The following is a 143,659-nucleotide window of genomic DNA, read 5'->3' as shown; positions in this document are numbered from 1 at the left end:
TTTAAAATATTTGCTCAATTATATTTGAATAAAGAAAATATATTTCAATACATTCAGTATCGAATAGTCAAATTGAAGCCAGAAGAATGCTTCAATCTTCAAAGACCGTAATTTCTTTTTTCGTTTCGGGTTGTTTATCTTTCTGCCCTAATTTTACCAACAATGGTGAATACTTCATCAAGTGAATGTTGAAAGCATTCTATTTACAAAAGTATTGTCTTGAAGTCAAAGAAATTGTAAATCCGGAACAAGCATAGGGACTTAGGGGTCCTCGACTTGTAAAGCATGTGTATTCCAATTTGGCTTGTCGGAACTCCTCTTGATTAAACATGTTTATCGATTCTTTATCTTCAAAATCCTCAACTCCGGGCAAAGGTTCCAGCTTCTGTTAGTTGGATATAGAAATGCCGTTTTCTTCAACTTATTGGCAAAGTTACTCAAGTCAACTTTATTAATATCAAATAATCAATACATGTATCTCTTTTAACACCCCCACAAAAGACCCCATCTATGCTTCTGTTTCATAAGATGCAAGCCGTGTCAGAAAGAAATAAAATAGTATTTAAAACTTTGCTTATATTAGTTGCATCCTTAATGCATCCGAGTTGAAAAAAAAATCTCTGTGGGCCTAAATACGAAACCTACGGTATTATTTTAAATTTTGTTTTAACCTAGGTAAACAAGCAAAAAAAGTAAAAAAATATATAGAATTCAGAACTGTGGGAGGGAAGATACTCATTAATATCCACTAGATGATATACCCTTTCAATTGAAGCTGTTCATTAAGTATTGTCCTTAATTATCCTTTTTTTACCATTTGTCAGATCAATTTTGAAATTATCCAGAAGATATTGTTGATTCTATTTCTGTTGTACGAGTATTGCCTCTATTATTTGTTACTATATCTTTTATGTTTTGATTACCATATTACATTGCAATGCAACCCGACCTTCTAAAATCAAAACATCTCGTGCAAAAACGAGTTTATAATTAAATGTAAAATATCGTAATCGTCCTCTTGTACCAATTGATGATGTCTACAGAATCCCTATATATATACTTTTGTTTTTATTTGTGTTTAAATTCAGTGTTTGTTATTAGCTACAATTGAGTGTTATTAGTATGCAACCTTGAAAATTTAAACTGTAGAACACATGTTCAAACATGTGTTTTGCAGGGAATTTGATTTTGTGCGGCAGAATGTCGTAGGTATCAGCCTCGTGACCCTCATCAAGACTGCCCTGAAAAATTTTCCTCCAGTAGAATAATTGGGGAAAGGTTATTGTTGAGTATATTTTTTTTTTTTTTAAGTTCAAAAATCTAAGTTTTTTGTCGTTCGTCTAGAAAAGGTAATCTTTTTTGTAAACACTGGATTTTTAGATATTGGATGAGTCAGAATAAAATTTCTCTCCCTTACTTCCTTTTGGAAGCCATCTTGATAAATATTCCATTTTAATTTCAAGATATTAAATTTCAAGGATACGACCTTGATCTTATTTCGATATCAAACTATTTAGGCTTTCTTGTTTTTATCCAAAATGCGTCATATCATTTTATTCTTCTTGCAGAAATAACTATGAAACGAAGCTCTTGATATCAGAATATTTTTTTTGCTTCTTAAATGGCTAAAAAACCTACCTTGTTTAAACAATTAGTTTAATTTGTTTAAAAAACTTGTTTAAACAACAGTTCAAAAATTTGGAACACAATTTTCAGTTTTTCACTCTCTGCTTAAGTTTGGGTAATTAAGTTTAGCCCTTTGAACCTTTGATCGTTTAAACCTTTTTAAGTTTTGAACCTTTTTAAGTTTAGCCTTAAGTTATACCCCTTTGAACTCTTGATCGTTTAAAACAAATTTTAATTTTTAAAACATATTAATAATCACTTAAAATAAATTGCAAATTTTAATTTACAATTTAAATATGAAGTGCTCAGAAATTCTGGAAAATTTATCACTTCTGAGGGGGGGGGAGTCAAGACCCCCTACGTACGAATAACCCATGGCTACAAGTATAACCAGTCATTAAAGAAAGAGCAATGAGTAACAATTTTTGAGAAGTAGAATGGGGTTACCTTTTTAAATGGCTCACAGGCAAACACATATTCTATTATTATTTTTGATTTTGTGAGCGATTATTTCAAATAACATTATTGAGAAACAGAGATTTTACTTATAGAATTCTGCGGCTCAAAATCTTTTCGCTTTTTACTGATTTAATATTTGACACAGAGACAAAAGGTAAATATAGCAACGGGTAAAGGGGTAGGGTTATTTGACTTCTCTTTCTGACGCTGGAGGAATAATGGGATTGGCTAAAAAGAATTTTACGATTGACATCACAAAAATAAGCCAATAGAATCAAAGAACACTATTTAACACCGAAGTACTTGGAGGTCATGACCCTGTTTTGTGAGTCTGCCTGTAATAATTATAATGATCATAATAAAACGGAAACATTGGACGATAAACTTAGTTTTCTCTTTACTGATATTTCTCTTTCTCTCAAAATTTTAGTCTGAAATTGCTATTAACTACGGGGGTATGTACACTTTAAAGCTCAAGAATACCATCCTTTTCTGCGGAATTAATCTAGAAGGGGTAAAATTTAATGATGGATAAATCTGCTGGGAAATTTTATTTTTCGTGAAAGGCTGATTCAAAGTAAGTACTCATTTTTTTTAGGGCCAATACGGAGCTGAGAAACTCTTAAAATTATTGTGTAAACCCAGGGTAGAGGAAATGAAAAATTAAATTGGTGAGAAAAGAAATAAGTATAAAATATGTAAACTGCAGTGATCATACATAATAAGGGTTTAAATAAAATAAAATGAAAATATATAAACAACCGCAAAAGCTTTACTTAAGACAGTGAACAAGTATTCACTAACGAATACCCAAAAATGTTTTGACTTCATAGTCAAAAGCCTTTTTTCCGCAGAAAAAAGGAAAAACTAGATTCAAAGCTAAAACATTCAAGAAATAACATATGGACACAGATTATTGATCACAGATTTCTCACTTCAATATTGTTTCAAACCTCAAAAGCTACCCGATCGGATGATTTGGTTTCCTAAAGCTTGACGATATCCAATTACATTGAGCGGGCGGAGCGTTATCCAAGTGCAGTCGGAGCGTTGGCCAATGCATCGCATTGCAGCAGCGGTCTAGTTTTATTAGATAGCCTATGTAATTGAGGAAAACGTTGGCCCATGTGTTTCGCTAGGAGGGAAATGTCTGCTGAAACCTAATAGATAATCCATGGTATGGAGATTAAAAAAGGCTACAAAATAAAGGGGGAAAAAGTGAAAAAAATAAAACAGACTGAAAAATTATATATACTGTTTTGTAAAAGTTCTGAAACAACCCCGGTTTGATGACGAAATCGTATACCTTGAAACTGGGGTTTAACAAAGTCTTGCCTTGGGCGAATCAGAGTGGGAATAAACAGGCTAGTTAGGTAATACAAATTTAACAAGGCAGTGGAAAATGGAAATTGACTAACAAGTTTTCAACTGTAAATAGCGATCAGTTCACCACTACCTCTACAGGTCGTTATTTAATGATTTAATGCTTCTGAGATTATTGCCAAAAAACTGTTTGCTAAGCTTTTACCAAAGGAGGGATTAACAGGTCAATGGACGTTCATTTACCCTTTTATGCTCCTGATCTAAATTGCCCTGCTGATTTTCCCTTTGAGAACAGCTTAGCAAATGGATTTTTGGCAATTGCCTCAGAAATGTGAAAGCGTTAGATACACTTCCATGCAGGTAGACTTTATGTAACAAACATGGGAATTTAACAAATATTTTTATGCAGGTATATTTTATGTAACAGATATATGGGAAGTAATTCTGACATCTAAAGCTTAAATATTGTTTTTTTTAGTGTTGATTTGAGTTTTTTTGTTGGTTTGAGTTTTTTGGTTGTTGATTTGAGTGTTTAGATCTTAAGCTAATTTAATTTTATTTCTGGCTGAAACTTGCTCGTGAAGTTGATCAAAACTGGTTAAGAGTATTTATGATTTAACGGAGGTATCACTATTGACCATAGGATGTAGGTTTTACAGCTTAAAATACCAAGGACAGTGACAAATAAAATCTTTTTTGTTTGAAATTGGTCAAATGCGCACACACACACATCTCCAAAAAAAATGGAAAAATGGTAAATCCAATTTTAGATGAAAAAGACTTCCATGTGAAGAAACGCAGTTTTTGGTAGTAACGAGCGCCAAATTAAAGAAAAGAAACACGGGTAAAAAAAAATCAGCAAAAAATAAGCTGGAAGCATATAGCCCCAAATAGCTAAAAAAGACGTGATTTTTTTCTGAATGTATGGTTGTCTGTTGGGATCATCAGATTGTCAATGTTTGGATTTTTATGGAGGAAAATTGTTGTCAAATTAAACTAATTCTCTTTTATTGTTTTTTTTAATCGGTTCAACCTGGCAACACTAACGAAAATGTGATGTACCCCTTACTTCATAATTTTGAAGCAACAATATTGTAGTTTTCAGGTAAAAATAGACCTAAGACTGGCTCAGGAACAAAATACAGCCATTTTATGTCCTTGGTTCTTTAATAAGCTTTTGATTGGTCGATGGTAACCCTCATCTAATTCCCCTATGAAAAACTAGCTTGGTCGCCACGGTCTATGATGATAAAGACTTGTATTGTACCTTTTGTTTGGGAATGTTGATTAATTAATTTTCGGCCTTGCCCATCTCAACATTAGAAGTTTTAATTCCTTTAGTTGGTGTAAATGTAGTGTTATTTAGATTGTTAGCATTGTTTATCCTTGTTAGGTGCAGATGCGGTTTAAGGGGTAATATTGAAATAGTGAAATTGTGTGTATCTGACAAATAAAATTGTTATGAATAGTTGTCTAATTGTTTAACCTGCTTAGAACTGGAATGGAGCAGTTTTCGTTCTGTTTAATTCTCTAAATTTTTCGTTTTAATTTGGTGTTGAAGCCATTAACAAAACATAAAGTATCTTTGTTGAGTGCAGTTGTGAACGCCGGGATAGTGTTGAAATACTAAAATGGTATTTCTTTTATACAAAAAATTGCTAAGAAGAGTTAGCCATTTTTTTAATTTACCAAAAATCTGAAATGACGCTTTTGTTTACTCATGTACCTTAGTTTTTTTATTTTTAGGGAGACTTATTTTTCTTGTGAGTCTTTTCTTTAAATAAGGCAATTTTTTGGAAATCCACTCCTCAAAGAGCCTTTGGGAGGATAAACATAAAAAAGTATAGTTCAGTTTTTTTGTAAGGACAAACAAAAACATTTTGCCCCCTTCGCCAAGTATAAAATTCTGAGTCCCCTCCCCCTCCTTCCCAGAAAAACCTTTTCGGGAAAGTCTGAATTGGCACCCCCAGTCGTGAGACAAAACAGGATGAGTTCAGTGGCTTCATCTTTCTAAAATCAGGGAGGTAGGGCTAAATGTTTTTACTATTTTTCATCTTTCATCTTTCTATTTTTTAATGTGAATAAAATTTGAGCTGAGAATTAATTAAACACGATTTAGCGTATTTCACATAGAGTAGCTACCCCTATGACAGCTTCCTTGGTGGTGTAGACAGGGGCTTACAGCTTCCTTTTCCCATTGATTAGAATAATATAAAGAATAAACAATAGCTAAAGTGAAGACCATGTCTCATAAATCTTGTGAAAATCCCATAAACATCTTAAAAATCTCATATTTCTCATAAACCAGCAGATTTTCACAAATCTGATCTTTTCCCTTAATATTTCGCAAATCTAACCCTTTCGCCTAATATTCTTGTTACACCTGAATATTTCTTACACTGTAGGTAAAGATTGTCGGTGAATAAAAAACATGATAAAAAAAATCTTATTGCTCTCCACGGCGGAAAAATTTCTCCTTTTCTCCATGCTCCATTTATAAAATAGCTTTAACCTTGTGTGATATCATCTTTTGCCTCTATTATGAAAACTTTTTCAGTAAATATGTTTCTCATAAAGCCCCTATTATTTCCCATATCAGTTTGACGGTAAACTTTTGCAATAGTAAAGTTTTTAGTAGGCTTTCCCTTCTAGCTGACACTTTTGATTGTCTAATCAAAAGAATATCCAATTTATAAAGGGTCATTCTAGGCCATTTTAGAAAACGATGGAGATTACAAGTATTTTTTCTCCGGTTTTGGAGAGCTGGTGGCTGAAATAAAGGAGTAAATAAATAGATAAAACTGGAGAGGATGTAAAGGGTTCGAAATTAATGGCTATAAATTTTGGCTATATTATCACGTGTAGAAGATGTCTTGAAAGTTGCTTTACTGAGTAGGAAATCCTGCAAAGTCGGTGAGGGGCTCAATGGGTGGCTCAAAGCCTCCAAACACTCAATAATGAGCACTCAAGGCTCAATAAAGAATCATTAATAGAAATATTTGACGAAACAAAGTAAAAATATGGAAATGCTTAACAGTGGAAAAGCTATTAGTTCAGAGGTTCAGACTGAGGACGTAAAAAGATCCTGAATATACTGGCTTCCCATCCTCAAACCATAATGAAGGAAATAAGAAAGTAGAACAAGAAAAAACTAAAACTTACAAGGAAACAATATAAAAATTCCAGAAAAGTATCAAAGATCTCAAGGGAAAGGTCTCTTCAAAATTCGTCTTACTGGATAGTAATGGTGACCCAGTGAATGCGGATATCATAAATGATTATTCTGTTTCAATTTGTAAAATTCACCCACTTGACACTGATACTTGATGCTTGAATACTTGAAATTGATTTCAAAAATCTTGAGTGAAATAGTTAATACGTTGAGGCTGTTTTTGCTGATATTAGCAAAGTCTTTGACAATGTGGATCATTAGACAGTTATTGATAATGCCAGGGCTTTCGGTGAAAGAGATTTTGTTTTACGTACGCTATCTAGTTTTTTGTCTGGCTGTGAACAATGAGTAGTCCTCCCTAACGGGGATTCATATGGTTTTTACTTGATTTCCTGTGGAGTACCTCAAGGGACTAAATTACGTCCTTTATTATTTTTAATTGTTTTTAATCATGCTCTACCAAGTTCTGACAACTCTTTAAAATTTACGTATGATTTGACATTACTTAACCTTTGTCAAACCTCTGATAATTCCGACGTCAAGCTTGCCTCACTCATTAACAACTTAAAGAACGATGTTGACAATGTTAATCTCAACTTAAGCAACCAAAAAGCAGTTTAATGGTATTCTCCTTTTCAAAATATATGCCCCCTATAAATAATTACCTTTGCATACCAAATTTAAATACGGTAAAACTGCTTGGTGTGCAGTTGGACCATAAATCTTAAGTGGAAATCCCACAATTCCCACTTATTTAAATCTGACAGCTTTCTCCTTAAATGTTTCTCCCTTCTCCAATGGTTCTCTATATCAATCCAGAACATTAAAATAATTTATTGTTCTTATTTGAGACCTTGTCTCAAATATGCTTGTCCTGTCTGGCACACTGGGTTGACCAAAGACCAATGTTCTAAAACTGAAAGTATTCAAAAAAGAGCAATAAAGATTATACTGGGGACGTCCTTTACTACATACGATGAAGGTTTGGCTAGACTTGAACTTACTACATTGGAATCCCGACGTCACATCCTTACTATGAACTTTGGTCACAAGTGCCTTAGTTCTGACAATCATCGACGTGCTCCTCCCCCCTCCTTTAAAGAAAATCCCCCAATCTTTCCTTATACAAGACTTAATACTTGTAGAGCTCCAAATATACAACTTGACTTGTGTCCCCAAATGTTGACCATGAAGTACAAAAACTCGTTTTTCCGCTATTTTTTCCCATTTTAATAATTGATTTAAGTTTTTGTTTTATGTTTGTTTCTAACATCTGTTTTATCATTGTAATTGTGCTGACGTGGTTATTCTAGCTTTTGTGCTATTTTAGCCAATATATCGTATCCTATTCTATTTGAGGAACTCTAAATCCACAAAATAAATTTAAAGGTTATGAAAAGAGATAAAAAAAAAACTGCAATAAGAAAGCAACTAAAGCACACAAGTGTATTGATTAAGATTTTGTTGCGTTAATACCTTAGTTTTTTGGATATAACCTTGTTCAACCGGTGCAATTTCCCTGTGGACTTTTGTTTTGGATTTATATATATATATATATATATATATATATATATATATATATATATATATATATATATATATATATATATATATATATATATATATATATATATATATATATTAAATAAAAAATCAAGTTCTTTTAACTGAAGTTTAGGAGTGGCGTTAAAACTTAAAACGAACTGAAATTATTCCGTATATGAAAGGGGCTGTCCCCTCCTCAATGCCCCGCTCTTTGCGCTAAGCTCTTATTGTTTTAAATAGTAGAGTTGTGAGAAAGAGTCAAACTTTAGCGTAAAGAGAGGGGCATTGAGGAGGAGACAGCCCCCTTCCTTTACAGAATAATTTCTGTTCTTTTCAAGTTTTAATCTCACTCCTTACTTTCAGTTTTAAAAAAAATGTGTTTTTTATTCAATTTCTGTGCGTTTTTCGAACTAATGCAGGTTTTGATTTTGGCTGGACCCACATGAATAATTAAAACGAAATTTGCGTATTAATTTTACTTTCTTGGACTAAATGGCTTTCTCAAAGTTTTGATTGGACGGATTGAGAGAAAAGGGGCGGAGGAACGGGGCCTAGTTGCCCTGCAATTTTTTTAATCCCGTAAAAAGGCCACTAGAACTTTTCATTTTATTTACGAACGTCTTTATAAGTAATAAATATGCGTAACATACAAAATTAACTTACGTAACGAACTTTTATATTCGTATATTTTTATTACGTATGTGAGGGGGTTCGCCCCCTCGTCAATACCTCACTCTATAGTTTTATTCTACTAAAGTTTTATTTTGTTCCAATTCTTTGAGAATGACCCCTGAATCACAAAGGCCGTTTAATTAGATTTAATTGCTCTTTTGAAATCGCTAGAAGTACTTCAGCGTAAAGAGCGAGGTATTGAGGAGGGGACGAAACCCCTCATATACGTAAAAATTTCTGTTCGTTCTAAGTTTTAATGTTGCTCTTACTTTCAGTTTAAAAAACTTGTTTTTCTATTTAATTCTGAATATTTCTAGATTGATGCAGGCTTTAATCTTGGCTGACCGTTCATGAATAATTAAAGCAAAATTTGCACATTAATTTTATTTTTTTGGCTTAAAAAATTTTGGATTTGGATTAAAAAATTACTCACTCTCCGAAAATTCAACCATTCTTTTAACTTTTAATTTCTCAAACAATCGGGATACTACTGGTAATAAAGAAATAGGCCTATAGTTTCCTAGTAAATTTTTATCCCCGCCTTTATATAGAGGAATAACTTTGCAATTTTAAAACAAATTGGAAACACTCTAGTCCTAAAACATTCATTAAATAAATACACTAAATGACCGGAAATAACAGGGCAAATTAAATATACTTTAAAGCTTTAACAGTTACGAAATCAGACAGTGAAGCTCCAGTTTTCATATTTTTCAATGTTTCAGAAGGCTCAGAAGCATTGATTGGCTTCGAATATGCTGAAACATCACGTTCATTCAATAAATATTTTTTGAAACTACCTTGTTACTCAGAAATAACTATACTTTGAACTAAATCCTTCCCCACATTAGCAAAATGACGGCACATTATATCAGCAATTGTATTATCATTATGTATACCGTCCGGAAATATACCATCATAATTAGAACTTACGACGGATTTGATAATTTGCCATGTTTTTCTAGGCTTATTTTCATAAGATTTAAATTGATTTTTAGTAATCAGCTTTGGCTTTACGAAGTAGTGTATTTAACTGGTTACCATAAATCTTATATTCTGATTTATCACTTACACTATTACTAGCCGCACACATTTTAAACAAATACCTTCTTCTAATAATAACTACGGTCGTTGCCTTGACGTCAGTTGACGTCAAGTTGACTTGACTAAAACCAAGTCAACTGACTTAGTCAGTAAGTCAACTGACTTACGGTCAGTTGACTTGACTAAAATCAAGTCAACTGCAGTTCTGACTGTTAATATGACAGGGTGTGAACATTGAATGTTTGGTTTTTAGTCACTGTGGCACTTGTCAGATTATCCGACAGAATCCTTAGAAGAAGATAAACGTAGTTCTTTTAAAAACGAAACCACCTAAGACCATGCTTAAGGAATGATTGGATGCTCGTCCTTGGTTCTCTGGGTGCATTGGCTGCACAAGTTGTGCAATGGTCTAAGGTAAAATCATCTTTTCAAGAATTCTAAAATCCATAAGTTAAGAAAATTAAACTAAAGCTGAAGTCAGTTTGTAGTTAAATAGAGTTGGGGGTAAGACGATCAGAGTAGCTGAGATTAAAGCTATTGAAACACTCGCAGTTGACTGTAGTTCTTCTGCAGTCAAAGAAAGTCCGAGTCTGAACACACTCTAGGCTACAATCTCCTGGGTGTAAACCACTCCTTAAGGTCGCACCTGAAGCCTCTGGTATTTTGTATCTAGCCTGTTCTTGTTTCATTATGAGTGAAAGTGATTAGAAGCCGATTAGACAGCTAGTTTTTGGTTACGTGAAGTTTTTCCTGAGTCTTCTAATATGGTCCCGTAACACCCTATTGGAGCAGTATTACTGAGTCCTTGACCCGATTGTGCAGCACAGTAATTTGTATGTAAAATTATCGTCAAAACAGGTTTGGCACCCTTAGAGTGTCTCGATTTTTTGAAAAGTCTAGTTTATTCATGTTTTTAGTTTGTACATATTTGCTCGTGTTTTTGTATGTTTCTTTCTTTTTGTTACATTCCATCGTCATACATTTTTTTTTATTGGGCTATATATAATATACATTCAGCAATTAATTCATCAATTAGAACTTCAATTATATCATTATAATGTTTATAATAAATTTAAAAGTCACATCCCTACATTTTCGCCGGGAGGCCAATGGACGTCGACTCCCTGGGGAAACAAGAAGGAGTTAAAAGAAATGCATCAAAAGAGGATAATGATCCTATCCAATCGACATTTAAAAACCTTAGTATTAATTACTCCTCCCCCCTTCTCCCCTAGGAGCACTTCATGAATGTGCTCTTGCCACCGAAAAGAGTTTTACTTTTACTATTGTTACTTAAAAATGTATCACTCCATTCAAAAGCGAAAGAAGATTTTCACTTACCAACTTCCTCTTTTCTGAAACTAAGGCTTTATTTGCTGTTCCATAATAATTTGTTTCCATTATGATATGAATTATTGTTCAACAGTAAAAGAATTTTCTGTTCCAGCAAGCTATAAAGAACATTTAACATTTTTCTAGTCCATAGCTGCAAATAACCCTATTTGGTTCCTTCCACTGGGAAATCAGTAGAAACTCGACCTCAATTGAGGTAGGAAATAACCTAAATGATTAGATGTAATTTATCTAAATAAAACAGAAAAGGTGTTGCAAGAGAAGAAGTGGAGGAAATTGTTATAAATGAAACTATGAATCATTATTTTTATTTAAATGAAATTGTAACATAGATTACTAGATTATTATTGAACTGAGCAGCAATACCACTGTTGACCCAAAAGCTATTTTCTTTCATAAATCGCTATAAATTTCAAGATTAAAATAATTTGCTGGAACCGCAGCGGCATCAATTTGTATTTTTTGTGGGGGGGGAGAGAGGGGATGGAATTTAACTTACAAACCTAGGGGGAGGCAATTTTTTGATTTTTTAAAATGAAACAACCAAAGTAAGGAATTTTACATGAAGTTCCGAAAAAAAAGTTTTTTTTTAATCTAGGGGAGCAGGGAAAAATGTAGTGAGGATAACTATCCCTAACCCCTCCTTCCAATTGGAATCAGCGGGGTACTAAGGGTTATCTGATTAATTATGTTTCATAGTTTCATATTGTTTATAGTCAAAATCAGCTGCGGTTCTCGGCCTGGGAGGGGGGTAGTTCCCCCAGTTTTTCTGACATTTGACATTAAATTTCTTTTATTTTATATTTATATTCTTGTGGCATACCATACCTCCCTCCCCCCACATTATAAGCCCTAAAACGGTTGCCGGTAAAAATTTCACGTATATTGCTTCTTTAGTTGTCTCATCAATTTTCAAATGGCACTACCCATGGAGAGGGAATTTTAGTTTGGATTGTCCATAAGTTTAAGAGGTATATAACCTACGAATTGTTGGGATACCACCCCTCAGTGAGCCCTTACATTCAAAAGTGTATTCTTTTCAAGAGCATCGGTGCATTCAAATCAAAATTTGTGGCAATTATTTTTCTTCATCATCACACTTCATCGTTTTTCATTTAGTTTTTACCTAGTGTTTTTATGTCTTTCTTGCTTTTATTTAAATTTGTTTAACCTAAGTTCTTAGTTTTTTTTTTCTGTTGGTAAAGATTCCTGGATGTGAAGCCAAAATATCCTGTGGTTTACTATTGTTGGAGCAGAATTTACTTTCTTTATAAGAAATTTACCTTATTTTTGTTATTTTTCTTTCGTACTAATGGTAAACGGAAAGGAAAAATGACAAAAAAGAAACTTAGAAAATAGTCTAAGAAATATTCTGGTTGTCAATTTTTATTTGTCTTCTGTGTGTTGCCCTACCTTCGTCTTATCCAGTATTTTTGTTTATTGTGTATTTTTTTGTGTATGTCTATATATGTTTTTAATGTGTATGTGTATTTTTCTCCTGCTTTTTCTCTGCATCGTTGCTTCATCTTTATGCGACTATTTGTGTGGATTATAAACAAACAAGTTAATATAGTGAGTGGGGTCAAGACTCTGTTAATGGTAGCTGGAAAGAAGAACGGTAAAAAAAAAAAAAAAAAAAAAAAAAAAAAAAAAAAAAAAAAAAAAAAAAAAAAAAAAAAAAATCAACCTGGTCGTCAGTTTCCATTTTGCTTCTAATCGTTTATGTAATCACAATCGTCTAATCCGGTGTTTTTGTTTATTGTATATTTTTTTTTGTGCATATGTATATGTGTTTTTATTGTGTAAGTTTGTTTTCTCCTGCGTTTTTTTTTGCATTGTTACTTTATCCTTATGCCCCTATTTGCGTGGTTTATAAATAAATACATTAATATCTTGAGTGGCGTCGAAACTATTCGATCATAAGAGATTGTGTCTGGTACCTCATTGTTGCCAACCTGTTTCTTAGTCATTCTTGTACAATTTCTTTAAAATCTAACGCATCTTTTGTGATTTGATCTTAGCTTTTGAATCTTTTTATTTCAAATAATCCACTGCTAAGCAATCAAATAAGCAATTTGGCTAATTATTTTAGTATATTGCTCTGTACTGCATTATCTTAATCATGTCAGATGATTAGTTAATCTTTTTATTGAATTTCCAGCCAAGCATATCAACATTCTTTGACGTTCTTTTGTTTGCGTTGAAAGCAATCACATAGGGAGAGGATAATTGGTCCCAAAGCTGGTTATCCCTAGGGATAAAAGTTCCCCATTTGTCTTCATTTTTACCTAAGAATCGCATGTTCCGGACCTAAAGCTCAAAGAGAGACTGTCAGTCTTAATTTTTATAAACGAACAGGGTTAAGCTTTTTAGTATATTTTTTAGATAAAGATTTTCCAGACTCCTAGTGATTTTGTTTTGTAATATGGCATTATGCCATAAACGAATCTGGTATTATGTCAATCTGTTTTGCAGTATGCGCAACATGGCAAGCAATATGGACAAAACGGCATTAGAGATAATGTGGTTTCTGTGTCCACATCATCCTAGTAAAGAACAAACTCTAGCCCAGTGGTTCCCAACCAATTTTGGGCCAAGTCCCGCTTAGACATTCATAAAATCCTGATAATATTCATAAAATCCTGATTTTATTCGCACTTTTACGTATATTCACCAGAAAGAAGCTGAAAAGGTCATCTAACCAACTTCCAAAGATTAAATCATCCATGAAAGAGGAAAATAGAAAATAGCTAAGAAATTAAGTTTCCCGATACATAACTGAAATGCAGAAATAGCAACTATTTGAATGAAACATTGTTCTGAAATACATTGATCTCTTTCGTTATTTAACTAATCATAATGAAAAACAAAATCTCGACTTGCCTTAAACTGACATTCCTATGCTAGTAAAGTCAATCTAAGGTTTAACTTCTAATAAATTGCAAAAGTTTTGATTTTAGTTCCATTCAAATCGGAAAAAAATTCTCTAAAACATATAAGAAGTCGGCCAAAATCGGACAAGGCAAAATTGACAGTTTTTCATTCTTTTTTTCTAAAATGACGACTTTTTAAAAACAACTTAATTGGCATGTATAAAAAATCAGTAATAGGTAAATCAGGTACGTAGATCACGATTATGCATTTTGTTTTTGTTTTGAACACTCATGTTCAGTCCACTTCCTCCCACCCATAAATCAAGCATCGATATAGGTCTGAGAACAACATTACGCGAAGTTGAATCCATGCAGAAAAAAAACAGACTTCTAATGCAAAGAAGAAGTCCTGCACATCAATTTACCCCCCCCCCCCATCCTCTACCCTCAACGTGACCACCCCAAATTCCTAGAATCCAATAAGAAACTTCTGACAACTAGGTAAATCTTTGATTTTAATTTGGAAAAAAAATCGCAGGTAATTTGAATTTGCAAAGGGATTAGAGATTCATCGCATTTCTTTAATCAATCACATTTTTTTTTTCATCTTCGATTTGGACTTGAGATTTAGAGCAACTAGATCCTTTGCAAGATTTTTAAGCAACGTTGAATTCGATGCCATTTCGACTGCACCGGTCACTATCACAGGATCCCTTACAACCTCACTTCATGATTGTGAGAATTTTCTTTGGAGCCACTGGAAGATCCATGGGGATAGGGTACAGCATGCCGTTCAAGGGTTTCCATCCCCAATTCTCAGGATCAAGGGCAGGTCACTGAAGCCCGATCTAATCTTTTACTTAAAGATAGGTTCGGAAATAGTGAAATATCACTGCTGCTGAGGAGGTAGATCTTGGGGATGGACAAAAGTTGTAGACGTTGCTACTTTCTGCTGAAAGACTCGGTGCTGGTAACTCTCAAGATTGTTTCGAAGCATCAATTCAAGAAAACGTTGAAGCATTTTCCGTAAACTCTTCGTTCTGTCTCATCCGTTTCAGCGCAATCCCTTTGCCGAGTTCATGTAGACGGGAAGTTGTGTCGCAGCCAAGAATTGCGTGAGTAAAAGGAAGCAGTTTGCAGTTTTCAGTCCAAACCTTCTTAAAAATGGCTTCAATGTCCCAAAATACGCCTGAAGTGGTTGCCTTGGGCGCACTGTGCAGGTAGACCTTGTGGTGCTCAGGACTATAATGATAAAGTAACAACACCAACAAGTCGGTATTATGAAAATAAAGCAGTTACAATCTTTACACTTTTCTTTACGCTAAGGTTTTTTACTGTTTTAAAAAGTATAGTTAAAAGAAAAAATCTAACATTAGCATAAAGAGTAGGGCGTTGAGGAGGAAAAGCCCCTTTCATATACGGAGTAATTTCTGTTCGTTTTAAGTTTTAATGTCGCTCCTTACTTTCAGTTAAAAAAACTTGTTTTTTTTTATTTAATTCAAGGAAAGGATCAAGGAGATCAGTAGTTACATTTGATGCACGGACATAGAAGAAAAAATTGACCCCGAAACATGAAGTAGGGAGGGTCAGGGATACAAACAATTATTGTAGATATGTAAGGGGTACATAAATATTTTGTATATATTTAGAAAAGTTTTTTATGTAATATGTAGTAAAATTTGTTATTTTCAGGGGGAGCAAAGTCGTATCCACAAAGGAGGCGGGGGAGTTTTACCCTACCCCCCCCCCAAAAAAAATAAATAAAAAAATTTGCGACTCGTAGCAACGAAACAAAAATGTATATAAACAGATTTTTGAAATGTTTTAAAAAATGTACCTCTCCCCCCCACCAAAAGATTGTAAACCTTTTACAACTGCTGTCTAGACTGTGATGTCTGATTTTAAATTAGTGAGCATCTAATATTAGTAAGCGTGTACTGACGAGGGGGTGAACCCCCTCGTCAGTGCCTTGCTCTTTACACTAAAGCTTAAATTTTGTCCCAATTCATTAAGAATGACCCCTGAATCACAAAAGCCGTAGAATAAATACTTGAAATTACTAAGAATACTTTAGCGTAAAGAGCGAGGTATTAGGAGAAGGTGAGCCCCTCATTTGCCTAATAATTTCAGTTAGTTTTAAGTTTTAATGCTACTCCTTACTTCCAGTTGAAAAAACTTTTTCATATTTATTTTTCATTGTTTTTTTTCTAAATAATGCTAGAAAATCCTGCGCTCCCTTCATGGAAATTTTCTTCCCCCATGACAAATTCCTCGATGGAAAGTTCCCCCAACATATCCCCCTCTTCTCAGCCCTTCTCCCCAACCGAAAAATCCCCCTGAAAACGTCTGTACACTTCCCAATAACCATTACTATATGTAAGCACTGGTTAAAGTTTGTAACTTGTAGCCCCTCCCACGGGGACTGTGGGGGAGTAATTCGTCTGCAAGACATAGTTATAAGTTTTTCGACTACGCTGAATAAAATGGCTATCTCAGAATTTTGATCCGTTGACTTTGGGAAAATAATTAGCGTGGGAGGAGGCCTAGGTGCCCTCCAATTTTTTTGGTCACCTAAAAAGGCCACTAGAAATTTTCATTCCGTTAGAATGAGCCCTATCGCAACATTCTAGGACCACTGGGGCGATACGATCACCTCTGGGAAAAAAACAACAAACAAACAAACATATAAACACGCAACTGCCTTCTGGCAAAAAATACAAAATTCCACATTTTTGTAGATAGGAACTTGAAACTTCTACAAAAGGGTTCTCTGATACGCTGAATCTGATGGTGTGATTTTCGTTAAGATGATATGATTTTAGGGGGGGGGTTCCCCTATTTTCTAAAATAAGGCAAATTTTCTCAGGCTCGTAACTTTTGATGGGTAAGACTAATCTTGATGAAACTTATATATTTAAAACCAGCATTAAATGCGATTCTTTTGATGTAGCTATTGGTATCAAAGTTCTATTTTTTAGAGTTTTGATTACTATTGAGCCGGGTTCGTTACCTTACTACAGTTGGTTACCACGAACTGTTTGATTATATCGAAAACCCTAACCAAACTTTTGGTCTATTTCTAAGAAATCGGTATTGTCGAGGTTTTAAGACAAAGAATCTGGTATACACCAGATTGCTGGAAAAATAAGACAATAAATAAAAATAAAACATAAGGAAAAGACATAAGACAATAAGGAAAAATAAAACAAGCTTGGAGCTTGGTGTCTACGTTATCGCTGTGAAGACAATGTTTAATATGATTAATAGTCAACTAATTAATTGGATTATTAAATGGCCATTAATGATTATTAAAATGTAAGAGAAAACAAAGCTAGCTTGAATAAATTAAAACAAAAAACAGTAGAATAAACAAAAGCTTAAAAAAAAAATCTTGTCGGGTAAAATATGAAACATAATAGGCAGGACAAAATGATAAGCACAAACACGAAACAGAATGGCTGACGGATGCTAGTGTGCATAATATGCACATTTGCCTATTATGAAACATAATAGGCAGGACAAAATGATAAACACAAACACAAAACAGGAGGGCTGACGGATGCTAGTGTGCATGTCTAAGTTGCCTTCTGATACACGGCTCTAACAGAAAGATGTAAACCTCATGCACAGCCTAGTTCGGGATGTTGGAGGAGTCTGCGAAGGTGGGCTAGACCCAGCTGGTTTGGTGTTGCAGTGAGTTCTTAGCAGCAGTAGTAGTAATTACTAAATACATAAACTAATGCATAATCTGAATAATGTGATTTATTTACAAACTAAATAAAGTTCTGAAATTTTATAGCGTTAGCAAACAGTCAGACAGAGAGGTAGCTGTTTCATTTACTGCTTCATGTACCCATGTTTAGGTTCTAAGCATGGATTTTTTTCTACAAAAACGCACAATTTGGGTCATATAATACGCTTGAAGTATTGTGCGAAAGCACAGGATGGTTGCCCCCCCCCATCGCACTTCCTTGCCGAAGGGCCAAGAAACGGAGATCAGCACCGCCGGTAGGGACTGTAAAGTCTAATGCCGTATCCTTTACCTTTTTTTTATTTTCTTTATCTTAGCATACCGAAAGTGCAAATTTTATTCTTATAACCTTTTAACGCATAAATGAGCAAGCTTTGAACTCAAATAAGAATTAGCATAAAATATTAACAAAGCAAATCTGATAGATTAAACTTTATTTTCACAAAAATAAGAAACCTGCAAGTTACAAAAACTGAAGAAATCCTATTGAAAAGGTTTCTTTTGTCCCTTTGACTAGTTTAGAAGACTGTATTTATGACCGCCCTTAGAGGGTGTGGATGCGTTTTTCCAGCCATATTTTAGATCTAATCAGATATTATGACACATTCTAGAATCTTTCTGTTCCGATGTTTTCCCCATTTCTCAAATTCTTACTATTCTTTATAGGAGTTTACAGGGTATATATAAAAGGCATTTTTGATCTTAGGGAGTTGCTCGTTTCATATTTTGGACATAGAAGATACTAGGGTTTTGTAGTATCTTCTAATTTTAGGATTATGGCTATTTTATCTGCAGAAAAGAAAAGGATAGATTTAACAGAAAATAATTCATATAATGATAATAAATGACTGTATGTCACCAATAATATAAAAAAAAACGGAATACTGGAATGCTGTTTAAACCTTTTTGTGTCTATTTATATTCGTCTGTTATTATCACAGATATATAATAGAATATATATATATATATATATATATATATATATATATATATATATATATGTATATATGTATATATATATATATATATATATATATATATATATATATATATATATATATATATATATATATTACTGCAGATGTTCAAAAATTGAGAATGTCGACTTTCACCAGCGTATGTCAACAAGCACTAAATACGTCAAAGCACCACAAATACGTCAACAAGCACGCAGAACGTGTTTCAAAGGACCTTGGAAATCATTATATACAGATTTCTCATGTGTTACACGTAGTTCCTCTCGTGCCGTTCTCACGTGTTTGTTTTCAAACCATGTATATAGACTTTGTAGAATAAATGAACAATGAATAGCAAAGACAATCTTCTTCTATCTCCTTCCATGTGAGCCCTTAGCCCTGAAAGATTCGGCTACAATCTTACCAGTACACACATACCAATATTAGATGTTTACCAATGTAAACTCGGACATCACCAGAAAGGAGTGGTAAAAGGTTTACAGTTTTTTCAGAGAGAGGAATCCATTTTTTTTTAAATACGTCAAAAACCTGTTTGTTTGCATCTTGCCACGTTATTACAAGTCGCACAATTTTTTTTGAGGGGGGGGGGGGTAAAACTCTCCCGCCTCTTTCCTAGATATGGCTTTGCTCAACTTGAAAATAATTAATTTTATTACATATTACATAAAAAATCTTTCTTAATATAAAAAAATCTTTACGTGCCACTTACATATTTATAATAATTGTTTGTATCCCTGACCTTTCCTACTTCATGTTTCGGGGTCAATTTTTGCTCCTCTCTCCGCGCATCAGATGTAACCATGCTAAGTGCTTTTCTCCTTGATCCTTTCCTTAAAAAATGTTGGTTCGGTTTTTGGGGAAAATATATAGGTTGTGGTCCCAAAAATTTTCTAATCAAATAAGAAAAGAATGTATAACTCCGACGAGTCAAAATCTCCCTAGATACTGCTTTAATATAGGTTTGGCAAATTCTATATTAAAAGAGAATAGTTTATACGTCGGAAACAGATGATCTACATCTTTAGAATGCGGAACTATGTCCCAAATTGGTTCTCAGCCACTATCTCGTTTGATCTTATATTGCTTTGCATTCTTGTTGTAAGTAAGGTTGAAACCTTTTCACAAGATTAGTTAAATTTAAAGTTTGAAACTAGTCTTCGTTTGCAAGTTTTTCAAAAGCTCTTATGATTTTTGTTGCAATGCTGACTGGAAAAATTAGTTGTTTATTTTTCTCAGTTCCCAAAATTTAATAGTATTAAAAAACATTGATTAAGTTTATGAAAAAAAATATGTATAATAGCCAGAGCTTGTCAGTCGAAAGTCATATTAAAGAGGAAAAAACACGCATACTCTCTTTCGAGGATCGGATACCAACTGACTTTGGTAACGCAATAAACAAATAATCAATTCATTTACCCATAGTAAAATGCCATATATCAAATTTTAAATTAGCAACAGGCTGAGGATTACGGGCGATATCTTAGTTTCGTTAGTTAGGCGTACCAGTATAATCTAACAAATCAAAAATTATTGCGAATGAATGAAATCTGCAGAAAATAATAATTCTTCCCGAACCTTCTCAACATTATCAAATCTTGGACCGAGTTTAATATTTACCGTCAATTGAGCTTTTCCCCATTTTCTATGATAATTTTTCCTATATGATAAATCCAGGTGGAAATTAATTATACGCGGCATACATATAGTGTTTGAGACACAAATGACTGTGTTGATTTTGATAATTTCAATAGGAAAAATAAGATTTTTCAAATGAAAGTAAAGAACAAAAGTAAATTTGTAAAAATAACCGAAATTATCCCGAATCAAACAGTTCGTTGTAACGATATGTAAGTAAGAAGCGACTCGGCTCAATAGTAACCGATACTCTAAAAAACGAAATTTTCATATTAATAAATCAAACAGTTAGTGGTAACGAACTGTAGCAAGGAACGACCCCGCTCAATAGTAAACGAAACTCTAAAAAACGGAATTTTGATACTAATAGATATATCACAAGAACCAGATTTTTATGCTGATTTTAAATATATAAGATTCATTAAATTTAGTCTTACTCATCGTATGTTACGAGCCTGAGAAAATTTGCCTTATTTTGGTAAATAGGAGGAGGGAAACCCCCCTAAAAGTTATAGGATCTTACCAAAAATCACACCATCGCATTCGGCGTATCAGAGAACCCTATAGCAAAAATTTCAAGCTCCTATCTACAAAAATGTGGAATTTCGTATTTTTTGCCAGAAGACTGATCACCGGTGCGTGTTTAGTTTTGTTTTTTCCCCAGGGGTGATCGTGTCGACCAAGTAGTCCTAGATTGTCGCGAGAGAACTCATTCTAGCGGAAAATAAAAGTTCTAGTGCCCTTTTTAAGTGACCAAAAAATTGGAGGGCACCTAGGCGCCCTCCCACGCTCATTTTTTCCCAAAGTCAGCAAATCAAAATTTTGAGATAGCCATTTTATTCACCATAGTCGAAAAACCTAATGAATACTAGTATACATTGTCGAAAAACATAATAACTATCTCTTTGGGGCTGATTTACTCCCCCATAGTCCCCAGGGGAGGGGCTGCAAGTTACAAACTTTGACCAGCGTTTACATACAGTAATGGTTATTTGGAAGTGTACAGAGACCTTTTCAGGGGGATTTTTTGGTTAGGGGGGGTTGAGGGGAGGAAGCTAAGTGGGAGGATCTTCCCTTGGAGGAATTTGTCACGGGAAAAGAGAAATTCCATGAAGGGGGCGCAGGATTTTCTAGCATTATTTTTATATAAACAATGAAAAAATACATATGAAATTTTTCCACTGAAAGTAAGGAACAGCATTAAACAAACTAACAGAGATTATTACGCATACGGGGGGTTCATCTCTTCCTAAATACCTCGCTCTTTAAGCTAAAGTATTTTTAGTAATTTCAACTATTTATTCTACAGCCTTTGTGATTCAGGGGGTTCATCTTAAAGAATTGGGGCAAAATTAAAGCTTTAGTGTAAAGAGCGAGGAATTAACGAGAGGGCAAACCCTCTCATATACATAATAAAAATATACGAATATAGAAGTTCGTTACGTAAGTTAATTTGTAAGTTACGTATATTTCTTACTAATAATAAACGTTCGTTAAAAATTCTAGTGGCCTTTTTAATTAACCGAAAAATTGGAGGGCAACTAGGCCTCCTCCCTCACCCTTTTTCTCGAAATCGTCTGATCAAAACTAAGGGAAAGCCATTTAGCAAAAAAAAAAAATGAATACGCAAATTTCGTTTTAATTATTCATTTGCGGAGAACCAAAATCAAACATGCAGCAATTCAAAAACGTTCAGAAATTAAATAAAAAAACTAGTTTTTTTATTTATAGTACTCCGTGTACGAAACGGAGTACTATTTTACTCCGTGTACGAAAGGGGCTGTTCCCTCCTCAACGTCACGCTCCTTCCGCTTAAGTTATTTACTGGTTTATAAAGTAGAATTGAGAGAGAGAGTCAAACTTTAGCGTAACTCCATGCTGGAAGTCTACTAGCATTTAACTGAAAGCATTTTAGAGTTCAAAAACAAAGCCAGCTGGAGTTTGGAGGTGTTGTATTCGCCGGTTACATTGCTCAAAATATTTTGACTTAAAATGTATTTCTCAACCAGTTGCGAATGAATAAGCCCTTCTATTCTCAAAGAATTGTGAAGGATTACTGCTCTATCACATTTATATTGTGTTAGAGCCTTTGTTCTTGAAGCATTGGTGAAAAAAGTCAAGTTTTAGACGAAGAATGGGCAATACTATTCTTCATGGACTAGTTACATCTTAGATTAGTATCCCTCTCATGAATTAGTATTAGTATGACATTTGGAAATTTAATGTCACTGTTTATTTCCGTTAAAGACATTTTTTCATTAGTAAAATTATTTAACTATTTAAATTTTTCGTATTTGAGAAAATGTTTTGACTTTCAATATCACATTATATTTTGCCACCGGCATATGGCGTGTCCCCCGAAATATACCCTCCCGCAGAATAGTCAAACCTGCAGAAAATGTCTTCCACAAAAATTCCCCAAAGGAAATTCTTCCTGACAATCCCCCCTCCCTGAACATTCTTTCTAAGTATAAAATATATCAGCCAAAGGGAAGACAAATAAAAAATAGAAAAGAAAAGAAGTGAGTGTGAAGATTTTATCTATATTTCAAAATACGTGCAGAATATACGGTGTGCAATTGAACAGTTCGTGTTAACGAACTGTAAGCATGGAGTAAATCGCGCCAATCGTAATAAAGGGCTATACCTCCCCCTCATATAAGAAAATTTCCTTTTGTTTTAAGTTTTAGTGTTGCTCCTTACTTTCAGATGAATTCTTTTTTTTATTTCAGACCGTATTCCAAATCATGCCAGAAAATTAGCAAAAAAAGTGGCCCAGAGGGGAGGGGGTGACTAATTACCATCTAATGTTTTGGTCACATAAAATTACACTGGAAATTTTGACTTCCCGTCCAATATTCCCTATTTTGATACGGTTGGACCGTTTATTCGAAAAAAAAGCAAACAAACACACACCCGTGATAATTATTCTGACAAAAGAAAAAACAGAATTTTATATTTTGGTAGGTAGGAACTTGAAACCTCTACAGTACGGCTATTTGATATGCTGAACCGGTATTGTGATTTTCATTAATACCTGATGACTTTTTAGGGGTTTCCCCTCCCTTTTCAAAATCCGGTGTATTTTCTTAAGCTCGTAGCTTTCGTTTGGTAGCATTAAACTTAATTTATGTTTGATATATCAGTTGCTATCCTATTTTTTTTTTTTTTTTTTTTTTTTTTTTTTTTTTTTTTAGAGTTTTCGTTATCATTGGGCCTAGTCGCTCAGTGCTACCAGGTATCGCTACCATGAACTGTTTGATTCCTGAAAAGTAAAGTTAAGAAAGTTTAATGTTATGCATCAAACGCCACAGGCCTGAGTAAATTTGCTTGATTTCCGAGAAATAGGGAGCATTCAAGCTCCTTTTGACAAGAAAGTAGAATTTTATGTTTTTTCCTAGAAAAAAGACTAAGGGCGCATGTTTATTCATTTTGTTTAAGAAGTAATGCTAGTTTCAGTACTACTCAAATAAGTCAGTAAAATAAAAAGACAATATGCTGCAGGTCCATTGTGAATCTGCTGCAAGTCCCAAAAAACTATTTATGGACCATTTGTACCATGGACCATTTATAGGTGAAATCTGCTACATGTCCAAAAAATGGCTCTTAAAGCTACTGTGGGTGGGAACACCTTCTGATGAACGCCTAGTGGACGCGCTCTCGATCGATGCCGCATAAGGCCAAGTCCATAAAAGGAAATATTCGTACTTCTTGGTCCCAGCCTGTTAGCTCTGTACACTTCCATCATAAGACTACTATTCTACAGGTGCCAGTAATTTCAAATTACAAATTATCCTGTTTAACCTATATATTACCATCCTATGATGTATCAACCTCCCCCCCCCCAAAAAAAAAGAAAAGAAAAACGAATTACAAGAAATAGAAATATAAAAATTAACGCTAACCTACAGGGTATTTTACACCATAGATTCTGCCTGAATTTTAAATATAGATAAAATACTCCAAAGGCCCTTCTTTTCTTCATTAATTTCATTTTTCGTACTTTCGATTTGGCTGCTCGGTTTTACGGGTGGGAAGCATGTTCTACAAGATGGGATCTTCCGTATGGGAGGGGAAGAATTCTCTAGGAGTATTTTACACGGTGGGAATTTTTGGGAGGCTTTTCAGGGGCAATATACCAAGTACCTTACCTCAATCGGACCGAGGGCCAAAAGGCAAGGAGGGAGGGACTTGTCAAACCCCAGTTTCTTCCAGCTCACAAAATGCTAAAACTCGCATTATTTTTATCCGAAATACCCTCTTCCAATATTATATGACACCAGATTGGTTCAAGCAGGGCTCTATGTGATTGTTTTGGGGGACAAAGAAAGAAAAAGGGAGAAGTATCCTTCGATTCCACAGTACTACAACTGCCCTTAATGGTCGGCTCTGAAAGTTACAATATGCTCAACTTTTCACGAGAGTTTATCAGTTAGCCTTGATTTGAACCAAGACATTTTGCTTATTTAGATCTTTTCCTATGTTCATATACCACTAATCAAACAGTTCGTGGTAACGAACTGTAGTAAGGAGCGACCCGGACGAAACTCTAAAAAACGGAATTTTGATGCTAAAACATACATCAAAAGAATCGAATTTTCATGGTGATTTTAAATATATGAGTTTCCTCAAATTTAGTCTTTGTCATCAAAAGTTACGAACCTGATAAAATTTACCTTATTTGGAAAATAGGGGGAAACACCCCCTAAAAGTCATAGAATCTTAACGAAAATCACACCATCCCATTTAGCGTGTCAGAGAACCCTACAGCAAAAATTTCAAGCTCCTATCTACAAAAATGTGGAATTTCGTATTTTTTGCCAGAAGACAGATCACGGGTGCGTGTTTATTTGTTTGTTTGTTTTTTTTTTGTTTTTTGTTTTCTTTTTCCCAGGAGTCCTCGTATCGAATAAGTGGTCCTAGAATGTCGCAAGAGGGCTCATTCTAATGGAAATGAAAATTTCTAGTGCCGTTTTTAAGTGACCGAAAAAATTGGAGGGCACCTAGGCCCCCTTCCACGCTCATTTTTTCCCAAAGTCAACGGATAAAAATTTTGAGATAGCCATTTTGTTCCGCATAGTCTAAAACCATACTAACTATGTCTTTGGGGATAACTTACTCCCCCACAGTCCCTGGGGGAGGGGCTGCAAGCTACAAACTTTGACCAGTGTTTATATACAGTAATGGCTATTGGGAAATGTACATACGTTTTCAGGGGGATTCTTTTGGTTTGGGGGGTTGGGTTGAGGGGAGGGGGCTATAAGGGAGGATCTTTCCTTGGAGGAATATGTCATGGGGGAAGGAAACTCAATGAAAAGGGTGCAGGATTTTCTACTATTACTATAAAAAAAACAATGAAAAAATAAACATGAAAAAGTTTTTTTCAGTTGAAAGTAAGGAGTAGCATTAAAAATTTAAAACGAACAGAGATTATTAAGCATATGAGGGGTTCTAAAAACACTTGAGCATAAAGAGCGAGGTATTTAGGAGGAGATAAATACATCGCTCTTTATGCTAAAGTATTTTTAGCAATTTCAACTACTTATTCTACGTCCTTTCTGATTCAGGGGTCATTCTTAAAGAATTGGGACAAAACTCAAGATTTAGTATAAAGAGCGAGGTATTAAAGAGGGGACAAACTCCCTCATATAAATAATAAAAATATAAGAATAGAAAAGTTTGTTACGTCAATTAATTCTTGAGTTACGTATATTTTTTACTAATAAAAATGTTCGTTAAAAATTAAAAGTTCTAGTTGCCTTTTTAAGTAACCGAAAAATTGGAGGGCAACTACGCCTCCTTCCCCACACTTTTTCTAAAAAATTGTCAAAAAATGTCTCAAAATTGTCTGATCAAAATTAAGAGAAAGCCATTTAGCCAAAAAAAGAATTAGTATGCAAGTTTCATTTTAATAATTTATGTGCGGAGAGCCCAAATCAAATATGCATTAATTCAAAAACGTTCATAAATCAAATAAAAAAACTAGTTTTTTTAACTGAAAGTAAGGAGCGACATTAAAACTTAAAACGAACAGAAATTACTCCGTATATGAAATGAGTTTTCCCCTCCGCAATCCCTCGCTCTTTACGCGAAAGTTTGACTCTTTGTCACAATTCTAATTTTTAAAACAATTAAAAACTTTAGCGTAAAGAGCGAGGCGTTGAGGAGGGGACAACCCATTTCATATACGGAGTAATTTCTATTCGTTTTAAGTTTTAATGTCGCTCCTTACTTTCTGTTAAAAAAACTAGTTTTTTTTAATTTAATTGTAGAAAAAGCCAAGACAGATAGTCCGATTGAGTGAGAGGCAAATCTGGCATTAGAATCCTTATTGGATCGTATAAAAGTGATGTTAGTCCATTTGTTGATAGATAAGTCTATGTATTATCCGTCCATGCTTCATTCCTATTGCAGTAGAACCAAGGTAGATAGTCATAGAACTAAGATAGTCATAGAACCTATAGTTTTCCAAGTGTTTGGTTAAATGGCACGGGTAAACGGTGGGAGTAAGTATGACTCTCTTATTGGACCAATACTTGTTTTTTAGCTTTTAGAAAGGCACGCCCGCCTAGAGTCTCAGGCAGGTTGAACCAAGAATTTAGAATTGACATAGAACCATTAATTTGCATGGATTGACAGGCATGGAATGACTGGCTAACTAGCTAGTAAATCAATGAATAGTTCCTGTTCGTTGCTCGTCGGAGTTTTTTTTTTCTGTAGGCCTACTATGACTCTTCTCCGTCCAACATAAAATTGAAATACTTGGTATATAAAACTATGTGGTATACAAAACAATAGTTAAAATTTTATTATCTGTTAAATAAAAATTTAATCAAAAACTTAAAGATTCGGTATGTATACAACACAAATGCTAAATGGGTCTTTAACACTAGTATACATGTAGTGGAAAACACATTTTTGGATTTGCATATTAAAGGAATATTGTTAGTAACTTTAAACTGTTTAGGACAAAATTTCTCCACCATCAAAATTCTAAAAATGTTTACCATTCTCATGTTTCAAACGCAATTCACTTGTAAACTTTTTATTTAAAACCTACCATCTGCGTAAGTTTGGGTCGTTTCTCAGAAGTCTTTTGTGAAAAAGTCCTTTTATATAAAATGACTATTTTTCATATCTTTTTTTTTCGTGGGGTTGCAGGGATCGTACACCTTTTGGAGACATATTTTTTTATCTCTCGGTTTTATTGATTAAAATGACAATCTTGAAAGTTTGGTGTAACCCTGTGTTTGACCACGATAGGCAGAAATTTTCTTAAAGTTACTTCAAAAAGAGCCCAATTGATCTGTAGTCATATTAACTCTCAAAATGACACTGGGGGTGCAGGGGCATAACTTCATCAAAATACTATGGGGAAGGGCGAAATAAGAGCCAAATTTCCCAAGTCAACTTAAAATGGCTCAGTGAAAAACTAAAAATTAGCCATATAGTACTATAAAAGGAAAGGTATACTAAAGAAAACTGATCTGCTTCTGTGGATGCTTGAACTATACAGGACTATCTTAATTTTGAGAAGATTTATGAAGAAACTAATGTCAGCATGGGGCACTGGAGGCTGGGGGCAGTTGCTTCCCTGCTCTATAGGAAAATTACGCCACAGCAGAGATGGTTATTGCTTTTCCAATGAGACATCTACAAAAATTTCAGGATCTTTGGCTCGATACGATTAAAACTGGGAAACAGATAAGAAAAACTTGCACCAGTTAAAACTAGAATACAAAATATTACCTTTTTTGAAACCAGTCCTCCAAAATTCTGTCATAGAATTTCAGGGTATTCAAAATTGGCGGTTTAATTTTCATCAAGATTAGATTTTTCTACTTGCGCCGAGATGATATAAATTTATTTATATCAATAACTCTTCGCGAATATTTGAACCTGTTCAATTCTCCATATCTGGTATACGCACAAGTTTCCCGTAATTTTTCCCGTAACTTTAGTTTCTCCGTAATTTGACCTCAGTGATGTTATGAGCTTGACCTCATCCACTCACAAAGGCATTCTAGCTACTTTAATGTTTTCCTTTCAAAAAGAAACCGACTAATAAATGGCGTGGCACTTGGAGATAACAAGACAGACAATAATAAGAACTAAATGGGGAAAGGAAGAATCGAGCCTTAGTTGAAGTGAACTAAAGCGATAATAAATATTTTGGCTGGATGACAGTCAAATATCAAAAGTTACATTTTCCTTTCCATTGTTCAAATGAGTCCCTAGTAGCATTAAAGCCTCAGGTCTGAAAGTGAGAAGATAAACTCATTTATCTGGTTGAAGATCATTATTTTTAGATGAATTTTCCATGTGAATTAGTTCCAAGTAGGAGAAGGATTTCTTTTATAACCTATATTCTCTTTAATTTCCAGCTGTTAATTAAGTGTCACCAATACCAGAAGTTAAAAGGCTTAGAAAAGCTATTCAAATGCGGAAGATCTATTCAGTGGTGTGTATTTCTCAACCGGTTTATCAGGCGGCTTCTTCAATATTTGTTCTTGAAATTAAATGGGAGCATCTAATGTTTTTCCATTAGGTGGATAGAATTCTAGCAAGAATAGAGACATACATTCTATGTATTAAAATGACTTAGCGTTAGATGGTCCAGTTGATCTTAGATCTAGACTTGGCAACCAAAATTAAACCAAATGAAAGTGAAGGATCCAACTTTAAAGTCGATAAGTTCCAAATTTTAGTATTCTCCAGGCAGCAATAAGCCAGCCATGGCCAACGGCACCGACAGACACTTTTCCCGGGAGGGAGGGATAACGCCAAAATGTCAGTGGTGGTTTATTGACAGGAAATATATTTCAGGATATTTTTTTCGTAGTAATAAGTTTATAGGAAAACAACTTTCAAATAAAAAGAGCAACGAAATTCCATACAAAATTAAAGAAAATAAAATTTTAGAAGAAAAGTAAAATTGAAATAATTTAAAGAAAAGAAAAACTAAAGAAATTATTAAAAAAAAATAAAAGAAAAGTTAATTTTAAAAAAAAGGATTCCTAGCAAAGGGATCAATTTATTTAATTAATAATGTATTTGATTAATATGCATTTAATTCAAAACTTAAAAGAAAATCAAACTTAAACCAAAATTACAGAAAGATTTATTAGCTCCATAGATTATAACAGATGTAGACACATCTTTATGCAATTTCCTACGCCTTAGAATAGTTTATAGAAGGAGCAGAGATACTAAAAAATAATCCTGCCTGCATAGATACCGCGATTTGACTTTATAACAGCCATGTAAAACCTATGTCTTTTATAACAGGACAATTTCTTCCCTTGACCTTAAATCAGTTACATATTGAGACATTAAAAAAAATGAAAAAAAAGCGAAAGGAAAACAAAATTCAAGCTTACTATCCAGGGGTCAAATTGACATTCTTTCTTTTTGTTGCCCTATTCAACTAAGTAAAATGAACAGATTCACAAAAAATTTCGTCACAAGAAATTCTTATCAAATAGCTTGTGATAAAAAAAACTGCTAGCAAAAAGTTACTTTTATTCACCAAAATAAAAATGGAATTCTCATAACAATTACTACACCGGCAGGGTTGGCTTTTTATGCTGATTCTAAATACATAAAATTCTTTCAGTTTATTGTTACCCAACCCAAACCAAAAATCTAAGAAAATTTGCCTGATTTTAAAAAGAGGAAACATCTCCCAAAAAGCAAAGCGATCTTACTGAAAATCCCTTTATTAGATACATTATATCAGAGAACCCTACCGTTGAGGTTTCAAGCTCGAATCTTCAAAATGTGCAATTTCACACTTCTTTTTCAGAAAAAAAAAAATCGTGGATGCATGTTTATTTGTTTTGTATTTTTCCCAGGGTTGGATGTATCAAACTGAATGTCCAAGATAATTGAGAGGGAGCTCATTTAAATGCAAATTTAAAGCTCTTTTTTAAGTGACCATATAGATTGGGCAAGAGGAAAGTTTTGTTTTCTGCCATTATTACGCACCAGACTACGATTTTACCCAGAACAGGACGAATTTACAATTAAAAGTATCAGTAACTATATTTTAGGCATCCCAGTTGCAAAAGAAGTAATGCCACGAGATGGCAGCACTGGATTAAACCAAGGTGATTCACTTTGTTTGTAGTAAAATTAGGCTACGTTTGTTGATCTTTTATTGTGCATCAGCTATAGTGAGGGGTAGGGAGGTGAGTTATTGTTTAGGTGGGGGTAGGGTAGATTCTTAAAAAAGTAAATTTAATGGGCGAACCGCTGACTTTTCATGAGGTTTCAGATGAATGTTGAAACAGGTAATTAATTAATGTTTCTCTTTTCAGCTAAAATGTTACATTCCCATATCTACCAGCACAGATGTGGAAAAGGCAAGGTAGGTGCCCCGTTGAGCCCCATCAGGAAATTTCTTTTCGGTGGCAAATACTGCTAGGAGCTTAGTTTTCACCAATTTCAAATGCTAATGTTTTCTTTTTAAGAAGTACTTCAATATATTTAAACAAATGTATGTAATGCATTAATCGATATGAAAATCCTGTTGTAGAGATTGTGATGGTTTCAGTTATACAAAAGATCAAAAATCTCTCAAATCGAAATTCTTTAGTTGTAATATTAACGAGCACTTTTTACCTAAGTTACTATTCATCGCAGATTTTATAAGTATATCTAAATTTTATCCAACATTGAAATTGCAAATTTAAACGTAGGATGGTATTAATCAACGTACAATTATTGATTTAACCATTTTAAAAGCAACAAACCAGGGATTTAAGGAACTAGTACCTCAAATTATAGCTTGATTAGGCCTGGGTATAATTTGAAAAATAATCCCAAATTAGATGAAAAATGAGCTTTTCAACTGAAAGCAAGAAAAGATTTGAAACTTATTTGAACAGATTATTCTTTATTAGATAACTTCGAAGACCAGACTGCCTTTCCATGACGAAAGTATAACAGTTCAAAATAGAGATGAAACCTTTTAATCGACAGTGAATGGATGTAAAATTTTTAACTGGATATTCGAACACATATACAGTTTTCATCATCAGCAGTAAACCTAAAAGACATCGATAAAAACAAACAAAATTTATACCTAATAAACTAATTACATATATTTTATTGCTCTTATTTTTTTCAATGCAACAGCGGAAGCAAATCTTTTTGACCTTTTCGGTTCCGGTTCATTAGATTTGTCTGACATATCAGGTGGAAAGAGGTCATAGATCTTAGGTGAAATGTGATTTACTTTATTTGACCTCAGTAAATTATCATAAATTGAATTCAATCCAAATTCACCTGTATCTCTCTTTATGGAATTATTCTTGAATAAATTTTTTAAATTTCGATTGTTTCCCTGAAAACTTTCTTTAAACCTTGGTCCCTAGAAATCAAAGAAACATTTTCAAACAATATAAAAGGATTTGAATAACTATAAATATGTTCTGATAGAAAGACGTGAAATTGGAGCCGACGTGAAATCTTTAGATTTGGAATTTTGCTTTAAGGACGATTAAATAGAATTATGATGTTATAGGAATCTCTTTTTTAAATTCTGATTAGTACGTCCCACATAAGAGCTTCCACAAGAACATGGGATTTTATAAACCTCAATTTGTTTCTCTACGGAAGTTAGATCCTTTCCAGAATTAAAAAACTAGCAAAGTATTACCACCTCTTAAAGCTACCTTTAAACCATTATTTTGTAAAATTCTTTTTTTTATGCTGACCAAGAAGTTCTTTGTGCGCTAAATTATATGGACTTCCAAAGATACATAAGCCAAATCTGCCATTAGTACCAATTGTTGCAAGTGCAAAGTCACCAAAAAGTGCTCTGAGTAAGTGGTTAGTGTCATTATGTAAACCATTCATGTCAAAACAAATTTCTTCAAACAGTTCGTGGTAACGAACTGTAGTAAGGAGCGACCCGGCTCAATAGTGACCGAAACTCTAAAAAATGGAATTTTGATACCAATAGTTACATCAAAAGAATTGTATTTTAATGCTGAATTTAAATAAGTAAGTTTCATCAAGATCACTTATACCCATCAAAAGTTACGATCCTGAGAAAATTTGCCTCATTTTAGAAAATAGGGGAAAACACCCCCTAAAAGTGATACAATCTTAACGAAAATCACATCATCAGATTCAGCATATCAGAGAACCTTATTGTAGAAGTTTCAAGCTCCTATCTACAAAAATGTGGAATCTCGCATTTTTTGCCAGAAGACAGATCACGGATGCGTGTTTATTTGTTTTTTTTTTTTCCCAGGGGTGATGGTATCGACTGAGTGGTCCTAGAATGTTGCGATAGGGCTCTTTCTAACGGAAATTAAAAGTTATAGTGCCCTTTTAAAGTGACCAAAAAAATTGGTGGGCACCCAGGCCCCCTCCCACGCTCGTTTTTTTCCCAAAAGTTACCGGATCAAAATTCTAAGATAGCCATTTTATTCACCATAGTCGAAAAACCTAATAACTATGTCTTTAGGGACGACTTACTCCCCCGCAGTCCCCGTGGGAGGGGCTGCAAGTTACAAACTTTGACCTGTGTTTACATACAGTAATGGTTACTGGGAAGTGTACAGACGTTTTCAGGGGGACTTTTTTGGTTGAGGTGGGAGAGTTGGGGGAAGGGGGGTTACGTGGGTGATATTTCCATGGGGGAAGAGAATTTCAATGAAGGGGGCGCAGTATTTTCTAGTATTATTTGAAAAAACAATAAAATAATAAATATGAAAAGTTTTTTCTACTGAAAGTAAGGAGCAGCATTAAAACTTAAAACGAACAAAAATTATTACTCATATGAGGGGTTTACTTCCTCGTTATACCTTACTCTTTACGCTAAATTATCTTTAGTAATTTAAACTATTTATTCTACGGCCTTTGTGATTCAGAGGTCATTCTTAAGGAATTGGGACAAGATCTAAGCTTTAGTGTGCAGAGCGAGGTATCGACGAGGGTTGAACCCCCTCATATACGCAATAAAAACATACGAATATAGAAGTTCGTTGCGTAAGTTAATTCGTAAGTTACGTCTATATTTTACCAATGGAAACGTTTGTAAAAAATTAAAAGTTCTAGTTGCTTTTTTAAGTAGTCAAATACTTGGACGGCAACTAGGCCTCCTCCCTTGCTCCTTTTTTCTCAAAATCTTCCGATTAATTGCAATTAATTAATATGCAAATTTCGTTTTAATTATTTATGCGCGGAGAGCCAAGATCACAACATACATTAATTCAAAAACGTCCAGAAATTAAATAAAAAAACAAGTTTTTGTAAATGAAAGTAAGGAACAACATTAAAATTTAAAACGAACAGAAATTACTCCGTGTATGAAAGGGGCTTTTCCTCCTCAACGCCCCACTCTTTACGCAAAAGTTTCTTACTGTTTTGAAAATAGAGTTAAGAGAAAGAGTCAAACTTTAGCGTAAAGAGTGAGGCGTTGAGGAGGAAAAGCCCCTTTCATATACGGAGTAATTTCTGTTCGCTTTAAGTTTTAATGTTGCTCCTTACTTTTATTTTAAAAAAACTTGTTTTTTTTTTATTTAATACGTTAAGAATTCGTTAGAACTTGTAAAAAGAACTAAAAGAAGCGAAAATTTTTTCAAATTCTATAATCTAAAGTTTTGACATAGTATCAATGTATACGAGTATTGATATAAAAGCCGCAGAAATTCTTCTTGAAAGAAGATTATTAAGAAATTTGGACTTAATTAGTGGTGAAACAGTTTTGGAAGTCGGTGTAATTAAGAATTTGTTAGGTTGTACAATATGTTCTCTTACTTTTTTCAATTCAGAGGGGGTTTCTTCGAGCAGGTAAATGGTTTACCCATGGGGACCCCTTTAAGTTCTTTGTTAACAAATTGTTTTGTAGAAAATATTGAAACAATAGCGTTAGATTCATTTTTTTTAAACACAGATTTTTGGGGAGATATATGGATGACATAATTTAAATATGAAATTATGGGGAGGAGGAATTAAAAGATTTATTAGAACATGCTGATTTTTGGGGAGGTGAATTAAAATTTCCAATAGAATTAGAAGAGGGTAAGAAACTTCCATTTCTGGATGTTCTTCTTTTAAAAAAATGAAAATAGTCTAAATTTTAAAATTTACAGAAAACCTACTAACAATAGTAGATTTTTTGTCGTTCTTCTCCGGTCATGCTCGCCAAGTAACAATTGGTTTAATCATATCCTTAACTGAGCGAATTTTTAGAATTTTTTCTCCAAAATTCATTGAGGAGGAATTATTGTTGTTAAAAGAAATTTTAATAAGTAACCATTATCCAGGTTTGTTAATTGACCGGACTTTTTCGAAAAGAAGGAACAAATTCTAGAATTTTCAAAAAATATTCCGGAAACAACAGAAAAGAAAGGTGTCTTTAGTTATTTGCCATATGTTCGAGGCTAAGTGAAAAATTTAAAAGAATTTTACAAAATAATGGTTTAAAGGCAACTTTAAGAAGTAGTAATACTTTGGCTAGTTTTTTTAAATTCTGGAAAGGATCGAACTTCCGCAGAGCAACAAAGTTGGGTTTATAAAATCCCATGTACTAGTGGAAGCTCTTATGTGGGACGTACTAATCAGAATTTAAAAATGAGAGCAATAAACTATATGTAATTAGTTTATTGGGTATAAATTTTGTTTGTTTTTATTGATGTCTTTTAGTTTTACTGCTGACGATGAACACTGTATATAGATGACTTCGAAGACCACACTGCCTTTCCATGACGAAAGTAAAACAGTTCAAAATAAGGATGAAACCTTTTTATTGACAGTGAATAGATAAAAAAATTATTTAACTGGATATCTCGAACACATATACTGTGTTCTTCATCAGCAGTAAAACTGTTTTACTGCTGATGATGAACACTGTATATGTGTTCGAAATATCCAGTTAAATAATTTTATATCTATTCACTGTCAATAAAAAGGTTTCATCCCTATTTTGAACTGTTTTACTTTCAACACTGTATATGTGTTCGAAATAGTCAGTTAAAAATTCTATATCTGTTCACTGTCGATTAAAAGGCTTCATCCCTATTTTGAACGACTATACTTTCGCTATTCTTTATTTATTCTTTATGCTTTCTCTTCACTGTGAAGTTTGGCTTTTTCCCAAATTTGTCAAGAAAGTTTACAATTCAAAAAAAAAAGATTTTTCAAAGCAATAAAAAACTTTTGTTTAATGAGCAAGGTTTTGAGAAAGGGGCAGTCCCCATTATATACAGAGTAATTTCAATTTGCTTTGAGTTTTAAACTTGCTCCTTACTTTAGTTGAAAAGCCTTTTCTGCTTGTTTGATTACATTTCACGAAACTGCAACGTTTTTTGAATACAATACTTTTGGTAACACAGAAAAAACGGTCAATATTTCAGAAATCTTTTTTGGATTTTGACGGATAATCAAACAGTTCGTCGTAACGAACTGTAACATCAATAGTAACCAAAAATCTGCAGATCAAATTTATACTAATTGATATATAAAAAGAATTGGCTTATCACGCTGATTCCAAACATATAGGTTTTATTAAGTTTAGTTCTACCCATCAAAAGCTACAGGCCCGTGAAAAATTGTCTGATTTTCGAAAAAAAGTGGAACGAAAAAAAGTGGAACCCTACTATAGAGGTTTCAAGCTCACATCTGCAAAAAAATGGGGTATTTTGTAATTTTTACCAGGACAAAGATCACGGATGCGTGCTGATTTGTTTTTTTTCAGGGGTGATCGTATCGACCCAGTGGGCCTAGAAAATCAGTCGAGGGACAAGACCCCCTCCCATGCTACTTTGTAAGGAGCGTTGATTCAATAAGGAGGAATTTTTAACGGGATCCTCTTTTGGTGGGTGAGTGTTTTCAAAAGTCAACCCGCACAGATACTACTACCGGGCTCACGAGTGGTGTTCTAGAGTCTGAAATAGGTGAATAAGGTTTGTGAAAGAGAAGAATAGGGTTTCTATCAAAGTCTGAGAGAGATGAATGGGGTTCTTCTTAGAGTTAGAGACACATGAAGTTGGAATCTATGATGAATCAGAGGCAGGTAGGTGAGAATTTTTCAGAAGTCACACAAATAATATTTTCCCATAGAAGAGAAAACCACTCAAAGAGAATGCCACAAAAATAATAGTTGACGATCAGGGAACAACTTTATGCTAGTCCTTGTGGTAACACATTAGCCGTGAATATCCCTATTGTCATCTTTTGGATATTGGCATTCAAAGGAAGGTGAAAAGCATATTCTTCCACCAATATCGTAAAACATATCACGTCCACGTACCGGAACTGTTACCAGTGTTAAAATAATGAAACATTTCAGTAATAAAACAGCGAAAAACATTTCAGAGGGTCTCTTACCAGAAGTATTCACTCTGCCAGTTTTCAAACAAAGCAACAATGGAGGAAAATATTGAAATAGAAATATCTTTCGGCTTCAATTGTAGTATCTGTAAAGGTCCTTATCGTCATATAACCAATCCTTATGAGTCTAATACAATTTATTTAGAACAGTTGAAAATGGAGTTCATGAGGAGAATCTGAAAGAGATGATTGAACAAACTGAAATCAAGCAGAATGAAGAGTTGATCAGTTTTAGATCAGTCAAGTAAGAAACTAATGGAAGAGAGGGAAGCCTTACCACCCCAAGAAAACTCAAAAGCGCAACGAAGGTATTGGAAAAGGAGGTACAGTGTACTAGAAAGGAATCAACAACGGCAAAATTATAAAGGATAAAGAAAATCAGATTCTCCCTATAGGAATTTTCCGTATTGTTCGAGAAATGACAGAGAAGAGTTGTATAAAAGAAATAAATCATACAAGAATTCATCACCGTTCTGGAAGAACTCCAGTTTATCAATTTATGCAAAATCTCATTACTGGTGGCAGTTACAAGAATATTTTTGCTTTTTATTTGCAATAAGCCTCTTTTACGTATTAACTTTGTCTTAGATTTTCATTGAAGCTGGATTAAGGATTAAAAAAATTGAAACAGACTGCTACCAGGCTCACAGGGGATTTACTAGAGTTTAAGTTATACTTCGATTCCAAATTTTTCCAAAGAAGAGAGAAAGTTATCCTTCGGCTCCGAATTTTTCCAAAAGAGAGAAATGGAAGATAAAATTCACTTCAGAATTTTCCCAAAATCTTTAAAGCAGCTTTTTTTTTTAATTTTCATGCATGCAGCCTTTTTGAAAACAGAGATAAACCCCCCCCCCCGCTTGCATTATGTTGAACATGTTTGAATAATAGAAACGCCTTTTTTCTCAAATTGAATATTTCAATTCTTCAATGTTCTACATATCTTTAAAGGGAAAAACTGGTTTAGATATTTACCTTCTGTATTTTTTTTTTATCTTTTTGTTGTACAAGAAGGTTTACGTTTTATTATTAAGGATTTTTTATTTGTTTTCGATTGTTTATCTTTATTCCTCACTGTTTTGCATTCCTTACAAGTTGATTACCAAGTCCTATCACTCTTCCCGTTATATTGTCTTTCTCCTTCAAGACGCTGCTACTAACAAATGTCAAAAATTTGTGATTTCGCGGCTCCTAAAGTACAACAGAATGACAAGCCGTAAGACACAATTTATAGACTTTTTTCAGTACAAATAACCGCTCCCAAAATAAAAGTGCATGGCTTATCTCATTCTTCTTTATCTTTTGTAAAATCTTGAAACAAAACACTTTTTGTAATGATGACTGGCGTATAGAATTTCTGATTGCTTAGAGTCTGACTGATATGTAAGATAATAGACCATCGTAAAATCCTCAGAAAATACAATGGGGTAATTATATGATGTATAATAGCCATAGTCTAACAAAGGAGTAAAAAGGCAGGGAGGGGGAGGGGACGTAAAATCATTCGTAAATAGCCCCATATTCATTTCCTAATATATCTTCAAGGCATAAAAAAGAGCTTAAATAATTTTTTCTAAGCAAATGAATTGCAGTCATGAATGATTACGCTTTTTGATCTTTGACATTTGTGGTGTACTGCAGTGATGCAACACAACCAATGCCACAAAATTTAAGAGCGCAACACCAAACTTTAACTAAACCGCGATAGAAAAGCCTAAACAGTCTAAAAAAAAAATCCATCGAGCAATTGAAATATTTTTTAAATAATTGATAATAATGTATTAGAATGTCTTTCATGCCGTCTTTGAAGTTATTTGATGTTCAATATTTTTAGAGTGTTCAAATTCTGAATATACGTTTCATTTATAGACAACGTCTTAAACAAGAAATCTATCTATAAATTTTGAAATTGATGAAAATGACTCCGATATATGTTTAGACTTCTCACAGGTTTTAGAAGGCCAGGATAAACCTAGAGTCAACTCAATTCTGGTGCCTTAAAAAATTAAAAGCTGGAATAGTACATGTTTTCTTCTATTTTATTTAACTTTAAGTTGAAATTCACAATCAAAATTTAATTTCCTTGAGATTTAGAGCCCAAAATTTCGATTATAGTGCTTGGACAACCAGGAATATACATAAGGAACTGTTTTGAAGCGGAGAGAGAGGGGAGGGGAACGGAAGACGGGTAAATTGTAACAAACGCGATAATGCAACAAAACTATGGACATCTTTCGAGCTATGAATATGGATTTCCCCCACCCCACCAGTTTTGGAAACTAGGTCTTTATTACCAGTGTCAATAATTGATTCTTACATCAACATTGTTATGAGAAAAATCAGAATAAAATTGGAATTTTGGGGCAAGGCTTAGGAAGGAGGAATTATTTTTTTTTCAATTGAAGATCTTGTGAAATGTTAAACTTATCAACAAAAATTTTTTAAACTTTCTTAGCTGTAAAAAAACTCCACCTAAAAAAAAATGTCGACAGTAAAATATAGGTTAAAGCAACCTCAATAATGAGAAAACTAATCCTTTGTCATCTAGAGCATTTGACACACATGTTTAAGATTCTTTCTAACAGACATGAACATCGAAAACTATGAAAAACAAATAGACATGACAGGTGTCTAAGTTCATCTGATAAAGCAATAAATACAATCCGTTTACAAATTAAATATAAAAAAATAAATTTCAATTGAAAGTAAGGAAGAACATTAAAACCTAGAAGGAACGGAAATCATCACATATATAAGAAGGGTTGTCCCCTCTTCAAACTCCCACTAGTTACACTAAACTGTTTAATTCTTCTAGAAAAGCTTTTTATTTCTATCCAACAGCCCTTGTGATTCAGAAGTTGTTCTTGAAGACTTGGGACAAAGAATAAAACTTTAACCTGAAAAGTGAGGGGTTGAGGAGGGGGGACATTCCCCTCACACACAGAATAATTTCCGTTCGTTTTAAGCTTTAATTTTGCCCCTAATTTTAGTTGAAATAACTTGTTTTTATGGCACTTGGTATATACCAAGTAACATATAGCGATTGCAATTTCTGCTGGCCTGTCTGTCTGTCCCGGTTTTGCTACTTTAGGTACTTCCAGGTAGGCTAGGACGATGAAATTTGGCAGGTGTATCAGGAACCAGACCAGATTAATTTAGAAGTTATGGTTTTACCGATTTGACCATCTGGGGGGGGGGGAGTGGGTGGACGGTTAAATCGGAAAAAAAATTAGAAAAAATGAGGTATTTTTAACTTACGAACGGGTGATCGGATCTTAATGAAATTTTATATTTAAAAGGATATCGTGTCTCAGAGTTGTTATTTTAAATCTCGACTGGATCTGGTGACATTTGGGGGAGTTGGAGGGGAGGGGTACCTAAAATCTTGGAAAACGCTTAGAGTGGAGGGGTCGAGATGAAAGTTGGTGGAAAAAATTAAGCAGAAGTCCTAGATACATGATTGACATAACCGGAACGGTTCCGCTCCATTTGGGGGAGTTGGGGAAGGGTTAATTCTGAAAAATTAGAAAAACAGAGGTGTTTTTAACTTACGAAGGAGTGATCGGATCTTAATGAAATTTAATACTTAGAAGGACCTCGTAACTCAGATCTCTTATTTTAAATTCCAACCGGAGCCGGTGTCATTGGGGGGAGTTGGGGGACCGGAAATCTTGGAAAACCCTTAAAGCGGAGAGATTAGGATGAAACTTGGTGGGAAGAATAAAAACATGTCCAAGATACGTGACTGACATAACAGGACTGGATCCGCTCTCTTTGGTGGAGTTGGGGGGGGGGGTAATTCGGAAAAATTAGAAAAAATGAGGTATTTGTAACTTACGAACGGGTGATCAGATCTTAATGAAATTTGATCTTTAGAAGGATCTTATGCTTTAAAACTCTCATTTTAAGTCCAGAACAGATCTGGTGACATTGGAGGGAGCTGGAGAGGGAAACCGAAAATCTTGAAAACCGGAAATCTTGGAAAACGCTTAGAGTGGGGAGATCGGGATGAAACTTGATGGGAAGAATCAGCACAAGTTATAGATATGTGATTGAAATAATTGGAACGGATCTGTTCTCTTTAGGGGAGCTGAGGGTTGTTAATTCCGAAAAAGTATAAAAATTGAGGTATTTTAATTTAACAATGGGTGACCAGATCTTAAAGAAATTTGATATTTAAAAGGAACTTATGTCTCAGAGCTCTTATTTCAAATCCGCGCCAGATTTGTTGACATTGGAGGGAGTTGGAGGGGGAAGCCGGAAATCTTGGAAAACCCTTGTAAATGTCGTAGATACGTGATTGACGTAACCGGACTGGATCAGCTCTCTGTGGGGGAGTTAGGGGGTGGGGTTCAGAGCTTTAGCGAGTTTGGTGCTTTTGGACGTGCTACGACGATGAAAATTGGCAGGCGTGTCAGGGAGCTGCACAAATTGACTTGATAAAGTCGTTTTCCCCGATTCGACCATCTGGGGGGATGAAGGCAGGGTTGCCAAAGGGACACTTTTAGTGGTTTTTTGACACTTTTTCACTCTGGGTGACACCGTGCCACTATTGGGTGAAAAAAGGCAACTTTTTGAAAAAAAGGACACTTTTTGGCATTTTTTTCAAAATCAATACCATATTTATTTATTTTCAGTTTTTTTCTTAACTGCAACTGCTTTTAATTTGTGCTTTGTGCTTTTCAGGTTCGTTTTAGTCTTAGGGATTCTTTATTAACGGAGCATTGGTGACTTCTTTTTGAGAACCTTAACAAGACCCCAGACCTCAGCCTCAATACCGCAAACCTCCAAAGCAGTTGATATCGATTCTAGATGCGGTACCAGTGGAAACGTGGGAAAAGTCCCTGGTGAAAAACAAAAACCAAGTGGAGATATGGGGGACAAAAGAAAGGAAGGATCACCCAAAACCAACATGTTAGATATTGTCGGTGACAATCGAAATAAAGCTATACCCCTGGCTGTGCTTAGTACCAAAATCAAGAAATTTCGTGTTATGGCCGAAGGAATAGGTGATGGTTCTGATTTTGAGTCAAGCAGTTCTGAAGGTGATAATGAACCAGGAGAGTTGTCGGCTGGTACTGTCGATGTTGCAGATAAAACAGGCGGTGATACTAAACATAAAAGGAAGAAAGCAGGACCAAAAAGCAAGAGGTTGAAGGAGTAGCTGATACTTCTGATACAGGTTCGAGCAGTTCTGAATGTGAACTAGAAGATCTGGTGATCAGTACTGTTGGTGATGTAGACAAGCGGAAAACGGGTGCTGGTTCTAAACGTAAAAGAACACAAGTGGCACCAAAAACACGAAGCTTTGTATGCTCGTGGGATCAAGATGAAAAGCTGAAACATTTTGTGATAAGATCACAACATAACGGCAAGATAGCATGGTGCAAATTCTACTGTAAAACTCTGAAGGGGTCAAAATACAATATGGTTGTACACAGCCAGAGGGAATCCCACAAAGAGAAGGTAAACATAGACGGAAATCAGATGCCGCTTAACCCCCTTTTTGAGTCTACATCTTAGAAAAGGCAGGCCGTCTCTCTGTGCGAAATTCGCCTTGTGGCATTGTTTGCTGCTGAGGGTGTACCTTTTGAGAAAGCTGATTCCTGAACACCGGTTCTAAAGGCGTCTGTTCCAGACTCAAGTATTCTTCGTCGGGTGAAACTTAAAAGAACAAAAGTAAAAGTGATTCATGACCTTATGGATCCGCATGAGTGTCAGACGTTAGCGGACCTTCTTACTAGAGTCCATTATTCACTCATAGTGGACGAGACAACAGACAAGAGTTCGGCAAAAGTGCTTGTCATGATCGCGAAGTACAAGCATCATGCAACTCTTTTAGTGAAAGAGGAGTTCCTAGGCCTGTTAGAAGTGTCTGATGGCTCAAGTGAGGGACAGAAAAAGTTAATACAAACTTACCTCAAAGATATTGGAGTTCCCGTCTCCAATCTGATAGTGATTGCATATGATAATGCATCTGTAAACACCGGGGTTCATGGTGGTCTAGGTGCGTTGTTTCAGGAATCTTTACCACACCTTTTTACGCTTGGATGCACAAGCCATTCACTTGCGTTATGTGCTAGCTATGCATCCAAGTTTCTTCTGGACACATTGGAGCTCTTCCTGAAAGATCTTATAAACTATGTTGCTATGTTGCCCAAAAAGAATCACAGAGCTCAACCAGATACAGGAATTCCTCCAGTCTACGCGTTACAAGTTGTTGCAGATTGCCCATGCCCGATGGCTTTCTCTAGCGGCACCTATCAGACGAGTTTTGGAAGTGTGGTCACCCCTGGTTACCTTTCTTGTGAAACAGTCAAAGGAACCCTCTACAGACAAGGCTTCAAAAGATAAGGCATCCAATATTTTAGCCTACATGAAAGAACTTACGACGAAGGCATATCTGTACTTTCTGACTTTTGTGCTTGGTAAGGTAAATACCTTGAACGTACAGTTCCAGTCTGGGGACACAATTATCCACACTTTGATAACAAGCTTCAGGTCGACATTGAGAGCGATCATGGGATGCTTCGTGAAACTAGAAATCCTGAACGGAAGTGATGCTTTTGAGTTGCCTCTTGAGCTCCGAAACTACAAAGATGTGAAAGAAGTGCTCTGTGGTCCCAACACAGAAACTTATTTGAATGAAGAAGGAGCATCAGGAAAAGCTGTTGAACAGTTTAGGCTGACGTGCTTGGGGTTCTAAGTTGAACAAGTGAAGCAGGTGAAAAAGCGGGTCAATCATAAAGATAAGACGTCAAAAGCTCTCGAGGACTTAGACCCGAAAGTTGCCGTGAATGGAACTATTGAAACGAATAGTCCTTTGTCCAGCAGATTTAGCAAACTCCTGGGAAAAAGTCAGAGCGAGATAGAGTCTACTAGAGACACTCTCGAAAACCAGTGGCTGAGCCTGCCAGATTCCAAAGAAGAAATTATCCTGAAGTCTGGTGGTGAAGAGCTAGTATCCTCACCATCTTATTTTTGGAAGCTTTTGTTAGATGTGAAGAATCCCGACGGCACTCCCAAATTCTTTGAACTATCAAACTTTATGTTGAACTTATGCGCGTTACCTCACTCAAGAGGTAGTGCCGAAAGACAGTTTTCTCAACTAACAAACATTAAAACTAAGTTGCGAAATCGGTTGGAAGTGAAAACTGTGGTTTCCCTCATGCATGTAAAGCTGATGGTTACTCGTAGCGCTGCGTCGGTGGATCGGTGGCAGATTCCACCAATATTACATAACAACTTTTCGAGGTGGTACTGCAAGGCTGACGACAAGGATGAGCAAATAGAGAATGAATCTGAACCTGACCTATTTGACTGACAAATCAAAAAAACAAATAAATGAAATCAGATTGCAGTAGCCGAAGTTTTTTCTCCAAAATGGTTAACCACTAGGAATTAATTTTTTTTCCAAAAACGAAAGCTGAAGCTTTGAACAGATTTCTTGTACAGTAATTCTGCTTTAAAGTTTCCCTTCATACTCTCACATTCTTGTAATTTTCTCCTTTCTTTCTTGAAAATCTTGGCCTTTTCTGAGCCCAGGGTGTTGCTGGACCTCTGTATAACGCTTCTGAATTGGAATCCGATTCATTCTGTATCTGCTCACTTTTCGTAGGATTCATAGCATGGAATGCACCGTATTTGAAATCCAGCACAGTCTTTCCCTTATAAAGGTCTCTTCATGCTGTCTAGGTTTTTAGCCTCGGTCCATTTTGAGCCGCGAAGATGGCAAAGGCCTAGCGCAAAATATTTCTGATTTGCTTAGACATTTGTTGTGCACCATTCTGCTTTTGGTGAAAAGGATTGCGATTAAATAAACCTTTCCATTGTCTTTTGCAGACGCCGTCGACCTCTTCTCAGAAGAAAGAGAGTGGGCAGAGAGAAATGGATTTTCGTCGAAAAACTATAGCTATTCTTGACACCAAAAAACTTTTTTCTGTGCTTTTTCTTTTTTATTTTAGCATTTGGTTGAGCACATGTGATATTTGTCTTGTCACTATTTGCAAAGAATTTGATATTTCTTTGTTTTTGAAGAATAAATTAGCTTTATACAGAACAAGTGATATGTGTCTTGTCATTATTTCTCTCCTTATCAAGTTTGATCTCTTAGTTAATAGATCTCATGAATACATTAATGTTTGGATGAAATAACGCCGTGGTTGTGTATTTTTGCGAGAGCAGCGTTATCAAACGCGTTGCACGTTTCAAGCCAAGCGCGTTTCATTCGCTTTTCGATATCAGTCTGCGGGAAATGGTCGACAAAATTTTGCAGAAGATTTGCTACGCTACTGAAGGAAAAACGGTAGCGAGGGCAATTAAGCCGTGTCGGCAGCGACAGACATCGTATCTGTGGTCTGATGGCGCAAATCTTTTACGCCCTGTCTTCATTATGGCGTTTTCCGGCCAAGACGGCTGGGGTGGCTCATAGTAAAGATAGGTTTTATCGCCGTTTTCGTTTCCTTGGCGTACAGAGTGGACATTTTGGCAGAAAATGTAAAAACTAAACAACACATTTTGTCATCCATCTTAGTTGTACTCCAACTTTTCTGTACGTTCCTGTAACACCACAAACGCAGCACAAATGATTGAGAATTTTCTGCAGTTCCTGAAATAAGACTGCGCTTTCGGATTTTTTGTCAAAAACGACGAATATGAAAACTGTCGTCCAAAAAGCGGCAAAGCCGGCTCTGGTGCCGGAAAACACCATAATAAAAACAGGGTTTTACTGAGTTTTCGGAAGAAGAATAACTAGTACAACCGAAGGTTCGAGAGAACCCGAGAAATTGTACTGAATTCTTTTTTTTCTTCGCGTATTAGGCGATTTGAGGTTTTACATGGGATTTTGCTTATTTGAAGAACCGCTTTACTTTTACTTGAAAAAGAAGAACGTAAATCAGGCCCTGGAGTTGCGAGAAAACCATTTAAAGCCTTTTTTGTCAACTTTTAAAGTATATTGGCTAATTTTCTAGGAGGACACTAAAAGTGTCCCTTTTTTGCTGAATTTGACACTTTAGTCCCAAAAATTTTTGGCAACCCTGGCTGAAGGGAGAGGAAAAAATTGGAAAAATGAGGTATTATTAACTTACGAGTGGGTGATCGGATCTTAATGAATTTTGATATTTAAAAGGACCTCGTAACTCAGAGCTCTTATTTTTAATCCCGACCAGCATTGAGCTTCTGATTTTCCTTTTAAAGCAATCTAGTGATTTTTAGAATTTTGCCAGAGCTCATACAATATGAGCTCTTGGCTCTTTCGACCTCGTCACAAGTGTCATATGAGCTCTTAGCTCTTGTTCATATCATACTGGAGATTTGACGCCCCTCCGTGGAAAGTTTTCTCTGGATAATCCCCCACCCCAGTTGAAAGTTTCTCTCACGGAAACTCTTCCCATGGAAATTCTTTCCCGCTGAAAATTCTCCCACGTAAAAATACGACAAGGCAATTCCAGAAAAATAAGCAACCAACCAGAAAAATTAACAAGCTTCCGTGATCTTTATTTTGGCCCTAAAAAAAGTAAAAAATTCCACGTCGTATTTTAGATAGTAGCTTGCAAGTAGAGTTCTCTGATATGATATGATTTTCAATGAGACCACTTGATTTTTTTTGTTCATGAGGGGGGGGGTCCCTTTTTAGAAAATCAGGATAGTTTTCTCAGACTTGTAGCTGTTGGTTGGTAAAGGTAAGCTTAATAAATTTTATATATTTAGAATCAAACAGTTCGCGGTAACGAACTGTAGTAAGGAGCGTCCCAGCTCAATAGTAGGCCTAAACGAAACACACAAAAAAACGAAATTTTGACACTATTAGACACATCAAAAGAATCAGATTTTTATGCTGATTTTAAATATTTAAGTTTCATTAAATTTAGTGTTACTCATCAAAAGTTACGAACCTGAGAAAATTTACCTTTTTTGGAAAATTGGGGGAAACACTCCCTAAAAATTATAAGTTCTTAACAAAAATCAAACAATCGGATTCAGCATATCAGAGAACCATACTGTAGAAGTTTCAAGCTCCTATCTACAAAAATGTGGAACTTAGTGTTTTTTGCCAGAAGACCGATCACGGGTGCGTGTTTATTTGTTTGTTTTTTGATTGTTTTTTTCCCCAGGGGTTATAGTATCGACCAAGTGGTCCTACAATTTCGCAGGAGGGCTCATTCTAATGGAAATCAAAAGTTCTAGTACCCTTTTTAAGTGACCAAAAAAATTGGAGGGCACCTAGGCCCCCTCCCACGTTCATTTTCCCTAAAGTAAACGGATCAAAATAGCCTTAAAGAGCGGGACGTTGAGGAGGGGACAGCCCCTCTCATATACGGAATATTTTCTGTTCGTTTTAAGTTTTAACGTTGCTCCTTACTTTCAGTTGAAAAAACTTTTTTTTTCAGTTAATTTTATAAGGATCGGAATAAAAGCATAAAAAAAAAACGGTTTGGGGTACCCGTTGAATATTATCCCAGAATTTTTTTCTGAGCTGATAGTTACGGTCATTAATTGATAATATAAATACATTTTCTGACATATTCGTATCCGGATTCAAAAATTTACATGATTTGCTACCAAAGGTAACGCGTCTATAGTAGATCAGCGTTTGCTAGGCTAGAAAAAAAATCTTTGGCCTTAAATTTAACAAGTTCACTCTGTCTATGGCAAGTTCTGAATCACTGGAAAATATATCTCCCATTTTATAAAGAAAATATCCTGGAAAAAAAAACATAACTGCTAGCAAATTCAGCATCTATTGCACGTACCATTCTTTTTTCAGCTATTTCATCATCGTACTGTTGAGACTTACAATATCTTTGACCTAACTTGTACCTACAACATTCATGAACTAACTTGAATCCAACTAGCATCTTGAGAACGTAACTGCTCTTAGCGACGAGACAAATATATATGAAATGTAAAATAATTAATTTCTCATTTCTCTCGATATAGAAGTTCGCACTTCTAAACAGCACTTCTCATGAGTGAAGTCAGTCATATTAATGCAATATTAATGTTTATGGTGTAGTCAGGTTCATATCCAAGATTTTTTCGACAGAGGGGGTCACAAAACGGTTGTTTCAGGAGGGGGGTGAAACAAAAAACGTCAAAAAACGCATCAAAAATTTGATTATATGTATTTTGGTTACATTTTTACAAGTCGGACAAACATTTCAGGGGGGGCTCAAACTTCTTACCCCTTCCCCTGGATATGGCCTTAGGCGTAGTGTAATTTGTATGTCCTAACTATATTAGAGTAAATCAAAATCAGCGCCAGAGTAAGCAATCGCTTCTCGGACGAGACCAAATTTAGGGCAACCAGTCCATGCTTCGGCTAAATTTGTATTTTTGGGTGGTATTGACGTCTGAAATGACACCATTCTGGACAACAGTAGAGACGAGTTTCAGATAGAAAGCAGTAAGATCTAGACCAGAGAAATAGCTTTTGAATATAGAAATATTTTTGACTAATAGTAAATAGTTCGAAAGTGAAAAACATTTTCAAACTCAAAAATTTTCCAACTCCTAATGAAAAAATTATTTTAGAATTAAAATTAAATTATATAATTGTTCGTTTTGGATGAATATATAATTCATTTAGAGATTTCGATGCCCGGAAGCCTCTACGCGCCAAAAATCATAGGTTTCAAACTACGGACTCAACGGAGTTGATTTTATTTTATTTTACTTTTTTATCTCTTTTGTTCTGTAGTCCAGACTTCGTCAGTGTTGGAAGTGAAAATTGTACCATTGAACCTTTTCCATTTCCTCTTCTTTGGTCTGCTATATGAGTTCAATTAAATAATAAAGGAAGTGTTTTCCAACGTAATTATTTATTTTTAAAATAACACATGAGGAATTAGAGGAACCGAAAACATACTTTGATTTTATGTATGTATAAAGATAAAGCGAATACACCTTAGGATTGTTGTGAGTTTTCCTCGCACAGGAATATAGGGTATCAGGATATCAGAAATCCTTTCTGCAGTCCAAAATACAGCAACGTTTGTTATATACGCTCTTCTGGTTTCTAATATACAATTTATATGGCTTAAGTACAACATTGTATTCCCATGATTGCTTTTACATATTAGGATGTCATTTGAACAATGTCAATTTCATCATTTCACAATCATAAAAAAATTTCAATCATAAATTTCACAATCACAAAATTTCAACAATCATAAAAAAGTCAAAATCATATTTCATAACTCTATGTGCGTTTCATAACCTTCTCATTGTCTTTGTATCCACCTTCGTACTGAGTATGATACTTGTATCATCTGTATATCTGTAAAATGTCACAATTCCCTTGGCCCTTGAATTAGCTTTTAACGATTCACACATATAAATGAGATATTGACCGTTCTAACAGTTTGTTAGTACCCAAGGCAAAAATTACAATTCTCCCCCTTCCCATTCAAAAGTTTCTTTGTGAGGTATATTTCTGTGTTAAACCTGCAAATTGAAATGTTCATTACAATTTTTGGCTTACTGCCTAGAAGAATTTTATAAAAGAAAAACTGTTAAGCTGTAGAAAAGTTTCAAATACCAGTATTTCTTTCAAATACCCTTATTTCTTTTATTTTATTCTATTTTTTTTTTATTCCCTTAGCTAAAGTTTAGTAAATGGAAATATATGGTGAATGGTATATGATAAACCAAGAATTTTTTTTTGTAGATTACTAACGCTTATATTTTTGATAGAAGTTTGACCAAGATGCCGCATGCATTGAAACTTGGGCTGAAGGGCTCAAGTGCTTTATTTATGAGACCCTTATCATGTTTTACCTGCAAATTTATAGCTGTGAATTTATTTATTATGTATTTATTATTGTATTTATTTACTATTGCATTTATTATTGTATTTATTATGTTATTTATTTATTGTATATTATATTTTTTATTTATTGTTAATATAATTATATTTATATGTATTTATTGTTTATTATTAATTTATTAATAAATGATTAATTTTATTAATAATTTTTAATTTATTATTTTATTAATAATTGTTTATTAAACATATATTTACTGTTTATTGTATAATTATTTATTATTGTGTATTATATTGTATTTATTATATTTATTTATTATTGTTTATTATTGTATTTATTTATGCGACCCTTATCATGTTTTACCTACAAATTTATAGCTGTGAAATTAAAATGCTAATTTCTGACGTTAATCTTCGTTCATTGTTTTTATTATACAGTTTCATTATTTCAGACTTGACAATCAGCAAACAGTGAGTGGTAATGAACTGCACGTAAGGAGCGACCCGGCTCAATAGTAACCACAACTCCAAAAAACGGATTTTTGATATCAATAGATTACAAAAGAATCTGATTTTTATGCTAAGTTTAGTGTTACCCATCAAAAGTTATGAGCCTGAGAACATTTGCCTTATTTTAGAAAAAAGAGAGAAAAACCCATGAGGGTCATATGATCTTAGTGGGAATCACACCATCAGATTCAGAGTATCAGAGTACCCTACTGTAGAGGTTTTGAGATCCTACCTGCAAAAGTGTGGAATTTCGTATTTTTTTGCCAGAAAAATGTTTTTTTTTCTTCGTAGGGTGATCGTATCAACCCAGTGGTCCTAGAATAAGACGCGATTGCTCATTGGAACGAAAATTAAAAGTTCCAGGGCCATTGCTAAGTGACCAAAAAATTGGAGGGCAACTAGGCCCCCTCTCACGCTCATTTTTTTTACCAAAGTCGCCGATCAAAACTATGAAATAGCCATTTTATTCAGTATAGTCAAGAAATATAGTAAATACGTCTTTGAGATGACTTAATTTTTCACAGCCCCCGGGGGGATGGCCGCAAGTTTTGAACTGTGCCCATTGTTCACATACAGTAATGGTTACTGGGAAGCATAGAGACATTTTCAGGGGGATTTTTCTGGGGGGAGTCAGGGGGATAAAGTTACATGGGAGTATCTTTCCATGGAGAAATCCTTCATGAGGGAAGGGAGTTTTCCATGAAGGGGGCGCTAAATTTTCATGCTTTATTTAAAAAACGATCAGAAATTAAATTAAAAAAGACAAGTTCTTTCAACTGGAGGTAAGGAGCAAAACTAAAACTTAAAACGAACAGAAATTATTGCGTATGTGAGGGGATTTTCCACCTTGCCAATACTTCACTCTTTAAGCTAAAGTTTTTTTTAGTACTTTTAAAATAGCTATTTATTCTATTTAAACCCTTTGGGATTCAGGGGTCGTTCTTAAAGAATTGGAACAGAATTCGGACTTTAGCGTAAAGAGCAAGGTAACGGCGAAAGAGCGAGCCCCCCTCGTATACGTAATAATTTCTGTTCGTGTTAGGTTTTAATATTGCTCCTTACTTTTAGTTGAAAATTTTTTGTTTTTTTTAATTTAATCTTAAGAAAAAGACATAAATGAATTAAAACTTAGCTGGCTGTGTTACGTATGTCTGGGGGGATTTAGCCAGCCTCCAGTGAACTCTAAGCATTATCTGGTCAAAAGAATTTGACCAGATTAGATTCTGGTCCAGAGAATGCAACAAAAAACTCTATAGATATTGGATGTTATGCTCCTTTTTTTGCCAACCGTTCAGGGCTAAGCGAAAGCGGGTCGTCCGCGATTGGCCGTGAGGATGTCGGAAAGGATGATTTTAAGGAAACAGGAACTTCCTGGGAGAGTCTAAAGAGGGATGCTTCTAATAGATTGAGATGGAGGAGCAGCGCGAATAGCTGTGTTGGCCTCCTGCGATTTGAATCTTCGGCGAGTTGTTAGTAGTAGTAGTAAGTGCAGCAATCTTAATAAAATCGGGGCACATTTGAAAGCATTATAATGCTTTCTCAGTGCACCAGTCTTATAAATTAAAATTAGTAATCACCTGTTTTTGGGATTTGATGGATGCATTTATCATATCCTTTTGTCCCTTTCCCCACCCGTGATCGCACTGTAAGTGCGGGTCAAAAAGAGTCTAGTCGCAACTTTATTCAAATTACAGACTCGTGTTCTAGCACGATTATTTCAAATTGGAGCTATAAGTTAGAATTTCCTGTCAGAACTGTAAATTTCTTGAAAATAATATTCATATGCATTGGAATAATTTATATTATATAGTAACAATATTGCTATTATATTTATTATTATAATATGTTACAGGTACGCTATATTAGTTTATTATTTAATATAATATGTATTAAAACTAGAAGTCTTTATGGGTCATGGTTAATACAAGAATTAGCACCATTATGAAATAAAAAAAGACTCACCCCTTGAGTCCAAACTGAATAAATAAACTAAACATAATGGTCTCAATGTACCACATGTCTACCAATCAATATTCCATACCAACTCAACATTCAACTTCTTTATCATTTAGTATAATCTCTACCATTTGTCTTTTTCAGACCGCCCCGGAAAATATTTCTCAATCAATGCCTTGAATTCCTTGTAAAATCTCAAAAATTAGTTGAATATAAATGAATCACATGTAATTTTGAAATAAAAAATCGTGGAGTAATTCAATATAATAGCAATTTAGTACATATTTATCTTCTAAATATATAGTATTATCTAAACATTAAGCAGAGATAATGACAAAATTGTTAGCCAAAGCACGGAAACCTTTGAATTTTGTAAGAAATTTCTTACTGCTAGCTGATGAAATATGGCATTTAGCCACGGTTTCTATTTGAATTTAACCTTTCCGTTAAACTTGTATCCTTTGATCATGAATGTAATTAGGGCCTTTGACCGAGACCTGAGGCTGCGTTGCTTTTGAGGCATTGAAGAGAGCACCGCCTCAGGCTATGACTTAACATCCCTCTGGCAAGGATTTATTCATTGTTCTCAGCTCAAAGGAACCTGATGACAATGTATATTATTCAAAATGGGTGAAGTTAAAAGGATACTCGTAACAATCGGAATTTCATTCCTTAGTAGTCTAGGTAAGTAGGTGAAATAGTGAGTAGTAACTAGACTTCACTAGAAGGTGAAAACATGCCAATAAATATCTAGTACTTATTGTTTGTATAATAAACGCTCGGGACGCGAAATTCGACTAATGCTAATGAAATCAAACAAAATAAGATAAAATATAATAGTTTAGAAAAAAATTTAAGCCTTCTATTTTCAAAGTAGGGAGGGGGGGAGTAAAGCATAGCATATTTTAAATAAGTAACCTAACCAAACCTAAATACCAACTAAATACTTAAATAAAATATAGCTACACTTTATTTTCCAACCAAGTCAAAGCTAATCGTGTGGTATAAAAAAGTTTGCTTGACCAGTTTCTTGTGTCATGTTCGCATCATTCTCGATAGAAATTTTCAAGTGTGTATTATATAACCGATAATAGTTTAGGTGATTAGTTGGGTGTTGGCTTAGGATAACAATATTTTATATTGAAGCAAAAATATTTATAAACATTGAGTCTTGGTCCTAGGAATAGAATGGGTCCTGGGAGTAGAATTGGCTTTTATCGAGACTTTTGACAAGGAAGAGGGTAATATCGGTTGAATATCTTAACATTTTCACTAAAAACTGAAGAAGCACTAACGCTTTACCAGACGATGAAAAAAAAATACCAATTCTCAGTTTAGCTTTCTGGTTGAGGGTTGGGTTTAAACGTGGATGGTTAGTACTTTTCATAGAAGCAATTAATGCTAATAAAAAAAATCTTGAGAGTAGAACTGGCTCTTATCAAAATCTTCGGGAGGGGACAGTGGCAGGTTGATGTGTCCTGACGAGTGGGTTAATTTGTGAAACAAAACTAATGCTTCACCAAAAGGTAGGAATACACAAATACTCCAATAAAATATTTCTCAAGAAGGTGAAGATGCCCCAGTTTACTCCTTAGTAGTCTAGATGAGTAGTTGGGTGTTGGCTTCGAATAAGATCATTTTTCATTGAAGCAAGTAATCATAATAAAGGAAAATCCGAGGCTAACATGAGAAAATATGTCGAAGATTTCAATGCAGCATAATTTTCATTCTCATTTTTCGAAATTTTGATTTTTGTTTTCAAATACATTTTTTTTGTATTTTATAATTTTGGCAATAAAATACACCAAAATGAGCAAGTTCTAATCGAAATATTTGGTAAAGAAAGGATGCAATATGTTCTGACTGGCTGGTCAATTTCATTGGAACCCAAAGAGTCTAATTTTTCTCTTGAAGAAAATTCTGGTCGGTTAAAATTAAAATTTTGAAAGACAACTTCGATCGTTTCTTGTAGTAATTTATGTCAATGGAATTCCTGTTAGAAAACAAGAAAAACGACTAAATATCAAATGCCTTGATTTGGGGGAAAGCTTTAAATAAAGTTGAAGGAAGAGAAAGCATATCAAAGCCAAGTTCTTTTGAACAAGCTTGACTAACTAATATTTCGAATAGATCACAAACCTATGTTAACCAGAAAACCTATTTCATAAAAAGAACTTGAAGGGCCTAATTTATTTTTCCTATTATTTAGTCACAGTTTAAACATCAAAGAGATATGAAGCCTTATCTTCTAGTCTACCCAAAAGGCTAGAAAACCAAGCTTGCAATTGGGTATCTTTTGACAGACAAAATAAAGTATCGCGTTTGAATATACAAATTTTGAACTGCTTATAAAAATCAAAGGTTATCTCTTAAAGATTAAGTTACATTTAACAAATATTTATTAATTATCCTAAATTGATACGAACTTAAATTAACTATCAAGGAATAAAATGATTTTTTAAAAGTGGCTATGCGAATGAAAATTATTTTTTAATTATTTTTTTTAATGATCAAGTTAAGGATCATCTTAAAAATTCCCTTTACTTACTGTAAATCTCTAGAAACTGAAATTTCCACTTAAATACACTCTCTCCTATTAATATACGGCCACTGGTGCGATGGAACCCTTTTCCCATGAAAAAAAAAACTACACAAAAAGACAACGACCCTTCCCCCGATCACGCAGCATTCATAGCTGCTATTTATAGTCAAGTTTAATTTTTGTAAAACTGTGCTGTTATTCTAAAATATGATCATTCCCATATTTTTCGCATTATTCCTTAGTAGAGAGACTCGGGTAAAAAACGTGAAAATTGAAACTTAGGATCATAATTGCAAAGTTTTCACTTTGGTGGAGCGATTTTGGTGGAAATTTAAAACGAACAGAAATTGTTCCGTAGCCTATATGAAAATGGTTGTCCCTCTTCAACGCCCCACTTTTTGCGCTAAGGTTTGACTCTTTCTCACAACTCTACTTTTTAAAACAACAAAAAACTTTTGTATAAAGAGTTGGGCATTGAGGAGGGGACAGCTTCTTTATATTCGGAATGATTTCTGTTCGTTTCAAGTTTTAATGTCGCTCCTTATTTTCAGTTTCAAAAACTTTTTTTATTTAATGAAGATAAAAAGCGATGATTTATAATGTTATATTTGATGTTGTAGTGTTCATTCAGCTTCAGTTTATTTGACTTAAAGCTGCATAAGTTGCAAAAATGGGAACGAAAACTGTCATACTGATTCACGACTATTTTCTGACACCCAAGTTTTCAGAAGTAAAACATTTTGAACTTCTAATGGAACATTCGACGATACTTACTGATTCGGATGATATATTGAGTGACTCGCATTTTTATGCTGTTGGAACTTTAATGCTCCTAAAAGGGTGCTATTTCTCTTGTGTCATTTCAGAACAAGAAAGGATATGATTTGTTTTTTCACCCTTTAATATCGTCTCCAGACATGTTACATTTCTGTATTTATCAAATACTCAGATCATTCATCAAGTTATCATAATACAGGGACGTAGAAGTCGTGTTTTATTCTCAGATTTCTTTCAATTCCATTTTGGTTAGGATAATTTAAACATACGCAAATACACAAAGAAGTTTTGATGTTTTTAATGAAATAGGTTTTAACTATGGTTAAAGTTAAGTCATTTTAACTTTCTACGAATGAGAGTCAGTTGTAAATTGATCTGTAAGCACCCTTCTTAAAAGTGTGTTTTGTTAATGAGCCAGCAAGCTTTGAATCTGTCAGACAGTAGCGTCAGTTCACGATAACAGCAGGATTGGGTGTGCATTTGTATCCTTTAAAATTTTCAAGGGGGGTAATTATGTTGTGTTTTCAATTTTTTCTGCTAAAGCACCGTAAAAAGGTATTTTTCGTAGAAAGATATTTTTCAAATTCTAGGGTTAACTACCTCTCTCCCAATTTACGTAGGTACTGTCAGATAAAACTCGGGATTTAAAGAGGTGGATATACCCGTAAGACAACCACATAGCGATGGGTAAAATTGCAACCCAACACATTCGTAGCAATTAGTAGTGAGAGGGAGTTTCAAGCGAGAGGGGAGTAAGGGAAGTGTAATTGACAGTATGTATTGCATCTTAAGGGCTTTTTTGTCTGAGCCATGTATAATTAACGTACAGTTTTGATTTTTTGCTCTATCTAAAACGTTTGCCTTTGCAGTCCAAAATTATATGATATGGGAATTAAAATCACCACCTTCTTTTACATCTTTTTTTAATGTTTTTAGCAATTTGGACCTAATATAAGAACTGAGTTAAGAATTCTTCCTAGTTTTCGCCATAATTGTGTACACTAAATTTGCTTTAGGGATATCTGAAATGTTGGGCGGTACCCCATCGTATTTAAATTGTATGTCTGTTAGTGTACTGCCTGAGAACGGGTAAAATAAAATTTGGTGTTTTAACACCCCCGCGGTTTTCCGCCCTCGTATGTTTTCCGCCACACAGGAAATCTTGCATCATCAAGAGGATTAGTTGGGTCAGAATAGATAGGTTAGGTTAGTTTATGTCTATGTCTATGTCTATATCTTACATCTATTCTGACCTACCTGAATTAAAAGGTGGCGGAAAACATATGGTGGCGGAAAACCGCGGTGGCGTTAAAACACTGCTACGGTAACTATCCATAAAATTAAGATAAGATAATGAGCTCCGCTTGTCTGTAATAAATGATCTTAAAGTTTGGAATAAGTTTCAAACGAACTAAAATTTTAAAAATAGTAATAAATGCATTTATTATAAGGTTGAGTAAAAGTAAAAATAATTCGGATTTTTTTTCCCCTGGTGTCCCTTGTACAAATTTAAATGCACGCTACTGCAACATCACAGAAAAATGTTTAAGGCCTCACTATTTTTTTTACATCTACCTGATTTCTGTAACTTCGTCTTTAAAGCAGCAATAGAAAGTACCAAACAACAGTAAAAATAGTACACTTTTTTGTCTTTGCTTGAGTTCAAATGCTATCAAGCCGCCAATGGGTGCCATCACAGTATCTAAGATCAAAAGTCGTAAGCCCGAGTTTTGCAATCCTACCTCTTGTATATTCTCCCTCCCACCCACATAGTAAACTTCATAAGTTTTTACCCGGCTAGCAGAAATAGCTGTCTACTGAAAATTATAGAAAATGTTCGACGGTTCATTTTAAAGCTCTGATCATATAAATGATCTATTTGTAAATTTGTCTGGATAACTTCATTCTGAACTGCCATATACTACCAAAACGGCTTTTTTTAAATTTATGGTGCAGAGATGCTGCGAAGCATAGAAAGCTTGCCGTACAAATCTACAGATATACTGATACTGACTTTTTTTTAATAAACATAATTTTAGCTCTTTACAAATTACAACTATTGCACTAATGAAAAAACATACGCTTTAGCTGGCGTTTAGTAGAAAAAATCAAACATCTTTTAAACGCTCCAACATAAAAAAAAAAAAAATTGAAACTAAAAATGCACCAAATTCGTTCGTACTATCACTATTAAAATAAACAAGTCCCTCCTAACAACCCTACTGTCTCCCTACTAGCCCAACTTTCCATCTACCCATGACTCCCCGCCACCCTCAAAACCAGCCATTATTCCCTACCTCCCCAAGCAGCCGTCACTCCCTACCAACCAACGAACATATATAATTTAAACATCTTTTAATAAATATCCTTTAAAATTTCTCTAAATTTTAAAAGAAACTCAGCCACCCGAATGCTTACTGGCAGAGAATTCCAGACTCCAGTTGCAATAAACTGCAATTGAAATTTTAATCTTTTGTTACTCCCAAGTTCAACAACTAAATTCCCAATATCCCGTTTGACAAACAAGAAAAAATATATAAAATAAAATATTTAAATAGCCAAGAAAGCGAGGGTAATATCAGCCAGAAGACTGAAAAGACGATAAAATAAAAGGCAGATATTTCGCATTGCTCAATAAAAAGAAGAAAATTACCCTTTGAAGTGTAGCCAGTATGGTCTTAGAATGCATTTTCCCCTGTTTGCTGTACAATATTTCCGATCATGACTTTTTGTACGGTAAGTGTTAAAAAAAACCCTTTATACTAGGTCATGCATGCACTGGAAAACAAAAACTGCCTCTTGATATTCACGTTTCAGAAAGTGAGATTGGATGAGTTCGAACATCCATAGGAAGGAATTCGGTCAAGCCAGAATAAGAAACAAAACATGCAAAATCAAAATCAAAACAGCTCAAAATAATCCGTATTGATCGAGTCCAGCCGCTTAACAAAAAAAAAAAAAAAAAAAAAAAAAAAAAAAAAAAAAAAAAAAAAAAAAAAAAAAAAAAAAAAAAAAAAAGCCTATGTCCCGCTCAATATAGATTATTGTAATTACTTGCACTGACTTCCTGAATAAGCTCAATTATTATCCGGGCCTTCAACAGACCTTATTGAAATTAATAGCCATAGCTTATTTAATAATCATCATTGTTGTACTCCATTGAACGCAGTCTAAACATCAAAATTAGTTACTTGCAAGATAAAAGAAAAAATTGAAACCTCACAGAGCCTTTGAAACTTACCGAATATAGTACAAATTACAACTTGTGACTCAAACAAAAATTTGTGATTTTTTATATTGATAAGAAAACACAGAGGATCCTTTTCAAGGGGGGAGGGGCAATAGATTTTTAGGAAAAACCTTGCTCCTCTACTCGTTTCTGACTAAGTCAAGAAACATTAATACCATATGGCAAATTAAAAATAAATATTGTATTACTAAGTCCTTGGAATGGAGTCTTAGTGATTTTACACAACTCTCTTAAGCAAAAAAAAAAAAAAAACTAAAACAAACTATGGTCTTTAGAGCCGCAATAATTACTGAAGTAATAATTCTAAATAGGTAAATCGTGTCTTAAATAAAATAAACTGAGGAAACGCAGCAAAATACTCACAAAATAATATTCAAACTATTAAAGAGGAAAAAAACCAACAACAGAAAATCGATACCTATCTTTCAACCATAATATTGTTTCTGAATTATAAAATCATATGACAGAATTATAAATGAATATATATATATATATATATATATATATATATATATATATATATATATATATATATATATATATATATATAATGTATATATAATATATATATATTATCTATTATATATATATATATATATATAATATTATATATATATGTTTATATATATATATATATATATATATATATATATATATATATATATATATATATATATATATATATATATATATATATATATATATATATATATATATATATATATGTATATATACTGAATTATAAAAACATATGAAAGACTTATAAAATCAATTAAAAATTGTATTAAGAAAGAAAGCAACATAAAAGTAAAATGAAAAAATTGTCGGGAGTTCCACGTATTGCAGCTTCCATTTTTGAAAATTTACCTCCTCAAAATATTGATTCTAATAATTACCTTCTACGTGAAAGATGTAACTCTCAGCCCAGTTAATTTTCCAGTAGACTTACCTAGAAGCTTAATTTTTAGTCGAAAAGAACGTGTAACAACATTGATCTCAGTAAATTGTGATTTTCTCTAACAGTTTTTCTGCTGTGGTGGTTTAGGAAAAATAAAATCAGTAGTCTGAATCGTTCTTTCAGGTGAATACTTGTGAAGCGGTGGCTTCGCCAGGGATGGGAAAAGGAAGTAGGAGTAAAAGAGAGGAATAAGAGAAAAAGATGTTTTATAGGAGTATGAATAAAAAATAAGAACATCTGTTTGTTCCTCTACTATCCCAAAGAGCAATCCCACGAGCTACTATTAAGTTACTATCACAGGAGCCTGTGGGCTGTCCGAAGAGTACGGGCTGTTTCTACTGCCATAAAGAAAAAAAAAAAACTCTGAACGCCATCTACAATTTGTTAGGGTGACCGAAACTGCTACATTTTTCTCTTTTTTAGGTACTTTAAAAGGTAGGAAAATGTAGAATAAGCACAGTAATGTCCAAATTAGATATACCATCTAAAATTTATGTCATGTAGAATCACCTACCCAGATTTTCCAAGAAGTTAAATCAGACCTGCTCTGAGCAGATTAGATTTTAAAATACCGTTTTTGAAGTGTGCTCTCATTGCGCTGGTAAAAATTACTGTCCTGTGCTACCGTTTTTGAAGTATGCTCCCATTGCGCTGGTAAAAATTACTGTCCTGTGCTACCGTTTTTAAAGTGTGTTCTCATTGCGCTGATAAAAATTACTGTCCTATGCTACCGTTTTTGATGTGTGCTCTCATTGCGCTGGTAAAAATTACTGTCCTGTGCTACCGTTTTTGAAGTGTACTCTCATTGCACTGGTAAAAATCATTGTCCTGTGCTACCGTTTTTGAAGTGTGCTCTCATTGCGCTGGTAAAAATTACTGTCCTGTGCTACCGTTTTTGAAGTGTGCTCTCATTGCGCTGGTAAAAATTACTGTCCTGTGCTACCGTTTTTGAAGTGTGCTCTCATTGCGCTGGTAAAAATTACTGTCCTGTGCTACCGTTTTTGAAGTGTGCTCTCATCGCGCTGATAAAAAATACTGTCCTGTGCTACCGTTTTTGAATTGTGCTCTCATTGCGCTGGTAAAAATTACAGTCCTGTGCTACCGTTTTTGAAGTATGCTCCCATTGCGCTGGTAAAAATTACTGTCCTGTGCTACCGTTTTTGAAGTGTGCTCTCATTGCGCTGGTAAAAATTACTGTCCTCTGCTACCATTTTTGAAGTATGCTCCCATTGCGCTGGTAAGAATTACTGTCCTGTGCTACTGTTTTTGAAGTGTGCTCTCATTGCGCTGATAAAAATTACTGTCCTGTGCTACCGTTTTTGAAGTGTGCTCTCATTGCGCTGGTAAAAATTACAGTCCTGTGCTACCGTTTTTGAAGTGTGCTCTCATTGCGCAGATTAAAAATTACTGTCCTGTGCTACCGTTTTTGAAGTATGCTCCCATTGCGCTGGTAAAAATTACAGTCCTGTGCTACCGTTTTTGAAGTATGCTCCCATTGCGCTGGTAAAAATTACTATCCTGTGCTACCGTTTTTAAAGTGTGCTCTCATTGCGCTGGTAAAAATTACTGTCCTCTGCTACCATTTTTGAAGTATGCTCCCATTGCGCTGGTAAGAATTACTGTCCTGTGCTACTGTTTTTGAAGTGTGCTCTCATTGCGCTGATAAAAATTACTGTCCTGTGCTACCGTTTTTGAAGTGTGCTCTCATTGCGCTGGTAAAAATTACTGTCCTGTGCTACCGTTTTTGAAGTGTGCTCTCATTGCGCTGGTAAAAATTACTGTCCTGTGCTACCGTTTTTGAAGTGTGCTCTCATTGCGCTGGTAAAAATTACAGTCCTGTGCTACCGTTTTTGAAGTGTGCTCTCATTGCGCAGATTAAAAATTACTGTCCTGTGCTACCGTTTTTGAAGTATGCTCCCATTGCGCTGGTAAAAATTACAGTCCTGTGCTACCGTTTTTGAAGTGTGCTCTCATTGCGCTGGTAAAAATTACAGTCCTGTGCTACCGTTTTTGAAGTGTCCTCTCATTGCGCTGGTAAAAATTACTGTCCTGTGCTACCGTTTTTGAAGTGTGCTCTCATTGCGCTTGTAAAAATTACAGTCCTGTGCTACCGTTTTTGAAGTGTGTTCTTATTGCGCAGATTAAAAATTACTGTCCTCTGCTACCGTTTTTGAAGTATGCTCCCATTGCGCTGGTAAAAATTACTGTCCTGTGCTACCGTTTTTGAAGTGTGCTCTCATTGCGCTGGTAAAAATTACAGTCCTGTGCTACCGTTTTTGAAGTGTGCTCTTATTGCGCAGATTAAAAATTACTGTCCTGTGCTACCGTTTTTGAAGTGTGCTCTCATTGCGCTGGTAAAAATTACAGTCCTGTGCTACCGTTTTTGAAGTGTCCTCTCATTGCGCTGGTAAAAATTACTGTCCTGTGCTACCGTTTTTGAAGTGTGCTCTTATTGCGCTGGTAAAAATTACAGTCCTGTGCTACCGTTTTTGAAGTGTGTTCTTATTGCGCAGATTAAAAATTACTGTCCTCTGCTACCGTTTTTGAAGTATGCTCCCATTGCGCTGGTAAAAATTACTGTCCTGTGCTACCGTTTTTGAAGTGTGCTCTCATTGCGCTGGTAAAAATTACAGTCCTGTGCTACCGTTTTTGAAGTGTGCTCTTATTGCGCAGATTAAAAATTACTGTCCTGTGCTACCGTTTTTGAAGTATGCTCCCATTGCGCTGGTAAAAATTACAGTCCTGTGCTACCGTTTTTGAAGTGTGCTCTCATTGCGCAGATTAAAAATTACTGTCCTCTGCTACCGTTTTTGAAGTATGCTCCCATTGCGCTGGTAAAAATTACTGTCCTGTGCTACCGTTTTTGAAGTGTGCTCTAATTGCGCTGATAAAAATTACTGTCCTGTGCTACCGTTTTTGAAGTGTGCTCTCATTGCGCTGGTAAAAATTACTGTCCTGTTCTACCGTTTATGAAGTGTGCTCTCATTGCGCTGGTAAAAATTACAGTCCTGTGCTACCGTTTTTGAAGTGTGCTCTCATTGCGCAGATTAAAAATTACTGTCCTGTGCTACCTTTTTTGAAGTGTACTCTCATTGCGCTGGTAAAAATTACTGTCCTGTGCTACCGTTTTGAAGTGTGATCTCATTGCGCTGGTTTATTTCTATGACGTATTTTCACTAATCAGTCACATCAATCATTTTTGCATGCAGAGCAAAATAGCCCTGCCGTTTTAACACGGGCTAATTGATGCTTCGGGTTAACTAAATAATGATGAGTGAAATGTCTAGGCAGACAAGAAAAATGCAATCCTTGAAGAACAGATAATTCCATCTTTTTAAACTTAGTTATCTCTTTAGTGACAAATGCTAAAACTGTGAAAAAGAACAAAAAATGTTATGCCATGACATCTTTTACAAGTAAACACCCTATTTCTACGTGGTAAAAGGCACCAAGTTCCTACAAATTTGAAATACTACAACTTCAGAAACCACTTCCAGAAAAATCATGCTTTTTTCTTATTAGATTGCTTCCCAAACTTAAGGGCTCTTCTTTCACTTTATCTAGAGACGCATCAAGAACTGTATTAGAAAATGAAGGGAAATTTATGTATGCAAATATGTATATATATGTGTATGTAAATTTTATGTTAAGAAGCTAAATTCCATGTTTGTCGCAGGGTTTATCTCTTGAGCTATTGAGGCATAACAATGTAATTTTTAGATTGCTGGACAGAACTGCAAAGCCTGGAAAGGATATTTCAAAAGATATTGTCTCTATGTATCAACAGAATATTCAAATTCTCTTGCTGAAATATTTCGTCAAATTGAATCTAGGCAAGTATGGAAAGCTCATGATTAAACTGAAAACAAAAATGAAAGCAGAAATTTCCAGAAGTATATGCTTTCTTTCGTTAATGAGAAGGATTTTTTCAAACTGTTGGAATGGTCCTCTTTATAGGCGTTGCCCTGAAATCAAGCAGTTCGTGTTAACAAAGTGTCAGTAAGAAGCTACTTGGCCCAATAGTAATCACAACTCTAGAAAAAGACATTTTGATAACAACAGATACATGACAAAAATTTGCTTTTTGTGCTGATTCCAAACATATAAATCTATTAAGTTTAATGTCACTCATCAAAACCTCGGAGTTGGAGAAAATTTGCCTGATTTTTGAAAAAAGGAGAAAACACCCTAAAAAGTCAAGGAATCTTAATGGAAATAAAAACGTCATATTCGGCGTATAAACGAGTCTTACTGTAAAGGTTTCAAGCTCCCATCTGCAAAAAGGTGGGATTTTGAATTTTTTCTTGGAAGAAAGATCAAGGATGTGAGTTGATTCCCCCCACCAGGTGTGATCATATCGAAGTGACAGCTCTAGAAGATCTAGAGGGGTGTCATTCGAATGAAAACTAAAAACTCTAGTTCTCTTTTTAAGTGACCAAAAAACTAGAGACCACTAGCCTCCTTCCAATGCCCCCTTTTCCCCAAAGTTATCCAATCAAAATTTTGAAAATAACAATTTTGTTCGGCATAGTTGAAAGGTCAAATAGCCATGGTCTTGGGGATGACAAGACCTTCCCTCAAATTCTTTTGAATTATGTATTATACCGATACTTCTTTTTTTAGAGTTTTGGTTACTATTTCGCCGAGTAGCTCCTTAGTTACAGTTGATTACCACGGAATGTTTAATATTGATTATTATAAATTATTGCCTAGTTGCAAATCAGCTATTAAAGTGGATAGCGGATCTTTTCTGGGATAGAAGGGTGCCTATTGAAGATTAAATGTCTATTTTTAGGCCAATGTCTATTTTAAATTATCAGTACGATATTAAAAACGAGCAAAATAAAAAAAAATAATATTTTCAAGTTAAATTAAGAAGCGACGTCGAAGGTTAAGAGTAGAGAAACAAAAATCATCATATTTTGGATGAGGCTACGACCCCTTTATCTCAGTGCTTCGCACTAAACATTTACTTTTATTCTTATACTTCAAGGACAAATTATTCTAACACAGCATCAATCTAATAAGAGGCTTAATTCTTTCTCAACAATTGCTCGAAAACAACAGGGACTATTTATTCTCGCTTTTAAAATTAAAATAGTCGGTTCAAATGTTTCAAAAGTCAACTAAAATAAAGTACTTGCAAATCGAGGGTTTGGGGGATCGAAGTCCCTTCTAAAAATAATTTATTTTCTGTTAATTTTATGAAGTCGTATTGTTGCTCTTTACTTTCATCTGAAGTCTGTGAATCTTTTAGTTTAATGACTAGAAAAAGCGTAATTTGACATGCTAGAAGTTACCTGGGAAATTACTTTCACCTTATGAAATAGAAACTCAATGTATGTTCATTACATCAGATATTAGAGCTGTAAATAGGCAAAAGCCAGTAAACCAAAGTTTATTACTTCCAGACTTAACTCAACTGTTATACTAAGAAACTGGATGGGATTGCACAAGAAATAGACCCTATCCTCAGCGATAAATTGAAAGTTTGTCCCCAATAGAGGTGGTTATAACCATCGTCCAGTAGAAAATTTATATACTTTTTTCATACCGAAATGACTTTTCCGTTATCTGGATTTTATAATATCCCTCATAATACAGATTCAAGGGCCTAAGGGCCTGGTCATATTATACGTTCAAAATTGAATTTCAATGGCAAATAGTTCTCCGATGGCCATTTGTGATAGTAATTATTATTTACCTGGCTATTTAAAAAATCTAATTAATTTTCTTGACTTTCCTTTAGTTTTCAATTGTTGTGGGTAAACTCTAATAAACATAATCTAGAAAATTTCTTAGAGGCATAGTAATATTTCTTATTGAATAGCAGGATTTTTTTTTTATTTGATTTTTTTTTCTTTTTTGTACAAGTGAATCAAAACTGTCACGGAAGGATGAAGCTTTTGTGTGTTGTCAGTAGACTTAAGCCATTTCTTGCACGCAACACATTAAGCTTGGGCAAAAGGAGCGAGGGACTTATTGTTTCTTGTCATGGAGGTCTCACGCCAATGCCAATCGGACAATTTCTAAGAGAATTAGAGATACAATGTTTTCCTTTTTCCTGGCTTCACCAAGACTCGCCTTGGACCAAATTAATTACTAGGATTAAACACGATGACTAGACATCTATTTTGAAAATTTGGATGGATCATTGCATTCAGTAATATATAGTGTATATCCCATCCACCATTTTTTGCTTCAAAGATACTAACTTATGAATTTTCCGTCAAACTTGGAGTTTTAATAAAAACTAGTTTTAAGAAAAAATAAAGTAAGTAATTATCGGTAATGGATCCAGAAATTAAGGCCTAATACGTTGCCTTAAATATTCAACTTATTTCCGGGGTTCGCTCTGGCATTAGTGGAAACAATTAATTCAACGTACGTTTTAAATTTGTACATTTGATTTAATGAAGAAAGAATGTTTTTTTATCATAGTGATAGAACAGTAGAAACAAAAATGTACCTTAAATTTATATCAAAGAAAGTTACTAATCACAGAGCCGTTCCTAGCGGAGGTTTTCCAAACTTAAAGTTTCGATCGATCAAACTTTTACGCAAGAATTTTTAGAGCCATTTTTACCGAAGTTAAGGTGATTAGTGGCGATTTGATAAAAAATTTTCGAATAGATACTTCAAAGAAAATCTAAAAAAATAATGCTGTATTGAAATAGAACACTACATCGGAAACAGGATTGGGACAGCCAGCGAATGGGTTCAGGGAGAGATGGGAGACTAAACCAACCCCAAAAATACCTGCGAAAAATTTAATCTAGAATGTTTTTTTCTTCATTGTATGATAGATATACAAATACTATTTTCCCATTTCCCATTCCAAAGCCAATCAGGATTCCAATTCTGGAGCTTTTGGAGCCAAACGAATAGTCCAATTTGGTTTCATAGTGAAGGAGTACCTAGAACTAGGCTCTAAGACCATATGTGAAATATCTTAAATACTGCACCAGATGCGAAACAACACTCGTGAGTCTGGTTTTTTCCTGCAGAAATTCTACCTTTTGTTTCATGTTTTGATTTGTCATGGAGTTTGACAAACGTCAGAAGGAAATTTTATTTGTTCTACTTAATGAAAACGTAGACATAGCGAAGACTGCGTTGTAAGCAGTGGTGTCAATTCACTAAAATGTAGGAGATGGGGGTAAAATACAATTTTCAATTTAAAGGGGGAATTTTATCGTTATTTTCAATATTTTTTAAGGACAGTGCTTAAAAAAGATGCTTTTCACAGTCATGGAGGACAAAAAATCTAGGAGAAGGGGCAAAAAGTTTATAAGGGTCAGTGCCCCTTACCCCTTCAAGTTGACACCCATGTTTGTATGGATGATTGCATTCAATAAGCTACGGTTTTAATTAATATTTTTCTACCATGACTGATTTCATTTGGCTATTGGCCAATTCTAAACGGCTGGCTTGCAGTCGGGGAGATTTATTTTTACCAGCAATTAAAACAAGACATAAAGTACCCGTGACAGTTACTTCAAAGAACAAACGGCTTATCAAACAGTTCGTGGTAACGAACTGTAGTAAGGAACGACCCGGCTCAATAGTAAACGAAACTATCAAAAACGGAATTTTGATGCTAAAAGATACATCAAAAGAATCGAATTTTCATGCTGATTCTAAATATATAAGTTTCATTTAATCTTTTTCATCAAAAGTTACGAGCCTGAGAAAATTTGCCTTATTTTGGAAAATAGGGGGTAACACCCCCTAAAAGTCAAAGAATATGAATCACACCATCGCATTCAGCGTATCAGAGAACCCTACAGCAAAAATTTCAAGCTCCTATCTACAAAAATGTGGAATTTCGTATTTTTTGCCAGAAGACAGATCACGGGTGCGTGTTTATTTGTTTTTATTTGTTTTTTTTTTCCCCAAGGGTCATCGTATCGACCAAGTGGTCCTAGAATCCCGCAAGAGGGCTCATTCTAACGGAAATGAAAAGTTCTAGTGCCCTTTTTAAGTGACCAAAAAAATTGGAGGGCACCTAGGCCCCCTCCCACGCTCATTTTTTCCCAAAGTCAACGGATCCAAATTTTGAGATAGCCATTTTGTTCTGCATAGTCGAAAACCATAATAATTACGTATTTGGAATGACTCACTCCCCCACAGTCCATGGGGGAGGGGCTGCAAGTTACAAACTTTGTCCAGTGTTTACATACAGTAATGGTTATTGGGAAGTGTACAGACCTTTTCAGGGGGATTTTTTTTTGGTTTGGGATGGGGTTGAGGGGAGGGGGCTATATGGGAGGATCTTCTCTTGGAGGAATATGTCATAGGGGAAGAGAAATTCAATGAAAAGGGCGCAGGATTTTCTAGCATACTAAAAAAAACAATGAAAAAATAAACACGAAAAAGTTTTTCAACTGAAAGTAAGGAGTAGCATTAAAACTTAAAACGAACAGAGATTATTACGCATATGAGGGGTTCTAAAAATACTTTAGCATAAAGAGCGAGGTATTTAGGAGGAGATAAATACCTTGCTCTTTATGCTAAAGTATTTTTAGTAATTTCAACTATTTATTCCACGGCCTTTCTGATTCAGGGGTCACTCTTAAAGAACTGGGACAAAACTTAAGATTTAGTGTAAAAGGCGAGGTATTAACGAGGGGACAAACCCCCTCATATACATAAAAAAATATAAGAGTATAAAAGTTTGTTACGTAAGTTAATTCTTAAGTTACGTATATTTTTTACTAATAAAAACGTTCGTTAAAAACTAAATTTCTAGTTGCCTTTTTAAGTAACCAAAAAATTGGAGGGCAACTAGGCCTCCTTCCCCACCCATTATTTCTCAAAATCGTCTGATCAAAACTAAGAGAAAGCCGTTTAGCCAAAAAAAATTAATATGCAAATTTCATTTTAATAATTTATGTGCGGAGAGCCAAAATCAAAGCTGCATTAATTCAAAACGTTCAGAAATTAAATAAGAAAAACTAGTTTTTTAAACTGAAACTAAGGAGCGATATTAAACTTAAAACGAACAGAAATTACTCCGTATATGAAATGGGTTGTCCCCTCCGCAATCCCTTCCTCTTTACGCTAAAGTTTGATTCTTTGCCACAATTATACTTTTTAAAATAATTATAAACTTTAGCGTAAAGAGCGAGGGATTGCGGAGGGGACAACCCATTTCATATACGGAGTAATTTCTGTTCTTTTAAGTTTTAATATCGCTCCTTACTTTCAGTTTAAAAAACTAGTTTTTTTTTATTTAATAAATCATTAGATACGGATAACAAAACTGTCGAAAAGTTTAATCCTGTTCAAACTTTTGAAAACTATCAATCCTTTGGAAGCACAACTAAAATCCTGGTTACTAAGTCCCATCACATTTAACCGATGCATGATGGACGTTGATGACAGCAATCTAACACCTACCTTTTAGAGATCAGATCGGGCAAGAGCATTAGAAGAGAACTAACTGTAAAATTTGAACATGTTCTGTTGAGTTCCATCGACGTGCCTAATAATCATAGAAACAGTTTTTGAAAGCCTTATCCTGCCCTCCGAAGAGAGGTTGGACTTGACACAGACATTAGGAATGCACAAAAATAGACTCAGTTCCTACTTCCCATCAAATTTTGCTGCGATTAGCCATCCCCTGCTGGCAAATGCTCTAATGAAAATATTTTGGGGAGCTTCGTTCCTCTCCCCCAATTAATGTTTTATAAGTACCGGACTTCAATAGGCATAGCTAGGATATTAAATGATACTCCTGACTAAGTCTGGTCATAATTTGATGATTTTTTTTGGTGGAAATTCTGAACAGTTAGTTGATAACTTTCCATCACAGAGGTAAAATTGGTCCTAGGCATTCGAAGGCCACAACATAGATACTAGTTGTTAGCTCTAATCAATTTCAGTGAGACTAACAACCTCTTCTAGTAAATGTCCCATTAAAACAATTTAAGTAGCCTCCGGAAGCCAAATCTGAAAACTCGATACTCTTTTTTTTTCGTTGGTTGGATAGCTTCCGCACAACTGTTTCCTATTGTCCAAATAGGTTTTAATAGTTTTTTTTCCAACCAAATAATGTCAATATCAACGGTACATTATTAGACTTGTGTCTTCATTATTCTCTTCATGGTGTTTCCCCCTATCATTTTCTTTAGACAGGAAACATGATATTTTTGATTAAGATTCCAGGGCTGCATGCAAGTATTTTATATCAAATCATACGAAAGTATAAACATATGGAATCACACTAACAATCTTAGGCAGCGGAATAGTAATGTCTAAGTAAAGAACGATGTTGGCACAATGTATTTTTGTTTGTTTGTTTGTCTTAGACCAGGGCACTTCGTATCGAAGGACTTGTCGTAGAAACTTCAAAAAGGGCACATTCACTTGGAAATTGAAAGGTCCAGTCCCCTTTTTTAATAGTCAAAAGTGATTGGACGGCAACTAAACCCCCTTCTATGCCTACCATTTCCCCAAACAAATCAAATGAAAATTTGATTTTTCAAGATATGCACCCTCTAGTCTTGACAAAAGACTATGCACCTTCGTTGACAAGCGCATATTTGAATAATATTTTCTCTTCAAATTTCACATAATTTCGTTAGAGGTAAATGTAATCCATATTAAGAATTTTTCTGAGATGTCTTAATGAAAATGCCATGTTTCTTTGAGCCAAGACTATGCATATTCACACCACCATGACAATATGTGGATGACCCAACCCCTAAAGATCAAATCCAGTGGGGTCCCCTAACATCCAAATCTACCGGAGGGCCTGAAAAACTATTTCCAATGGAACCATAGCGAGTGATTCGAGCGCACCCTCTAATAACGAACTCCAAAGGGACCCACTAGCAACCATTTCCGGGGGGTTTATTAGAGATAGATTCAAACCAAATCAATAATTATTTCTGAGATTTAGTGTAAATACGACATTTCTTTTATCCATGGTTATGCAGATATACACCACCGTCACAATGTGCGGCTGACCCACCGCCTAGAGAGTAAATCCAGCAGGGCTCTCCTAATATCCAATTCCACCGAGGGCCTAGAAACCAATTCCAATGATACCCTAGCGAACAATTTCAGTGGAGCCCTAGCGAGCAATTTTAGTAGGGCCCTAACATCCAATTCCAAGAGGGGCTCCCTAGCAACCAATTCCAAATGGGTGATTTATTGGAGTTAAATTGAAACGAAATTTAGAGTTATTTCTGAGAGGTTTTAATGGAAATGCTACGTTTCGTTGAGTTAAGGCTATGCATATTCACACCAACGTGGCAATTTGTGGCTGGTCCACCCCCTAGCGAGCAATTCCAACAGAGGCCCCCTAAAACCATTTCTAGAGAGTAGCTTTGTTATTAGGGATAAATTTCAACCAAATTAAGAGTTATTTATGATAGGTTATAATGGAAATGTTACGTTCCTTTGAGCAGTGGCTATGCATATTCGTGCTACCGTGACAATATGTGGTTAACCCAGCCTAGCAAGCAATTCCAGAGGAGGAAGGTTGCTATTAGGGATAAATTTAAATCCTTAATAAGAGTTATTTCTGAGGTGTCTTATCGAAAATCCTTAAAATCTTTGACTGGCTGTTAGATTTCAGTCACCCCACCACCGAAAAATTCATTTAACACCTTCCATCTTAACTTATAGCTGTCGAACAGGTTAGTCCAAGCAATTCATGCCATCGTGGCAATATGTGGCTACCCCAAAAGAACTCCTATGATACATGTTATTATTCCTAAGAAATTTATCTGATATTTTCATGGTCAAAAAATGCTTAAACTCCATTGATTCGCGTGTTTGCAAGACACCCCTTGAGATGATTCCTCCATGTCAATTCACACTACCGTGCCACAAAATTTCTGACTCTCTGGCACCCTCTGGTGCCCTTCGTCACCGTTGAGACATTCTCCAAACAATTTCTTGTTAAAAATCATGCATTAGATCCATTGGTTCATGTTTTTAGCAAGCCTACCCTCCGTAATATGCCATGTTATTTCACATCAAAGTGTCACACTATGACTGGCTCTCAGGCAACCCTCATCATTTATAAACCATTTTCTGACATTTCTTGGCCAAAAATTATGCTTTAAATCCCTGTGTTTGTGTTTTCGTAAGCAAACCTTATCGTGGTGCCCCAGAAACACTTCCCACCACCATGACATTATGCGCCTGGCCCCAAGACATTCAAGTGGCATCTATCATCATCTCTAAGGTATTTTCAATCTTTTCCCACAAAAAACAAGATTATATAATCCAAAATTGTATACTATTTTTATTTTTCTCTTCGTAAAGCTTCCACATTGATTATCTCTTCGTGAAAATTATTTTCTTCGTGGAACTTGTTGCGTGATGATTTTTGTTCGTGAAACTTCCTGGATGTTGATTTTTCCCTTCAGCTAACTTGTACGTTGATTTGGTTCAGGAGCTTTTTATGTGCTGATTTTTGCCCGTGGAGCTTGTTTTTTTTTCGTGAAACTGCTTGCATGTGGATTTTTCTCTTCATAAAACTCATTTTGTTAATAAAACTCATTACATGCTTATTTTTGTTTTCGTGGAGCTTCTTGTGTGCTGATTTTTATTCATTAAATTTTTGCATGTTGATTTTTTCTTCATGATACTTATGCATTGGTTTTTTGTCCTTGTGAAACTGATTTTGCGTATGAAACTTATTGCCCGCTGATTTTTTGTTCATGGAACTTGTTGCATACTGATTTTTGCTCTTGAAACTTATCCCATGTTTGTTTTTCTCTTCCTAAGACTTGTACATTGATTTGTATCCTCGTGAAAATAATTTTATTCATGGAACTTGTTGCGCACTGATTTTTGTTCATAGAACATGCTGCTTTCTGGTTTCATTTTGTTGGTTAAACTTTTTGCATGTTGATATTTCTCTCCGTGAAACTTGTAAGTTGATTTTCCTCCTCGTGAAACTGATTTTTTTCATGGAACTTCTTGCGTGCTGATTTGTGTTCGTGAAACGTGTTGCATGTTGATTTTTTCTACTTTTGAAACTTGTGCGTTGATTTTTATCCTCGTGAAATTCATTTCCTTAATTGTAATCTTTGGGTGCTGATTTTTGTTCGTGGAACTTGTTGCACGTTGATTTTTCTCTTCGTGAAACCTGTACATGGATTTTTCTTTTCGGGAAACTGATTTTGTTCAAAAAACGTTTTGCGGGCTGATTTGTTTCCGTGCTGATTTTTGCTCGTGAACCTTGTTGCATGTTGATTTTTTCTATTCGTGAACTTGTACACTGATTTTTCTCCTCGTGAAACTGATATCCTTCATGGAACTTGTTGCATGCTGATTTTTGTTCGTAGAGCATGTCAAGGGCTGATTTTTGCTCGTAAAAATCGTGAGACTCTCTTCGTGAGACTTGTACATTGATTTTTTTCTTGTGAATTTGATATCGTTCATGGAACACGTTGCTGCTGGTTATTGTTTGTGGAGCTTGTTGCGTGCAGATTTTTGTTTCTGAAGCTTGTTTTATGTTTATTTTACCCTTCGTGAAACTTTTACCTTGATTTTTTCCTCGTGGAACTGATTATGTTCATGGAATTGCTGCATGCTGATTTTTTTTCCGTGGAATTTGTTACGTGCTGAAATCAGTGTACAAGTTTCACGAAGAGAAAAAACAACACGTAACAAGTTTGATGAACAAAAATCAGCACGCAAAAAGTTCCACGAACAAAAATCATCATACAACAAGTTCCAGGAACAAAATCGGTTGAGCGATGAGAAAACATTTTCAATTTTTACTAAGAGAAAAAACAACATGAATTAAGTTTCACAAACAAAAACAAGCACACAAAAGGTTCCATGAACAAAACATAAGAACCCAACAAGTTAAATGTACAAAATTAATTTCACGAGGAGAAAAATCAATGTACAAGTTTCACGAACAGAAAAATTAACATGCAACAAGTTTCACGAACAAAAATCAACACGTAACAAGTTCCAAAAGCAAAATAAACTTCACGAGGGGAAAATATCCATGTATAAGTTGCATGAAGAGAAAAATCAATATGCAAAAGGTTTAACGAGCAAACTACAAGTTCTACGCAGAAAAATCAGCACGCAACGCGTTGCATGAACAAAATCAGTTGCACCAGAAGAAAAGTCTATTTACAAGTTTCACGAAGAGAAAAACAAACATTCAATAAGTTTCACGAACAAAATCAGCACGCAACATATTCCACGAACGAAAAATCATTGCGAGACAAGTTCCATGAGAAGAAAAGAAATCAACGTGTTAGTTTCACGAAGAGAAAAAATCAACATGCAACAAGTTTCATGAATATAAAAAAAGCACACAACCAGTTCCACGAACAAAAAATCAGAATGTAACAAGTTCGATGTGAGTCTTTATTCTTACAATTTAAAAATGATTCAAAAACGTATAATAAACTAGCTATTTTCAATGACCTGACATTGATTACTACAAATGCAGCTGCCTAAAAATTTTTAGGATTGACGGAACTTGGATCAGAATTGGCAGAATCAGAACTGTGGAGTTGGAGGGCAAAAGTGCCAATGTTTTACGAAATTACTGGAAATAAGGAGAAGGCTCGTTCGAGAAATGTTTTAAATTCTAGATGGCGTGAATTGCCTTAGACTATCACGTTCTAACAATGAAATACTAAATTCTCCTGATCAAATAAAAACAGTATTCAATTTCAGATTTTCAAGCTTATTTTTGTGGAAAAAAGGTTGAAAATGCTTTAGAGAGATTGACGGATGCCACATGGATGCTAAGGGGCCACGCGCATAATGTCCTGGACTGGAAGTGTTGCTGACGAAAGTACGAGTCTGGAGTTAAAGCATAATATTTTATCCGAAAATGTCTGAAAATTGTCCAGAAATGATGAAGCGTGGCAGAGGGCTTGTCATAGTGTGAAACGGTGGTGTGAAAAAATATGGTGCATCACGGAGGGTTGGCTTGCTAAGAACATCATCCAATGGATCTAATGCATGAATTTTAACAAGGAAATATCTTGAAAATGTCTTAGGAGTGATGAGGGCTACCAGCGGGCAGTAATAGAGGGGAAGGGTAGCATGAATTACCATAGAGGACATCATCTTGAGGGTGGCTTTCAAAAACATGAATTAATAGATTATAAGCATACTTTGGTCATGGAAATGTCTAGAAAATGCCTTAGGAATGATACTCTGTATCATCCAGGTGCCATGGGGTAGCCAAAGATCACCGAATTGGCATGAATTGCTTTGATTAACATTCTACAGCTTCAAGATAAGATGGGAGGTGTTAAATGGATTTTTGGCGGTGGGGTGGCTGAAATCTAACACCCAGTCAAAGAAATAAGAGATTTCCGTTAAGACTCCTCAGAAATAATTCTTATTAAGGTTTAAATTTATCTCCAATAGCAACTTTCCCCCTTTGTAATTGTTTGCTAGGGTAGGTTAACCACATATTTTCACGCTGGCGTGCATATGAATAGCTACGACTTAAAGAAACATATTATTTTCTATTTAAACCTCTCAGAAATAACTAGGTTTAAATTTATCTCTAATAACAAACCTCCCCTTTGTAAATGGTTACTAGGTTGCCTCCGTCGGAATTGGATGTTAGGGGCCCCACTGGAATTTCTCGCTAGGGTCCCATTGAAATTGGTTTCTAGGCTATCGGTGGAATTAGATGTTAGGGGTTCCACTGGAATTGCTCACTACGGAATGGGTCAGCCACATATTTTCACCGTGGCGTGAATATGCATAACCATGGCTTAAAGAAACGTAGAATTTTCAGTAGAACCTCTCGGTAATAAGGCTTAATTTTTTTTTATTTATCTCTAATAACAAACCTTCCCTCGGGAATTTGTTTGCTAGTGGGCCCCCGTTGGATGTTTGTATGTTAGCGGCCCCACTGAAACTAATCACTATGGTCCCATTGGAATTGGTTTCTAGGCCCTGGGTGGAGTTGGATATTAGAGAGCCCCGCTAGAATTGCTTGCTAGGGGTAGGGGTAGCCACATATTGTCATGAGGGCGTGCTTATTCTTAGCCATGGCTTGAAGAACCGTAGAATTTTGATTAAAATGTCCCAGAAATATCTGTTAATGCGTTTGAATTCATCTCGAATAACAAACTCCCTTCTGGAATTGGTTGCTAGAGGCCCCCTTTGGAATCGGATCTTAGGGGAACCACTGGAATCGCTTGCTAGAGTGCCATTGGAAATGGTTTCTTAGCTCCCCCCTTCCGGTGGATTTGGATTTCAGGGGATTCCATTGGAATTGCTTGCTGGGGGTGGGTGAGCCACATATCGTCACGGTTGTGTGAATATACATAGTCTTGGCTCAAAGAAACTCGAAATTTTCATTTAGAACTCTCAGAAATAACTCTTGATATGGCTTAAATTTATCTCTAGTGAGAATATGTGAAATTTGAAGAGGAAATATTATTCAAATGTGAGCTTGTCAACTGGGTGCATAGTCATGGCTCAAAGAATCGAGACATTTTCGTTAAAAGCCCATATAATATCTTAATGTGGCTTAAATTTACCTCTAATAAGATTATATGAAATTTGAAGAGAAAATATGATTCAAATGTTCGCTTCTCAACCGGGGGTGCACAGTCTTAGCTCAAAGAAACGTGGCATTTTCCCTAAGATCTTTCAGAAATAACCCTTAATATGATTTAAATTCATCTCTAATAACAATCCACCTCTCTGGAATTGGTTGCTAAGAGCCCCTGCCTTTCTTTAATTTATGTTTCTGTTTACTTACATCTTATCCTTTATAAGTTTTTTTTACGCTTTATTTTTCCATTTTTTCAGTTTTATTTGCTTTTTCCTTTGTTTTAATAAGCTTGTAAACTTGTTTTTATTGATAAAATTTGTATGTGAAAAATTTTGCATCCTTTATATTTATTGATCCAGGATAAGACTTTGATATATTTCACTGTTGCAATTTAAGCATCTTGTAGCCTATGCAAATATGTATGCCCATTCAAGAATACCTATAAATAAATATTAAATTCTGTGCATTAAAAAGGGAAGAAAAAAACATGTATGAAGGTTACCATATCCTATTCATAATGATACTCTCGCTCTTATTTCATCTCTGATATTATTATTATCCGATAACACTCCCTAAAGCGTTACTTAGCTTGCAAGAGCATGTCAAGTGCAGACAAAGTCTAGTGATCGATTTTTCCCCTCTGCTTGTCAGTTATTGTAGCCACATGGGAACACGCAATTCATCTAATCATTATAGTTTGCGCGAACACGGGGCTCTCCTTGCGTGCAATAGGTAACTTCGTAGAATCTATTTCCCGAATCATAATATTAGAAAGGTTTTCATTGTCAACCTGGTTAACGCTCAATTCTATTGGATAGAAAAACCTTTCCGAATCTTAATGGGAAAAAAAATCATTTGAATATAAAGTTTCCCTAACAAAAAAGTCTTGAAAGAAAATGAAATTTCTTAAAGTATTACGTAACGCTCACGTGTGCATTGTCAGGGCGTAATATCCCAAGTTTGTGCCCTCCACAGTTACAAGCAGGGTCCCCCATGCAGTCCTGAAGTATAGCATACCACACGAGATTGCGTCATCCTTAAATAAGTAAACATTCCCAATTACATGACATCCAAAGAAATCTTGAAACATCTTGAAAACGTCTTGTCGGTGAAATTGATTGCTAGTACCACCGTTAGAATTTCTCGCTAGGGCCCCGGTCAAATTGGATGGTAGGGACCCTGGTAGATAGACTAGGGGCCCGATGAAACTGGATGCTAGGATACTGTTGAAATAGGCTTCTAGGGCCCCCGATGAAATTGGATGCTAAGGCCCCCATTGGAATTGAGCGCTTGGGGCCCACCGATGGTTACCTTAGGGGCCCAATAAAATTGAATGTTAGGGCTCAAATGGACTTGGATGCTTATACCCCAGTCAAATTGGATAATAGGGCCCCTGGTGGTTAGATTAGGGGCCCCAGTGGATCGTTATGCTAAGGCTCCATAGGAATTGGATATTAGGGAGTTGATGGAATTGCTCGCTATGGGTCTGGCGTCCTGGAGGTTCCCCACTAGTGGGCCCTGAAGGTCTTTAAAGAACAAACTATTACGTAATAGACACCTGCATCTCTTAGAAAACAGTCTCTATGATGCAAAAAGCAAACCCTAGTACCTAAATATACTAAACACGTGTGCTCTAGTATTGCCCAGGTGTCCTAATAACGTCTTGAGGATCTAGTAGTTCTAATATTTTACCCCCTATCTGGCCCCTTAAAATCATGGAGGCATCACTACTCTAGTTTGTTTTAAGTGTCACAAGTGATGGATGGCATTTAGCCTCCCCCCGCCCTCCTCAACGACCCCATCTTTTCACCAAAGGCATCTGACTGAAATTAAAAGACAGAGATTTTGTTCGAAATAGTCCTTAAGATATTAAAATTATGCCTCCTAAGTTTACATAACCCCCCAGGACCCTGGGAATAGGATTGTAAGCTATGCCATGAGGGCATATGCGGTTTGTATGGAATGGGCTGCCGTATAAGCTTCAGATGGGGCTCATTTGGTTTGAAGTTGGAAGTTATAGTGCCCTTTATAAGAGTCAAAGCGATTTTTGGGCAACCAACCCCCCTCCAAGTTCATGATTTCCATTAACACTCCCACAAGCAGCTGTTAGGGCAGGGGTTTTAAGCTATAACCTGGGGGCATATAAGGCTCTTATAAAAAGAGTGGTCTTATGTGCTTTGGAGGGGACTCTTTGGACTAGTAATCAGAAGTTCTAGGACCTTTTTTAAAAGTAAAAGTGATCAGAGGGCAGCCGCCCCCCTCCACACACACACACAACCACGTAGCATTTTCTCGAGATGCATCCAATAGATATTTTGAGACAGTCTTTTCATTCAAAATAGTCCGAAGATCATATACCAAGGCATTTCAGGTTGATACAAACCACTAAAGCCTGAGAACGAGGGTTGTAGGTTATGTCCCTGGAGTATTTAAGGTTCTTATCGAAGGGATTGTTGTATAAACTTTAGAGCTGGCTTTTTTGGTTGAAATTGGAAGCACCATTTCCCTTAACAGTCAATAGTGATGGAGTTCAACTAGCCTCCCCCTACAATACTGCTTTTGACCAAATGTATCTGATTGAAATTGTGCAATGGATATTTTGTTTAAAATAGTCCAAAGAACATATGACTATGCCTCCAGAATTCGCAGAGCCCCCCAGAGCTCTGAGGCAAGGGCTTTAATTTACACCTGAGGAGATATAAGGTTATTATGGAACGGGTAGTCATATTAAATTCACAAGGGCCTCATTTTATTTTAAATTGGAAGTTACAGTTCCCTTTCTAAGAGTCAAAGAAATTTTAGAGAAACCAGCCTCCCTCCCCCACGCCCATTATTTTGCATGACAAACATTCCAATAAAATTTTAAGACATCAATTTTTTTCAGCATTGTTGGAAGCTTCAGTTATTTTACGTTTGGGGATGTCAATTCCCCCTCCCCGAGGCCTCAGGGCAATGGCCATAAGCTATGCGATTTGCTTTTTTCTTATATATTGTATATGCCATTGAGAAAAGGTATACATGTTTCACTTCTACTTTCCCAAAATACGCAGGGCATTATGATGAGTCTCTTAGGGAATTTTGAGGGGATCGTTGAACTAAATCATAGCATGTTATAAGTATGTGGGTTGTCAAAAGGGTGTACCTCAGGAATGACTGAGTGTATTAATTCGGAATTTTTAGAGAATGATAAGAGAAATGATCAATTGACTAAAAAGGCAATATTAGCACGCTTCTACTACCACAACTGTTGCTGCTTCTGCTGTTGCTACCGCAAGTTCTATTACTACAGCCACTACTATCATAAAACCACCACTTCTGAAGCGAGTACCACTAACGCTGAGGATATTAAAAAAAAAATATCCGAGGAAACGTTGAGGGGAAACTTGAAATAAATCAAAACATACTACGTGTATACATATTCCTGATACGGGCGTATCAGCAATATTTTTGGGACGGCTTATCATACCAAGAGGAAACCTTAGGAGCATTATGAGTCGGAAGTTCAGTTGACCAAAAGGCAAAATGTACCTGTTACTACTCCTATTAATACTGCTGTTACTACAGTTACGACTAATAATTTATACACTATTACTGCTACTACTGTTCCTACCACTACTATTATGGTATTAATACATTTAAGGCTACACCTATGAAAGTGAAAATTTGGCAGAATATTGAAGAGGAATTCGAACTAAATCAAAACACACTATGTGTATCCAGATTGTCAAAAGGGCGTATCTCAAGAATTGATTTCTTGAATTGAAAGGGAGTCAAAAGGGTGTCAAAAGCATACACCAGTTAAGTTTTTGGAACGGCGTAACGTGTCAAGATGAAAGTTCCCGGGCATCATGAAAGTGATTTTCAAAAGACCAAAAGGCAATATGTACATGCTACTATCGCTATTAATACTGATACTACTACTACTACTACTACTACTACTACTACTACTACTACTACTACTACTACTACTACTACTACTACTACTACTACTACTACTACTACTACTACTACTACTACTACTACTACTACTACTACTACTACTACTACTACTACTACTAATATAACACTAACACTGCAACTACTTCTACTACCGTCGAAACTACTGTGATAATAGTACTATTAAGGCTAAGTCTATGGAGGTAAAATTTTAAAGAATATTGATGGCTACTTCGAATTAACGAAAAGACAGTGTGTGCATTTAAATTGTCAAAATAGTGTATCTTAAGAATTATTTTGTGTATTAAGTTGTAACTCTCAGATAATACTTAAAGAGGATGATCAATTGGCCAAAAGGCAATATATGAGCACTACTGCTAATGCTAATGCTACTGCAAAATTTTGTTAGCTCTACCACTACTATTACCATTACTCCTTTTACATTATTATTACCATTACATTGCATTATTACCATTACATTATTATTACCATTACCATTACTATTGCCTTATTACCATTGCTATTACCTTATTACCTGTTACCTATCAACTATTATCTATTACCTTATTACCTTATTACTATTATCTTATTATTATTACCATTACTGTTACCATTACAACTTTTATTGCAACGACTTTTAAGGTTAAGAGCATTAAGGAGAAAACTTCAGGAAGTATATGAATATACAGGTTATCAAAAGAGCAAATCGACAATATCCTAGCAATCACTAATTGTACTAAGTTGAGCATTAAAACTGCCACAAATCAGCATCAATAAATAAATGAAACCCAAAACGAACAGAAATTAACTTAATTTTTGTTTAATGTTTTCCCCTTTTATGCTTTAACAAATCAAATATTATTAATGATTTAAGAAATAAATTTCAGCATATGTATATTAAGCTGACAATGCATTTTCATTTGTATTATATATTTACTTCCTATAGAAATCAAACTAATACCTCTATAATTACTACACTCACTCTTATCATCTTTCTTGTAGAACGGTTGGATCAAAGTTTTCCTAAAATCATTAGGCACTTCCTTTTTCTAAAATTCACATTCATCACCTTCAGTAATTTACCTCTAATTTCACAACCACCATATTTAAAAATCCCATTGATAACACTATCAGCCCTTAGGGCCATATAATTTTTTAATCCTTTTAGTACTGCCTTAATTCTACCTCGCAGAAATGCATAAAATGTGTTACTGAATCATATAACAACGCAATTTAAGCAGAAATAAAACGACTGGGGAAAAGCTATAAAAGAAGTTACTTTTTGTATCTAAGACTTCATGCAAAATTACACATGATTTTGAATAAATCCCAACAACTAAACCAAAGGCTTGGAAAATATCTGAGATAATGAGGCATGAAAATCAAGTGCAACGAGAGATACAGCTAGAAAACATACGACAACAAGCATCACATTGAAAATAAAGCATCAAGCATCCAATGAAAATAATGGACATAGACATCTCTGATTGAAAGAAAAGTGACAGGAACGATCACTTCGAATCGTAAATGAAATCTGTGGGCAAAAGAAAAGCAACAGTGAGAATCACAACGAAGCACTGCAGAAAAGAAAAAATCTAAAACAGGGTGATTCTTTGATGCAATAAAATTAGGACTTTTTTTCCCAATTCTTTAAGAACTATTCCTAAGACAAAGGGGCCGTTTAATTAGAATCAGAACCTTTTTTAAAAGGACTACAAAAATTTAGTGTCAAGAGAGGGGTATTAAAGAAGCGGCAGCCCTCCTTGTATAGGAAGTAATTACGCTTTAATTACGTTTTACGTAATTACAGTAATTACGTAATTTACAGTAATTACGTTTTAGGTTTTACGCTGAACATCTTTTTTATTTAACAAATAATAAGAAATGAACCAGAAAAAAGATAGACTTTTTTAATTGCTACATTTCTCAGCTTTTTATGTCGGCTATTTTTCTTTAGTTTGATGACGGGAATAATGGCTTAAAGTTGGTTATCCACCCTAGCCAAGATAAAATTAAGTGTATGCACTAGACTTGCGAAAAAAATGCTGCTAAGCTTACTTTTAGCAAAGTCAAGAAGAAGATGAGCACATACCAAAGAAGGGACAGTTTTTCCCATATTTTAAAATTTGCTAAGGCGCTTGCAAAGCGAGAAAAAAAAGGAGAAATTATGTTCTCTAGTTCTTTGTTAAAAAGCGTGCTTTAATTCCATTCTTTCATTTTTGTGATGAATTTTTGCGAACTAATCACTCCTTATTTCTGGAGAGAAAAATGGCACCACGTTTTTTTAAGGGCTAGCTAATGATTCAAGATAACTTTTACTGGGTAGTGAATCTAACTAGAATGATGAGGAAATATTATTCTCGATGATATTTCGATGAATTCTCGATGGAGGGTAAAAAAAAACTCAATTTATCTTTTCGTTTTAGTTTTTTAGGTTTAGCTTTTTGGTTAAACTCTGGTTTAGCTTTTCGGTTAAACTTTAGTTAAGCTTTAAAGGCTGAAAACGGAGCCTACCCCAGGGGTGGTTATTTAGTTTGGAAAGAGCAAATAAAAAGGCATCAAACACTGTATTCAGTTTCTTCCTATCTACATTTTGCGAATATGTATAAATTTACTACTACTACTGCGAACATCTCACTGCGGCATTAATCCACCTGAGGCCCAAACAGCTACCTACACTCCTCAATTCTAAAGAAAATGCGGCTTTTGTTTTGGTCCTTAGGACAAAGTCCATCAAAATGATCCGTATACATGGGGATAGAACACAATCCTGCTCAAATCCTGATTTACTAAGAAACCTGATCTAAGAAACTTGTCTATTTTATTATATTAAATACTTACTTAACCTATTAAATACTGCTGAATAAACTTAACTATACATAAGTATGCTAGTAGTTTTGACTAATTTTCCCGGTTAGGCTTACATTAAAAAAGGTCATTTTCTAAGGATCTCATAAACCTTCTGTCCAGGCAATATATATGTCAGGAAATTTCCTTCGGATGCCAAGAAGAAAAATGAATGCAATATGCTTACAGGAGACTAATGTAGCTGGTGAAGTGAGATGCTTGGTGAATAAGACATTGTGCATTTATGCAGAAGTATTGTTTTTTCCTTTGATGAGGAGCGTAACATATTAATTCATGACTTTCCGAGATGAGAATTGCTAGGAATATTTCTTTCCACAAGATCATCAGATGTGGTTGAATACTTATAAATCAAAATGATTAAGGAACACCGAAACCGGGTATTTACAAATTGTATAGTCAATTAGATGATTATAATAATACTGGCAATATAATGAAAATTTATTATTAGCTAAACAAGGCCATACACAATATTCATCAATATAGAATGCAAAATAAGTAATACGAATACGCACCTTCTCTCCCTCCCCAAAAATCTGAATCAGAGGAAAGCTGAATAAAATGTTGTATAATAGTATAAATAATTTTTAGTTTAAATTACTTAAAAGTTGCTTAATTTCATAGAATTCAACTTAAAGGTAATCAAATTCTTATTTTTTTTTTTACTTGTAATACAATTCGTATAGTTTAAACCAAGTTAAAAAATATTTCCCACTTCTTCCCAATCCCAGAACAAACATATTCTTTTAGTGAATATATATTGGCTTAAATTTATTAGCAAGTGAGATACAATTGAACTGTTAAAATCAGGGCAAATTACATTTTCTGCCAAGAAACCTAACTGTCAAGACGAAGTCAGCAGACATTGGCCTGCCATATTCATTATTCTTGAAGAAAAATACTTATGTGTTAGTAACTAATTCCCAATTAGCTATAATACGCTATTAACACAAAGCTAACCAATCAGCTTTATATTAGAAGTTAGTTGCTCAGATTTACATAATATTTTGTTCCAGAATGGTATATTAATGAATCAAGATTTTACCTCCATTGTCATATATGAAATAAAATTTTTATTTTTACATCAGAAATAAAAAAAAATCAACTACTTCAATAAAAAAGAACACAAACTTCATGGATGTTCTTTTTTTTGTAAGACAACTTTTTTGTAGAAGCTTTATTAAATACAAATATTCTCTCGAGCCAAGTTTCCATCCCTTTATATTATTAAAAACACTTAATTCAAAATGATTTACAGAAAAACATTTCATAACACCTCGGCTCTCCTCCTTATTAAAATTCATCTATTATTTAAATTCTATTTTATCTAATAAAAATCGGCCCTGTTTATTTTATTGCAGTTTATTTTAAAGTATTTAACAACCTAAAAAAATATTTTCTAGTCTTTTCCAATTCCTGAGAAAACATATTCTTTTTGTAATAAATTTTTTGGCTTGGAATATTAATAACTGTGATTAAAATTTAACTGTTATAACGGTAATGAAATGAAGAGGCTACTATGAGACCTGACTCTCGAGGCGAACTTAGCAGGTTTTAATCTGTCAAATTTTATGATTCTGAACATGTTGATACTAGCACAAAATTTCTAATTTATTATAATATTAATTTATAACTTGGTATTAATAGTCAATTGCTCAAATTTAAAGAATTCTATATTCGAGATGTTTTCATTTATTAAATAAGCTTTTTATCCCGTGTCAAGTGAGAACACAAAATCAAACGTTTCAAATAAGCTCGACAATACCTGCATGGATATTCCCATTTTATGCAAAAATAGCTTCTTTTTTTTTAAAGGTTGTGTTGAATGCAAAAATTCGTTAAATTTTTATTTTTTTAAGTCATCAGTGAGTTGAAAGGTTAAAATGACTGGAAAAATATTAAAATAAAATTTCAGATTCACCTAATAATGTTGATTTGTCTGCTCGCAGCAAAAATAATAAGTTTTATATTTTTATTAATTGAAAATCAAAATTGAAGGCTATCACAATTCTTTTCCTTTTATCAAAAATTGGATAACAAGACCAGTTTTAGGTGGTCTGAGTTTGAAATAATAGGTTTTATTGAAAATATTCTGTTGCTGTCAAAACTATGAAAAAAACGATCAAAAAAGTATTTTTTTCTACAAGACTACTACTACTACTACTACTACTACTACTACTACTACTACTACTACTACTCCTACTACTACTGCTACTACTACTACTACTACTACTGCTACTACTACTACTACTACTACTGCTACTACTACTACTACTACTACTACTACTACTACTACTACTACTACTACTACTACTACTACTACTACTACTACTACTACTACTACTACTACTACTACTACTACTACTACTACTACTACTACTACTACTACTACTACTACTACTACTACTACTACTACTACTACTACTACTACTACTACTACTACTACTACTACTACTACTACTACTACTACTACTACTACTACTACTACTACTACTACTACTACTACTGCTACTACTACTACTACTACTACTAATACTACTGCTAATAACTCACTACAGCACCAAGCTGCCTGAGGCCAGCACAGTTGCGCACGCTCCTCCTCCAACTTAATCTATTCGAGGCCTCCCTCTTTACGCCCTCCCAGGAATTTCCCATTTTCTTTAAATCTTTATTCATAACACCCTTCCAACCCAGACAAGGACGACCTGCTTTATGTGTAGCCCCAGAAGGTTGGCCAAAAAGGACAATTTTTGGCAATCTGTCATCTTTCATCCGCAGAACGTGGCCTAGCCATCTCAACCTTTCTTTCGTCATAGCCCATGGCAACACTACAGAGATCCTCCTGTTTTAAAAGGATATTTTACCACCTTTTTAATATCCTTTCTCTCAAATAGAATATTATGGTGGACTTCAGTTCCTACTTTGATGTCTTATCAAGTAAAGCTAGTCCAAAGATTCTATCTGGCAGCTGCATGCCGAGTGCGTTGCAACGCTAGGATCTCTCCGTGTCTAAGTAGCGATCAAAGGCGATATCTTTCTATCAGTGAGTTTAGAAAGTGGCTTTCTATCAGTCTTTCATGAAAACGGAAACCTGAAAAAGAGTTGCTTTACATAAGTTTTGGCAAGGGTTTTAATTAAATATGAAATAACTCTTTAGTGAAACGCAAGTAATTTTCAACAATTCCTTCCAGATTGAAAAGTCTTTGTTATATATAGTAATAAAATAGTCAAAGTGGCTTTTGGAAGACAGGTGTAAGAACAATAAAAGAAATAACACACCAGATCACGCACAACATTTGTTACATTTAATGAAACCCACTGACTGCATGTGATCAAACAGTTCGTGGTAATGAACTGTAGTATGGAGCGACCCGGCTCAATAGTAACCAAAACTCTAAAAAAAGGAATTTTGATACAAATAGCTACATCAAAAGAATTGCATTTTAATGCTGGCTTTAAATATATAAGTTTCATCAAGTTTAGTCTTACCCATCAAAGTTACGAGCCTGAGAAAATTTGCCTTATTTTTGAAAATAGGGGGAAACAACCCCTAAAAGTCATAGAATCTTAACGAAAATAACACCGTCAGATTCAGCGTATGAGAGAACCCTACAGGAGAAGTTTCAAGCTCCTATCTATAAAAATGTGGAATTTTGTATTTTTTGCCGCAAGGCAGATCACGGATGCGTGTTTATTTGTTTGTTTGTTTTTTTCCCAGGGGTGATCGTTTCGACCCAGTGGTCCTAGAATCTTGTAAGAGGGCTCATTCTAACGGCAATGAAAAGTTCTAGTGCCCTTTTTAAGTTACCAAAAAAATTGGAGGGCACCTACACCCCTCCCACGCTAATTTTTTCCCAAAGTCACCGGATCAAAATTCTGAGATAGCCATTTTTGCGTAGTCAAAAACCTTATGAATATGTCTTTGGGGACGACTTACTCCCCCACAGTCCCCGTAGGAGGGGCTACAAGTTACAAACTTTGACCAGTACTTACATATAGTAGTGGTTATTTGGAAGTCTACAGACGTTTTTCAGGGGGAGTTTTTGGTTAGGGGAGGGTTTGAGAAGAGGGGGATATGTGGGGGGAACTTTCCTTGCAGGAATTTCTTATAGGGGAAGAAAATTTCCATGAAAGGAGCGCAGGATTTTCTTGTTTATTTAAAAAAAAAACAATGAAAAAATAAATATGAAAAAGTTTTTTCAACTGAAAGTAAGAAGCAGCATTAAAAATTAAAACGAACAGAAATTATTATGCATATGATGGGCTCTTCTCCTTCTAATACCTCGCTCTTTACGCTAAAGAATTTTTAGTAATTTCAGTTATTTAATTCTACGGCTTTTGTGATTCAGGGGTCATTCTTAAGAAACTAGGACAAAATTTAAGCTTTAGTGTAAAGAGTGAGGTACTGACGAGGGGGTTAACCCCCTCATATACATAACAAAAACATGAGAATACAGAAGTTCGTTACGTAAGCTAATTTGTGAGTTATGCATATCTTTTACTAATAAAAACATTCGTAAAAAATTAAAAGTTCTAGTTACCTTTTTAAGTAACCAAAAAATCGGAGGACAACCAGGCCTTCTCCGCCGCTCCTTTTTTCTCAAAATCATTCGATCAAAACTATGAGAAAGCCATTTAGCCAAAAAAAAATATGCAAATTTCGATTCAATTATTCATCTGCGGAGAGCCAAAATCAAAACATGCATTGATTCAAAAACGTCGAGAAATTAAGTAAGTTAGTAGTTAATAGTTAAAAGTTTTTTACTGTTTTAAAAAGTAGAGTTAAGAAAAAGAGCCAAACTTTAGCGTAAAGAGCGGGGCGTTGATGAGGAAGCAGCCACTTTCATATACGAAGTAATTTCTGTTCGTTTTAAGTTTTAATATCGCTCCTTAGCTTCCGTTAAAAAAAACCTTACGTTTTTTTTTAATTTAATCTCTATAATGAGAATTACTGCACTATAACCATAAATCCCAAGTTTACACTCCCTTGCAAACATCCAAAAACCTTTAATTCTGATTGTAAAAGTTCTTCTGAAAAATACTTGCCTCAGTTGCTTATAGTATAAAATTGCATAGTGTTTTTGGATTGGTAATTGGCTGCAATCTACAGAATTTTACTAACTTATCAAGTAAGGCAAAAAATAATTTCAGTACTGGAAAAGATAAAGTTTATATTTTTGTATATTTTCTAATGGGTTAGTTATATTCCATTTAAATTGGTTTGACAAAACCCACCGTAGGTTATAAAGGGGAGCAAAATGCAAACATGAGAACCTGTGACCAGTTTGAATAATCACGTGGTTAGGATAAAAACGAGACGAGATGTAGATGTGTAAGTATTAACTTTTTTATTTTTATGTCTATCCTAATAATCTTTTTTCTTATATATTTCTTTTAATGCAGGGCTTTCCGAAAGACTTTAGATCAGGTTAAAAATCGTAGGTTGATGAAGTTGGTTCTTATACAATAAAGCAATTGTAGCCATCCTTGTGAATAACATAGAAATTTTCACTCAATCTCTCGCGCAAAATCATAAAAATATTGAGGTGGAATGCTTTCAGGCAGAGTTGTCCGCAAAAAAAAAAAATCGGGGGAAATTTTCAGTGAGGATGGCATTGTCCATGAGAATTTTGCAGATGGGGATATTTTGCATGGTATGAAATTTCCATGGAAGAATTTTTCATCAGGGTGGGAATTTTTCATGGAAGGGAAGCTAAATTTCCCGGTAATATTTGAAATTTGATAAGAAATTAAATAAAAATAAGCATTTTCAACAGAAAGTAAGGAGCAACATTAAAAATTAAAACGTAAAGAAATTCTTCCGTGCACAAGGGGATTGCCCCTCCTCAATACCTTATTCTTTACGCTATAGTTTGACTTCTGTCCCATTCTTTAAGGACGACTCCTCAAACACAAGGCTTGCTTAGTTAAAATAAGAAGTTTTTTTAAGATACTTAAAACTCCTTAAGCCTAAGATCTCTGAAAAAAGCTTAAGATGGCACTTGCCCCCCTCCAATATTTTTTTTTGGCGAGGATTATGATGCCCTGGCTCTCTTTTTCCACCACTATCCCGGTATGCAGGTAAGTGTAATGTCCCGTGCTACATAGATAAAGAATATCGCAGATATAGGGACACTATTGCTCCCCCTAACACTGATATTAAAAGTGAAAACGAAAAATATTCTCATATATCAAATATATCAATCAAGATCTGATATCAGATGTATCAAAATCCAGAGGGATTAGATATCAATTTCTACCATAGCCTCTTCCCCAAAAATAATTCTATAGTTACCAGAAGGCTCAATGAGAGTTTGGATATTTAGGAATTGAAATACACTCTTTGAAGCATTTGCTCCCTCCATACCTACAAAATAACCCAACACTCCTCCTTCACAATTTTTGATGTTCAGTTATACAATACTTAGCATATTTTCAGGAAAAATTAAGAGAATCAACTTAGTCAAACAGTTCGTAGTAACGAACTGTAACTAAGGAGCGACCCGGCTCAATAGTAACCGAAAGTCCAAATTCGGAATTTTGACACCAATAGGTATATCAAAAGAATTGGCTTATTGAGTTAATTTAAAATATATAAGTTTTGTTAAGTTTAGTCTTACCGAATAAAAGCTGTTAGCCTGTGAAAATTTGCCTGATTTTCGAAAAAGGGGAAACACCACTTAAAATATTAAAATCTTAATAAAAATCGCATCATCAGATTCAGCGTATCAGAAAACCTTACTGTACTGGTTTAAAGCTCCTAACTACAAAAATGTGGAATTTTGTATTTTTTGCCAGAAGAAGGATCACGGATACGTGTTTGTTTTTTTGTTTGTTTTTTCCCAGGGGTGATCGTATCAACCCAGTGGCTCTAGAATATCGTGAGAGTTCAATTGAACGGAATTTAGAAGTTCTAGTGCCTTTTTGAAGTAACGAAAAAAGATTGGAAGGCAACCCGGTCCCCTCCTCCCCCACTTCATTTTCCCAAAAGTCATCCGATTAAACTTTTGAGGTAGCCATTTCGCTCATCATAATGAAAAGGCCCAATAACTACGCCTTTGGATAAAACATGACCCCCCCCACAGCCCCAGGGGAAAGGTCCTTAAGTCATAAAATTTGCCCTTTTTTACAAATAGTATTTGCTATTGAGAAGTATGTGCATATTTTCGGATAGGGGGTATTTTTTCTGGGGGGTTTCCACGGAGAAATTTTCTATGGAGAGGGACGTTTTTGGGGCTTCAAATTGTCAAGGGGAAATTATACACTGGAGGAATTTGCCAGAATCCCTATTCAAAATTCCTTTTAAATTTCTTGCTTTCTCTTTTCCGTCTCAATTTTCAGCGTGGATTTGTTAAAGGTAATTGTCCGAGTTAAATTTTCGCAAGGATTGAATTGTCTTGAGAATATTTCCTTAGGGAGGGGATTTCTCCATGGCGGTGGACCAGATTACCTGGCATTACTTAAAAACGATCAGGAATTACATTTAAAAAATCAAGTTTTTTCAACTAAAAGTAAGGAGAAACATTAAAGCTTAAAACGAACAGAAATGATTATGTGTATGAAGGGGATTGCCCCATCCTCAACACCTCGCTCCTTACGCTGAAGTTTGAATTTTGTCCCATTTCTTTCAGAACGACTCCTTAAACACAAGGGTTGTTTAGTTAGAACAATAGGAAGCTTTTTTTAAAAGAACTAAACAGCTTTAGCGAAAAGAGTGAGGTGTTGAAGAGGGGGCAATCCCGTTCATGCACGTAATAATTTCTGTTCCTTTTAAGTTTTAATGTTGCTCCTTACTTTCAGTTGAGAAAACTTTAATTTAATAAAACCAAGCATTAAGATAAACGGCCATGTTAACCATTTATCTTGTATAAAATACGTGACTTTTCAGGAACGAATGTGCCACCGTGTGGCACTAATTCCTCTAAAAAGGGAAGCTCAATATTTAGTTTTTTGATAATTTTAAAAAGATTGGCTATCTCAAAATTGAAAATCGACAGCTAAGCGGTACTCTTTGGGGAAAAATCTTAGCTTGGTGCCACAAAATGAAAAATACCACTTTCCAGTAGCACGATCTGTTTGGCATATTGGAAAGAACTCTTAATTTCTGTTCAAATGAACCCTCTCCCGGCCATGTAGGACCAATGGTTTGATATGTTCAGCCCTGGAAAGAAACAAACAAATAAACACGCACCTGTGGTTTTTCTTATGGAAAAAAAAATACGAAATTGCGCATTTTTGGGGATAGCAGCTTGAAGCCTCTGCACTAGGATGCTCTGATATGTTGAATTATATAGTATGATGGTACAACTTCCATGGTATGATTCAATGAAAACCATGGTATAATTCTCATTAAGTTAAACCATTATCAAACCATGTTGAAAGCAGAGCCATGGAGTGGGGGGGCATATTTTCCAGTGGTTGGGAAACCTGGAATGCTATTGTTTCAACTCGGTTTGATGCTGCTGTCAGAAGGGAATACGATTAAATGCTAAAAAAAAAATATTCCCATGACATTAAAGGTTTACCCCAGCCTTAACCAACAAATACAATTAAATTCATTCAGACTTTAGTCTGAATGAGTTTATATTCTCACTTCATTCTTCTTGTCAGTCCAGGTTGAACTTCGTTGAAGTAAGGATGCTAGGGCTGTTTTAAAAAAGTTTTTAAATAAAATTATTTAATTTTAATTCTCACAATTTAATGTAAGTTAATTTATATATACATATTTTCTCTCCTTTTCTCGTATTGTGCAGAAGACGGCCATTGGACATAGGGCCGAAATATTCACAGAACTGATTTCCACTGTCTTGAAAAGATTTTCCCTATTGTTTCTACTTTGTATTTGTTTGTTATGGAAAGGCAGAGTGGTCTTCGTCGCTATTTTTACTCCAGCCTTACATTTTTTTCGACCCATACATGTTTGTATTGTTTTTGGACCCATTCACAGATCAAGCAGTTCTCATCAGGCAAAAACAGATAGGGACTTCGGGCTAAATGGATTACGCATTAAACGCCAAAGCTTTGCACCAACTTTCCAGATTTTATTAAATAATATCTTGTGTTATAATTTTGGCGAAATATCTGAAATATCTAAAATAAAATTTTATTCTTTTAATTCTCTACGTTTTGTCTAAGTTAAAAGCTCTAGCTTCGAAGCTTAACTCTTTAGAAATCATATTCTTCATCGAAACCTTAAGCAAAATTTCCAAATCTCTCATAAATGTTTGTGAAATAAAACCAAAAATCCAGATTTCGAAATATAGACTAAATTCTTTTCTATTTTCTCTAAAATCATGATTTTGCTATTTATTATATAAGAAGAAGTGCATTCTTCTATATCCAAACATGAACCATGAACTAACAAATAAAAGTTTACGTAATGAACGATTTCACGGATGTTCATTAACTGTAGCAAACAGTACGAAGTCTTACTATAAGCAAAAAAAAAAAAAAAAAAAAAAAAAAAAAAAAAAAAAAAAAAATGTAGATGCAGAGTGTGACAATCACTCTGCAAACACAAAACTTATTTCAGAAGCTCTTCGATTAAACGTTGATCTTACAAATAATTAAATTAATTTTAAAAGTTTTTTCTGCTGAAAGTAAGGAGTGACATTAAAACTTAAACTGAACAGAAATTATTACGTATATAAAAAGGGGCTGTCCCCTCCTCAACGCCTCGTTCTTTACACTCATGGAATACGGAAAAATTTTGGTTCAAGGAACATGAATAATTAAAACGAAATTTGCATATTGAATTCATTTTTTAAAATATATAATTAAAGCTTTTGATGGGTAACATAGAAGTTAATTATGTATTTATTAAGAATTAGCATTAAAAGTCGATTCTTTTTATGCATTAATTGCTAACTAAAATTCTTTTTGTACAGTTTTGGTTAGTATTGGCCCGAGTCACTCCTTGCATAAAGTTCGTTACCATAATTTTGTTTTTGAAATTTTAATTATCACGAGCCGTTTAAACTCCTAAGCCAGTAAAAAGAGTAAAACCTTGTCAAGGCACAAAATTTTCACAGACATTCTATCTGGTTTTCTAGGGTGAGGTATTTCTAAATCTTCCTTTTTTCCCAATCAAGTATTGTAGATCAAAATATGCCAAAGTAAATTACGGCAAACGCAATCTTTTCCATAAATTGAAAATTCCATAAATTTCATGTGCTTAAATCAAATTCGTCTGTTTTTTATTGAACCTACAGCATAGAGAAACAGAGAGACTATCTTTGAAAAAAAAATTTGGTTCAAAAACTTTACATTCTTTTTACTGGCTTATATTTTAAAACGGGAGAACTAATAAGATAAATTTTATTTTTTCGATCTTTTTACTTGCTAATAGCTTAAAATCTCACATACAACTACAAATCCGACCTTCAAAAAAGAGGTTAAATATTCTCAAGGGCATCGGTCAAAAATTTTTCAGAGGAGGGGGGGGGGGAGACACCAGAATTTTAGTAGTGGTCGGGTGACAGGGAATATATTTCGGGATATTTTTGCATGAATAAGTTTATTTTTAAATGCATTTAGGAAAAAGCTCTCAAACAAATAGGGCAATTAAATTGCATACAAAATGAAACAAAATACAGTAAATTTTAAACTACAGGGATTCCTGGCAAAGAGATCAATTTATTTAATAAAGAATATGTTAATTACAATGTATATAATCTTAAAAGAAAATAGAATTCAAATCAAAATTACAGAAAAACTTATTACTTCCGTAGATCATAACAGATGTTGACTTGTCTATGTAATTTCCTACACCTTAGAATAGTTTAAAGAAGGAATAGAGATGCTCAAAAATCATCCTACCTGCATACATACCATGTTTTGATTTTGTAACGGTCATGTAAAATGCACCTCTTTCATAACAGGACAATTGTCCCCCTCGAACTTAAATCCCTTATATATTCAGACATTGAATAAAAAATAACTATTGAAAGAAAAACAAACTTTGAACTTGTTGTCCAGCTTTCCAATTGACCCTTTTTGTATGTATTTATTATCCTATTTAACTAAATAAAATGAACAGGTCAAAAAAAATTTTGTTTCAAGAGAATTTTGTCAAATAGTTTGCGATAAAAAGCTGGAATTAAAGTGACTTGGGCCGATATTCACCGAAACTTAAAATGGAATCCTCATGACAATTGCTACACCGGCATTCGCTTTTTATAATGATTCTAAATATATAAATTTCTTACAGTTTATTGTTACCCACCCAAAACAAAAATCTGAGAAAATTTGTCTTATTTTTGAAAAATGGGGGAATAGCCCCTCAAAAAGCAAGCAATGTTATTGAAAATCCTTTTATTACATACACCATATCAGAGAACCCTACCGTAGAGATTTCAAGCTCCAATCTTCAAAATGTGGAATTTAGCTTCTTTTTTTTCAGAGGAAAACATTATCGATGCATGTTTATTTGTTTGTTTTTTTTTCCCCAGGGGTGATTGTATCAAACCGAATCTCCAAGATAATTGGAAGGGAGCTCATTCAAACGTAAAGTTAGATCTCTTTTTTAAGTGACCATTCTGACAATACAGATTGGGTCAGGAGAAAGTCTTGTTTTCTGTCATTCTAGTGCTCAAAACTAAGACTTTACCCCAAAGAGGACGAATTTGCAATTAATTTAAAATTCTGAGAAGTTAATTGATTTTTTAAGTATCGGTAGCTATATTTCAGGCTTCCCAGTTGCAAAAGAAGTAATGACACGCGGTGGCAGTACGGGATTCAACCAATTTGATTCGCTTTATTTTTAATGAAATTAGGCTACGTTTGGTGATCTGTAATTGCTTATCATTTATAATGAGGGGGAAGTGAGCCATTGTTTAGGTGGGGTTGGGGTAGATTCATGAAAATGTAATGGACAATCTGCTTACTCTTCATGAGGCTTCAGACAAATGTTGAAAGAGGTAGGGGGAGCAGGAATTAATTAAAATGTTTCTCTATACAGATAAAATGTTACATTCTCATATCTATTGGCTGAAAGGTGGAAAAGGCAAGGCAGATCATTCTCACCCTGTCAGGAAATTTCTTCGGGGTGGTAAATACTGCTAGGAACTTAGTGTTCAGCAATTTTAAATGGTAGTATTTTTTTCTACTTATATGAAGTACTTCAGCGTATCTAAAGAAATGCATGTAATGTATTTATCGATAAAAAATCCTATTGTAGAGGTTGTGATGGCTTCGATTATGTAGCCTCTTTACTTTATAATATGAAGTTAGACTTTTGTCCGAATTTCTTAGGAAAATTTGCATTTGGAAAAAAAGATTTTTCATAGCACTAAAAAAATTTTTTTTAATGAGCAAGGTCTTGAGATGGGGACAGTCCCCTTATATAAAGAGTAGTCATAATTTGTTTTAAATTTTAGACTTTAATTAAATTTCATGAATCTGTAAAGTTTTACGAAATACAACACTTTTGGTAACGCAGAAAAAAACGACCGATATTTCAATGATCTCTGTTTAAATTTTGATAGGTCATCAAACGGTTCACGGTAAAGAACTGTAAGTGAGGAGCGACCCGGCTAAATAGTAACCGAAACACTAAAAAATGGTACTTCGATACCAAGAGATATATCAAAAGAATTGCCTAAATATGCTAATTAAATAACAAAAAAAAAGTTTTTTTAACTGTAGGTAAGGAGCGACGCTAAAACTTAAAACGAACAGAAATTATTCCATAAATGAAAGGGGTTGTCCCCTCCTCTACGCATCGCTCTTTACGCTGAAGTTTGACTCTTTTTCACAACTCTACTTTTTAAAACAATAAGAAAAACTATAGCGTAAAGAGCGAGGTGTTGAGGAGGGGACAACCCCTTTCATATACGGAATAATTTCTGTTCGTTTTAAGTTTTAGTATCGCTCCTTATTTGCAGCTAAAAAACTTGTTTTTATGTTATTTAATTTCTGAACGTTTTTGAATTAATGCATGTTTTGATTTTGGCTCACCGCTCATAAATAATTAAAACAAAATTTGCATATTAAATTTTTTTCGGCTAAATAGCTTTTTGATAGTTTTAATCGGAATATCTTGATACAAAAAAGGGGGTGGGGGAGGAGGCCTAGTTGCCCTCCAATTTTCGGTTACTTATAAAGGCAATTAGAACTTTTTATTTTTTTAAGAACGTTTTTTATAAATATAAGTAACTTACGAGTTAACTTACGTAACGAACTTCTATATTTGTATATTTTTATTACATATATGAAGGGGCTCGCCCCTTATTCAATACCTCACTCTTTACTCTAAAGCTTGAATATTAGGTCAATTCTATATTAGGTCAATGACTAAAAATACTTTAGCGTGAAGAGCGAGGTATTGTAGAGGAGATGAACCTCCTTATTTACGTACTAATTTCTGTTCTAATGCAGCACCTCGGTTTTAATGCAGCAACTTACTTCCAGCTGATTTTTTTATTTATTTATTTTCTCATTGTTTTTCTTAAATAATGCTAGAAAATTTTGCAGTCCCTTCAGGGAAGTTCTCTTCCCTCATGATAAATTCCTCCATGGAAAGAACCTCTCACGTAGCCCCCTCCCCAGACCGCCCCTTAACACGAAAAAGCCCCCCTGAAAACGTCTGTACACTTCCCAATAACTATTAATATAGGTAAACAATGGTCAAAGTTTGTAACTTGCGGCCCCTCCCACGAGGACTGTGGGGGATTAATTCGTCCCAAAAGACATAATTATTAGGTTTTTCGACTATACAGAGCAAAATGGCTATCTCAGAATTTTGATCCGGTGACATTGGGAAAAAATGAGCGTGGAAGGGGCCCTAGGTGCCCTCCGATTTTTTTTATTTTCCGTTAGAAGCTCCTCTCACGACATTATAGGACCACTGGGTCGATATGATCACCCCTGGAAAAAAAAAAAAAAAAATAAATAAATAAACACGCATCCGAGATCTGCCTTCAGGCAAAAATTCCATATTTTTGTAGATTAAAACTAGACCCATAACGTCCAAACCGTTGGTGCTGATCTCCGTTTCATGGTCCTTCATCCAGGAAGTGCAATGGGGGGGAGGGGTGTATGCCAACCATCATGTGTTTTCACACACCCTTCCTGCTTATCTTCCCCAGATTTCTCCGGTCACCTATTTAGAGCTGAGTCGACTCTGGCCGAGCTTGCAGAGTATGACTACTGACCCCCGTCCCAAGCCAAATAACTGGTCACAACTGGGATTAAACCTATGCTCCTCGGACAAAGAATTCTCACACCAGCGCCCCAACCACTTAGCCAGGACGGATTCCAGATATATAAGTTTCATCAAGTTTAGTGTTACCCATCAAAAGCTATGAGCCTGGGAAAATTTGTCTGATTTTCGAAGAAAGGAGGAACGACCCCATATAAGTCATAAAATTTTTATGAAAATCACTCCATCAAATTTAGCGTATCAAAAAACCTTACTGTAGAGGTTTCGAACTTATATGTGCAAGAATGTAGAATTTTATGATTTTTGCCAGAAGAAAGATTACGGAAGATCTTTCTGTGATTGGAAAGATCTTTCTAGAACAAAGAAAATCTTTCTAGAAACATGTGTGTGTTTTTTCGTTCTTTTCACCAAGGGTGATTGTATCGATCCAGTGGCCCTAGAACGCAGGGAGAGGGCTCATTCTAACGGAAATGAAATACTCTAATGCTTGTTTTAAGCAAAAAAATTGGAAGGCAACTAGCCCCCTCCCATGCCAATTTTTTTACCAAAATCATCCAATCAAAATTTTGAGATAGCTATTTTGTTTAGCATAGTTGAAAGACCCAATAACTATGTCATTGGAGATAAAATAACCCCCTACAGCCCCCGAAGAAATGTTTTTAATTTATAAGATTTGCTCATTGTTTAAATTTAGTATTTGTTATTGGAAAGTATGCATATATTTTTCGGGTGGAGGGGAGTACAAATTTTCTGCTTGTTGGATTTTGCACGCGAAAAATTTTCCATGGACAGGGAAATTTCCGGGGGTGAACTTTCCAGGGTACATTTTACACTGGGTGAATTTGCCAGAATTCATATACGAAATTTCTTTATATGTCTTGCTTTCTCTTTACCGATTCAATTTTACGCTTGAATATGTTAAGAGTACTTGTCCGGGGTAAATTTTCGCCAGGATTGAATTGTCCAGGAGATACTTCTGTTGGAACGGGGGATTTTTCCTTGGAGTCAGAGCCAGATTTCCTGGCGTCATTTAAAAAATGATCAGAAATGAAATATAAGAAAACAGGATTTTCAGCTGAAAGTAAGGAGCAGCATTAAGCTTTTTCAAAGAGAAATTATTACGTATACTAAGGGGGTTGCCCCCTCCATAACATCTCGCTCTTTACGCTGAAGTTTAAATTATTTCCCAATTCTTTAAAAACGACTCCTGAAATACAAGGGTTGTTTCATTAAAACAATAAGTAACTTTTTTTTAATTGCCGAAAATCTCTAGCGTGAATATTGAGGTGTTGAGGAGGGGGCAAGCCCTCATAAAGGCAATAATTTCTGTTCCTTTTTAAGTTTTCGTGCTGCTCCTTACTTTCAGTTGAAAAAACTTATTTTTTTTATTTAACGAAGCTTAGAAACAAACATTTTTCTATTGGCAATAAAAAAAAGTATGCCTATTAAATTAAAAGTATACAAAAAAAATATTAATTACAAAAATATACAAACCAATGGCTTACTTACATAAACGAAGATATAAAACTTAAAAAAAAACCTTCCGTTCAGGGGGAAATATAGAAATTCCTAGCATTTTGTTCAGGGGAAACATTTCTGATCATAGTAGCTTCATATATCAGCTTATGAGCGCTCTTGCAATGCAAGTAAAATTTGACGGCATATTTTTACCAAAATTGTCCCTTCTCAAGTTGTTTTCCTTGTGTTTCCTATAATTATACGAGCTTTCTTAATTATACGAGCCAATAAATAAATACATATTTAGGATCACTACAAAAAGTAGATTCTTTGATTTAATGTTACCAATAGTTAGGCTCTTATACTTTCTTTATTGACAAGGATCGCTTTTTACTTACCATTCACTACTATGAAGAATTTTATTTTTTGCTTGTTATTCCAACCAAATCATATAGAAAAGTTTTTGTGGAAAACTGGAAAGGGGTCACTCAGTCACAAATTAGAACTTATATTTTCGTTATTATTGTACTTATTATGTACAATATTATTATGTTAGACTCTCAAGAAAGTCTCCGATAGTACAGTGGTAAGTATTCCTGCCTGTCACGTGAGAGACCAGGGTTCGATTCGCTGTCGGAGAGAATTTTTATCTTATAGTAGCAGGGTGGAAACAGCCGTGTCTAGAAAGTTTCGGGGCTGAGGTTCGATCTCGGCTGTTGCAAGAAAGGTATCATTCTGCAAAATATTGTTAATTAAAAGAATGATTCCTTCATAAAATTCTATGGATAAAAAAAGATCAAAATCTGTTGGCAGGCAGCCAACGATGGGCACATTTTCCCCATTGTTTTTCCTACTCTGCTGTCTTTTCTTTGGTTTCCTTATAACTACTTCATAATCCCAAATTTACAGGGGGTCATGCCCAACCCCCTGCTTCCTCCCCCTCTTGCCGGTGCCCATGGATTTTCTATTCCAGTTTCTAAATTTCTCTCTACAGAAATTGTATTTCCTTAAGAATTTTCTTGACTTGCAAAAAAGTGTCAAGGTGTAAACCTGTGAGATTAAAGCACACTTCTTACTACGGAAATTCCAGAAAGTAATGCTTTTTTTCTCTTTACCTATAGTATCTGAAACTGCTCGGAAAATGGAATAAATTTCCATATTTCAATTATAAAAGCTGCAAAGATATATCTTTTACACTTGTTTTTGGTATGAAAAGAATACACTTGCGGATATTTTGTTCTGGAATGAGTGCAAGAACAAGTTTTTCGTTAGGAAGCAATTATGATTTTTTGCTTGACTGTTTTCACGGATATTAAAGAGAACCCTTTTCCTTAATTAAATATTCATTTCTTCTTTATTGGACTAGTTTCACTATTTTTGTTTTTCTTAGGAACAAAGATCTTGCAAAAATCAATCGTTGTTGTTTGTTACAAATCTTGCAAAGGTCTTAAGCGGGAAGGTTCCTAATAATAAAAAGAAATTAAAAAAAAAACAAAAAAATAGAGTAAAATTTTTATTTGTTCTTATTTCCTGTTTATTGATTTCTGTTTTCACTTTCAGCTGTCGCGATATCAGTGAGAGGTGCTCCAAGGCCCAGTTTTTTAGAGCCGATCCGAAATGTTACAGTTGCACTTGGTCGTGAGGCTGTTCTCAATTGTGTAGTAGAGGACTTGGGGCCATTTAAGGTAACATGGTTTTATTTTTAAGAATTTGTCAATGTCCTCCCGACTGACCACTTCCAATACCCAAAATGCAGGTACCTCTTCCCTTCTCTCTCTTTTTTCAATTTATACATTCCACTTGCTTTGGTATGTCTTTTTTTCTCTCTTTTTTTACTATATTCTTTATTAATTGATTTTAGTACATAAGCAAATATATCATTATTTTGCTTTTGTTGTTTTTCGTTTCTTTTCTTTTTTCTACATTCATTTTTTTCCCACATCCTTTATTAATTGATTTTGCTACTTAAGCATATATGTCATGGTTTTGTTTTTTGTTGGTTTTCTTCTATATTAATTGATGTAATGTTTAGTCTCCCACCATCACAGGCCAAAGAGCCTTTGTGGGGCCTAATCCTTGTAATTTTTCTTTATTTTCTCTTAATAAATAGATTGACTGATTGATTGATTGATTATCTTGTATTTTGTCAAATCGCCAAGGCTATTGATATCGCCAAGGGAAGTTTTTGCTAGGGGTTGTTCCACGGGGAAGTTTTCTATGTGGGAGGGAGGTTTTCAGGGGGTGATCTTGTCAGGGAAAATTATACACTTGGGGAATTTGCCAGAAATCCTACACAAAATTCTTCTTAAATGTCTTGCTTTCTATTTTCCGTCTCAATTTTACGCGTGGAATTGTTAAGGGTAATTGTCCGGGGTAAACTTTCACCGGGATTGAATTGTCTATGAGATATTTCTGTGGGTGGGGAATTATTCCATGTGGGTGGGGGCAGATTTCCTGGCATTACTTAAAAACGATAAAAAATTAAATTAAAAAAAAGTTTTTTCAACTTAAAGTAAGGAGCAACACTAAAACTTAAAATGAACAGAAGTTATCACGCATATAAAGGGGGTTGCCCCCTCCTCAACACCCTGCTCTTTACGTTAAAATTTGAATTTCATCAAAATTCTTTAAGAACGATTATTGAAACACAAGGGTTGTTTAACTAGAACAATAGGAAGCTTTTTTAAAATTATTAAAAAACTTAAGCGTAAAGAGCAAGGTGTTGAGACGCTTAAGTTTGAATTTTGTCTTAATTCTTTAAGGACGGCTCCTGAAACACAAGGGTCGTTTAATTAGAGCAACAGGAAGCTTTTTAAAAGTACTAAAAAACTTTAACGTAAAGAACAATGTGTTGAAGAGATGGCAATCCCCTTGATACACGTAATAATTTCTGTTAGTTTTAAGTTTTAAAGTTGCTCGTTACTTTTAGTTGAAGATTTGTGCACCTTAAAATATTAAGAGAAATCAAAAATCTTGTTTTTAATGAAAGGGGTCTTCTCATGCAGTTACAGAGAGCTTGTTAGTAATGGGTGGCAAAAAAAAATACAAAAAGAAAACAATTAGCAAAATATCAGCTAGATACTCTTAGCACCAAACAGCTTAAGAAGGTTTAAATTTCCTTTGAAGCCATACTTGTTTTTGGAAAATTAACAGAATTAGAACTTTGAATTTAAATAGACGAAAAGAATTGTCAAATTTCACTAGTTATTCTTCCTTATTTATTATCACACTGTGAAATTTTGTACTACACCAAAAACTTCTTAATTTTGAAGAAAACAAAAGAAAAACTTAGAAATTGCGATTTCAGGTATGAAATGAACCTAAGATGGTTAAGTAATTTTATTTAGATTTACTTAAAATTTTCAGAAAAAAAATATATAATGCTAGAAAAAAATGTTTTCTAATTCAGCAATATACAATATGTCACCAGTAATTAATGAATACATGTGCAGAAAATGCGCTTCAATTCAGCTTTTGATGGCTATAATGAGAGAAGGGTTATGATGGCTAAGACATACTCTGTGGATGAAGGATGAGAGATTGCCGAAGATCGTCCTTGTCGGGATGATCTGGCCCTTGTAGGGCCAGACCTAAGGGGGTCGCCCCCAAATATAGCGGGATTAAATCGTAAGTAAACATTTAAGGAAAATTAGACCTCTGGATGGTGTAAACAGGAAAGCTTTGAATAGATTGGGATGGAGGAGCAACGTTTGTATCTTTGTTGGTCTCATGCGGCTTGTAACTGCAGTGAGTAGTCCAAAATGGCAGTAGTAATAGTAGTAGATGAATAGGCTTAAGCTGTTAATAAAGCTAAAAATAACAACGTAGTAAACTTTTTAACAGTTGTTAGTCTTTCTGCTTTAAATAGAATTTCTGAAAACTGTTGGTAAATATTTTTCAGAAAGTACATTAAGGAAAAAGTAGTCGAATATGAAAACTCTAGGGAAAACGAAGCCTTACATCTACAAAAGGTGCCAACCAGCTTCTAATTCTTGATCCAGAATCATTGTTTTTGATCCTACTCAGGTACCAGTTCATTCAAGTAATGAATCCTGAGTTATTGTTTTGGAACAATGTCCCGAGTCATTTGCATTCGAGACGCGGCTGGTTTTCGGAAACTATTCATGAGTTTAAAAATTTTTTAATCAGATAAAGCGGAAAATAAAGCACGACCTAACTAATCAATACTTTCTTACCTTAGGCTCAATACAATTAGTGAACAGTAAATATTTGTGATTTAGAAATTTAAACATTCTCATTGTGGATTGACCTGGAGGATGATCATCATTTTTTTTTTCACTGGAAAATAAATCGTATCTGCGGTATAATTATCGTATTTCGTTGATTTTTGAACTAAAATCAACTATGTGAAAGTGATGAAACACTTGAGAGTCATGGCTAATTGGAGTGACGCCAGGACAGATAGTTTGAGTAAGAGGCTAAGCTGGCACTATTTTTTTTTCATAACTCTACAAAATGATTTCATTTCATATGTTGATAGATCATCTATCATTCATCCTAGGAGTAAGGGTAATTCAAATGAGATTTGCCTTACCGGGAGAGTCCGATGAAATTGCAATGGGTTGACTCATGACGGAGAATGTTCAATGAATTTGATTGCAAAGGAGGCTGCTGACCAAACACGATCATATCTATTTATTAGATAAACAAAAACAAGTTTTTTTTACAAATGAAAGTAAAGTTCGATATTTAAGTCACAAACAATTATAAATTACATCATATGAGAGAAGGGCTAACCCCCTCAGTACTTTGTTCTTTACGCGCAAAGTTTAGCCAATGACCTGCAAAAAAAAACTTTAGATCGCAAAAATAATAAATATATGTAGGTCAGACCTTACGAAAAAAATAGTGCAGTTTTTTTTTTTTATAAAACTATCGCTATTGTGTTTCTAATTTGGATAATTATTCACACTTTAAACTGTTCCAGAAAACTCATTTTTGCTGTATTTTTCAAGTCACGTCAATAAGGCTTTGTTGTTCTGGAAAGTTACTAATTCTCTGTGTAAGGATTGAAGCGGTTATTGTGCGGGGTTTAGTTTATTTTTGAGGAAAATTGTTAAACCGAATGGCTCCAATTCTGGTTTCACACTTTGCCTAAAAACTCCGGGGACTGCTCACAGCCCCAAAGCTACATCACATATTATACCATATATATATATATATATATATATATATATATATATATATATATATATATATATATATATATATATATATATATATACATATATATATATATATATATATATATATATATATATATATATATATATATATATATATATATATATATATATATATATATATATATATATCTCTTAACGAGTTTTTTTCTTATTTGATAGGTTGCTTGGGTCCACTTAGACCGTAACATGATAATAGCTATTCATAAAAATGTGCTATCTCGAATAACTAGATATTCAGTGTCTTATGACCATCATAGAAGTTGGCGGCTTCACGTCAAGAATACACAATCCGAAGACGCAGGAAGATACATGTGTCAAGTAAATGCCGAACCAATGATATCACAAGTTGGACACTTAGATGTTGTTGGTAAGTATTAACTATTTGTATATACATGGATATATTATAAAACGTATACACGTCATTTTGTGTATACGTCTCCAGGATACATACGGTATATGTGGAGTTAATGGCAATATCAGAATGTTTTTAATACCTTGGACATGTCACCAGAAGATATGATTGAATCCTGGGACATACACACGAGGAAAGTCGTTGAAGCCATGTCACTCATGGATTCTTAAGACTTCCCTCGTACTTTCTAATGTTATTTATCTAATAAACAAGCATTTCCCCGGTGCTGCTTTCGATATTTGAAATTCAATAAAAATTTCTGTGTGTGTTTGGTTCAACCAGGGACCCAAGCTCCAGCTTGGGTCTAACACTAAACACTCTAATACTCTAAACACTCTAAAATATTTATACACTTGGATGCCCTTTAAATGGGGTCAAATAGAGTGGGACCTCGGTAGGGAGAAATCATGGCTTTAGATCAGCTTATATATCTGGCATGGTTTCATACACGCCCTATAAGTTACTCCCCACCGTCAAGGATCTAAGCTAGGGTAAAAGACGATGAGTACAACACGTTGGCCTCAGACAGATTAAGGGTGCGAAGTAGTTATGTCATTAGTGGGTAAAACAACAAACTTAGCAAACTATTGCATAGACAACTAACAATGGAGAGGAAGTTCTATCTGTGGGAACAGTAGCAATTAGTACGACGGACGTCTTAATTTACTATTTCAATCACTAATATGAATCAAGCAGTTCATGGCAACCAACTGTCGTAAGGTGCGACCCGGCTCAATAGTAACCGGAACTCTAAAAAACAGAATTTTGATCCCAGTACATACATTAGAAGAATTGAATTTTTATGCTGATTTTAAATATATAAGTTCCATCAAATTTAATCTTACCAATAAAAAGTTACGAGCCTGAGAAAATTTGCCTAATTTTTGGAAAAGACGGGGAAGTACCCCTTAAAGTCATGTAATCTAATGAAAATTACACCATCACATTCAGCGTATCAGAGAACCCTACTGTAGAGGTTTCAAGCACCAATCTGCAAAAATGTGGAATTTTTCACTTTTTGCCAGAAGAAAGATAACGGATGCGTGATTATTTGTTTTTTTTTGTTTTTCCTTTTCAGGGGTGATTAAATCAACCCAATGGTCCTAGAATGTTGCGAGAGGGCTCATTGTAACGCAAAATAAAATTTCTGTTGTCCTTTTTAAGTGATCGAAAACATTAGAGGGTAAAGAGGCCCCTTCCCACGCTCGTTTTTTCCCAGTGTCACCGGATCAACATTTTGAGATAGCCATTCTGTTGAGCATATTCCAAACCCAAATAATTATGTCTTTGAGGACGACTTAATCTCCCACATTCCCCGGGGAAAGGGCAGCAAGTTATGAACTTTGCCCATTGTTTACATATAGTATTGGTTATTGACGAAGTATAATGAGGTTTTCAGTTTTTTTCTGGTGGTGGAGGAGGATGTCGGGGATTAAGTGAGAGGATCTTTCCTAGGAGTAATTTATCATGTGGGAATAGAATTTCCATCGAGGGGGCGCTGGATTTTTCCAGCATTATTTAAAACAACAATGAGAAATTAAAGTAGGAAGCAACATTAGAACTTAAAATGAACAAAAATTATTACATGTATGAAGGAAGCACCTTTCAATGCACCTTTTCAATACCCCGCTCTTTACGCTAAAGTATTTTTGGGAGTTTCAAAAGAGCTATTTATTCTAATTAAACGGCCTTTGTGGTTCAGTGGTCATTCTTAAAGAATTGAAGCAAAATTCGAACCTTAGTGTAAGGGGCGAGGTATTGACGATAGGGTGAACCCCATCATATACATAATAAAATATACGAATATAGAAGTTTGTTTCATAAGGTAATTTATAAGTTTCGAATATTTATTACTAATAAAAACGTTAGAAGTAAAATTAAAAGTGAACGGTCTTTTTAAGTAAACAAAAGTTGGAGGGCAACTAGGCCCCCTCCTCTCTTTTTTTCAAAATTTTTTGATCAAAATTTGAGAAAGCAATTTAGCCAAAAAAAAGTAAAATTAATATAAAAATTTTGTTTTAATATTTCATGTACAGTGAGCCAAAATCAAATCTTCATTAGTTCAAAAGCGTTCGAAATTTAAATATAAGAAAAAACAAGTTTTTTCAACTGAAAATAAGGAGCAACATTTAAATTTAAAACAAACAGAAATCATTACGTATATGAGGGGGTTCTTCCTTTCCTCAATACCTCGTTCTTTACGCTAAATTATTTTTAGTAATTTCAAAAGATCTTTTATTCTAATTAAACGATCTTTGTGGTTCAGGGGTCATTCTTACAGAATTGGAACACAATTCGAGCTTTAGTGTAAAGAGCAAGGTATTGACGAAGGGACGACCCCTCCCCCTGCATATAAATAATAAAAATATACGAATATAGAAGTTCATTACGTAAGTTAATTTGTAAGTTACGTATGTTTATTACTAAAAAAAACGCTCGTGTATAAGGTTAAAAGTTCTAGTGGCCTTTTTAAGTAATTAAATAAAAAAAACAAGTTTCTTTAACTGACAGTAAGGAGCGACATTAAAACTTAAAACGAAAAGAAATTAATCTGTATATGAAAGGGGCCGTTCCTTCCTCAACGCCCCGCTCCTAACGCTAAAGTTTGACTCTTTCTCTCAATTCTACTTTTTAAAACAGTAAAAAACTTTATCGTAAAGAGCGGGGCGTTGAGGAGGGAACAGCCCCTTTCATATACGGATTAATTTCTGTTCGTTTTAAATTTTAATGTCGCTCCTCACTTTCAGTTAAAAAAAAATCTTTTTTTTATTTAATTTCTGAACGTTTTTGAATCAATGCACGTTTTGATTTTGACTCTCCACATATGAATAATTAAAACGAAATTTGCATATTAATTTATTTTGTTGGCTAAATGGCTTTCTCATACTTTTGATCGGACGGCTTTGAGAAAAAAAAGCGGTGGAGTAGGCCTAGTTACCCTCCAATTTTTTGGTTATTTAAAAAGGCAACTAGAACTTTTAATTTTTTTACGAACGTTTTTATTAGTAATAAATATACGTAACTTACAAATTAACTTACGTAACGAACTTCTATATTAGTCTGTTTTTATCATGTATTTGAGGGGGTTCACCCCCTCGTCAATACCTTGCTCTTTACATTAGAGCTTAAATTTCGTCCCAATACCTTAAGAATGACCCCTGAATCACAAAGACCATTCAATAAATAGTTGAAATTAATAAAATTACTTTAGCGTAAAGAGCAAAGTATTAGGAGGAGGTGAACCCCTCATATGTGTAATAATTTCTGTTCGTCTTAAGTTTTAATGCTGTGCCTTACTTTCAGTTGAAAAAACTTTTTCATATTTTTTTTTCATTGTTTGAAAAAACAATTAATTCATTGTCCCCCTTCATGGAAATTTTCTTCTACCATAAAAAATTCCTCCACGGAAAATTCCCCCCACTTAACCCCCTCCCCTCAATTCCTTCCCCCCCCCCACAACCAGAAAAATCCCCCTGAAAGCCTCTGAACACTTCCCAATAAGCATTAAAATATGTAAACACAGGTCAAAGTTTGTAACTTGCAGCCCCTCCCACGGGGACTGTTGGGGAGTAAGTCGTCCCCAAAGACATAGTTATTAGGTTTTTTGACTATGCTGCATAAAATGGCTATCTCATAGCTTTGATCCGGTGACTTTGGGAAAAAATGAGCGTGGGAGGGGGCCTAGATGCCCTCCAATTTTTCGGTCACTTAAAAAGGGCACAAGAACTTTTAATTTCGGTTAGAATAAGCCCTCTATGTTTTTGAATATGCTGAATAAAATGGCTATCTCAGAATGTTTATCCGGTGACTTCGAGAGAAAAATGAGCGTGGGAAGGGGCCTAGGTGCCCTCCAATTTTTTTGGTCACTTAAAAAGGGAACTAGAACTTTTAATTTCTGTTAGAATGAGCCCTCTTGCAACATTCTAGGACCACTGGGTCGATAAGATCACCCTGGAAAAAAAAAACAAACAAACACGCATCCGTGATCTGTCTTGTGGCAAAAAATACAAAATTCCACATATTTGTAGATAGAAGCCTGAAACTTCTACTATAGGGTTCTCTGATACGCTAAATCTGATGGTGTGGTTTTCGTTAAGATTCTATGACTTTTAAGGGTTATTTTCCCCTATTTTCTAAAGTAAGGCAAATTTTTCAGGCTCGTAACTTTTGATAGGTAAGTCGGGTAAACTTGATTGGTATATAGGTAAACTTGATGAAACTTAAATATTTAAAATCAGCATTAAATGCAATTCTTTTGATGTCACTATTATTATAAAAAAATTCCGTTTTTTAGAGTTTCGGTTACTATTGAGCCGGGTCGCTCCTTACTACATTTCGTTACCGCAAACAGTTTGACCAAAAAAATTGGAGGGTAAATAGGCCCCCTTCCCCGCCCCTTTACCTCAAAGTCGTCTGATCAAAACTTTGAGAAAGCCATTTAGCCAAAAAAGCTAATATGAAAATTTCGTTTTAATTATTCATGTATGGTAGTCTAAAATCAACACCTGCGTTGATTCAAAAACGTTCAGAAATTAAATAAGAAAAACAAATGTTTTTATCTGAAAGTAATGAGCGACATTAAAACTTATAGCAAACATAAATTATTCCGTACGTGGAAAGGAATGTCCCCTCCTCAACGCCCCACACTTTACACTGAAGTTTGAATCTTTCGCACAACTCTACTTTTTAAAACAATAAAAAACCTTAGCGAAAAAAGCGGGGCGTTGATGAGGGGATAGTCCCTTTCGTATACGAAATACTGTTCGTTTTAATTTTTTATTTCGCTCCTTACTTTCAGTTAAAAAAAACTTGTTTTTTTTTAATTTAATATCTTTATAGATCTAAGCGAATCTTTCAATTATAAAAATAGAAAATTTTCACTTCAAGTTTTCCTACTTTTTTTCACATACTAGACCACTCTAGCTAAACATTAAGCAAAAAGTTCCGGCTCGTAATATTAGATCTAAAATCAGAGTTCAGAGGCTTGGCACAAGAAAAGAAACCCTGAAATTTTTTTTGTCTTTTCGGGCAGAAATAAACTAACATGCGAATATCGATCACGGTTGGATATCACTTTTTGGCACGCTATATTTGTGTTTCGAGCCCCATTACTAATCTAAAAAGGTCGTAAAGCCGGTTTCAGAAGAAGAAAAAATAACAAGAAAACTAAACCAAGAATTATCGAGGCTAAAATGTCTTCTATTTCCAAAATATGTTTTAGTTTTATAATTTAGCTTACATAAATACATTCGCCAACAATTGAAATAACTTATCTGGTAATACAATTGATCCAATAGATTAATTAAACCTTTAAAGTGCAAAAAAATTAACTAAACCTTTAAAGTGCTGAGACAAAAAATAAAATGGTATGTCAATCTTGTGCAAATCGGTAATCTATGTGACAACAAATGAAAAGAGATAACTTCGAAGACCACACTGCCTTTCCATGACGAAAGTAAAACAGTACAAAATAGGGATGATACCTTTTTATTGACAGTGAATAGATATAAAATTATTGAACTGGATATTCCGAACACATATACAGTGTTCATCATCAGCAGTATAACAGTATACCATTATACTGCTGACGATGAACACTGTATATATGTTCGAAATATCCAGTTAAATAATTTTATATCTATTCACTGTCAATAAAAAGGTATCATCCCTATTTTGAACTGTTTTACTTTCGACATGAAAAGAGGTTAGTGATTTTCATTGGCATGTCCTGTATTAAGACACTTCGACACCTTAAACATCGTTATGTGCGCCTCAACGTCGGCTTTCTGTCTCAAAAGCAAAGGATCCATGAGCGAATTCTCCCAGGGGACTACTTATCATTGAAATCTATTCTTGTACTAATTCTTCCCACTAAGTTTCATCCCGATCTCTCCACTCTAAGTGTTTTCCACGATTTCCCATTTCCCCATCCAAATCATCCAATATCACCGTATGTGGTCGGGTTTTAAAATAAGAACTCTGAGACAAGAGGTCTTTCTAAGTATCAAATTTCATTAAGATCCGATAACTTTTTCGTAAGTCAAAAATACCTCATTTTTTCAATTTTTCCTCTCCCTCCTGTCCTCCAGATAGACTGTTATCAAGTCAATTTGTGCAGGTCCCTGACACGCCTACCAATTTTCATCTTCCTAGCATGTCCAGAACACCGAACTCACCAAAGCACTGGAAATCCCCCACACTCTCCCAAAGAGGGTGGACCCGTTCTAATTATGTCAATCACGTAACTAGAACTTTTGCTTATTCTTCCCATCAAGTTCCATCCCGATCTCTCCACTCTAAGCGTTTTCCAAGATTTCCTGTTGCCAAGATTTCTGTTTCATGCCTCCAACCCCCTATGTCCCCGGATCCGATTCAAATTGAAAATGGAGCATCTGAAACTGAAGATCTTTCTATATATCAAGTTTCATTAAGATCCAACCACCCATTCGTAAGATAAAGATACCTCAATTTTCACGTTTTCCAAGGTTTCCGGTTTCCCCCTCCAACTCCTTCTAATGTCACTAGATCTGGTCGGGATTTAAAATAAGAGCTCTGAAGCACAAGATCCTTCTAAATATCAAATTTCATTAAGATCTGATCACCCGTTCGTAAGTTACAAATACCTCATTTTTTCTAAGTTTTCCGAATTACCCCCCCCCCACAACTCCCTCAAAGAGAGTGGATCCGGTCCGGTTATGTCAGTCACGTATCTAGGACTTTGTTATTATTTTTTCCACCAAAGTTTCATCCCGATTCCTCCACTTTAAGCGTTTTCCAAGATTTTAGGTTTCCCCTTCCAACTCCCCCAAGGTAACCGGATCCGGTCTGGATTTAAAATAAGAGCTATGAGACACGATATCCTTCTAAATATCAAATTTCATTAAGATCCGGTCAATCGTTCGTAAGTTAAAAATACCTCATTTTTTCCCAATTTTTCCGAATTAATCTTCCCCCGCTCCCCCCCCCAGATGGTCGAATCAGGGAAATGACTATTCTAATTTACTGTGGTCTGGTCTCTGATACACCTGCCATATTTCATCGTCCTAGCTTATCTGGATGATAGATGCTGCAAGTTACTGGCTTTAGACATCTTAAGGATCATTTTTGTTATCACCACTTCTGTTGAAGATTAAATAAAAAAAACAAGTTTTTTTAACTGAAAGTAAGGAGCGACATTAAAACTTAAAACGAACAGAAATTACTCCGTGTATGAAAGGGGTTATTCCTCCCTCAGCGTCCCACTCTTTCTCTTACTTTACTCTTTTTCTCAATTCTATTTTATTAAACAGTAAATAACTTTAGCGTAAGGAACATCCCCTTTCATACACGGAGTAATTTCTGTTCGTTTTAAGTTTTAATGCCGTAAGTGTAAGATGATTGAATATTCCATGTTTTATGAAAGAATGATGGCTTCAAACATTTTGGCTTCAAGATACTAGCTTCAGACATCCTAAGAATTTACAGCCTTACCTTCCCGCTTCTGAAGATAAGTTTAAGATGATTACAGGCAAAAGCTTAGCTAGCAAAAATTTTTGTGGGAGGGGGTTAAGATTTCAACGACTGACTGATCATTTCTGCCGAATGACTTGGGTAAATTATTTGGCTATTAAAACTACTTCATGTTTTGCTTTTAACGACTGAGACTGATCGTTTTTCATTTATTTTACGTTACATATTTTTACGTTACGTTACAATCCGCCCATTTATTCTAATGAAAAACATTGAATTATTAAAAATTGGCGCTTTGCACCGCTATTTTACCGACTCAAATTTTGTGCCAACTAGCTGAAACAATGGGGGGATATCCCACCTCCCTCCATGCGGGACGGCCCTGATCGTAAGTGCCATACCCCATGAAGAAATTGGGCATTGAGAGGGTTCAGACATTTTGGCTTTATGGTGTAGCCTTAAGACAAACTTAGGACTACAAATTTTTCCACCAGGGTTTCAAATTCACAGAAATTTAAGGGAGGAGGGGCAAATATGTTTTTGAACTCAAAACAGAGCAACTTTGTTCCTTTTCGATTTTCACAATGAAAATATAAAAAAGGTTAGTTAGAATCGAAATCCAATAAAATCATTTTTTAAATCTGGAGGGGGAATCTAGAGATAGCAGCAATACGCCACATCTACCCTTATTATCTCCCCTTGGTACAGCCACCTTTCCTGAAGATAAGTGAATGTTTCAGAACTTATGAAGTCTTGACTGTCTCCGAAGAATTTGTTGTTATTATACAGGCTAGCAGCTTGTAGTGTTGTAAATAATGCAAATTCCAAGACTGGCAGTAGGCTGTAAAACAATTGATATTAACACGGGTCATGTGATAAGGAAATGCAAAGGAATCTGAAATCCTTAAGCTATCTTAACGAATTTTACGATTACCTCATTCACTTTTCTCGGAGGTTATTCTGTCTGGAGAAAATTTCTCTTGCCCTAAGTTTCAATTGCCACTTGCGCAAAATAAATTGGCTCATAAACTTAGCAACTGTCCTCATTCCAGCGAGGGACTGATAAAGGGAGTACACCGAATGTGTCGGCACTTGAAAAGTGACCTAGTGGTAAATCTACTGCATTTAATGCTTCTTCCTTTTTTGCTTCTTATAGAAGAGTTATATCTTTCTAACTCCCATTTAGAAAGTATGGAATCTGTTGGCCCAGAGAGTATAAAATTGAGGCAGAAAGTTAAGTTTTATTTTCTTGCTTAACTTTACACGTTTTATTCTTTTTGGAATGGTGAGCATCAATGAAGGTCATGTTGAAATTTCAAAAAGTTTCAAGTTTCTTGGCTCCGTTGAATTAAGATTTAAGATTTATTCCAACAAAAAGAAATGTGTAACAAACATACATACAATATTAATAGTCAGATATGGTTAAGGTTGCAAAAAGAATCTTATTTTATGCTACTTCATCCTAATTTTTTAGATTTTTTAAAGAAATTATATCTTTTCTCTTTTGAACTGATTTAGAAGAATTTAACAGACCAAATAACTTCAATATTTTGTTGGACCGTTTCTTAGATATAAGGTTAATAGAGCTGTACTACTAAATTCTAATTCGTTTTCAAAAGATCCTATAGTTTTCTCTCCATTTTGTATGAATAGAGTGTCTAAGTAAACTGATATTATGAATATGCTATTATTATTATTATTGCTATTGTTATTATTAACATTACTATTATAATGAAGTCAAGTGTGGAATCTTTCAATTTTGATGCAAGGCTTGTTCTTTTTTTGTTTGGCAGTAATTGAAAGTAACTGAGTAATTTAATTGAATTGAAAGTAATTGATGTATAAACAGAGTTTAATTGTAAGAAGTACCAGAAAAAATTAATTCAACCTGTTAAGAATTTAAAGTTCAGAAAATTAATTTTAGTACCGCCAACAATATCTGACAATGGTAGTTCTCCGTCTCAAGTTACTGCCAGAGAAGGAACCCGGGTGAGTCTTGTATGCCAAGGAGAAGGCCGACCCCTACCAAAAGTAGCATGGAGGAGAGAAGATGGAAAAGCATTAATTCATCAGCGAAGATCTCTTGACACAGGTTTTTATTACTTTGTTTTATTACTTTTATTTCATTTTGCACTTCACCGACAATACCATCCTTACCCGCTATCAAGGCTCTCATGCTGTGGGTTGTCCGACTTTCAGGGTCACTTCTTCTGTGGGATTCTGCGTGGTTTGATTTATTTATTTATTTTTTTGCTTGGTTCCGTCTTGCATTGGTTCATTGGTTAGGGCAGATTTTGGAGAGGTTGAGCTGTTAGGAGTAGTATTTTGTGATTTTTGAAGTATTCATGCTGAGCGTTACATGATTTCAGTTTGAAGGGAATTTCTATCAAACAGTTCGTGGTAACGAACTGTAAGTAAGGATCGTTGCTACCTAATACTAACTGAAACTCTATGAAACAGAGTTTTTATGACAATAGCTGCCTCAAAACAATGAAATATTGATGTTTATTCAAAATTTATAAAATTCATCATGTTTATTGTCACATCAAACAGATCAAACACATCAAAAGTAACGAACCTGAGAAAATTTGCCCGGTTATTTAAACAGGAGGGAAACACCTCCAAAACATCAGGTGATCTTATTGAAAATCACAGAGACAGATTTAACATATCAGAGAACCTTTCTGTAGAGGTGGTTTCAATCTCCTATATACAAGAGTGATAACGGGGGGCGTGTTTATTTGTTTGTTTTTCCCAGGGGTAATCGTATCGAACCACTACTGCCCTTTCCAAGTGACCAAAAATATTGAAGGGCAACTAGCCCCCTCCTACGCCACTTTTCCCCCCAAAGTCACCCGATCATAATTTTGATCTTGCCATTTTGTTCAGCATTGTCGAAAGATCTTGTAACTACGTCCTTGAGGATAGCTTGACCCCCCACAGTCCCCAAGGAAGGGATATGAGCTTTGAACTTTGCCTATTGTTTACATATCGTATTGACATACATTCCTTGCGTCAGATTTCATAGTGTGCCCAAGGTAATTTTTGACTATCATTTGTCTTAATTCAGCACAGAATTTTCTGAAGTATTTTCCCAAAAATCTGCTCGGCCCTATTTCTTGTTTTGCTGTTGGCATTTAGAAAAATAATTCCACTATAATTTGTTGTGAATACTATTCTGTTATATCTATATTTGTACTTATATCTACATTTATCTGTATTTATATACAGATCTGTATTTATATCTATATTTATATCTACTATTTGTATTATATTGTATTCAATCCAAGTTTTTTCATTTTATTTAGTCAATTCTGTATTTTTATTACCTTAATTAAATTAAATTGCCGCTTGGAGCAATCTAAGGATTTAATCAAGTATTTGTCAAGTTTTCCTTTTCATTGGTTATCAGCATGCCCTTGAAAGCTTATCTTCTGGTTTAACCGTGATTAACTTTTGAATGCTTTTGCGTGGAATTCTGCGTGGTTTGATTTTTTTATTTTATTTTTATTTTTGCTTGGTTTCATTTTGTATTGGTTCATTAGTTGGGTCGGATTTTGCAGAGGTTGAGCTACTATAAGTAGTATTTTATGATTTTTGAATTTTTCATGCTGAGTACTACATCATTCCAGTTTGAAGGGAATTTCTATCAAACACTTCGTGGTAATGAACTGTAAATATGGAGCGACGCTATTTAAAAGTAACTGAAACTCAGTGAAGCAGAAATTAGATAACAATAGCTACCTCAAAACAATCGAATTTTCATGTTTATTTAAAATAAATAAAATTGATCATATTTATTTTCACCCATCAAAAATAAAGAGCCTGAGAAAATTTGCCCAATTTTCGAAAAAGGAGGAAAACCGTCCTAGACATCAAGTGATCTTAACGAAAATCACACGGTTAAATTTAACATATCAGAGAACCTTTTTATAGAAGTGTTTTCAAGCTTCTATTTCAGAAATGTAAAATTTTGCATTTTTTTTCCAGAAGAATAATCACGGGGACGTTATTATTTGTTTATTGCTTTTTCCCAGAGGTGATCGTATCAAACCAGCGATCCTCATTTGATCTGAAATCGAAAGTTCTAGTTCCCTTTTTAAGTGACAAAAAATATTGACAGGCGACTTGGCCCCTCCCACGCCCCTTTTTCCCCAAAGTTACCGGATCAAGATTTTGAGTTTGGCCATTTTGTTCAAAATAGTCGGAAGATCTTATAATTATGTCCTTGAAGATGACTTCACCCCCAACAGTCCCTGAGGAAGGGCTATAAGCTTTGAACGTTGCCCATTGTTTGCATATCGCATTGGTTATTGGGAAATATACATATATGTTTGTGGGTGGCGTTTCTCTGGTTGGGAATTATATGAAAAGATCTTTTCGTTAAGAAAAATTCGTGGGTGAAGAAAATTTTCCATGGAGCGGGAGTCGGATTTCCCAGCATTATTTAAAAAACGATCAAAGAATAAATAATTTGTTTCAATGGAAAGTAAGGAGAAATATTCAAACTTAAAACAAACAGAAATTATTACGTATATGAGGATGTTGTCCCCCCCCCCAATACCACGCTCTTTACGCAAAAGTTTTGCTTAGGACTTATAAAAAAGCTTATTATTCTAATAGTTATTCTTCAATAATTGGAACAAAAAGTAAAACATTGGTGTAAAGAGTAAGGTATTGAGGAGGGGGCTACACCCTCAATAAGTAATAATCTCTCTTCGTTTAAGTTTTTATATTGTTCATTACTTTTGGTTGAAAAAACCTGTTGTTTTATTTTGTCTAAAGAGATACAAGAATTTACAGCTGAATTTAACCCGAGACTTTTTTCTTCTTCGTCTTAAAGCTGCCTTAACCTCTCCTAAACCAAACAGGCCCCAGAGAAACACAATCTTTTACCCACAATTTTACACAAATCTTACGTAAAAATTCAGAAATGCCAAAGCCTCTTTCTTTTTACTGGTTGACATTTTAGGCATTCAAGTGGAATTAAACTTTCGTTCATTTTACTGGCTTATAGTTAAAAATTTCACGCCAAAAAAATATTAAGGTTTTTAGAAGGTGGGTTTATTTTATCTACATAAATTTTACTTCCTCAATAAATATTAAAATGGGCTTACGAAAAATTGTCGTGGTTTAACCCAATGAAATACTATGTTCCTGAATCTTGTTTCTGGAATAAAAAGAGTGCATTTGGGGATACTTTGTTCTGGAAAGTGCCCATGAATAAGTTTTTCGTAAGAGCGAAATTATGATTTTTGCCTGACTCTTTTTACAGATATTAAAAGACTACTTTTCCTTATTCAAAAATTTGTTTATTTATTTATCTGACTAGAATAAAAATAATTAAAAAGTAAAATATGGAAACGAAGCTTTTCGTCGATTTGTTTCACTTCATAGATGACTGTTTTGGAAGACAGATGTGTGAAAATGTAAGTGAAATCTGAAAAAAAATACACTAAATCCAAGCAATATTGACATTTATCTAACTAAATCCAAGGGGGGATTTAATATTCAGCATCACGCTCTTCGTTTCCTTGAACAACTATAAAACATTCTAATAATTGAAAATTTTTGAGAAAACCAACAAGACAATAGATTAATACGGCCAAGTGAGTCAGCAGAGGATTTTGCCTCCTCCTTTCCCTCCCCACGTGAAACATTGTGTTTTTTAACTTCTAATTGGTTCTTAGGTTTTCCTTCTGATTTGACTATTTTTGGTTTTTATTAAACTGTGCCTCACTCTAAATTAAAAGACTGCTACAATTTTCCTCAGGATTTCCAGTACTTTTTAATTTAGTTTGTCGGATTTTGTAACGGTAGTGGCTTTTACACTTAGGAAAAGCGTTGAAAAAAGAGTTGAAATTGTATTGCCCTTAAATTACTATTAATAAAAAACAAGTTTTTTCAACTGAAAGTAAGGAGCGACATTAAAACTTAAAACGAACAGAAATTAATCTGTATATGAAAGGGGCTGTTCCCTCCTCAACGCCTCGCTCTTTACGCTAAAGTTTGACCCTTTCTCACAACTCTACTTATCATAACAATAAAAAAAACTTTAGCGTAAAGAGCGGGGCGTTGAGGAGGGAACAGTCCCGTTCATATACAGAGTAATTTTTGATCATTTTAAGTTTTAATATCGCTTCTTACTTTCAGTTGAAAAAACTTATTTTTTTATTTAATTTCTGACCGTTTTTGAATTAATGCATGTTTTGATTTTTGCTCTCCGCACATAAAAAATAAAAATAAAATTTGAACATTAATTTTGTTTTGGCTTAATGGCTTTTTCATAGTTTTGATAGGACATTTTAAGAGATAAGGGGTGGGGGAGGAGGTCTAGCTGCCCTTAAATATTTTGGTTTCTTAAAAAGGCAGCTAGAACTTAGTTTTTTATGAACGTTTTTGTTAGTAATAAATATACGCAACTTACGAAATAACTTGCATAACGAGCTTCTGTATTCGTATATTTTTATTACGTATATGAGAGAGTTCGCCCCCTCGTCAATACCTTGCTCACACTAAAGCTTAAATTTTATCGCAAGACCCCTGAATCAAAAGGGTTGTAGAATAAATAGTTGAAATTACAAAAAAATGCTTTAGCATAAAGATCGAGGTATTTAGGAGGAGAGGAATCTCCTCATATTTGTAATAATTTCTGTTCGTTTTAATTTTAAAGTTGCTCCTTACATCCAGTTGAAAAAACTTTTTCATATTTAGTTTTCATTGTTTTTTCTTAAAGAATGCTAGAAAATCCTGCACTCCCTTCATGAAGATTCTCTTCCACCAAATTCTCCATGGAAAGATCATCCCGCTTAACCCCCGCCCCTCGAATCCCTCCCCCCAAAAAGAAAAAAGTCATCCTAAAAACGTCTGTACACTTCCTAATAACCATTACTATATGTAAACGATGGTCAAAGTTTGTAACTTGCAGCCCCTCCCCCGGTGACTGTGAGGGAGTAAGTCAACCCCAAAGACATAGCTATTAGGTATTTCGACTAGGTTGAACAAAATAGATATCTCAAAATTTTTATCCGGTGACTTTGGGAAAAAATGAGCGTGGGAGGGAGCCTAGGTACCCTTCTATTTTTGGTCACTTAAAAAGGGCACCAGAACTTTCAATTTCCGTTAAAATGAGGCCTTTCTCAAAATTCTAGAAGCACTGGTTTGATACCGATCACCCGTAGGAAATAAAAAAATGAATAAATAAAATAAACACGCACCCGTGATCGGTCTTGTGGCAAAACATACGAAATTCCACATTTTTGTAGATAGGAGCTTGAAACTTCTACAATATGGTTCACTGATACACTGAATGTGATGGTGTTATTTTCGGTAAGATAATATGATGTTTAGGGGGTTTCCCCCAATTTTCCAAAATAAGGCAAATTTTCTCAGGCTCGTAACTTTTGATAGGTACGACTATGTTTAATGAAACTTGTATATTTAAAATTAGCATAAGAATCCGATTCTTGTGATGTATCTATTATTATCGAAACTCTGTTTTTTAGAGTTTTGGTTATTATTAAGTTACTGTATGGTCACTATCAAACAGTTCGTTATCACGAACTGTTTAATTAAGTTTTCTAGACAGGAGAATTCTTTATGCATGATTCTAAAACTTCCATTTTCTTCGATGGACTCTTATGCATTACCAGTATCTCTTGCTTGTGAACTTTAATTTTGGACTATAATATTACTTATAGTCCAAAATATTCGCTTCGCACCTCATTGTTGTTTTCCTTTTTATTAATTCTTTTTTAGGACCTAACTTTGAATTCAGTGTAAATTACTTGTGAATAGCTTTAGTGAATTCAATATTATTTTATCAAAAGAAAACAAAATGTTTCTGTTTGCTCAAATGGATATCCAGTACTCTACCTTCTATTCTCAATGTTATATACCAGCACCTCTAATTCATGTGAAAATACGTTTAGCCTCTCTTTGGAATCGTTTATAGAGTTCTTTTATTGCCTGGAAAGAGTTTTGGTGAAGAGGCTACCGCATATGTAAAAGCTTTCAAAGAAATTGGACAAGTAGTTTTAACGTACTGATCTGGACAATTTAATGGAGCTTGAGAATACGAGTGGTGTTGTAGAACTTTTTTTTGCTTTAAGGTCTCTGTGTTTGCAGAAGTAAAGGGGAAAAGAGATACTGCTGTCCTATACTTTTGCGTTATGCTTTAATTATGGGGTTATACTTGCCCCCTCCTTTCCCTCCCCACTTGAAATATTCTGTTTTTTAAACTCTAATTGGTTCTTAGGTTTTCCATCTAGTTTTTGGGAATATTTCGTTCTGGAAAGTGCCCAAGAATAAGTTTCTTGTAAGAGTATAACCCATCTATACAGAAGATAATATAGAAGATAAAGTAATAAGCAATATCAAAACTTAAAACGAACAAAGATTATTACTTATTGAGGGTGAAGCCCCCTCTTCAATACCTTACTCTTTATACCAAAGTTTTACTTTTTGTTCCAATTATTGAAGAATAACTATAAAAGGGTTGTATTTTTTTTACTTTAAGATCTCTGTGTTTACAGAAGCAAAGGGAAAAAGAGATACTGCTGTCCTATACTTTTGCGTTATGCTTTAATTATGGGGTTATACTTGCCCCCTCCTTTCCCTCCCCACGTGAAATATTCGGTTTTTTAAACTCTAATTGGTTCTTAGGTTTTCCATCTAGTTTTTGGGAATATTTCGTTCTGGAAAGTGCCCAAGAATAAGTTTCTTGTAAGAGTATAACCCATCTATACAGAAGATAATATAGAAGATAAAGTAATAAGCAATATCAAAACTTAAAACGAACAAAGATTATTACTTATTGAGGGTGAAGCTATTGAATATCTTCAATACCTTACTCTTTATACCAAAGTTTTACTTTTTGTTCCAATTATTGAAGAATAACTATAAAAGGGTTGTATTTTTTTATTTTATTTTAAGATCTCTGTGTTTACAGAAGCAAAGGGAAAAAGAGATACTGCTGTCCTATACTTTTGTGGTATGTTTTAATTATTTGGGTTATATTTTAAACACAATTTTGGAACCAAACACAGCAGCCTTATCACTAGAGAGAAAGACAGCACTGTCTTTTACTAACTGAGTTAACTGATGCTCTGGTTTAACTAATACTGAACGAAGAACCTAAGCTAGACCTCTGGTGTCATGGTTACATGGAGTGTCACAGCAACTGTAACCGTGGGTCACAGTTGCAGAGCTATATCTCATTGATAATAAATGTGTATGGTGCTGTATAGCATTTGCAGATAATTTGTGATCACTATTAGATAAGTGATCACTATTGAAGATAAGTTGTGATCAGATAAGTTGTGGGTTATTAGTTCTAAGGTCAATGTTTAATCAAGGAGCTTCTGAAATAAGTTATGTGTGTACAGAGGATTCTCAAACTCTGTATCTACATTGTTTTTGTTTTGTTTTTTTGTAATGTTTGCTTTAGTTAAGGAACATGCGTAAAATCGTTAATAGTGTAAGCTTTTATTTCCTAGTGTTCGGGTCGTGTTTGGATATAGAAGAATACACTTCTTCTTATATAATAAATGTCAATATCGAGATTTTTTAGAAAATAGAAAAGAATTTAGTATCTGTTTTGAAATCTGAATTTTTGGTAATATTTCACAAACATTTATGAGAGATTTGGAAATTTTCTTAGGAATTCGATGGAAAATATGATTTCTAAATAGTTAAGCTTCGAAGATAGATCTTTTAACTTAGACAAAAGGTAGAGAATCAAAAGAATAAAATTTAAAAGTAGAAAAAAGCAAAGAATGGAAATTTGTATTTTATTTTTTTACCAGAGGAAAAATCATGGAAGCGTGTTTATTTTTTTCCATGGCTGATCGCATCAATCCAATGGTCCTAAAGGATTGGAGCGGGTTTTTTCAAACGGCAACCAAAACTTCTAGTACCCTTTTAAATTGACAAAAAATACTAGAGGGACAGTAGCCCCTCTCAAACACTCCTTTCCCCATAAGACATCTAATAAAAATTTTGAGATACTCAGTTGATTCCACATAGTTGAAAGGTCCGGTAACTTTGCCTTTGAAGATGATATACCCCCCTCCCTTGCGGAAGGAGCTGTATTTCTTGTAAATTACCCATTGTTCACATGTACTATTTATTATTTTTAAATATACTGTTTTTTGGAGGCTTAATTTTCTGGTGGGAGAATTTTCCGTGGTTCAAAAGTTTTCGAAGGGAGTTATCTATGGGGAAAAAAGGAGCAATGTAAAAAAAGAACAAAACTTATTCCGTTTGTGAGGGGGCTTCCCCTTCCTCAATTCTTTCTCTTTATGCTAAAATTAAATTTTTTGAAACAATTCATTAAGAAGGACTGCTCAAACAAAAGTGCTGTTGGGTTTGAATGAGAAATATTTTTCAAGAACTTTTCATACTTTAGCGTAAAGAGCGAGGATCGAGAAGGTGCAGCCCCCTCCCCCCACATATGAAATATTTTCTCTCTGTTTTAAGTTTTACTACTTACTTTCATTTGAAAAAAAACTGTTTTTTACATAATTAAAATTGGAGCTGTATTTTTATTGTAACTATTTATATTAACAAAGATTTGCCCTACCTTATAAATTGGTTTTTTTTTCAGTCACTGAAATAAATGCTTATTCAAATTATTAGTAAGTTTACATCTGTTTGGAATCTGCTAGACAGGAAAACTACGTCTCTTAGGTACTATTATAAGTGTAAATCAAACAAGGAGTCTTTCACTTTCAAAAATAATGTACACCAGACTGCATGTGCCGTTCGCCATGGAAGTGTGTCAGTTGTAGAACAAGCTGCAATGTGCATGACGCTAAGAGGCTTGGTATAGTGGATTTACACCATTCTTAACACAAACGTAACGCTTTAAGATGTTCACCTGGTGATAGAGACTGGGTGACCCCCCGCAACTAAACCAAGTAGCACCGATATTCTAGGAAATAATGATTACAAATTTTTTTTTCCAGAAACTTTCCAGGGTGAGGAGCTCATATTGCCGAAAGTAAGTCGAACAGATACGGGAGCATATTTTTGCATAGCAAGTAATGGTGTACCACCCATCGTAAGCAAAAGAGTACTTCTTGACGTTGAATGTGAGTTCTTTTACCGCTTTCAAGTTTGCTACCAAAAGAGGGGAAAGCTGACAAGAGAGGAAACTTAGGGCCCTAAAATAGATTTAGTAGACATTTCAAACTATTTGTATCACTGATAACACGTTTCCCCCCTGAAAAATCTCCCCCCATCGGAAAAGGGATGCTCAATTTTGCGTGTGATAGAATTTTCTATGGGGGGATATTTTGCGGGAGTATTTTTCCCAGGGGCGGGGGAGGGGGTTCAAAGGCATTGTACATGGGATACTTTCCGCGGGGTGAGGTATTTTCTATGAGGAGATTTCTTGGGGGATGTTTTCGGGGGGGGGGGGGGAATGTCGGCTCCAAGTTGGATCAAGCATGAATTTTTCTGGAACCGCACAGATTTTCTTTGCTTTGAACATTTATTATATTAATTATAAAACGGGTTGGGTCTTGCTAGTACACATACCTGCGCGAGTTTACAGGTATCTATAAACGTATTTTCCGTCTCTAATAAGCAGGATTTATTCTTTTGTCTTCAAGCCAAATTTAAGCAAAAATGAAAACAAGTAAAAATGTAAAATAATATTTTTACATAAATTTGAATAATTTGGATTAAGACTTTTTTGGAAACGCTAGATGACAAAGTTTTTTTTTTTTTTAATTTCTCAAAGACGATCTTATGTTTCCAGGAAACTGTTTCCCAACTTTTTAGATACCTTTGCACTTTGTTTGTGAAGTTAAATAATTTATGGATCTTTTTAAAGTATTATAGTTCTTGTAAAACCTAATTGCGAAGGCAAAGGCCTTTTCCCAAAAAGGAAGCATTTAGTTGATCAAGAAAACAGGCCCAAATTCGTGTTCTTAATTTAACAGAGTTTTGTTTCAGACTCGTTTGTGTAATTGGTTTCTCTTCTTCTTATATTGACAACGATCCAGTTTTCGGACTTCTAATAAACAAATGGAATCACTAATATTAAGTTACCACTGGATTGACTTAGCTTATTCCTGGGACAATCTTTTATGTGCTCGTTATATATCCAGCAGACACGATGTGGATTTAAAAAAAAAGTATTTGGAAAACCATCGGTCTCCATAACGCTATTCTTATTTCTCTCAGAGTAGAAGAGACCCGACATTAAATTTTCAAATTTGACAGACCGGGAACCCTAAAGTTGAACATGGCTTATTTCGTTTGTTGAGTGCCATTTTCTATCTAAAATACAGATACTTGAATTACTTGTAATTAGTAACGCAGGCAAAAAGGGCATATGTCCACTTTTCCTAATTTTACAGGAGAGCAAAATGAAAGTAAAAATGCACAATGAAAAATCTTTATCACAAATTACAGTTTAAGAAACTTGGAACTTTAAAGACCGGCTCCTAGTTAACGTTTCGATTGGAATTCGCTGGAAATACCGAAATTGCTGAATTGTTTGTAACTTAGAAGATAGAAGACTTGCGCCCTTTTTTACACCCTTTTGGAACAATTTGTAACTTGGTAAGGATTAAAGATAAGCTCATTTTGAATAAACCAATCTCTCCGAGCTATTTCAAACAACATGCTTAACTCAGCATCAGGAAAAAGTGGATTTAGGCCCTTTTTGCGAAACGCCCACGGATTTCAGAAGTAAACTAAATTCAAGTTATAGCCGCAGAAAACTCTGTAATGTTGAAAATTTTCTTGTGAACAGTAAAAAACCTTGCAGCTTATACCAAAGAACAGGTTGATTTTTTAAGCTATTTTTTCGCAGAGAAAATTAATGACAAAAAGGCATGTAAGTCAAAAGACAGCCTTCATGCTACTAACCTTTCAAAATCAATATATTCATGGTTTTGCCCTGCAATCTCTTTGGGTTTCATATGTTAACTCCAGTTTTCTACCATTTGGAGAATAAAAGAAACGTTTTGGGAGGGTAAGGGTCATGGATTCTCCTTCCTTTTTCCCCTTGTGTGGAGAAACTGGTAAGGATCTACTTCACTTTATGGCCTTTTGTCCCGAATTGTAGGATTTAAGGAAATGATATTTTTGGTAATGAGGGGTCAAATGAGTTACTCGTTTCAGTAGTGGGATCAAAAATTATGGGGGAACAAAAAGAGACTCAGTTACAATAAATTGCGAATGACTAACAGGGATGGATCCTTAGGAGAGGAGAGGGGGTGCTTACTGGTAACAGTGTTCCCACTGTCCTTGTGGATTCAAAGCCGTAAATACCTATCTTTCTAAAACTAACTTTTATTTCAGGTTTATCTCACTACTTCCCCGAATTCCACTCTCACTAAAAAATAAATTGTGTAGTAAGTGCATCGTAACGAATCATCGATATGACTAGCTATTGTCGTGACTTTCAATCAGTGTCTGATATTACTGTGTTATGGAATGCATTTTTTTTTTTTTTTAGATATTTTATAGCTGTTTCTTATAAGTTTGACACGTAGTAGACGAGATCTAAGACTAAACTCTATGATAGGAAAGGCCTGGAGCCTTGAAGCTGAACAATCACCTACTTTATTTTATCGAGTGCTGTATTTTATTTATAGTACAGTATTTGAATCATTTGTAGTTAGTTATGCATATATTATATTTAAAAAAAAAGTGAAACTCTTTTATTAAAGTACTTCTTGCCCAAGAAAATTAAGTTAGGGACACAGAAAACAACATAAATTCAGAAAGTGGAAATTACCTTGTAAAAAGTTTAAAACTTTGTAGCTTGTGCCAAAGAACATTGCAAATTTCATAAGGCGATCTTCAAGTTGGATTCCCCTTGTAGACTGACAACTGTAATATCAAATTTAATTACATTTCAAAGAGAAGCTTTACCATTTGGGGGGGGGGGGGGGGGCACTTACAGCCTCTAGATTTTGGAAAAACAGTTTTTTTATTTTTATTGAAAAAAATACCCTTTTTCATCGAAAAAACAACAAAATTGCCCCCTAGATTGAAAAAACATATTTCATGCCCTACCCTCAGAGTCTTCTTGAATTTGTGCCACTTTAAATACGTTCTGAGACCATACCGGCTATGCATGACGTATGAAAACAAAGAAAGGAAATAATAAATGAAAAGAGAAAAATCAAATAGGTGAAAAACGAGGATTTTATCAGCCAGTAGCAAAACATGAAAAACAAGCAAATATTTCGACAAGGACCTCCGCCAAGTCGTCCTCAGTGTTAAAAAAAATAAGAAAGAGGAAAAAGAAAAAAAGAAACAAAGAAGAAACAACAACAAAATTCTAACCTTTTTAAGTGAACTGTATGAGAGGAAAAAAGACACTTTTTATAAGTCTCTTATTATAAGAAAAAAGGTACTTTTTTCCTCTTTCTGAAAAAGGTGATTTTTCTAAGTATATAAACAAACTACATAGTAATATAGCACAAATACAGAAGAGAGAATAACGAGGACTTTTTTTTCCTACACAGTGAATGAAAAAAAACTATTTGAATATTTCGGCCCTATATCTAAGGACCATCATCAGCCAAGAAAATAATAAAAAATAACACAAAAAACACTTACAATAAAAGCTCTTTGTTAAAAACCGTTTTTTAAAATAGCCTTGGAACCATTGCTTCTTAACGAAAAGTTCAGTCAAGTCATATAGCAGTTACTTAAATTTTTCTACGGACTCTAGGTATAAATGATCTTAAAAAAATTTCGCATCGAAGAACAAATCACTTAAAAAAAACGCAATTCAGAAAATGTCAAAACTCCTTATTTTGAGAAAGTAAGCCTTTATAAAGAACATAAGCTAGAAAGTTTCTCCGTTTATAAAACTTGATTTTGGAATATGATTATATAGCCTAGTTTGACAAATTGTGTATGAAGTGTTATTGCCTAAAAATACAAAAATCAAATCATTCAGCTTTCTACGCTATCTTAGTGTGAGTTTGATACTAGAATATGGCTTTCTCTCAAAGAAAAGTAGAGAGGTGCATGTCTGTTCGACCATAGATACCTCGGAAATGTCGAAATTATATTTTGTCTGGCATCGAAGGAGATAGTAAAGGAATACATTACCCCATTAATGCACGCAAGACATTTTTGTCCTGCGTACTTTTTATTATTTTTGTCGTAGCTTCCAATATGTTTTATAAAATTCACTTTTTTTTGTTTTTGAAGAACCGCATATAGGAAAATTTCAGTTTATTTTGAGTTGCTTCTATTTCTGATTTCTCTTCTGTAATTTGAAGACCTTTAACATCAGTTTAAGAAGAAACCTTTAACATCAGTTTAAGAAGAAGCTTGTCAAGTCTTTTCAAATCACTAAGTCGTTTGTGCCTTCATTTCTTTTTTTAATTCTTGTTTTGACTAAGATAAATGAAAAAAAAAGTTTTTTAACGGAAAGTAAGGAGCGACATTAAAACTTGAAACGAACAGAAATTACTTCGTATGTGAAAGGGGCTGCTTCCTCATCAACGACCCGCTCTTTACGCTAAAGTTTGACTCTTTCTCTTAACTCTACTTTTTAAAACAGTAAAAAACTTAAAATAAAATAAATCACCCCTGGAGAAAAAAAAAAAAAAAATAAACACGCATCCGTGATCTGCCTTCTGGCAAAAAATACAAAATTCCACATTTTTGTAGATAGGAGCTTAAAACTTCTACAATAGGGTTCATTGATACGCTGAATCTGATAGTGTGGTTTTTGTTAAGATTCTTTGACTTTTAGGGGTTGTTTCCCCCTATTTTTTAAAATAAGGCAAATATTCTCAGGCTCGTAACTTTTGCTGTGTAGGACTAAATTTGATGAAACTTATATACTTCTATGAATTCTAAGAAACTAAAATTCTATAAATTTTGGGGGTTATTTTCCCCTATTTTCTAAAATAAGGCAAATTTTCTCAGGCTCGTAACTTTTGATGGGTAATACTAAACATGATTAAACTTATAGATTTAAAATCAGAATTAAAATTCGATTCTTTTGATGTAGCTATTGGTATCAAAATTCCATTTTTTAGAGTTTTGGTTACTGTAGAGCCGGGTCGCTCCTTACTACAGTTCGTTACCACGAACTGTTTGATAATGCATTGCATTGTGTCAGTTCAGTATATCGAAAATTGAAATAAAGGTGACAATGCACTATAGAACAGAGACTTGACTGGAACTATTAGCCTATTGGATCGAAAAAGATAATGTCAGCAGGCTAAAATTCTAATAATGGTTGAAACTTGTATTAACTAATATGAAAATTGTGTCCTTAATGATTTTCGACTCGATTTTTTATTCTCCGGGTTTAATCCACTATGTTCAGCTTCAGCCAATTTAAGAGAACTTTGTATTTTCCCTGGGTGGTTGTAGCAATGTTTATACTGTTCACTTCTTATACTTCTTATACTGTTTTTACTGTTTATAATGTTTATACTGTTCACTTCTTATACTTCTTATACTCTTTATACTGTTTCTAATGTTTATACTGTTCACTTCTTATGCTGTTTGTACTGTTTATAATGTTTATACTGTTCACTTCTTATACTTCTTATACTCTTTATACTGTTTCTAATGTTTATACTGTTCACTTCTTATGCTTCTTATACTGTTTGTACTGTTTATAATGTTTATACTGTTCACTTCTTATACTTCTTATACTGTTTGTACTGTTTATAATGTTTATACTGTTCACTTCTTATACTTTTTATACTGTTTTTAATGTTTATACTGTTCACTTCTTATACTTCTTATACTGTTTGTACTGTTTATAATGTTTATACTGCTCACTTCTTATGCTTCTTATACTGTTTGTACTGTTTATAATGTTTATACTGTTCACTTCTTATACTTCTTATACTGTTTGTACTGTTTATAATGTTTATACGGTTCACTTCTTATGGTTCTTATACTGTTTGTACTGTTTATAATGTTTATACTGTTCACTTCTTATGCTGTTTGTACTGTTTATAATGTTTATACTATTCACTTCTTATACTTCTTATACTGTTTGTACTGTTTACAATGTTTATACTGTCACTTCTTATACTTCTTATGCTCTTTGTACTGTTTCTAATGTTTATACTGTTCACTTCTTACACTTCTTATACTGTTTGTACTGTTTATAATGTTTATATTGTTCACTTCTACTTTCAGTTGCACCAACTGTCAACGTACCAGACCAGTTAATTGGAGCAATAGTTGGAACAGAAGTGACGCTAGAATGCAGAACTGAGGCTTGGCCAAGACCAATCATCTATTGGATTCGGGGAAGTCAAGATTCCTACCTCTTGCCTGGGAAACCTTATAAAGCTGAAGTATCAGAAAATGGATTTAACACAAAGTCTCTTCTGAGGTTTACTGCGATAACACAAAAAGATTTTGGGACATATAAGTGTATGTCAAAAAATGCTTTAGGAGAGGCAGAAGGAACCATACGTCTCTATGGTAAGTTTTCCATCGAATTGCTTAACTATTAGTTATAAATTAAATAAAAAAAACTATTTTTTTTTTACTGAAAGTAAGGAGTGACATTAAAACTTAAAACGAACAGAAATTAGTCCGTATATGTAAGAGGCTTTTCCTCCTCAACGCCCCACTCTTCAAGCTAAAGTTTGAGTCTTTCTCTTAACTCTACCTTTTTAAAACAGTAAAAACTCTAGCTTAAAGAGCGGGGTGTTGAGGAGGAAAAGCCCCTTCTGCGATGGTGTGATTCTAGTTAAGATTCTATGAATTTTAGGGGGTGTTTCCCCTTGTTTTCTAAAATAAGGCAAATTTTCTCAGGCTTGTAACTTTTGATGGGTAAGATTAAGCTTGATGAAACTTATATATTTAAAATCAGCATTAAAATACAATTCTTTTGATGTAACTATTGGTGTCAAAGTTCCGTTTTTTATGGTTTCGGTTACTATTGAGTCGGGTCGTTCCTTACTAGAGTTCTTTACCACGAACTGTTTGATATTTACTGTGAATAGATCCTTGATGTTCGATTTTTGGTTCACGACCATTGTTATAGAAAACTAGATATTAATAATAAGTACATCCTGCTTTATTCCGAGCTTGTTGTTTGTTTATTTGTGGAAAATCCGCCATACCAATATTGAATGACTATTGATAAAAGAAAAAAAAAAAACAGTGGAGACAACTTAAAACAAAGACGAACAGTTCACGGTAAAGACTTGTAAGGATCAAATGACGACAATGACAAAAAATAAATGAAATTTGATATCAAGAGGTAGATATAAATTACGGGCACTTTACGCTGATTCCAAACAAACAAAATTTACAAAGTTTAATATCACATATCAAAACCTAAGGGTCTGAGAAAATTTTCCTGATTTTCAGCAACAGCCAGTATAAGTTCCACTCTGTAGCTTCAGAAGATACATATATATATATATATATATATATATATATATATATATATATATATATATATATATATATATATATATATGTATATATATATATATATATATATATATATATATATATATATATATATATATATATATATATGTGTATATATATATATATATATATATATATATATATATATATATATATATATATATATATATATATATATATATATATATATATATATATATATATATATATATATATATATATATATATATATAAGCATATATAATATATTAATCGGTCTCTTTGTGATCATAAACGTATGAATGTTTGTTATTTTAATATTTGCTAATTTTACCTTTTGTTTTAGAGATGACAGTTCCCGTGGTTTCAAAGGCATCCAGTTCAAAAAGAACAAAATCTGATGGTAAGTCAAATTCCTATTATCTATTATCCCAAAGTATTTGTAATTATCGCTAAAGAGAGTAATGTATATTATTGATATGGCAAACAAATTGAATTTAGTCCATTTTTTTCTTTATGGTTGATTTCATCAAACAGTTTGTGGTAACGAACTGTAGTAAGGAGCGACCCGGCTCAATAGTAACCAAAACTCTTAAAAATTGAATTTTGATATCATTAGCTACATCAAAAGAATCGCATTTTAATGCTGATTTTAAATATATAAGTTTCATCAAGTTTAGTCTTACCCATCAAAAGTTACGAGCCTGGGAAAATTTGCCTTATTTCAGAAAATAGGGGGAAACACCCCCTAAAAGTCGCAGAATCTTACCGAAAATGACACCATCAGATTCAGCGTATCAGAGAACCCTACTGTAGAAGTTTTAAGCTCCTATCTACAAAAATGTGGAATTTTGTATTTTTTGCCAGAAGACAAATCACGGGTGCGTGTTTATTTGTTTGTTTGTTTTTTTTTCCAGGGGTCATCGTATCGACCAAGTGGTCCTAGAATGTCGCAAGATGGCTCATTCTAACGGAAATGAAAAGTTCTAGTTCCCTTTTTAAGTGACCAAAAAAATTGAAGGGCATCTAGGCCCCCTCCTACGCTCATTTTTTCCCAAAGTCAATGAATCAAAATTTTGAGATAGTCATTTTGTTCAGCATAGTCGAAAATCATAACGACTATGTCTTTGGGTATGACTTACTCCCCCACAATCCCTGGGGGAGGGGCTTGCAAGTTACAAACTTTGACCAGTGTTTACATATAGTAATGATTATTGGGAAGTGTACAGACATTTTCAGGGGGATTTTATTTTGTTTGGGGGTGGGGCTGAGGGGACGGGGCTATGTTGGAGGATCTTTTTTTGGAGGAATCTGTCATGGGGGAAGAAAAATTCAATGAAAAGGGCGCAGGATTTTCTAGCATTACTATAAGAAAACAATGAAAAATAAACATGAAAATGTTTTTTCAAATGAAAGGAAGGAGTAGCATTGAAACTTTAAACGAACAGAGATTATTACGCATATGAGGCGTTCTAAAAATACTTTAGCATAAAGAGCGAGGTATTTAGGAGGAGATAAATACCTCGCTCTTTATGCTAAAGTATTTTTAGTAATTTCAACTATGTATTTTACGGCCTTTCTGATTCAGGGGTCATTCTTAAAGAATAGGGACAAAACATACGATTTAGTGTAAAGAGCGAGGTATTAGCGAGGGTACAAACCCCCTCGTATACATAATAAAAATATAAGATTATGAAAGTTTGTTACGTAAGTTACTTTTTAAGTTACGTAAATTTTTTACTAATAAAAACAATCGTTAAAAATTAAAAGTTCTAGTTACATTTTTAAGTAACCGAAAAATTGGAGGGCAACTAGACCTCCTTCTCCACTCCTTATTTCTCAAAATTCATTTTAATAATTTATGTTTGGAGAGCCAAAATCAAACATGTATTAATTCAAAAACGTTCAGAAATTAAATAAAAAACTAGTTTTTTTGAATGAAAGTAAGGAGCTACATTAAAACATAAACCGAACAGAAATTACTCCGTATATGAAATGGGTTGTTCCCTCCGCAGTCCCTCGCTCTTTACGCTAAAGTTTGACTCTTTGCCACAATTCTACTTTTTAAAACAATTAAAAGCTTTAGCGTTTAGAGCGAGGGACTGCGGAGAGAACAACCCATTTCATATACGGAGTAATTTCTGTTCGTTTTAAGTTTTAATGTCGCTCCTTACTTTCAGTTAAAAAAACTAGTTTTTTTTATTTAATAACATTATAAATCCATAGGGATATTACCTAAGGTAAATAAAAAGAGAAGTTTTTCTTATGGTAAATAAAGAGGGAATCTAAGAAAAGGGTTAAAAAATACACAGTGATGGCAAAAATAAGGGTCTTTATAAAAAGCAAAATTAGGTTAAATTTCTTCTGCTATTAGTAAGTCTTGTGACACTATTCCACAAATCCTTCAGAACTGTTTCCTTAATAGTCCCTAAATGATCACATGTTTAAATAGACACATCTTGCCTGTGTTTACATTATTAGTAGGAAGAGAAGGATGAAATATGAGGTAGAGTAGGCTCAAGTGCTTCATTTTGGCCCTTTAAATTATGCAGAAATAAATTTATTGCATGATACTGATTTTAAAAATGCATAATATGACCAATATTCTAATAAAATGTAGCATGAGGCAAATTCTTAAATTGGCTATTATTACAGTTTGGAAACAAATCCTGGATTAGGTTTCTTGCTGTTAAATTAAAATGGGTACCTTTAAAACTTAACGTCGTTCTATGTGTAGTTACTGGGTGTATAGCTGCTTATTAGGCAATCGAGGAGGGAAAGGTTCTCTTTTGATTAGTTTCAGGTCTTAAAAAGGCCATTAGAACTCACAATTCCTGCCCAAATCAGCCATTCGCTTGTGTTTTTGTTTTACAGCCAGAATTTCCATATGCAAAACCTAGTATATGAGAAATGAACAATTCTGTACTAATTCACCGATATTTCGTTTTGTATATATATATATATATATATATATATATATATATATATATATATATATATATATATATATATATATATATATATATATATATATATATATATGTATATATATATATATAAAAATATAAACATATATATATATATATATATATATATATATATATATATATATGTATATGTATATATACATAAATCAATATATATATATATATATATATATATATATATATATATATATATATATTCCCTGAAAGTAATATACACTCAAATATCAAAAATTCAGCGTTTTTCTCACAGTTACTTCGTTATGCAAGGATTTGTAGTAATTATGTTGATTTTAAAAATAGATGTAAAATCTTAAGCCAAAAATTGATATCAAGAGGTGTTTCTGCAAATAAATTAACTTGGCAATTTAAAAAATTTAGTTTTCATTATAACGAACTTTTAAATAAATATCAAAAGAATTATCTAGAAATACTTAAAGAAATTTTCAACTAATTTTGGAGGTTCGAGAAATGTTGTCGCAACGCCATTTATTTTGAATTGTGTTTCTAATTGAGCGGATTTTTGTAAAAAATTAGCCACATGGTAAAGATGAATTCTATAATTGTTTAGTTCATTCAGGTTTTTTGCAATGTGTTAATATTTGTGATTTTGTAAAATTTATTATATTTAGTTTACCTATTGTTGCTAAAAAGAGGGATATATTAACAGGATAAGCCTGTTTTGGTGTTACTTGGTTGTTTTACATTTGCTGTTTTTTTTTCTTTCATAGACATGTATTTTGGGGGTGATACCTGACACGGGGATGCCATGAATATTCTGTGGTAGCCACAACCCTTGGCTGGGGTAGAGAATTTAAAGTGGCGAAACCCTATATAGGCCAGTGTATTCTCCTGATGAGCCCTTGTGTTGGGTTGTTGCCTCTGAATTATTTGTCTTTATTATTTTTTTTCCTATTTTTTGGTAAATGACGACTTATACTTAATGACAACATGACTGCCTGTCCATGGATTATTCCTTATGGTTGATTGTGTATGGCTATGCTGTTTGACCTATGTGATTGTATGGACGAGTAGGGTTAAGGCCACATTCAAGTGCTGGTCTATATTAATCACTAATTTAGGAAAACAGTCTTCCTTTTCTCCTTCTGTCTCTCTTCTTTTTTTTTTGTGTGTGTGTGTGTTTGTGCTGTTGCATTGGCGATTTCTCTTTTCATGATATATATATATATATATATATATATATATATATATATATATATATATATATATATATATATATATATATATATATAAATATAAATAAGTTGTCTGTCTGTGTGTCTGTCTGTGGATCAGGTGACGTCATGTTTCTGTGTTGACTGACGTCATGAAATTAGTTGTCGTCATTTTTGCTTTGACGGTGACGTCATTCAAGATATTTAAGACATATGTTCACGTAGAAATCTATTAATGTTTAAGTTTACAATGACTGATGAACTTACCATGGCAAAAGCCGATGAAGATGCTCAAAGAGTCTATGCCAAAAAACTTGCTGCTGATAGAGAAAGTCAGAAAAGAAAGCGTGCCGAGGAATCAAAAGAACAGCAAGGAAACAGGCTTGAGGCTGATAGAGAAAGAAAGAACAGAAAGCGTGCCGAGGAATCAAAAGAACAGCAAGGAAACAGGCTTGAGGCTGATAGAGAAAGAAAGAACAGAAAGCGTGCCGAGGAATCAAAAGAACAGCAAGGAAACAGGCTTGAGGCTGATAGAGAAAAAAAGAACAGAAAGCGTGCCGAGGAACTACCAGAGCAACGCGGAAGCAGACTTGCTGCTAAAAGAGAAAGTGAAAAAAGAAGGCGTGCCGAGGAATTACAAGAACAGCAAGAAATCAGGCTTGCTGCTGATAGAGAAAGTAAGAAAAGAAAGCGTGCCGAGGAATCACAAGAACAGCAAGAAATCAGGCTTGCTGCTGCTAGAGAAAGTAAGAAAAGAAAGCGTGCCGAGGAATCAGAGCAACCTGAAAGTTATCGCCTGGCATTCAGGTACAACCCAGTCGATGATTATAGCTTGAGTAGATGTGTTCAAATCGGGACAATGTCTAAAATTTGTCCCTATTGCAAGGCCTTGAAATTCAATGGTGAAACAATGGGAATGTGTTGCGCCTCAGGAAAAGTTAAACTTCCTCTATTGGCTGCACCACCAGAGCCATTGAAGACGAATGAATGCTTGCCTGAAAAATTCTAATTTATGGGCACACGTAAAAATATTAAAATTAACTACAAATATGCGTGTCCGATTGCAAAACGATGACTCTGGTCAAACATTTTCAGATCAATTGCTGACAATTGGAAACGGAAAGCTCCCAGTAGACTCAATTTCAGGACGTATACAACTACCTGCTGATTTCTGTAATTTAGTGACGTCCAAAAATGAATTGATTGAAAAAGTATTTCCGAATATTCTAAAAAATTATAAAAATAATAAATGGCTAAGTGAAAGAGCGATTCTCACACCCAAAAATATAGACGTCCACGAAATCAACAATATTGTTTTGACCAAGATTCGAGACCAGGCAGTCCTTTACAAGTCAGTCGACACAGTTTTGGAACCAAATGAAGCGGTTAATTATCCACCTGAATTTTTAAATTCCATAGATCTTTCAGGGTTTCCACCACACGTGCTACAACTAAAAATAGGCGTACCAATAATACTTTTAAGAAATATAAACCCACCAAAGCTTTGCAATGGCACTCGACTTGCCGTAAAAAAAAACAATGGAAAACCTAATAGAGGCCACAATCTTGACAGGGCCTTTTGAGGGTGAGGCTGTTCTTATTCCTCGCATTCCCATGATTCCAACGGATCTGCCTTTTCAATTTAAAAGATTGCAATTCCCAATTCGTAGCATTTGCCATCACCATTAACAAAGCTCAAGGTCAATCATTAGAAAAAAGTGGTATAGATCTTAATACTGATTGTTTTTCCCATGGACAATTGTACGTTGCATGTTCGAGGGTAGGTAAACCTGACAATGTATTTATATGCAGCGACAATTGGACAGCGAAGAATTTTGTATATTCGCAAGTTTTACGCAGTTAATTTGTATTGTATCTATCTATCTATCTATCTATATAAAAACGAGTTGTGTGGATGCATGTTTGTTTGTTTGTAAAAAGAGCGTTTGCATATGACGTCATGGGAAAGCCAAGAATGTTGTTTATTCGCAATTTTTACGTAGTTTGAAACACATATATAAATCTATCTATATTCACAGGTGGGACACAGGGACACAACTACAATGGCGCATAACTAATATGGCGCGTAACGACTTACGTGCGCGGGGGGGCTTTGGGGGGGGCGCGAAGCGCCCCACCAACTAGGTGTTGGGGTGGCGCGAAGCGCCACCCCAACAGCTAGTATATATATATACATAGCCGGCTCTAATGCATGATGTTAAATGTCCCAATGAGTTTCATGTTTATTAATAAACTGTTAATTGATTGTGAAATGAATGCTGCAGTGACTGCGAAGGGTTTAGAAAAATTGCCAACAGGTGATGGCCTTTTTAAGTAATTAATTAAAGTGATAATTAAATGGTAACTTCTGCATCCAGAAGTTACCATTTCTGGGCTCTGAATAGAATTGATTTTTTGAAGCTGGAGTTCCTTGTCCTAGTCCTATTTGTGAACATGTTTTTTATGGTGACAAATGTGGTCCACAAGTCTCATTTGGGTAAAACCCAATCATCATTCTTAGGACCAGTCTGCTCACACACTCTCAATAGGCATACACAGGCATGGCGGATATTGGAAACACAGTTGGTAACACCAAGTTTGAACCAGAAGGATCATAAAATTGTGAATATGCTCCACAAAGAGTCGCTTTTATTGGCTGTCAATGACGCTTGACTTAAAACACAAAATTTCACTTTTTGTTTCGATAACATCATACGGATTACTTTGTGGAAAAAGTGTCAGGTTAGTTGAAAGTGATGTCATGTGATAAGCTTCATCAAATCAAAGACTGTTCACGATCCTATTGGTTCAAATTAAGGACTTCAGTAGAGTTTCTAATACCCGCTATGTATTCGCATTGACAGTGTGGAAGCGCAGGGGTCTAAAATGGCCCTGTTTGAGCGATTTATTTTAAAAATGATCGTGATGCTTGTGGACCACGTTTGCCATCCTAAGAAAAAAAAATCATTTTGAATCCCCCCCCCCATTTTTGAACCAGTCACAATACATTTGGGTATTATATGACCATACGTTAAAGCTTAAGAGGTTTTTCAAATGAAAGACCGTTTTATGATCCTATTGGTTCAAATTAGGGACTTCAGAACAATTTCTAATACCCGCCATGTATTTGCATTGACAGTGTGGAAGCGCAATGGTCCTAAATGGGCCTGTTTGAGCGATTTATTTTGAAAATGATCGTGATGCCTGTGGACCAAGTTTGCCATTTTGGCAAACGTGGTCCATACATTTTGGCAAAAGATAAAAATCCATTTTGAATCCAACCCTTTTTGAGCCAGTAGACGGTCATAAGATATTTGGGTATTATATGACCATAGCCGTACGTCAAACCTTAAAGGTTTTTAGCATGATCTGAGAATTATGCTTAGATTAACTTTTATTTTTATTAACAAAAAATTGTATTTTTTCAAAAATCCGATGCATCCAGTAGGATTTTTATATCTCTGTGGGGTATGAAAAGAACTTAAATTGTACATTTTGCAAAGACAAAAGCTGGTTTATTAAACGAAAATGAACTGGAAATTTTCCACATCAAGCATCCTTAATTATTGTCATGCTAAGAAATTTTCATGCAACAATTATAATTAATTTTTTAGCAGGAGAAATTCAAAAAACTACCACAAGCTTCAAAATCCACGAGCCGCAGATATATCTGAACAGTCGCAAGATAAAAACTGAACAGCCACAAGACAAAAATTTAGTCTTCTCAGAAAAAAGCAACGCACAAAAAAATGAAGATGATATGAAATGGACAGAAACACAACGTGAGTAAGCTTAGACAATTCTATTTTAATCAAGGTCAATTTTAGGCTATCTAAATTTGTAGTGAAAATATTCAAACTAGGAACTTGAAACTATACACCAATTATCATGGAGCCATAACAATACAACTTGGGCTACAGGAGTTCAAACGGAAAAATGTAAGAAATGAAAATGTAACGATTTGGTAAAAAAAATCATTTACATAAATGGCAGATCATAATTTTGTTCAATTACCTTATTGATTTAGTTTTTTAAGGTATTCAAACTTTTTTTGTAAAATTTTAATTGTATCATTTTTGTATATTATATCTATTTTTTGAATATTTTTACATGCTTTAATAAAGGAATTCAACAGTGGAGCTTTGTTTAGAAAAAGTTGCGCTTGGAAATGTGTAATAAATATTTTTATTTTCTCATGGCTAGGATTTCTGTACATCAGAACGGTCAAAAGAAACTAGCGAATATTAAAAGAAAGAAGCAGGAATATGGGCCAAGAATACGAGAACTAATTGTAGAGGCCGAATGCCCAAGCTAGTTGAATGACACTAAGCCCGAGAAAACACTGCCCAACTGCAATGGCCGAAGTCCAAAGTACCCGCCGGAGTGATGAGGGCCTGTAAACATTAATTTTTTTTTAAAAAACTGTGTTTATCATTCAAATTGTGTATATGCATAAGAAAATGATTAACCACCGTATGAAAGGTCATAGTATCCAAATTAGCATAGGCCTGCTATAGTTTATTGGTGTTTTTTATATTACAGTTCTGCAAAATTCTGTAAAACTCGTTATACTTTATCTTGAGAGAGCTTAATGGTTATGGATTGCTCTGGTGATATTGCTTATGATCAAAGAATTTTAATTATTAATATCTTTACTCAACACCTAGCAAAGACTTTTTCCGAACTACCGTAATAGTTTATTATTCTATCAGAAGGAGGGAAGCACTCCTAAGGCCGTTAAAAAGTGTCTACTGGAAAAAGTCATTTGTGATCGATGTCTGGCTCATAGTTCCTGAAACAATATTTTTTAGCCCTCTGTATGGTCTTAACCGATAAAATTTGATAGAACAAAAATGTTATCTGTTTGGTGCTAATATGTATATTTCTTTATTTTTTAGCAACCTCCTCGATGGCAAATATCTGTCTGCAATTCGACAAACAAAATTGTGTTTTCCTCGTGCTCTTTCTAATGTATAAGTTCCTGTGACATATCAGACAAAGTGTTGGAAAAATTAATAACTAAATTGACTATTTTGTGCCAATTCAAACTGAACGGACAGTAGCCACTAGGATTTTTCTTCTATTTATTTCTGTTGGCAGCTTATACGTTTCTAGTCTTTTTCTATATGTTTTGTTTTGCTTTTACACTAAAGAAATGATGCCTTTGTTTAAGGCTTACCGACAAAAAGTTCAAATAAAAATTTGATTTTACTCGCTTAATTATGCAACTTATTTAGGTACTGAATCAAACAAGTCGTGGTAACGAACTGTAGTAAGGAACGGCCCGGCTCAATAGTAACCGAAACTCTAAAAAGCGGAATTTTTATACGAATAGTTACATCAAAAGAATCGAATTTTTACGCTGATATGAAATATATAAGTTTCATCAAGTTTAATTTTAATTATCAAAAGTTACGAGCCAAAGAAATTTTGTCTTATTTTAGAAAACAGGGGGAAACACCTCCTCAAAGAATCTGAACGAAAATCACACCATCAGATTCAGCGTACAGAGAACTCTACTTAAGAAGTTTCAAGCTCCTGTCTACAAAATGTGGAATTTTGCATTTTTTCCCAGAAGACTGATCACGGATGCGTTTTATTCGTTGTTTTTTTTCCAGGGGTGATCATATCGACTCAGTCGTCCTAGAATGTCGCGAGAGGGCTCGTTCTAAGGGAAATTAAAAGTTATAGTGCCCATTTTAAGGGACCACAAAAATTTGAGGGCACCTGGGTCCCCTCCCACGCTCATTGTTTTCCCAAATTCACTGGATCAAAATTTTGAGATAGCATTTTGTTCAGCATAGTCAAAAAACCTAATAATTATGTCTTTCGGGACGACTTAATCTCCCACAGTCCCCGGGGGAGGGGAGCAAGTTATAAACTTTGACCGTTGTTTACATTAGGTAATGGTTATTGGGGCGTGTCCAGACGTTTTCAGCGGGACTTTTTCACGTTAAAGGGGGGTTGGAGGAGGGGATTATGTGCTAGGATATTTCCACGGATTAATTTATCTTGAGGGAAGAAAATGTCCATGAAGGAGCTGCCGAATTTTCTAGCATTATTTAAAAAAAATTTGATTGAGATTTTATTGAGAAAATAAATAAAAAAACTTTTTTAAGGTGGAAGTAAGGAGCGGCATTAGAACCTAAAACGAGAAATTATTAAGTATAAAAAGGGGCTCGTCTACTCCACAATACCTCGCTCTTTACGCTAAAGTATTTCTATTAATTTCAACTATTTATTCTACGGCCTTTGTGATTCAGGGGTCATTCTTAAAGAAATGGTACCAAATTGCTTTAGTGTAAAAAGCGAAATATTGACGAGGGGGAGAGCCCTCTCATATACGCAATAAAAATATACAAGTATAGAATCTCGTTCCGTAAGTTAATTTGTAAAAAAAGAATATAAAAAGTTCTAGTTACCTTTTCAAGTAACCAAAAATTGGAGTGCAGCTAGGCCTCCTCCCCCACCCCTTCTTTATCAAAATCACCCGATCAAAACTATGAGAAATCCATTTACCCCCCCCCCCAAAAAAAAAAAAAATATGCAAGTTTCGTTTTAGTTATTCATGTTCGGTGAGCCAAAATCAATGCATTAATTAAAAAACGTCCAGAAATTAAAAAAAAACAAGGTTCTTAACCGCAAGTAAGGAGCGACATTAAAACTTAAAACGAACAAAAATTATTCCTTTTTGACTCCTTCTCACAACTCTACTTTTAAGACAATAAAAAAAACTTTAGCGTAAAGAGCGAGGCGTTGAGGAGGAGACGACCCCTTTCATATATGGAACAATTTCTGTTCGTTTTAAGTTTTAATGTCGCTCGTTACTTACAGTTAAAAAACTTGTTTTTTTAAATTAGTATAATAATGAAGCTGAGCGAATTTTCCAAATATAGATTTATTCAGCTACATTACATCCATCTGATAATTATTTGCAGTCACAGATTTAAAAACAACGGTACATAAAAGTATTTTCGTGGTGTAATTAAGGATTTTTTTTATTATTTAATAATATGCAGGTTATATGCAGAGAGAATGTCATCAAAGAGGTAAAGACAGACTGCATTCCTATTTTTTGTCAGAAATAGTGTGCTTTGATTTAGTTAGTTTCCGTCTGTGAAGTATTTTCGTAATATAATCAATTTTTTTCCAAAAATATGCCAGAGCAGAAAGTCAATAATCCTAGTTTTTGAAACCTGATTGGCTCCTCTAGATAATTTAGGCTGGAGGAAACAACAAATGTTCTTAAGTCATACAATTTTTTTGAAGTAAACTATCTGTTTTTCTGTGGTGGCATCCCCTTCATAATTCGTTGTCCAGCTACGTCTCGAAGATAAGGTCAGGTTAGGTTACAATAGTAGTTGTGGCAAAATCCATTTATGAGTTTGCAAATCCGCAGCTTAAAAACTGAATGACTTCTAAGTTCTAGTGAAAAATTATTTTGAGATTCAGGGTACATTACCCGGGTAAATATACCCGGTACATTACAGATGGACAGCGAAACATTCAATGTTTTATTGTTTTTTATTGTATTGAAATGAAATAATTAGAAGTTTTTTATTTAAACAAACAAAGAATTTTTTTTTTTTACTGTCCAAGAGAGTGAAAAGTTTTTTGAAGCTCTAAATGAACATTTAAAACACGAAGTTTGAATTTTCAAAGAACAAATTTTTTAATTTTCATTGCCCATTCTTTTTGGTTTTGGGCCAACACATCAATTGATGTCCATCTTGAAGCAAACTCCATTGAAAACACTAGAGGGAATACCGGTCCACCTTAAAAAACACACTCACGGGTTCATCAGTATCTAAATTAGATGAAGAAAAAATTGTGGTATTTAAACATACTTCACTGACCCAGCGTCAATATTGTGATATTTGCACAGCTAATATATTGGTCATTGGCATTTTTTTTGCGTTCCCTTTTTGAATATCTCTAAGCATTCTCCACAGAATACAAATCTAATGTAGTTTCCCTCTCACATATTTGTTATCCTTTCCTTCTTGCTCGAGATTTTAAATTTTGCAAGTTTTCCTCAATTTGCGCTTGCTGTTTTAAACTATTATAAATTTTAACTTAATTTTAGCAGCACTGAATCAGTTTTGAGACTTAAAATTAAAGATAGTCGTTCTTGTATTAAGCTAAGATATATATTTATATATCACTGAATCAGTTTCGAGACTTAAAATTGAAGATAGTCGTTGTTGTGTCAAGCTAAGTATATATATATATATATATATATATATATATATATATATATATATATATATATATATATTATAAAGATATTATTATTAAAGCTATTATAAAGATATATCATTTTTGTCGTAAGTCTGAAAATACTCCCTCTATGCATAACCTTTTCTCTTATTTCAAAAGAATCAAATAGCAACTGAGTTTTTTACGTATGTTATTTAATTGTGTTTTAAGACTATTGTAAATCATTTCTTCGTTAAATTTGTCGAAGGCAATCGCAATTTCCCTTATGTTTTCAAATAGTCAATGCTTGGTTGTATTATTTTAGTTTTATAATTTTTTTTTAGTGTTTTAACGAATAAAATTTTCTAAATTAGAGATAATTTTATAAGAAAAACAAACGTATGAAGATGGGAAATTTCAGTGAAAACAATAAAGAAAAGTTGTATTACCTCCTCCATCCCAATCTATCTAAAGCCTACCTTTTTACACTTTCCCAAGATGCGCCTATTTTCTTCATATCATTTCCTAAGACATCATCCAGCCCAGTTTAGGGGCAACCTTATTTGCGTTTAGCCCTGAACTTTTGCCCGGCAAGGAAGATCTTTCAAAGTCGATCATCCTTCATCCAAAAAACGTGTCTTTTCCATCTTAACCTTTTTCTAATTATAGCCCTGGAAAGCGGGATTGTCCCATATTTTTCGTACAGCCTACTGTTTGGAATACGTTCAGTCAGCCGGGTACCCAAAACAATCCGTAGGCAATTTCTCTGTAAAACATCTATCAAATCCTCCCCCGTTTCTAGATCGTCCGCATTTCAGAGCCATACCTGACCACTGTTATCACTATATACTTCTAATATTCTAATCTTGGTGTGCAGACTTGTCTTCCTTTTCTTCCCAACTTTTTTGTAACTATGACAACACTATGGACCTTGGCGATTATACTTTAACATCTTTACCGCACCCACTGTTTTTACTAGTAAAACTACCTAGGTGACTGAAGCTGTTCACTTAATCGATCGTTTCGTTACCCAGCATTATCTCTTCAAATTAAGTTACTCCTAGTCTTAGCGACTTGGCAAATATAGTCTGCTTTACTCCTAAGTCAAATTTATTTCGAAATGTGAAATATATGGATGTTTCTACAAATACAAACTTAAGCTAACGTTTGAGGTGAGTTAATTCTTCAAAATTCAAGACGACAAAGCTGACCCTCACACAGAAAATTGAAAACATTCGATTGAAAATACCCTTCATGGTAGGTTACTTCCGACACCCATTCACCTTCAATACGTAAACACTTGTAATGCATCAAACATTTTGTTTTTCAACTTTCAATTTTAAAAATTAATCAAAATAACGGTTAAATATTGAA

The 143,659-nt window shown here is 34.4% G+C and overlaps 1 protein-coding gene across 4 annotated transcripts; it reads left to right on the top strand.

Moving 5' to 3' along the window:
• The first annotated feature begins 52,561 nt into the window (after positions 1-52,561).
• Positions 52,562-139,297, top strand: LOC136031451 (lachesin-like). 4 transcript variants are annotated; one of them, XM_065711051.1, is made up of 10 exons: positions 52,615-52,690; positions 57,968-58,061; positions 100,036-100,160; positions 103,842-104,049; positions 113,468-113,635; positions 122,511-122,636; positions 128,695-128,985; positions 130,274-130,330; positions 137,704-137,868; positions 138,985-139,297. In XM_065711051.1, exons 2-10 carry the CDS (start codon positions 57,998-58,000, stop codon positions 139,071-139,073), a joined length of 1,293 nt encoding a protein of 430 aa, XP_065567123.1. In that variant the 5' UTR covers positions 52,615-52,690; positions 57,968-57,997; the 3' UTR covers positions 139,074-139,297. The 4 variants fall into 4 exon arrangements, with proteins under 4 accessions (XP_065567124.1, XP_065567123.1, XP_065567122.1 ...); XM_065711052.1 differs by lacking the exon at positions 57,968-58,061 and having other exon boundaries at positions 52,562-52,690; positions 137,701-137,868; XM_065711050.1 differs by lacking the exon at positions 52,615-52,690 and having other exon boundaries at positions 57,981-58,061; positions 137,701-137,868.
• The last annotated feature ends 4,362 nt before the right edge of the window (positions 139,298-143,659 follow it).

The sequence above is a fragment of the Artemia franciscana genome, chromosome 9 (genome assembly GCF_032884065.1).
Source record: "Artemia franciscana chromosome 9, ASM3288406v1, whole genome shotgun sequence".
NCBI classification, from domain to species: Eukaryota; Metazoa; Arthropoda; class Branchiopoda; order Anostraca; family Artemiidae; genus Artemia; species Artemia franciscana.
This window is presented reverse-complemented; position numbering and strand designations above follow the sequence as displayed.

Coding starts and splice junctions, on each gene's coding strand:
- LOC136031451 (XM_065711050.1), top strand. CDS start 57,998: ATGGTCTTAGAATGCATTTTCCCCTGTTTGCTGTACAATATTTCCGAT. Junction 100,161..103,841: donor AGGACTTGGGGCCATTTAAG/GTAACATGGTTT, acceptor CTTATTTGATAG/GTTGCTTGGGTCCACTTAGA. Junction 104,050..113,467: donor TGGACACTTAGATGTTGTTG/GTAAGTATTAAC, acceptor AATTAATTTTAG/TACCGCCAACAATATCTGAC.